At 47.0% G+C, this 144,179-nt stretch overlaps 2 protein-coding genes across 3 annotated transcripts; one reads left to right on the forward strand and one right to left on the reverse strand.

Annotated features, from left to right (window-relative positions):
• The first annotated feature begins 2,155 nt into the window (after positions 1 to 2,155).
• LOC147107444 (glutamate-rich protein 6-like) lies at positions 2,156 to 37,124 on the forward strand. Its single transcript, XM_086007391.1, has 7 exons — positions 2,156 to 2,170; positions 3,282 to 3,347; positions 5,192 to 5,374; positions 7,640 to 7,722; positions 17,072 to 17,227; positions 23,921 to 24,149; positions 34,550 to 37,124. Exons 1-7 carry the CDS (start codon positions 2,156 to 2,158, stop codon positions 34,664 to 34,666), a joined length of 849 nt encoding a protein of 282 aa, XP_085863517.1. The 3' UTR covers positions 34,667 to 37,124.
• Positions 37,125 to 37,208: 84 nt separating this feature from the next.
• On the reverse strand, positions 37,209 to 115,723 carry cog3 (component of oligomeric golgi complex 3). Of its 2 annotated transcripts, none has more exons than XM_086006491.1 (23): positions 115,507 to 115,723; positions 94,584 to 94,730; positions 92,531 to 92,592; positions 90,551 to 90,716; positions 88,934 to 89,008; positions 84,738 to 84,830; positions 82,006 to 82,131; positions 78,980 to 79,060; positions 77,723 to 77,766; positions 76,204 to 76,330; positions 71,252 to 71,343; positions 68,698 to 68,837; positions 68,311 to 68,471; positions 66,372 to 66,480; positions 64,477 to 64,601; positions 62,686 to 62,775; positions 61,068 to 61,188; positions 51,366 to 51,454; positions 50,885 to 51,019; positions 49,604 to 49,679; positions 48,572 to 48,699; positions 41,577 to 41,675; positions 37,209 to 40,143 (listed from the first exon to the last, which is right to left on the reverse strand). In XM_086006491.1, the coding sequence occupies exons 1-23, from the start codon at positions 115,663 to 115,665 to the stop codon at positions 40,114 to 40,116; spliced, it is 2,475 nt and encodes an 824-aa protein (XP_085862617.1). In that variant the 5' UTR covers positions 115,666 to 115,723; the 3' UTR covers positions 37,209 to 40,113. The 2 variants fall into 2 exon arrangements, with proteins under 2 accessions (XP_085862617.1, XP_085862618.1); XM_086006492.1 differs by lacking the exon at positions 115,507 to 115,723 and adding an exon at positions 109,853 to 109,953.
• Between the last annotated feature and the right edge of the window lie 28,456 nt (positions 115,724 to 144,179).

The following is a 144,179-nucleotide window of genomic DNA, read 5'->3' on the forward strand; positions in this document are numbered from 1 at the left end:
TTACTCAATTGAAGTATGATATGTTTACAATATATGTAGCTGCATTTTTACTACGGACTGAAGATACTTATTTAAAGACGTAGAAACAGTAGCTAAAGAACTCCGGAAATAGGTACAATGAACACTTTTCAGAAGTTTGGGAAAGAAGATTGATATAGTAGACAGCGTTCTTGATTTATCATTGATTGCTTTTTAAAAATCTGGATTTGGGTGACGCTAGCAAAGCTCCATTTGTTGCCCATCCTTAGTTGCCCAGAGCAGGTGGTTTTGGGCCTTCTGCCTGAACCGTGGCAGCCCGTGTAGCAGCGGTGCTCCCACAATGGTGTTAGGTAGCCAATTACAGGATCTGGACTCTGCAAGTCAGGATGGCGAGTGACTTGGAGGGGAACTCAGAGGTGATGGTGTTAGAAACATAGAAGATAGGAGCAGGAGTAGGCCATTCGGCCCCTCGTGCCTGTTCTGCCATTTAATGAGATCATGGCTGATCATCCAAATTCAGTACCCTGTCCCTGCTTTCTCCCCATATCCCTTGATCCCTTTAGCCTTAAGAAATATATCTAACTCCTTCTTGAATATATTTAATGAATTGGCCTCATCTGCCTTCTGTGGTAGAGAATTCCACAGGTTCACCACTCTCTGGGTGAAGAAATTCCTCCTCATCCCAGTCCTAAATGGCTTACCCCTTATCCTTAGACTGTGACCCCTGGTTCTGGACTCCCCTGCCATCGGGAACATCCTTCCTGCATCTAGTCTGTCTAGTCCTGTTAGAATTTTATAAGTTTCAATGAGATCCCCTCTCATTCTTCTAAACTCTAGTGGCCCAATCGACCCAATCTCTCTTCATACGTCATTCCTGCCATCCCAGGTATCAGTCTGCTCTTGTCCTTCTCGGAGAGAGAGCGCATGGGAAATGGAGGTGCTGTTGAAGTGAGTTGCTGCAGTGCACCCTGTAAACAGTGCACACTATAGCTACAGTGCACTGTTGGAGGAGGGGGTTGATATTAAGTTCAGTGATTAAACAAACTAATCGGCTCTGCATGGTGTTGAGCTTCTTGAGTGTTGTTGCAGCTACACCCTCCCAGGCAGTGAAGCTGAACACTGGAATTGCCAATGAACAACCCCACTCCTGACCTTATGACGGAAGGAAGGTCATTGATGAAGCAGCTGAAGTTGGTTGGGCTGAGAACTCTTCCCTGAGAAACTCTTGCAGCGATGTCCTGGGGCTGCAATGGTCATCTCCCTTTGTGTCAGATCTCAGTCCAGCCACTGGAGGCTTTCCCCTTTTCCCCCACTGATATCAATTTCTCTAGCAACCCTTGGTGCCATAATCAGTCAAATGCTGTCTTAATGTTAAGGGCAGCTACTCTCACTTCAGCTCTTGTATTGATGTCTGAATCAAGGCTGTGATGAGGTCTGCAGCTGAGTGGTTCTGACAGAACCTGAACTGAGCATCAGTGAGCAGGTGTCATTCATGGCACTACTGATGACTCCTTCTGTCACTTTACTGATGGTTGGCAGGAGGCTGATTGGCTGGTAATTGGATGAGTTAGATTTATGCTTTTCTTTGGATGAGACATACCTGGGCAATATTCCACATTTTTGGGTAGATAGCAGTGTCATAGGTATTGGAAGAGCTCAGCCAGGAGAGCGACTAGCTCTGGTGCACCATAGCCAGGATGATGTTGGGGCCCACAGTCTTTGCTGTGCCCAGTGAACTCAGCCACTTTTCAATATCACTTAGAGTGAACTGAATTGTCTGGACACCGGTATCTATGATGGTGGGGACCTCAGGAGGAGGTCAAACAGGATCATCCACGCGACATTTAAATTATATAATGATATAATGATTGAAAAGCTATTCTGGCAGACACAGTGACAAAATTTCCATTAATCTCCTTCCTCACTCTCTCCTTCGCTGCTCTGTTGCCAGTTAGAGAATTAGAGAAATTTTGTGCTGCTCTGTAGTAATCAAACTACCCAGAGCTAGGTGGCAGATTAGGTCTAGTGCTGAGTGAATCCAGTTGCAGTATATTGAAAGCTCATTGAGGTTCCAGGTTCTCTATTCCTCAATGATCCATCACGCATGACTGCCCTGAACTTCAGAAACTTGCTTTCGTAATTGGGGAGTCAGGAACTGGTTAATATAATTGTGGTAATGGTACCTGAGCAGGTTAGTGCTGCACCATAAACCAGTGGAACTGAGGTATTAACCTGTTATCCTAATATGATGGTTCCCAGTTTCACACACGTACCACAAGCTAGTTATGGAGCAGAATTTCAATGCAAGTATGTGGCACAGGCGACCTAAACTAAGAATGGATGCCAAAACAAACACATAGCTCAATCCCCCCGATGTCCAACCACTCCCTGAGAGAAAGGGGAAAATACCGTAAATATTAAAGCCCTGGTATTCCCCGGATTGTGAAGATGAATGAGCTCTAGCTTCCCAGACTGACGAGCTGGACCAGTGCCTTACAGTAGAATGCAAAATCATTGACCCCTAGGGTTAAAGAACAGTTATGGTATCCTACAAATTATGACATGTCCCAACAGGTGTAGAGAACATTGACAGTGAGCTAAAGGAGCACAACATGGAGGTTGATGGGCTGATAGTTACAACCATTAAAACTCTGAGCAAATTGTGCGATGAGTTTAATGATGGAATTTGTTGGCTGGGCATTGACACTCCCGTCAATCTGAGGCAAAACCAGATAATTTTGGAAACACCCAGCAGGTCAGACCGCAATGTGGAGAGAAAAGAGGGGTTAATATTTCAAGTGTGAAATGTCAGAACTAGAAGATGTTGCAGTTAAACAGCTTCAAACGGAAGAGGGAGAAAAAACACACAAACGCGTATACACACACACACGTGTGCGCATACATGCATACCCACACGCATGTGTACACACAAATGCCTATATATGCACACACACACACAAATGTGCACACACACACAAATGTGCACGCATATACCTACACACATGGCTGAAGTGAATTTAACATGAGGCAATAGGAGGCATAATGAGAAAAATTAAAGACATTTACGAGCTGAGCTGGTTTGGGGTGTGGGTTGTTAAGACAGGTAGAAATGGAAGACCAAAAAACTGGCAAAGCGGAGTAGGGTCCAGCAGGCCAGAAACCTGGGAGAAGAAAGATAGGTCAATACCAAGGGAGCAGACTGCCCAACTTCAGTGTTGTGAAGGGCACCAACCTGCCTTCTAACATCTGCAGTTGTTTGCTTTTTGTTTACTTGCTAGTCTTTCCTCTTTTCCTATTGGCAGAGGGATTTAACAATGCTGTCCTTGTCCATGCTGCTCTTGGTCGTGGATTCTGAGTTGCTAGCACAAGTAATCAGGACATTCTCAATGGCTATGGCATACAGATCGGAAGACCCAAAAACACCAACAACTTGCATTCATATAGCGTCTTTAATGTAGTAAAGCGTCTGGTGCTTCACAGGCGCATTATAAAACAAAATTTGACACTGAGCTACATAAGGAGATATTAGGACAGGTGACCAAAAGCTTGGTTAAAGAGGTAGGTCTTAAGGGGCATCTTAAAGGAGGAGAGAGAGGTGGAGAGATTTAGGGAGGGATTTAGGATGAGAATTTTAAAATTGAGGTGTTGCTGGACCGGGAGCCAATGTAAGTCGGCGAGCACAGGGGTGATGGGTGAGTGGGACTTGGTGTAAGTTAGGATACGGGAAGCAGAGATTTGGATGAGCTCAAGTTTAAGTTTACGGAGGGTGGGAAGCTGGCCAGGAGACCATTGCATTAATCAAGTCTGGAGATAACAAAGTTATAGACCAGGGAGAAGTCGGAGCAGACCGCAGCTCACAGACGCTCCTTTAGGACATCCCACTGAAAATAAGAGAAAGTTTGTTTGTTCCTCTGCTCCTAAGAAAGTTAACATCCTTATAATTAAAGGTAATCAACCCCTTGTGCAAAAAAAATCCCTGAAACAAGACAAGACTAAACATGTGACATAAACTGCAGCACAACCATACTCACTGGCCAGTGACGAACCTGGTGTATCCAGTGAAATCCAGACTGTCTGAGTCTGTTCTGCAGTAATTTCTCTTTGATGTTCTGCCTCGCTGTTCTGGTGTGTAAGAGAAGGTGCATCGTCACTGGTGAACCCTGTTGCACCAGATAATTCAGCTATCCTGTTTCAAATGATTATCACATTATTAAAATACAACAGCAATATCTGCGACCCCAAAGTGGGTCCTATTGGTCGATGCTCTGTAGATCATTTCCACGTTACAAATTGAGCTACATATTAAACAATCTTGATCAATAAAAGAGGTGAGAGATGGTATAGAATGAAAGGAAAGGGCTTACACAAGTGCAAAGAATAGCGGAGATCCTGTGGACTGGGGGAGATATAAAGATCAGCAACGGGATACAAAGAAAGTAGTAAGAGCTGCGGAAAGGGAATACGAGACAAAACTTGAGGGATATCAAGGACAACACTAAAAGGTTTTACGAGTATATCAGAGAAAGAGGGTGGTTAAGGATAATGTGGGCCCCTTAAAGACAGATGCAGGTGAGATTTTAATTGAAAATAAGGAAATGGCAGACTTGGTAAATTATTCCTTTACATCAGTCTTGACAGTAGAGGATGAGGATTAAGTACCAGAGATATAAGGAAAACTAAAAATAAATCAAGGGGGAGAAACTTACTAGATTTAATGCAAGTTAAAAAATGATAATGGAAAGAAGATTGAAGAGTTTTGGATGCACTCATGGAGGATGCAAGGTGACAGGCCAGTTAGGAGAGCGTTGGAATAGTCAAGTCGAGAGGAATCAAAAGAAAAATCTGAGAACGTTTGTGCATAGGGGACTCCTTCTGCTACTGGCAGCAGCCTTATCTGACAGATTTGCTTAATTATGAAGTTACAAAGTAAATGAGGCCACGTCCAGGGTCCTCCCTTCACACACACTTCGGCCAGAGTTCCATCAGCATAAAAGATAACCAAAAGATGACCTCTTGGGATCCTTCTTCCTCTTCACTGTCTTCATGTCAGTAGTGGAAGAATGGATTCAACCATTGTTATCTTGCAGTGGAGTTAGAACTTCGCTGGAAAGTGGCATCATCTAATTGTGCCAAAGTCAAGTTTAAACAAATGGTCGTGGCTGAGGAGATGACTATTATTGGGTTTTTAATCCATCTTACCTCCCAGAATTAGCTGCTATTCCTTTCATTCATCACTGTGGTTATTTCAGCTCACACGAAGACCATCTCATACAAGCTGTCATCAGAGTATTGTAGGAAACAAGGTTGGACATTAAGACCTCCCTCAGCAGTGTCTGCTGAATCTGAAGATCTCGCGCTTTACGTTCCCAGTGTACAGTCCTACAAGGAACCGAAGGTGAGGCGGGCTCCATTCAGACTTCAAACCACTGGTGCTCCCAGGTCCTCGCTCCTGGGGGGAGGGTGTTGGTGGCTGGGGGGAGGGTGGCAGTGGCGAGGGTGTTGGTGGCTGGGGGGAGGGTGTTGGTGGCTGGGGGGAGGGTGTCGGTGGCTGGGGGGGGAGGGGTGTCGGTGGCGGGGGGGAGGGGTGTCGGTGGCTGGGGGGAGGGTGGCTGTGGGGAGAGTGGCGGTGGCGAGGGTGTCAGTGGCTGGGGGGAGGGTGTCGGTGGCTGGGGGTGTCGGTGGCTGGGGGTGTCGTGTCGATGGCTGGGGGGAGGGGTGTCGGTGGCTGGGGGGAGGGTGTTGGTGGCTGGACTGGGGGGAGGGTGGCGGTGGCTGGACTGGGGGTAGGGTGTCGGTGGCTGGACTGGGGGGAGGGTGTCGGTGGCTGGGGGAAGGGTGGCTGGGGGGAGTGTGGCGGTGGCTAGGGGTGTTGGCGGTAGTGGTCAGGGGGATCAGGATTGTGATCTCGGGAGCGCGGGGGAGGTGGGGCTCGGGGTTAGCAATGGCCAGCAGCGGTCCGTGTTTTAATTTGGGGTCTGGAGGAACCCTCCTGCTTCTCCTGGCTCCATATTCAGGTAAGTATTTTTTAACAAACTTACCTCTTTGATGGCGGCTTGTTAGGCTTCATGTAAACCTAGTTTTCCTGAATGCAGCCAGCGTTGGCTGCCTCAGGGCAAATCAGCATTGCCGAGGGGGCTCAAACAGGCTAGGCCCCTTATTTGCATATGCAAATGACCAACGCCTGTTTGAGGCATGAGCCCCTGTCGCCTATATGTTTTCCTCTGCCAATATGGTGGATGGCGCATTTCCGACTCGTAATAAGCGTGTGCTTCCTGCCCGCCATATTGAAGGGTTAGGCGCCTGTTTAGCACTCAAAAAATGGGTGTGTGTGCCTTGCAATTTCCAGGCCATAATTGAGGCTGATTCTCCAGTGCAGTACTGAAGGAGTGCTGCTTTGTTGGAAGTCACGTCTTTCAAATGAGACATTCAGATAGACTCCAAAATCCCATAGCAGTATCTAAAGAGCAGGGTGTTGACGTTAAAGATTTAATTGCACTGTGAGTACTTCATGTACCCTGCCCAACGTTCATCCCTCAACAAACACCAGCAGACTGGTTTTTATCCCATTTTGCCTACACAACAGTGACTACAATTCAAAGGTAATTAATTGGATGCGACATGCTTGCTTTGGGATTCCTGAAGATGTGATAAGGCGCACTATAATTGTCCTCTCTTTATCCAGATGTCCCTGTGTGGCTTTTAAGCATCTTCCAGTGCACTGCCAAGAGCTAAACACAGCCTTGAAATGTGTGTTAGTGTACATTTGTTGTAGTGCTGGTTTGATAAACAAGAGTTAGAGACTGTCTGTTTCATAGCTAGTTATTATTCACACTATCCTTCCACACACGGAGCTCGCTGCTGCCCACTGGGAATGCTGGGATTTAGTGGCACATTAAATGGGCAAGGAGTGAGGGGTTTATTTTATATAGTGCTTTCCTTTGCACACAAGATTGCTGTTGTATCTGGGATTCCTGCGACAGACTTTGAAGGGTTATGTTAGTGCAGTGCACCTCGGACTGGGAGAACTCTAATCGAAGGCTCTGTACTGAATGAATAAATCCGACTTTATTGTACACTCGCAGAACCAAGGCTCAATTTTTAACACCCAGGGAGGGAGGAGGGGGGGGGGCACGAAATTAGGATAACAAGATGCAGACAGTCAGCAACGGCCTCTGTCTGGTAAGGGCCCTGCCCCTTGAGCACAGATGCAAGGAAGGTTGTGGAGAGAGAATAGCAAAATGACAAACCACTGCTCCTGTGGGGTGGGGAGGTGAGGAAGATCGGCCAGGCTTCCTGCTCCTAATCACCATCTAGTGGCAGCTGCTGGAAAGTGCACATGTATGAGTGCCAAGTGGGTGATGCCTCTTACAGTTGAATAGCCTGTCAACACCTTAGTAACCCAGGGTCACACATGAAGAATGGCTACTTGGGCAAGGTACTGGAGGTTTGCGGACAGCAAAAACTCAGTGCATTCAGTGACGATGATTGGGAAAAGCAGGCATTGGATACATTTCACTTACTTTGTAGAGTGGGAGCCTGAATTTGGGTTCTGTTTTTTTCTTGTCAGATTTTTACTTGTTTACTTCTTCACTCACCTTTGTGTAATGTAAATCCAAGGCAACAAACAAATAATAAGATGCCTTCTGTTTTTTTCCCACAGAAAAGCCTCGAAATTGTGGAGAAATATTACCCAAATGGCCAAAAGTTTCTCACCAGGTTCCCAGATGGAACCGGTAATGTTTTGTATCCGATAATCATCTCGACTGTTAATGCGTTATGTCAGAATATTGTTGTGTAATGTCACCTTGCGCTCTGCAGTTAGTTATAACCCGTGATTTGTGGCAGAAGGTTGTGGGTTCAAGTCCCACTCCAGAGATTCAAGCACAAAATCTAGGCTGACACTCTAATGTAGTACCAAGGGAGTGCTGCACCATTGGATGTGCTGTCTTTCGGATGAGACAAGGGTCCTCAATTTAAATAAAGGAAACTACGATGGTCTGAGGAGCGAGTTGGGTAGGATTGATTGGGGAATGGCACTCAAAGGGTTGACGGTGGATAGGCAATGGCAAACATTCAAAGACCGAATGGATGAGCTACAGAATTTGTTCATCCCAGTTTGGCATAAAATAAAACAAAAAAGGTGACTCAACCGTGGCTAACAAGGGAAATTAGGGATAGCATAAGATCCAAGGAGAGGACATATAAATTGGCTAGCAAAAGCAATAATCCTGAGGATTGGGAGCAGTTTAGGATTCAACAAAGGAGGACAAAGGGATTAATTAAGAAAGGGAAAATAGAATATGAGAGTAAGCTAGCAAGGAACATAAAAACTGACTGTAAAAGCTTTTATAGATATGTGAAGAGAAAAAGATTGGTGAAGTCAAGTGTAGGTCCCTTACAGTCAGAATCAGGGGAATTTATAATGGGAAACAAGGCATTTGGCAGACCAACTAAATACATACTTTGGTTCTGTCTTCACAAAGGAGGACACAAATAACCTCCCAGAGATGCCGGGGAACATAGGGTCTGATGAAAGAGAGGAACCGAAAGAAATCAGTATTTGTAGGGAAATGGTGTTAGGAAAATTGATGGGACTGAAGGCCGATAAATCCCCAGGGCCTGATGGTCTACATCCCAGGGTACTTAAGGAAGTGGCCCTAGAGATAGTAGATGCATTGCTGGTCATCTTCCAGAACTCGATAGACTCTGGAACGGTACCCATGGATTGGAGGGTAGCTAATGTTACCCCACTATTCAAAAAAGGTGGTAGAGAAAAAGCGGGGAATTATAGACCGGTAAGCCTGACATCGGTAGTGGGGAAAATGCTAGAGTCTATTATAAAAGATGTAATAGCAGAGCACTTGGAAAGCAGTGACAGGATCGGACAAAGTCAACATGGATTTACAAAAGGTTTACAAAATGCTTGACTAATCTATTGGAATTTTTGGAGGATGTAACTGGTAAAATAGATAAGGGAGAACCAGTGGATGTGGTGTATTTGGACTTTCAGAAGGCTTTCGATAAGGTCCCACATAAAAGATTAGCGTGCAAAATTAAGGTACATGGGATTGGGGGCAAGGTATTGACTTGGATAGAGAACTGGTTGGCGGACAGAAAGCAAAGAGTTGGAATAAACGGGTCGTTTTCCGAGTGGCAGGCAGTGACTAGTGGGGTACCGCAAGGATCGGTCCTAGGACCCCAGCTGTTCACAATATATATTAATGATCTGGACGAGGGAATTGGATGTAATATCTCCAAATTTGCAGACGACACAAAGCTGGGTGGGAGGGTAAGCTGTGAGGAGGATGTCGTGAAACTCCAGTATGATTTGGACAGGTTGGGTGATTGGGCAGAAACATGGCAAATGCACTATAATGTGGATAAATGTGAGGTTATCCACTTTGGTGGCAACAACAGGAAGGCAGATTATTGTTTGAATGGCAATAGATTGGGAGAAGGGGAAGTGCAAAGAGACCTGGGTGTTAATTGTGCACCAGTCGCTGAAAGTAAGCATGCAGGTGCAGCAGGCGGTTAAGGAGGCAAATGGTATGTTGGCCTTCGTAGCAAGAGGGTTCGAGTACAGGAACAAGGATGTCTTGTTACAGTTGTACAGGGCCTTGGTGAGACCGCACCTTGAGTATTGTGTGCAGTTTTGGTCACCTTACCTGAGGAAGGACGTTCTTGCCATGGAGGGAGTGCAGCGAAGATTCACCAGGCTGATACCTGGGATGGCAGGAATGACGTATGAGGAGAGATTGTGTCGATTGGGCTTATACTCACTGGAGTTCAGAAGATTGAGAGGGGATCTCATCGAAACCTATAAAATTCTGTCAGGTCTGGACAGACTAGATGCAGGAAGGATGTTTCTGATGGCCGGGGAGTCCAGAACCAGGGGTCATAGTCTAAGGATAAGGGGTAAGCCATTTAGGACTGAAATGAGGAGGAATTTCTTCACCCAGAGAGTGGTGAACCTGTGGAATTCTCTGCCACAGAGGGCGGTGGAGGCCAGTTCATTAAATATATTCAAGAAAGAGTTGGATATATTTCTTAAGGCTAAAGGGATCAAGGGATATGGGGAGAAGGCAGGGACAGGGTACTGAATTTGGATGATCAGCCATGATCTCATTGAATGGCGGAGCAGGCTCGAAGGGCCGAATGGCCTACTCCTGCTCCTATCTTCTATGTTTCGATGAGACATTAAACTGAGGTTCCTGTCTGCCCTCTCCGGTGGATGTAAAAGCAGGGCAAGAGCAGGGAAGTTCTCCCTGGTGTCCTGGCCAATATTTATCCCTCAACCAACACCACTAAAACAGATTATCTGATCATTATCACAGTGCTGTTTGTGAGACCTTTGCTGTGTGCACATTTGCTGCCGCGTTTCCTACATTATGTCTTGAGGTCGTGAAAGGTGCTATATAAATGAAAGTCTTTATTTCACTGTGAGTACCTTCTCCCTGTACTGATGAATCATAGAGGCTGGAGAAGGTTTACATTAGAAATCACAGAATGTTACAGCACAGTATCAGGTTATTCAGCCCATCAAGTCTGTGCCAGCGTTGACACCCCTCCGCACCCCCCAAAACACAAAATCACCAAGTCTAATCCCACTCTCCTCGCTCACCATTGCCTTTAATATTCCTCTTAATTTTCAGGAATGGTAGCATAGTGGTTATTTTACTGGGCTAGTAATCCAGATCCTGGACTAATGATCCAGAGTCGTGAGTTCAAATCCCACCACGGCAGCTGGGGAATTTAAATTCAGTTAATTAAATAAATCTAGAATAAAAATGGTGACCATGAAACTATCGGATTGTCGTAAAAACCCATCTGGTTCACTAATGTCCTTTAAGGGGGCTGATTAGGGACCAAAAAGGAGACTTACGCATGGAGACAGAGGGCATGGCTGAGGTACTAAATGATTACTTTGCATCTGTCTTTACCAAGGAAGAAGATGCTGCCAAAGTCATAGTGAAAGAAGAGGTAGTTGAGATACTGGATGGGATAAAAATTGATAAAAAGGGTACTAGAAAGGCTGGCTGTACTTAAAGTAGACAAGTCACCAGGACCAGATGGGATGCATCCTAGGAAGTAAAGGTGGAAATTGCAGAGGTACTGGCCATAATCTTCCAATCCTCCTTAGGTACGGAGGTGGTGCTAGAGGACTGGAGAATTGCAAATGTTACACCCTTCTTCAAAAAAGGACGTAAGGATAAACACAGCAACTACAGGCCAGTCAGTTTAACCTCCGTAGTGGGGATGCTTTTTAGAAACAATAATCAGGGACAAAATTAACAGTCACTTGTACAAGTGTGGATTAATTAAAGAAAGCCAGCACGGATTTGTTAAAGGCAAATCATGTTTAACTAACATGATTTGAGTTTTTTGATGAGGTAACAGAGAGGTTTGATGAGGGCAGTGCAGTTGACGTGGTGTACATGGACTTCCAAAAGGCGTTTCATAAAGTGCCACATAATAGGCTTGCCAGCAAAGTTGAAGCCCATGGAATAAAAGGGACAGTGGCAGCATAGATACCAAATTAGCTAAGTGACAGGAAACAGAGAGTAGTAGTGAACAATTGTTTTTTGGAATGAAGGAAGGTATACAGTGGTGTTCCCCAGGGGTTTGGTACTAGGACCACTGCTTTTCTTGATATATATTAATGACTTGGACTTTGGTGTACAGGGCACAATTTCAAAATTTGCAGATGACACAAAACTTGGAAGTATAGTGAACAGTGAGGAGGATAGTGATAGGCTTCAAGAAAACATAGATAGACAGGCTGGTGGAATGGGCGGACACGTGGCAAATAAAATTTAATGCAGAAATGTGCAAAGTGATACATTTTGGTAGGAAGAAGAAGAAGAGGCAATATAAACTAAATGGTACAGTTCTAAAGAGGGTGCATGAACAGAGAGACCTGGGGGTATACGTACACAAATCGTTGAAGGTGCCAGGACAGGTTGAGAAAGCAGTTAAAAAAGCATACAGGATGCTGGGCTTCATAAATAGAGGCATAGGTTACAAACGCAAGGAAGTTATGACGAACCTTTATAAAACACTAGTTCGGCCTCAACTGGAGTGTTGTGTCCAATTCTGGGCACCGCACTTTAGGAAGGATGTGAAGGCCTTAGAAAGGGTGCAGAAAAGATTTACAAGAATGGTTCCAGGAATGTGGGACTTCAGTTACGTGGATAGACTGGAGAAGTTGGGGTTGTTCTCCTTAGAGCAGAGAAGGTTGAGAGGAGATTTGATAGAGGTGTTAAAAATCATGAGGGGTCTAGAGAGAGTAGAGAGAAACTGTTCTCATTGGTGGAAGGGTCGAGAACCAGAGGACACAGATTTAAGGTGATTGAAGAAATACTTTTTTACGCAGTGAGTGGTTATGATCTGGAATGCACTGCCTGAAAGAGTGGTGGAAGCAGATTCAATCATGGCTTTCAAAAGGGAATTGGATAAGTACCTGAAGGAAAAAAAATTGCAGGGCTATGGGGAAAGGGCGGGGAGTGGGACTAGCTGAAGTGCTCTTGCAGAGAGCTGGCACGGGCTTGATGGGCCGAATGGCCTCCTGTGCTGTAACCAATCTATGATTCTATTCAAGCAACTATCCAGTTCCCATGTTAAAATAATTCACAGGCTCTGCTTCAACAAAGGTTTGTGGCAGAATTCCACATTGTAACCACCCTCTGGACATTCGGCCAGACTCCCGCCAGTGGGAGTTTGGCAAAACATACAAGGAGAATTTGGGACCATTTTTTTTTTTCCAAACTTCCCCATCAGTTCTTTTTATCTTACATTTGTGCCCTTTCATTACTGACTCTCACTATTTAACTCTTCATAGCCCTTCATAATCTTGGAAGACCTCTATCAGGTCACCTCTTAACCTTCTCAGATCTAGTGAAAAAGCCCTAATTTCTCAAATAAAAACAGAAAATGCTGGAAATGCTCAGCAGATCAGGCAGCATCTGTGAAGAGAAACAGATTTAATGTTTAAGGTAGTTGACCTTTCGTCAGAACTGGAAAAAATTAAGAGATGTAACAGGTTTTAAGCAAGTACAGAGGCAGGGAAATTCGGTGGGGGGCGGGGGGAGGAAAGAACAAAACAGAAGGTCTGTGATAGGGTGGAAGGCAGGAGAGATTAAATGACAAATGGGATGATGGTGCAAGGCGAAAGGAGATAGTAATGGGACAAGTAAGGAAACAAATGATGGGACTAGAGGAGGTGTAAATGGGAATATCAGAATCATCAGCAACAGCTACCATCTGGAAAAAATGGGGGCAGAGGTTATGATCTGAAATTGTTGAACTCAGTGTTGAGTCCGGATGGCTGTAAAGTGCATGATAGAAAGATGAGGTGCTGTTCCTCAAGCTTACATTGAGCTACATTGGAACAGTATAGGAGGCCAAGGACCGAGAGGTCAGAGTGGAAGTAAGGCGGAGAATTAAACTGACGGGCGACCGGAAGCTCAGGGTCACGCTTGCAGACTGAACGGAGGTGTTCTGCAAAGCGGTCACCCAATCTGCGTTTGGTCTCCCCAATGTAGAGGAGACCGCATCGTGAGCAGCGAATACAGTATACTAAATTGCAAGTACAACAAGTAAATCACTGTTTCACCTGGAAGGAGTGTTTGGGGCCCTGGATGGTGGGAAGGAAGGAGGTAAAATGGAAGGTGCCATGGGTAGGGGAGCGGATGTTGGGGTTGATCGAGGAGTGGACCAAGGTGTTGCGCAGGGAACAGTCCCTTCGGAATGCTGAAAGCGGAGGGGAGAGGAAGAAGTGTTTGGTGGTGATAATTTCTCAAATCTGTCTTCATAACTGTAACCCTCATCCCATGTAACATCTTAGTGATGTACCTTTCCCACTGCTTCTATATCCTTCCTATAATAGGGTGCCCAAAACTGTGCACAATATTCCAACTGTAGTGTAACCAAGGCCTGGTACAAATTGAACATTGTTTCCTTGCTTTTGTACTCTATACTTAAAGACAAGGAAGTTCTGCTAAACCTTTATAAATCACTGGCCTATGCCTCAGCTGGAGTATTGTGTCCAATTCTGGGCACCACACTTTAAGAAGGATGTCAAAGCCTTGGAGAGGGTGCAGAGGAGATTAAGAAGGCAAATGGTATGTTGGCCTTCGTAGCAAGAGGGTTCGAGTACAGGAACAAGGATGCCTTGCTACAGTTGTACAGGACCTTGGTGAGACCGCACCTTAAGTATTGTGTGCAGTTTTGGTCGCCTTACCTGAGGAAGGACGTTCTTGCCATGGAAGGAGTGCAACGAAGATTCACCAGGCTGCTACCTGGGATGGCAGGAATGGCGTATGAGGAGAGATTGTGTCGATTGGGCTTATACTCACTGGAGTTTAGAAGATTGAGAGGGGATCTCATCGAAACCTATAAAATTCTGTCAGGCCTGGACAGACTAGATGCAGGAAGGATGTTTCTGATGGCCGGAGAGTCCAGAACCAGGGGTCATCGTCTAAGGATAAGGGGTAAGCCATTTAGGACTGAAATGAGGAGGAATTTCTTCACTCAGAGAGTGGTGAACCTGTGGAATTCTCTGCCACAGAGGGCGGTGGAGGCCAGTTCATTAAATATATTCAAGAAAGAGTTGGATATATTTCTTAAGGCTAAAGGGATCAAGGGATATGGGGAGAAGGCAGGGACAGGGTACTGAATTTGGATGATCAGCCATGATCTCATTGAATGGCGGAGCAGGCTCGAAGGGCCGAATGGCCTACTCCTGCTCCTATCTTCTATGTTTCTATGTTTCTACTAGAATGGTAGAATGCAGGACTTCAGTTATGTGGAGAGACTGGAAAAGCTGGGATTGTTCTCCTTAGAGCAGAGAATATTAATGGGAAATTTAGTAGAGGCATTCAAAATTAGGAAGGGTTTTGATAGAGTAAATAAGGATAAACTGTTTCCACAGGTAGAAGGGTCAGTAACTAGAGGACACAGAGGTAAGGTAATTAGCAAAAGAGGTGAGATGGGGAGAAATCTTTTGACACAGCAACACACATTATGGAATGCACTGCCTGAAAGGGCAGTGGAAGCAGATTCAATAATAACTTTCAAAAGGGAACTGGATAAATACCTGAAGGGAAGAAAATTGCAGGATTATGGGGAAAGAGCAGGGTACTGGGACTAATTGGATAGCTCTTTCAAAAGCTGGCACGATGGGTTGAATGGCCTCCCGTTCTGTAAAATTCTATGATAATACAAAACAAAGGATTCCATTCACTGTTATTCACTTTTTACATTGGAGATGAGAATTCCATAACAAATGTGATGAGTGGAAGATTTTCTCTGTTTGCTATTTTTGTGAAGTCAACGTCTACAATTTCAAACAACCAACAGAGCAAATCTTCTCCTGTGCAGGCAAACCCAATGAGAATTTCACAATGTTCTACAGAATATTGTAAACTTGAGCTCATCCAAAACTCTGCTGCCCATATCCTAACTCTCACCAAGTCCCGTTCACCCATCACCCCTGTGCTCACTGCCCCGAGTCCTAACTCTCACCAAGTCCCGTTCACCCATCACCCCTGTGCTCACTGCCCATATCCTAACTCTCACCAAGTCCCGTTCACCCATCACCCCTGTGCTCACTGCCCGGATCCTAACTCTCACCAAGTCCCGTTCACCCATCATCCCTGTACTCGCTGACCTACATTGGCTCCCGGTCCAGCAACGCCTCAAATTAAAAATTCTTATCTTTGTGTTCAAATCCCTCCATGGCCTCACCCTTCCCTATCTCTGTAACCTTCTCCAGCCTTACAACCCTCCGAAATCTCTGCACTCCTCCAATTCTGGCCTCTTACGCATCCCCGATTTCAATTACTCCACCATTGGTGGCCGTGCCTTCAGCTCTCTGGGCTCTAAGCTATTCCCTCTTTAAGCCTCCTCACTTCTCTCTCCTCCTTTAAGATGCTCTTTATTTTGTATTCTCAGTCCTTTTAGGCCTCTTTCTGACAAACACACTCCCCCTTCCCCCTAAAGAAGGCAGGTATTTGATCAATCCCCATAGTTCTGCCAGTGTTGAATCAGTTACTGGGAAGTGCTTGGGAGCACCCCAAGCTGGCTCATGCCTCGCTTACTTTGGGGAGTGTTTGGCCTCTGTAGTGTATTAATGTGAGGACAGCTGTTCATGCTGTTAATGTTCGTATTGTCAAGTGGATGTCAATACTCTAACAATTTGTACAGTTCCTGAAGGCTTGCATTTCCATAAAGCATGTGATTGACTGGAGGTTACCAGTGTGTGCAGAGCAGATCTGGACAGTTGTATCAACCAAACTGTACAGAGTGGAATTTAACACGGGTAGATATTACTTATCTATCTTGTTCTCCTTTTGCAAAAGCCATGAGAGAGCTTGTTTGTTTTGTGTAAGTTTTCCAAGATCTATGTAGAAAGAATGTTTCTCGATTGTTTATGGTGCCCAATTCATGACCACCTCTGCTCAGTGGCTCCCCTATTGACCCTGCTGCTGAGATAAGGAGCTTGCTGTATGAGAAGAACATACAACACACTTGCATCTTAGCACAGTGGTGGTTCACATTGCTACAAGGCTACACAGTACTGGTGCTGAGTGAAGTAGGCGATTGGTCTCAGACCTCACACGTATCGAATGAGATTTGCTGTCATGTATGATTGGCAGGGTTGCCAACTCTGATAAGAGGTCTTCCTGATGGTTTCCTCACCTGACCTCCAGCCGCCAACAGCCCCGCCCAATCAGCCATTGCTTGTCGCAACGCCCAGGAGATTAATTCCTGGAGACTCCGGGGCAATCCTGGAGGGTTGGCAACCTAATGATGGGATGAATTTTACTAAAGGGCCTTTTGGCAGCGGTTTTTAATTATTTTATTTTAAGGATCCACAAGTACCATCCACAACACTGACTCGAAGTTTCAGGAAAAGCAGCCACAGGAAAGTCTTTCTCACCCCTGAAGGGCCAGCGAGCATCTTCCTTCTAGGCCGAGGAGATTGATGATTAATTGGGGATTTGTGGCAGAGTCATATTTCCGGGTGTGTTTATCGGGATAATTTCTAACGTTTTCCGTCTACGTACCATGATTTTCCTTAACTTCCACCCAGCTATCCCTCGGGTAACATTGCCATGGTGATCTCGGCTTTTCACCAAACTCAGTTGGTGTACATCATTCTCCAAGACATAGACTGGAACGCAAAAATTCTGGGAGTATTCCGATCAAATGGTCACGGAGCTTGTTACTTTCCGAATGGACTGATTTGGTGAGTGAAGCAACTGCTGGCATAAGGTGCTAGGATCACAGTGTGTGGCAAAACGGGTGAGTGGAATTTAATAATGTTTCAGCTGCATTACACATCGACTCACTGGTTTGACAGTGTTGTTTTTTCTGTGGTTCCACCTCGACAGTGTGAAAAGTCTAGTAGAGTGATTTGTGCGTAGATTAGTGCCGGCTTGGCTCGGCACTCTCGCCTCCAAATCAGAACGTTGTAATTTCCAAGACCTATGACCATATAAAATTGACGGGCAGGAAAGAACCAGCTCGTCCATCAAGCCTGCCCCACACCTCATGATGACCAGAGTGATGCACTATCAATTGCTACAAAAGACTGGAGATTGAGAAAGTAATAAACAGGCTTTTATTACCAAAGAACAGAGCATGCCTCTTGTGGTTGCCTGGTATCCAAAAGGGCCGGAGGCTTCTGAGCAGCGACCTTTATACCCAGCCATGAGGGTGGAGCCAGGGGCGGAGTCAGCTGAGGCATGCACAGACAAGTACAACAATATGCAAGAGTGAACAACAGTACTAACAGTGAACAACAATACTAACAACAGTGGTTTACCACATTCACCCCTTGTTTAGAATTGAGTCCGGCGGGGTGAAGTGCACTAAAAATTCGTGTACTGAAGTCTATCAGGAGGCCTTGTAAGCCGTCCTGAGCGTCGCAGCAGCGGCGGTGATGGTGCAGCATCCAACGGTGAACCCGGTGTCTCGTTCAGAGGAGGTGTAGCAGGTGGCGGACCCTGGGGCTGCTGCATGCCGTCTACAGGGGTCAGAGCATGGGTAATGGGAGGTAGCGATGGTGGTCTCTCAGAGGCACCCGAAGGTGCGAGGTCTCGTGCGGGGACTGTGTCCTGGGGGTAGGCAGGAGTAGCGGTGGGTGGCGAAGAGGGTGTTTCAGGAGCACCTGCAGGTGCGAGGTCTCGAATGGAGACTGTGTCCTCCCGCCCGTCCGGGTACACCACGTAAGCATACTGCGGGTTGGCGTGGAGGAGGCTCACCCTCTCGACCAGGGGGTCCGCCTTATGGGTCCTCACGTGCTTCCGCAGTAGGACGGGACCTGGAGAAGTCAGCCATGTTGGTAGCGAAATCCCCGACGTGGACTTCCTGGGGAAGGAGAACATTCTCTCGTGAGGAGTGGCATTGGTGGGTGTACAGAGCAGCGACCGAATGGAATGGAGCGCCGCAGGGAGGACCTCCTGCCAGCGGGAGGTCGGAAGGCCCTTAGATTTTAAGTTTAAAAGGACTGCCTTCCAGACTGTCGCATTCTCCCTTTCCACCTGGCCGTTACCCCGGGGGTTGTAGCTGGTGGTCCTGCTTGTAGCAATGCCTCTCGCGAGCAGGTACTGCCGAAGTTCGTCGCTCATAAAAGATGAGCCCCTGTCGCTATGGATATAGCTAGGGAAACCGAACAAGGCGAAGAGGTCATTCAGACATTTAATGACCGTGGTACTAGTCATGTCCGAGCAAGGGATGGCAAACGGGAAACGGGAGTACTCATCAATTATATTGAGGAAGTACACATTGCGGTCAGAGGAGGGGAGGGGCCCTTTAAAATCGATGCTCAGCCGCTCGAAGGGGCGCGTGGCTTTGATCAGGCTCGCTCTGTCTGGCCTATAAAAATGCGGCTTGCACTCGGCACAGATCTGGCAGTTCCTGGTCATGGTCCTGACCTCCTCGATGGAGTAGGGCAGGTTACGGGATTTGATAAAATGGAAGAACCTGGTGACCCCCGGGTGGCAGAGGTCATTGTGGAGGGTCTGTAGCCTATCAACCTGCGCGTTGGCGCACGTACCACGTGATAGGGCATCTGGGGGCTCATTGAGTTTCCCGGGCCGGTACAAGATATCGTAATTGTAGGTGGAGAGTTCGATTCTCCACCTTAAGATCTTGTCATTCTTGATTTTGCCCCGCTGCTTATTATGAAACATAAAAGCCACTGAACGCTGGTCAGTGAGCAGGGTAAATCGTTTTCCGGCCAGGTAATGCCGCCAATGTCGCACGGCTTCCACAATGGCCTGGGCCTCCTTTTCGACAGAGGAGTGTCGAATCTCGGGGCCCTGGAGGGTCCTTGAGAAAAAGGCCACGGGTCTCCCCGCCTGGTTAAGGGTTGCAGCTAGGGCAAAGTCGGATGCGTCGCTCTCCACTTGAAAAGGAAGGGACTCATCCACAGCGTGCATTGTGGCCTTCGCAATGTCTCCTTTTATGAGAGTGAAGGCTGCACAGGCCTCTGCTGTCAGGGGGAAGGAGGCGGACTTGATGAGGGGTCGGGCTTTATCCGCATAGTTGGGCACCCACTGAGCATAGTAAGAGAAAAACCCCAGGCATCTCTTCAGTGCTTTCTGGCAGTGGGGGAGGGGGAGCTCCATAAGGGGGCGCATTCTATCGGGGTCTGGGCCGATGACTCCGTTCTCCACTACGCAGCCAAGAATAGCAAGGCGCGTAGTACGAAACATACATTTGTCTTTGTTGTATGTGAGATTCAGCCGCTGGGCCGTCCGGAGGAATTTCTCTAGATTAACGTCGTGGTCCTGCTGGTCGTGGCCGCAGATGGTGACGTTGTCTAGATATGGGAAAGTGGCCTGGAGCGCGTTCTGGTCAACCATCCGGTCCATCTCCCGTTGGAAGACAGAAACTCCGTTGGTGACGCCGAAGGGAACTCTGAGAAAGTGATAGAGCCGACCGTCAGCTTCAAAAGCTGTGTACTGGCGGTCCTCAGCCCTGATGGGGAGCTGGTGGTATGCCGACTTCAGATCAATCGTCGAGAACACCCGGTATTGTGCTATCTGATTGACCATGTCAGATATGCGGGGGAGTGGGTATGCATCTAGTTGGGTGTAGCGATTGATCGTCTGGCTGTAGTCAATAACTAGGCGCTGTTTTTCGCCAGTCTTCACTACCACCACTTGTGCTCGCCATGGGCTGGTGCTACTTTCAATAATCCCTTCCTTCAGGAGTCTCGCTACCTCAGATTTAATGAAGCTCCTATCCCCAACACTGTAACGCCTGCTTTTGGTAGCGATGGGCTTACAGTCGCGGGTGAGGTTAGCGAACAAGGAGGGGGGGGGGACTTTAAGGGTGGAGAGGCTGCAAATGGTGCACGGCGGGCGATTTAAAAGCTGCTGGCTGCAGACTGTGAGTGGGGGGAGGGGTCCGTCATACGCTAATGTGACACTCTTAAGGTGGCACTGAAAATCCAACCCCAGTAGAACGGCAGCGCAGAGATGGGGCAGGACCAGAAGTTTAAAATTTTTGTATTCTGTGCCCCTTACTGAAAGGGTCACTACACAGTAGCCACCGACGTCCGCTGACTGGGCTTTGGAAGCCAAAGAGATCCGATGGCGCGTCGGCAGGACCGGGAGAGAGTAACTGCGCACCGTGTCGGGGTGGATAAAGCTCTCCGTGCTCCCGCTGTCAAAAAGGCAGGTAGTGGCGCGGCCGTTTACCGTAATATCCATCATGGACCTGGACAGTTGATGAGGGAGAGATTGGTCCAGCGTCACGGAGGCCAGCGTATGGTCGAGCGAGTCGATGTGGTCGTCAGATGAGGCGGTGGTTGAGTCCGGGTCCCCCGTGGTTGAAGTCGGAGGCGTCCAAGATGGCGGACAAAATGGCGGCGCCCACGGTCCCAATCCCCACGCGGCTGGGGGAGCCCAAGATGGCGGACAAGATGGCTGCGCCCACGGTTCGCACGCAGCGCTGCTGGCGTTAGCGGTCTTCCCTTTGCAGGCGCTAACGTAGTGACCTTTCTTCCCGCAGCCGGAGCAGGTAGCATTCTTCGCGGGGCAGCGTGCTCTAGGGTGTTTAGCTTGGCCACAAAAATAGCATTTTTGTGCCTTGGACATCGCTGCAGCAGTCGGAGGTGGCGGTCCCATGGCCCAAGATTGCGGCGTCCACGGCGCGGGGCGATGAGGGGAAAAAGCGTCCATATTTCTGTGGGCCGCGTCGAGCGAGAGCGCGAGGGACACTGCCTTTGTCAGGTCTATTTCACCCTTCTCCAGCAGCCTCTGCCGGGAGTAGTCGGACCTTAGACCCGCAACGAAAGCGTCTCGTATCAGTCCCTCCGCATGTGCCGCGGCCGATACTTCCTTGCAGTCGCAGCCGCGTCCGAGTACCCGCAGTGCCCGTAGGAAGGCTTCCACCGATTCCCCGGGCTGCTGTCTGCGAGATCTTAAAAGGTGCCTGGCATAGACCGTGTTAACCGGGCGTGCATACTGCCCTTTCAGTAGGTCGATAGCCGCCGCGTAGGTCGTCGCATCTTGGATTAAAGTATAGACTTGGTGGCTCACCTTCGAGGCCAGGATTTTCAGTTTATTTTCATCAAGAGTCACGGTCGAGGCTTCCAGATACGCCTCAAAGCAACGCAGCCATTGTGCGAATTTAGTCGATGAACCCGCTTCTTGGGGGTCTAGGTCCAGGCATGTTGGTCTGAGGGCTCGCAGCAGCGCCTGCTGCTCAGCGTTTTGCGCCATCGGTTGATCAGCATCCGCAGCCAACATTTAACTTTGGTAATAAAATTGATGCACTATCAATTGCTACAAAAGACTGGAGATTGAGAAAGTAATAAACAGGCTTTTATTACCAAAGAACAGAGCATGCCTCTTGTGGTTGCCTGGTATCCAAAAGGGCCGGAGGCTTCTGAGCAGCGACCTTTATACCCAGCCATGAGGGTGGAGCCAGGGGCGGAGTCAGCTGAGGCATGCACAGACAAGTACAACAATATGCAAGAGTGAACAACAGTACTAACAGTGAACAACAATACTAACAACAGTGGTTTACCACACAGAGCATTGTGACTAAGCACTAGCCCTGCCCCCTCATAGCCATGTAATCTGGGAGGCAAAAACAGAGAAAAACTCGGGGCCAATAAGGGGAAAAAATACTCTGGAAAATTCTTCCCCCCTCAGCCGATGGAAACCAATCCAGGAGATCGCATGGATCAAGTGCTATCTATAAAGACCTCTCCAAATCACATGGTACAATATTTCAAAGGGGAATTGAGGATTACACTCATCCCTAAAAAGTTTTATCACTTCATTTCCATGAAAGAAGCTTGACCCCCACCCCCCATTGAATAATACAGGTCTCCATGACAGCTAGAACATGTCAACATGCCATAGCAACCTGCCATGCCCCACAGCATTGGAACTACTGTGCCCCCATGGGAGTGAGTAGACATGCTAAAACTGTTGATTGTCAGCCATTCCAGAGCATAATGGAGGTCACATCATGAAAACCCATTTATAATATATTAAAAGACTTGCTTATAATGGCCACGTTTGATAAGTGTCGCATTTAGATCCAGTAATACTTTTCCCATCACACGGTCATGTTTTGTTACAACAATAGTGGTGATATCAACAAAACATGACCGGGAAGTGTGACTTTCATTTATAAATATCCTCAAAATAGGATACATGAGTGCTGTAAATTTCCAGCCATACTTTTTTTTAAATCATTCACTGGATGTGGGTGTCACTGGGAAAGCCAGCATTTATTACCCATCCCTAATTACACTTGAGAAGGTGGTGAGCCTGAAATAAATGGCTAGGCCATTTCAGAGGGCAGATTAAGAGTCAACCACATTGCTGTGGGTCTGGAGTCACATATAGGCCAGACTGGGTAAGGACAGAAAGTTTCCTTCCCTAAAGGACATTAGTGAACCATGTTTTTACAACAATCCAGTAGTTTCATAGTCACTATTACTGATACCAACTTTTTATTCTAGATTTATTTAATTAACTGAATCTAAATTCTCTCATTGCCATGGTGGGATTTGAACTCATGTGACCGGATCATTCGTTCAGGCCTCTAGATTACTAGTCCAGTAACATAACCACTATGCTACTGTTCCCATATGCCAGACTTGAGCACAAAATCTAGGCTCACACTCCAGTGCAGTACCGAGGGAATGCTGCACTGTCAGAGGTGCACTCTTTCGGACGCGAAGTTAAACTGAGGTCCCATCTGCCTTCACGTGGACGTAAAAAATTCCATGGCACTAGTTTGAAGGAGGGCAGGGGAGTTCTTCCTGGTGTCCTGGCCAACATTACTTGAAACAGATTATCTGGTCATTATCACATTGCTGTTTGTGGGACCTTGCGGTGTGCAAATTGGCTGCCGTGTTTCCTATGTTCCAACAGTGACAAAACTGCAAAAGTACTTAATTGGCTTTAAAGTGCTGTAGGACGTCTTGAGGTCATGAAAGGCATTATATAATGTAAGTCTTTCATTGCTGTGTACGGGACCTTGTGCATCAATTGGCTACTGAATTGGACAACATGACTACCCTTCAAAAGCAATTGAAAAGTAAAGGGCTTTCAGACATCCTGAACACATATATAAATGCAATTTAATTTCATTACAATAAATCACTGGAAAATCAGGAGCACTGCCATTCAGGTACACTTACCGCTGTGCCCGATTCTCCGATCCACACTTCCATTGAGTGAGGCTCCGCACCAGGAGACCGGCCCACTTTAAGAAGTTCAACCCATGCTGTGCCAGCTATGGGACTACCTGGGTGCCCGTAAGTGGATACTGTCCCACAGCCCGGCAATAATGGGAACACAAAATCGATGGAAAATAATGCACTAAAAGAGAAACGGTAAAACTTCTTATTCGGGTCGATTACAGTGACACTGGATCTGAGACATGTTGTGATCTCTTTCCACAGGATCAATGTGACCCCTTTATGTGGATCTTACTTCACTGAGCAGGGACTCACCAAGAAACGGTGGCAGTGGCGGGATTACTCTCATCATGTCCACGCACCGCCGTATTGTTCAATTAGCCTGAAATTAAACTCTTACATCAGCATCCGAGTCATCTCACAAGACCAGATTTATACCACATTCGAAACAAAGAAAAGGAATGTAAGATTTAACATGGGAGCAAAACTTGTAGTAAGTGTCTGACAGTATTTAAAGAGTAAAGTGTTCCTTATGTCTGCTATTCCCAGGTAAATCACTGCATGTCTGCTATTCCCAGGTAAATCACTGCATGTCTGCTATTCCCAGGTAAATCACTGCATGTCTGCTATTCCCTGGTAAATCACTGCATGTCTGCTATTCCCAGGTAAATCACTGCATGACTGCTATTCCCTGGTAAATCACTGCATGTCTGCTATTCCCTGGTAAATCACTGCATGACTGCTATTCGCTGAGGCTGGTAATGCAATCCTGTCACAGAGACAGTGGGACAAAGAGGCAGTTCCCTTAACAGACACTGACACAGCCATCTCTGTCCTTGAAGTGGTTTAAAGATCTGATCCAGGAAACTGCATAGTTTTACGACAGCCTCTCATGTACATACGAACATACGTACATACGAATTAGGAGCTGGAAAAGGCCACTTGGCCCTTCAAGCCTGCTCCGCCATTCAGTAAGATCATGGCTGATCCGATTACTCCACATTCCCGCCTACCCCCGATAACTTTTCACCCCCTTGCTTACCAAGAATCTATCTACCTCTGCCTTAAAAATATTCAAAGACTCTGCTTCCAACGCCCTCTGAGGAAGAGAGTTCCAAAGAATCACGACCCTCTGAGAAAAAATGTCTCCTCGTCTCTGTCTTAAATGGGCGACCTCTTATTTTTAAACAGTGACCCCTAGTTCTAGATTCTCCAAGAGGAAACATCCTCTCCACATCCACCCTGTCCAGACCCCTCAAGATCTTACATGTTTCAATCAAGTCACCTCTTACTCTTCTAAACTCCAGCGGATACAAGCCTAGCCTGTCCAACCTTTCCTCATAAGACAACCCGCCCATTCCAGGTATTAGTCTAGTAAACCTTCTCTGAACTGCTTCCAGCGCATTTACATCCTTCCTTAAATAAGGAGACCAATACTGTACACAGTACTCCAGATGTGGTCTCACTGATGCCCTGTATAACTGAAGCATAACCTCCCTACTTTTGTATTCAATTCCCCTCGCAATAAACAATAAAATTTTATTAGCTTTCCTAATTACTTGCTGTACCTGCATAGTAACCTTTTGCAATGCATGCACGAGGACACCCAGATCCCTCTGCATCTCAGAGCTCTGCAATCTCTCACCATTTAGATAATATGCTTTTTTATTCTTCCTGCCAAAATGGACAACTTCACATTTTCCCACATTATACTCCATTCGCCAGATCTTTGCCCACTCACTTAACCCATCTATATCCCTTTGTAGCCTCCTTATGTCCTCTTCACAATTTACTTTCCTACCTATCTTTGTTTCATCAGCAAATTTAGCAACCATACCTTCGGTCCCTTCATCCAAGTCATTTATATCCCTGTGGCACACCACTCGTTCTATCTTGCCAACCAGAAAATGACCCATTTATGCCAACTCTCTGTTTCCTGTTAGCTAGCCAATCTTCTCTCCATGCCAATATGTTACCCCCTACACCATGAGCTTTTATTTTCCGCAATAACCTTTGATGTGGCACCTTATCAAATGCCTTCTGGAAATCTAAGTACAGTACATCCACCGGTTCCCCTTTATCCACAGCACATGTTACTTCCTCAAAGAACTCCAATAAATTGGTTAAACATGATTTCCCTTGCACAAAACCATGTTGACTCTGCCTGATTACTTTGAACTTTTCTAAGTGCCCTGCTATAATGTCTTTAATAATAGCTTCTACCATCTTCCCTATAACAGATGTTAAGCTAACTGGCCTGTAGTTTCCTGCTTTCTGTCTCCCTCCCTTTTTGAATAAAGGAGTTACATTCGCTGTTTTCCAATCTAATGGAACCTTCCCTGAATCTAGGGAATTTTGGAAAATTAAAACCAACGCATCAACTATCTCATTAGCCACTTCTTTTAAGATCCTAGGATGAAGTCCATCAGGACCTGGGGACTTGTCAGCCCGCAGCTCCAACAATTTGCTCAGTACCACTTCCCTGGTGATTATAATTTTTTGAGTTCCTCCCTCCCTTTCATTTCCTGATTTACAGCTATTTCTGGGATGTTACTTGTATCCTCTATAGTGAAGACCGATGCAAAATACCTGTTCAATTCAACTGCCATCTCCTTATTTTCCATTATTAATTCCCCAGACTCACTTTTTATAGGACCAACGCTCACTTTGTTAACTCTTTTCTTTTTTAAATATCTATAGAAACTCTTACAATCTGTTTTTGCATTTCGAGCTAGTTTTCTCGTACTCTAATTTTTTCTCCTTATTAATCTTTTCGTCATTCTTTGCTGTTTTTTATATTCTGTCCAATCTTCTGACCTGCCACCCATCTTTCTGCAATTATATGCTTTTTCTTTAAGTTTAATACTATCTTTAACTTTTTTAGTTAACCACAGATGGTGGGTCCTCCCCTTGGAATTTTTCTTTCTTGTTGGAATGTATATATTCTGCGTATTTTGAAATATCCCCTTAAATGTCTGCACTGCAACTCTATTGACCTATCCCTTAACCTAATTTGCCGGTTCACTTTAGCTAGCTCTGCTTTCATGCCCTCATAATTGCACTTATTTAAGTTTAAAATACTAGTCTTGGACCCACTCTTCTCTCAAACTGAATGTAAAATTCAATCATATGATCGCTGCTACCTAGGGACGCCTTCACTAAGAGGTCATTAATTAATCCTATCTCGTTGCACAATACCAGGTCTAGTATAGCCTGCTCTCTGGTTGGCTCCAGAACGTGCTGTTGTAAGAAACTATCCCAAAAACATTCCATGAACTCCTCATCTATGCTACCTTTGCCCATCTGATTTTTCCAGTCTATATGCAGATTAAAATCCCCCATGATTATTGCCGTACCCCTCTGACAAGCTCCCATTATTTCTTCCTTTATACTCCATCCTACCATGTGGTAACTGTTAGGCGGCCTGTACACCACTCCCACAAGTGACTTCTTGCCTTTATTATTTCTTATTTCTACCCAAACCGCTTCTACATCCTGGTTTCCTGAACTTAGGTCATCCCTCTCTATTGTGCTAATACCATCATTAATTAACAGAGCCACCCCTCCACCTTCCTAAATGTCATGTACCCTTCAATATTCAGGTCCCAATCTATGTCATCCTGCAGCCATGTTTCTGTAATGGCTATCAGATCATATTTATTTATTTCTATTCAATTCATCTGTTTTGTTTCGAATGCTACGTGCATTCAGTTGCAGAGCCTTTAGTTTTGTCCTTTTATTAATTTTTGTAACCTCTAGCCTTATCTGTTGATTTACTCTTAGATTTGTACTCTCTATCCCTTCCTGTCACGGTCTGTTTATCATGTCCCATATTAATACCTTTCTCTATTGCCTTGTCTCTAATCTTTGAATTACCACATCTTCCCAAATTTGATCTCATGCCCCCAATATTTAGTTTAAAGCCCTCTCTACCGCCCTAGTTATACGACTCGCCAGAACACTGGTCCCAGCACGGTTCAGGTGAAGACCATCCCAACAATACAGATCCCACTTTCCCCAGTACTGGTGCCAGTGCCCCAGGAATTGAAACCCATTTTTCCCACACCAGTCTTTGAGCCACGCATTCATCTCTCTAATTTTATTTACCCTATGCCAATTTGCTCGTGGCTCAGGTAATAATGCAGACATTATTACCCTTGCGGTTCTGCTTTTTAATTTAGCCCCCAGCTGCTCATACTCTCTCAGCAGAGCCTCCTTCCTAGTTCTACCTATGTCATTGGTACCTACATGGACCACAACCACTGGCTCCTCCCCCTCTCACTGCAAGTTCCTCTCCAGCCCAGAGCAGATGTCCCGAACCCTAGCACCGGGCAGGCAACACAGCCGTCTGGACTCTCACGCTTGGCCGCAGAGAACTGTATCTATCCCCCTGACTATGCTGTCCCCAATTACCACTACATTCCTATTAACTCCCCCCGCTTGAATGGCTTCCTGTGCCTCGGTGCCATGGTCAGTTTGCTCATCCACCCTGCAGCCACCACTTTCATTCATACAGGCCGCAAGAACCTCAAACCTGTTGGACAATTGCAAAGGCTGAGGCTCCTCCACCGCCTGGGTCCCAGTCTCACTTGGTCACATCCTCCTGTCCCTGACCACTGACCAAATCAGAAGACCCTATCCTAAGGGGTGTGACTGCCTCCTGGAATAAAGTGTCCAGGTAACATTCCCCCTCCCTGATGCATCGCAGTGTCCGCAACTCGGCCTCCAGCTCATCAACTCTGAGCCGAAGCTCCTCGAGCCACAGACGTGTTAGTCCTGGATCACACTGGCGTCCAGGAGCTCCCACACACTGCAGTCACAACACATCACCTGCTCTGCCATCTTTATTGAGTCTTAATTAATTTATTTTAATAAACCCTACTACACCAAATAGGATTTATTACTGCTAGTAAACTAGTACTAATGAAACCTTACAATTAGTAATACATTTCCTGGGCTTTAAAAGATAAGGGATGTGAGCAAAATACTCACCAACCAATCACTTACTCTTTTCCCTGTGATGTCACCTTTTATTTTTCTCCAAATGCAGTTAGAGAGTTTGTTTGCCAGCCACCCGTAGCTCAGTGTCCACATACATCTCCTTGGAGATGTTCAGGTGCGATTACCTTGGTCTGTATACCCAAGTGCTGATATAGATGCAGCTACATTGGGTGTCTAAAGTGTAAACACACAGGCCTTGTATACCTCATCAGATCCTCCTCTTCCTGCTCCACAACTGGCAGAGAGTAGAATGCCTAGTGGGACATCATGGGGCTACTGAAGCTCCAACCTATTAGAGAGTATATTTGCCAGCCACCCGTAGATGGGAGATGGGGTGCAGCTTTAATAAAGAATGAAGTGCTTCAGTGGTGAAACCAGAAAAAAAAATGCATATAAAATTTCAATATTAATTTATAGCAAATTAACTATAACTACAAGCAGACTCCCCTTTAAGAGGACCCGACATTGCTAATGGGTCCTACTAAGCAACGCCCGTTCTGCAAGGGCGTTGAGTGATTGGACCACTGTTCAAGTGTTCTCAACAGATTATGGCGCCATCCCTTTTTAGGGCTTCAGTAAGGGTGGAGGTGCCAGGCCCTCACTGCCATGTGCCATCCCGAGCTGTATAATGACTAACTGTGCCTAAATGGGGGCAGAACAGGCTGAGCACCTGATAATCTGAGTCGTTCCAACTGATGCACAGTTGTGACTGCTCCCAGATAGTCCAGAACCTGCAATACAGTTTCTGATTTTTACCTCAGCTCCACTACAGCCCAATTTACTGAAGCAATGTTAAAGAAAAAAATTGCACATTACTGGCATTGAAAGGTACAAAGCTTCACAAATATTTATACTATTTACCGATCACTTTACAAAACTTGCTGATGAAAGTCCCCTTTATTTATTTATCCTTGCTTCCTCCTTCCCTTCCGTTATTTACATGACTACAAATGATACTCGTTTCTCCCTCTTACTTCCCGTGGTGGATTAGGAGTTCTTGCTGAGGCCGTTGTTGGTGTAGTGCAGTACCAGAAAGACCTCTCCCACCTTTTACCCAAGCCCAAGAAACGGGGAAGCCAATGTGGGGGAAATCTCTCCAATGTGAGCTCTTGTTGAGCAAGACTTCAAACATTTAGCAATTTTGAGGCTTTCACTTGTCAGTTTCCACACCGACATCACAACTGAGATATTGGACTCGTGTTGAGTGCAAACATTGCCGATGACTCAGCTGTTTAATATAGGCTTTAAGTTTGAAAACGCTGTTTTATATTCAGTGGTATAACATAGTCCTGCCACAGAGAACTATAACGAGGAGCGATGTCTCAATAAATTGGCTGAGGGTACAGAAAGACGCAGAAAATTTCTGCTGATTTGCCACAGCACGGTGGCACAGTGGTTAGCACTGTTGCCTCACAGCGCCAGGGACCCGGGTTCGAATCCAGCCTCGGGCGACTGTCTGTGTGGAGTTTGCACATTCTCCCCGTGTTTGCGTGGGTTTCCTCCGGGTGCTCCGGTTTCCTCCCACAGTCCAAAGATGTGCGGGTTAGGTTGATTGGCTATGATAAAAATTGACCGTTAGTGTTAGGGGGATTAAATACGTGGGGTTACGGGGATAGGGTGGGATATGTGTTGGTGTAGGGGTTACGGGGATCGGGTGGGATATGTGTCGGTGCAGGCTCGATGGGCCGAAATGGCCTCTATCTGCACTGTGGGGTTTCTGTGAGTTTTTTTTTTTCTGTGAGACAAGTCAGTTTCCCACAACACAGCGCCTGGGTCAACAAGCGATGCTTAAAGGAATACTTGGGATCAAACACCAACATCTTGCATTTCTATAGCGCCTTGAACATAGTGAAGCATCCCAAGGTGCTTCACAGGAGTGTTATCAGACAAAATGTGACACCGAGCCCCATAAAGAGATATTAGGGCAGATGACCAAAAGCTTGGTCAAAGAGATAGGTTTTAAGGAGCGTCTTAAAGAAGGAGAACGAGGTAGAGAGGCAGCGGTTTAGGGAGGGAATTCCAGAGTTAAGGCCTAAGAAGCTGAAGGCAATGGCGGAGTGATTAAAATCGGGGGTGGGCAAGAGGCCAGAATTGGAGGAGCGCAGCAGTCTCGGAGGGTTGTAGGGCTGGAGGAGATTACAGAGATAGGGAGGGGCGAGACTCGGTTTCACAGCCACATCTCTTTCCTCGGTAACTGTCTCCGGTTCAGTTATTCCACGTGGATTCCATTTCATCCTTCGACTCATCTGACGCTTCAACAAAAAACTTTTTTTCTTCCTTTCTGATGTCAAGGATCGCAAGCTTCATCAACTGTTGGACACCAACGCCCCTCCGGAACCTTCTTCCTCATTACTTTCCTCTGATCCCATCCCTTCTTCCAATCTCACCCCCTGCCGTGTTTTCACTATCCCCTCTGACCTTTCCCTCTCTGACCTCGAACGATCAGTCCTCAGCAAAGGCCTGAGCTTCATCCCGTTATGCCCCCATCTGAATTAATTTCGAGCTCGGCACGATGCTGAGCTCTTCTTCCGTCGCCTTCGTCTCCGTGCCCACTTCTCTGGCCAGGAGTTTTCCCCCCCGCACGGCTGACCCTTTCTCCCGTTTTCTAAATTCTCGTTCTACTTGGACCCCTCCCTCTGGCCTCTTACCCTCTCTAGATCTTTTCATTGCTAACTGCCGACGTGACATCGGCCGTCTCCATTTCTCTGCTCCCCTCTCTCACTCCAACCTACCCCTCCCTCTGAACTTGCAGCACTCCGTTCTCTCCGATCCAACCCTAACATTATCATTAAACCTGCTGCTAAGGGTGGTGCTGTTGTTGTTTGGCGAACCAACCTCTACCGTGCGGAAGCTGAACGCCAACTCTCCGACACCTCCTCCTACCTCCGCCTGGACCACGACCCCACTAGCAAACATCAAGCCATTATTTCCAAGACTGTCACTGACCTCATCTCCTCTGGAGATCTTCCCTCCATGGCTGCCAACCTCATAGTCCCCCAACCCCGTACAACCCGCTTCTAACTCCTTCCCAAGATCCACAAACAGGATTGCCCTGGTAAACCCATCGTTTCAGCCTGTTCTTGCCCCACGGAACTTATCTCTTCCTATCTCGACTCTTTTTTCTCCCATTGTCCAGTCTCTTCCCACCTACATTCATGACTCCGGGTGCTCCGGTTTCCTCCCACAGTCCAAAGATGTGCAGGTTAGGTTGATTGGCTACGATAAATTGACCCTTAGTGTTACGGGGATAGAGTGGGATATGTGTTGGTGTAGGGGTTACGGGGATCGGGTGGGATATGTGTCGGTGCAGGCTCGATGGGCCGAAATGGCCTCTATCTGCACTGTGGGGTTTCTGTGATTTCTGTGACTCTTCCGACGCCCTCTGTCACTTTAACAGTTTCCTGGCCCCAACAGTCTCCTTTTCACTATGGACATCCAATCCCTCTACGCCTCCATCCCCCACCAGGATGGCCTGAGGGCACTCCGTTTCTTCCTTGAACAGAGGCTCAACCAGTCCCCATCCACCACCACCCTCCTCCGCCTGGCTGAACTTGTTCTCACATTGAACAACTTCTCCTCTGACTCCACTCACTTCCTCCAAATTAAAGGTGTTGCTATGGGAACCCGCATGGGTCCTAGCTATGCCTGCCTGTTCATGGGATATGTGGAACACTCTTTGTTCCAGTCCTACTCCGGTCCCCTCCCTCACCTCTTTTTCCGGTACATCGATGACTGTATCGGTGCCGTTTCCTGCTCTCGCCCTGAACTAGAAAATTTCATTCACTTTACTTCCAATTTCCACCCTTCCCTCACCATCACATGGTCCATCTCTGACTCTTCCCTTCCTTTCCTTGACTTCTCCATCTCCATTTCTGGCGATCGGCTTTCAACAAACATCCACTACAAGCCCACCGACTCCCACGGCTACCTGGACTACACTTCCTCCCACCCTGCTGCCTGTAAGGACTCTATTCCGTTCTCCCAGTTTCTCAGTCTCCGCTGCGCCTGTTCTGACGATGCCACCTTCCATACCAGTGCTTCTGACATGTCTTCCTTTTTTCCTCAACTGAGGATTCCCCTCTACTGTGGTTGACACGGCCCTTGACCGTGTCCGTTCCATTTCCCGCACTTCTGCTCTCACCCCTTCCCCTCTCTCCCAGAACCACGATAGGGTTCCCCTTGTCCTCACCTTTCACCCCACCAGCCTCCACATTCAATGGATTGTAGGAATAGGCGTATTCCTAACCAAATCACCGAGATTGACTCAGGAGAAACAATCCAACAGGTCTTTAATGAAGGATTTGACGAAGTACAGAAAACAACAAGGATCGATGCAGGAGAGCCTTGGAACAGGTCTTAGCCGAACGGGGACGCCATGAGGACTGAGTAGGCAGTCCTGTGGATTGCGTCGTGATGTTTTCCCGCGCTTGGGGCGGTCACGTAATGTGCGACGTGACATCGCGTTTGCCCGCGCTTAGGGCAGTCACGTGATGTGCGACGTGACTTCATCGCGTCAGGTCGCGTTCTTAAAGGGGCAACGCCCCGTACATGCAAACTCTATACAAACATAGTTAAAGGGAATTATGTACAATAAGTAAGAGACACTCGGTGGTACCGCTACAGGATCATCCTCCGCCATTTCCGCCACCTCCAATGTGATCCCACCACCAAACACATCTTCCCCTCACCTCTCCTTTCAGCATTCTGAAGGGACCACTGACTCCGCGACACCCTGGTCCACTCCTCAATCCCCCCCAACAGCTCTTCTCCTTCACCTGGCACCTTCCCGTGCAAGCGCAGGAGATGCAACATATGCCCTTTTACCTTCTCCCTTCCCACTGTCCAGGGCCCCAAACACCCCTTCCAGGTGAAACAGCGATTTACTTGTACTTCTTGCAATTTAATATACTGTATTCGCTGCTCCCGGTGCGGTCTCCTCTATATTAGGGAGACTAAACGCAGATTGGGCGACCGCTTTGCGGAACACCTCCGTTCAGTCCGTAAGGGTGACCCTGAGCTTCCGGTCGCCTGTCACTTTAATTCTCCACTTCACTCCCACTCTGATCTCTCTGTCCTCGGCCTATTACATTGTTCCAATGAAGCTCAACGTAAGCTCGAGGAACAGCACCTCATCTTTCGATTAGGCACTTTACAGTCTTCTGGACTCAACATCGAGTTCAACAATTTCAGATAATAATCCCTGCCCCCATTTTTCATGCTGTATGATTTTGCCATTCCTATTTGCAACATTTTCACAGTATGTTCTTTCAATTCCTTCCTCTCCTACTAACCCCCCCCCCCCCCCACCCCCTCCTGTCTCTGCACCTGCTTAATATGTTACATTTCCAGTTCTGATGAAGGGTCCCAGACCTGAAACGTTAACTGTTTCTCTCTCCACGGATGCTGCCTGGCCTGCTGAGTATTTCCAGCATTTTGCTATTGGAGACAGGTGAAAGTAGGTGGTCTTGGTGATGGAGTCTTACTGACCTTATAGTTAAATAAGTCAACCCCTATTTATTGCATAATAGATGAGGGATTAAGTTCAAATTTTATAAGAATGGGAGATCACCTTCAGTGGCATTGTGAATTGCGCGTGGCACCCATAGCCCAAAGCAATGAGGTCACTGCTTCTTAAAAGTATGACAATACGACCTTCAGTCTGTGGGTTGAATCCAACAATCCCACGCAAGAGCCTTGCTCAGCTGGAGCGAGGGTCACCATTAGGATCACAACACTGGAGTGCCAAAATCTTTGAGCTGTACTCCCATCGATTGATGCTCCCCCTGGTGGCTTGACTTTCCTTGCCTCTGGTGCATCCAAGGGTGCTTTTATTTAGCAGTGCCAAGGTTAAAATCTTTACTACATTTTTTCTCTCCCGTTCTCTCTTCACAGCTGAGAGACCTCGAACACTTCCATACAGCAGAGTCAATCATCACAATGGAAGAGAAATACCTCAATAAAGTGAACCAGAAAATCCACAGAATTCTTCAACAAATCCGACATCTTTGAATAGTCCACTTTCAGAATGTTGACATTTCCACCAGCTCCATCTCACCACATTCACACGTTGCATCAGCAGAGACTGGTGGGAGCCAAAACTCCAGTGCAACTTCCCCACAGTTACAAACTAAAGGAACTATTCACAAGCGAACCACTTTCTTATCCCGAGAAGACATACACAACTGTGAATTTGTCAATGTATTCTCACTATGTAGATTCTCGTCGATCTCCTAGTCTCAGTACGTACTTTGTAGCACAGAATCACAACTAATGAACTCATGGATAGATTTATGCTCGCGTCCACCTCTACTTGAATGTGACCTATGAGATTTATGCCATTGTGCGTGTATACCTGACTATAACCATGAGATTCATGTGTCTGTTCACTGCTACCTGATTGTGACGAATTGGGTTTCTGAACATAAAAGAGAATTGGCAGACTACAATCAGAATTGAATGAGATAGAATTTTACATTTGGTATGGTCAGCAAGTTTGCAGATGATACTAAAATTTGAGAGGGGGTTATGACTGTAGGAGTACAATCTTCTGCAAAAAAAAGGTTTAGATGCGCTAGGGGAATGGGGCAAATAACGGCAAATGGCATTTGACCTAGAGAAATGCAGTGTCATGCATGTGGGTAGGACCAACACAGAATATACTTAGAATTTACAGGGCAGAATACTGAAAGTGATTGAGAAAAGGATCCAGGCATTATTATTCACAGATCACTGAATCACGAGCAATGCAGAGAAGCCATAGCCAAAGCAAACAGGGTATTTGGGTTTGTATTCAAAGGACATCATTCTATCGTTATACAGGTTGTTGGTTAGACTGCATCTGGAGTACTGTACCCAGTTTTGGTCCCCTCACATGGTGGGTGATATAATGAAAAAGGATCAGAGGAGAGCTACAAGAATGATTCCTAGCTTAAAAAACCTCAGTTGCTCAGATAGGCTCAAGGGCCTGCATCAATTTGCTTTAGCACAGCATACTCAGATGCAACCTGATAAGAGGTCTATAAAATAAGGATAGGGCTGGATTTTGTAATTACTGATAGATCATTCCAGTTTGACAGATTGGGGAGGACCAGGGGACATATGAATAAACTACACAAGAGTAGGAATAGACTGGATGTGAGGCATTCTTCCCCCCCACCCCAGAGTGTGCGTGCTGACTCTCTGCACGCCTTCAAAAGGGAGCTAGACCGGTTGTTGGCTGGGGCAGAGATTGCATCATATAAAAGGTAAGTGGTTTAACATAAGGTACACATGGTCAATGCCATCTGGACTTGTTTTGAATGCCTGAGGGGGCGGAGAGGAATTTCCCAGAGTATTTTGTCCAGTCACGATGCTCCAGGAATCATGTGTGTGGGGCAGGCTTGATGGCCCAACTGGTCTTTTCCTGCTCATTTTCGTATTCTCGTAACCTGGAAAAAAAGGCTGTATAGAAAAATACCGTGTCCACTTCCTGACAGTTCTCTGTCTTGAAGTAACCCAAGTGGAGATTTAATGTAAGTTTTGTAGTCAGTCACAGCCTCTAAATGACTAATAGAAATGACAGCACAGAGGAGCCCATCGTGCTGGTTATAATCTCTTGAACTGGAGCCGCTCTAATCCCATATCGCTTCATATTCTTCCTTTTGAAACACTTGTCCAATTGCCTTTTAAATGATGCTCTAGCCTCTGACTCAGCCAATTGCTCTAATAACCCTGTGTGTGAAAACATTTCTTTTAACTACCTCGTCTTTGTTCTTTTGGTAATGATCCTCTCTTTGCCCCTCTTTACTAATTCACCAGCCAGCAGAAACAACCTTTCACTATTTACCTGTACAATTTTGAAAACCTCTTAGTAGCACCGCCCACCCCCCCCACCTTCTCGATTCCAGTGAAAAAGGGCCCAATTTTTGAGCCTTTCTTCGTGATTCTATGGCTCATTCCTGGTATCATTCTGGTGAATCTTCAGTTACCCTTTCCATGGCTCTAAAGAATAGATTCACCAATCCCACGCCACCAGTAGAAAGCCACGTTCAAAGGGAGCATGGGTTGGGTGAAGCAGCGCTGGAGTTGTGGCCCTGTATCTGCCCACGCTCCCTCCGTGGGGGTGTGGGATTGGTGCAGTTACCCTCAGTATCCTTTTACTGGTACTCAAAGGAACAAATGTTGCCCAGGTATCAAAGGCTGGTGAACAAGAGTGAAATCCATTTCTGACACTGGTGGAGGATTCCCTCTCTGCTCTAGGTACGACCAAATCATCAAGGCATTTAAGAGGCACCGGTTACAATTACAACTATACCCAGCACACAGAGGAAATCTTTCCCCAGTGGACCCACTAGATCCCGAGTATGTCCGCCAACCACACAATAGCATGTGTATAAAGGAGCACCACAGTACTTTCAGAAATTGCTGTTATATATTCACTTCTTTATCGTGCAATAAATTCACTTGTTAATTCAAGTCTGAAATGAGATCTGTAGCCTGCCTTTTCAGTATCGGTTAAAACCATTTTGCCATGCATCTTAGCCTTGAAGAGGACGAGTTCAAAAGCAGCACACACTTTCTTGAAAACATTTTATTAAAACTATCAGATTGCATCGAGAAACTGTGGGGACAAGCATGTTTATATTATTAATCTCATTATGTACATACAATTTACATATGTAAACCCTTTAAAACACTTCAGAATCAATAAATCGGGTGCTCTTGTTAGCTGTCTCTAATCGTCTCTGGAATAGACTACTGAAAGCATCAACTAGGAGTCAAAATTAAAAAATCTTCTAAAGTATAAAATGCCGATATACCTTTTATAGTAACTGTACTGCCACACCCCTGTCCCAATTATATACACTGTAGTAAAATGTCATTTCATTCCATACAAGGAAACCAACTATGTACATCGTGCATTTCCCCCTAATTATTGTGTTGAGTTATTTCACAACATATACATTCATGTTACAGCACGTGCTTCAATGCAAGCTGTTTTAACACAAATCCGTTGGTTGGAACAGGTGTCAACAGAACCTGAAAACTTCCTGGACACCACCACTAAAATAAAGCACGTATAGACTTTAACCCCACAGAATATCCTATCCTGCACCCAAATGGACGATTTCTGGAATAAATCACTGCTGCATCCAAAGCAGCTAAGGACGTTTTAAACCTCTCACTAAGGGAGTAACTTATGTCGCCATCGGGCTCTGGCCCTCCAGTACTATACCATTCCTGACTGCCCTCACCCCAGAGAGGAAAGGGAAGCTCGGCATCCTACGCACTGACTGACCTACCTTAGATCAGCTAACTCAGCACAGGGCAGGGACCAACCCTTGGGCTTTCCTGGTCTCTGCATGTCACACAGAATTACCCACTGCGGAAATGGGGAGTTGCATGGTGAAGGACTTTATCGCAAAGCCAATTGAAAGCAAACGCTTCAATTCCAAAGTACTTGAATTTCACGGAAGCTGACTCCCAACTGTGACCCACCCCCCACACACACGATTTTATCATTTCCAATCAAGTATCTTAGATAACAATCATTTGTCCATACAGGTGATACGATAGTGAAAGACTGACGAATGGTTCTTCGTACATTTATACTGATTACTGGCCCAATTAACACTGGAGCTCGAGATTTTAAAAACACAAAGAAAAATGGGGCGAATGAAACTTCTGCTGTTGTCAGTGACCAAACAGCAAAATAATTTGATACTTTTATTTCAGGATCAGTAATATGGGATTAATCTTTGTCGTGTGTGAGATTAGTTCATTAAACCAAGCTTTATCGTAGTGCAATAAAATCCTCAGGTAATCCCCAACTTCATTTACAGCAGTGATAAGGGACATGCAAATGATTCGTCAATGAAAGGGACCTTATTCCAATTTACCTGTGTCCCCTTAACACAGTCTGTTTTAAATCGGTTAATGTTAAATCGCCTATCAAAGGATCTTCAAAGTACAAATTTATGAAGTTTGTTCGAGACTTGAGAAACAAAGTTGCTTCAGTCGTATATTTACACAGCAATTGCCTTGAAGTAAGGTTCATATACAATTACAATTCATCTCTTAAGGAAAACTCCCACAGTGAGTCATCTATGAGCCAATCTGTACTGCAGCTACAACTTGAAAATGTAACTGTGACTTGCACTGGTTCTACCTCAGCAATCGATGGACAGGCAGTACACAGATACCTAAGCAGACTGCAGTTCCCTTATTGAACAAAGGTGGTTTCAGCCTGGGCCTGCATCAAACTGGTGCAAAACAGCAAGAGCAGAATGTACAAGGATAGAAAAACCCCAGTCCAGCACTGGCTTGGTAATTCATTCCTGACCAACGTATGGGCTGAGCTGAGGCAGCTATGAACTATAAACCCTATGAAATCACACCACCCCGACCTCACCTCAATACAATCTCTGCAGTACTATGGTGAAAATGGTTGACAGGGAACTTGCAGTGTGCTGGGACACTGGTCTTTCACTTCTGGTACCGGGGCTTAACGCCAGCCCAGGCTGATAAGATAAGAGTCTCCTCTGTATTCTGACTCTAAGGGCCTTACATGATACGAGTTTGTGCAGTCTCAATCCAGTTGTTAATTCGGCACTAACCGGCAATGACACTCAAAAGGCTGAGCGATGAAAAGGGTTACAGTAGAGGACCGCTTCTGTGATTGAGGTTAGGGCTGAGGCATGGTGTTGTGGCAGAGTAGAGGGAGCTTTACTCTGCACCTAACTGTGCTATACCTTGATACTGATGCTAGGTACCTGAAATAGGAAAGTTCCACTTCCATTCCCTCACACTAACATCCCTCACCTTGACCAGCACAAACATGGGGGTTTAAAAAAGCAGTGGAGACTGTGGATTACACAATACTAAACACAAAGGATAAAGGGGGAGTCACTCTGAACTGTGCTCCAGTACAAGACACTTCAACATTCATTTACATAACTTTTACCAGCCATCACCATTTCTGTACCAATTTCAATCACATTTCCTCAGTTTAATGTACAATCCCATACCGAGTATAGAAAATATACAAATACATATGCACCAGTAAAATAAACAAAAAAGAACCCTCAGGCTTTGCAAAATGAGCAACTACTTCAGGTAACCCCAGCCGCTTCAGTGATGAAGCAGAGTCTTTGGTAGGCAGGTCAGACATTAAAGAACTGACAATAGGTCAGGTCACATTTTACCTGAAATTGTGAACAGGCGGCTCTCAGTTTAAGACCACACTGTAGCTTTAAGGAGGTGAACAGGTAAATGGTCTCATGTCAAGTTCTTCACCAAACAGCTGTAACTTTTAGACAGCACAGTTCTGCAGTGGCTACATATTACAGAGTCAGTATTCCCTGAAACTCTCTTCAGCCAAGTAACATCCAACTCGCTCAGTGCTTCCTCGTCTCGTTGATGCCCAGCTTTAAGTGTCAGACATGGACCCATTTTCTCTCCACTGTGTGACTGTGATTCTAATTGGAAACAGACAACATCAGGTTTACCTGAAAGAAAGAGGGGGATAAAGTTAGGGCCATTTTGAAGGGACATGGGTGAAAGGTGTCTGCAAGTTTCTGATCCATTCCCGGTTCAAACTGCACTGAATGTTTTAGGAGAACTTCATCTCCTACCCCAAATAACCCCATCAGATTTGGCCTTCTCCACTCCAGGCCTCGCCTGTAACTCACTGACTGGGAAAAGAGTCATCGATGTCCTGGAGAGTTCCCATTCCCTTTTAAAGTGGCAGTAACTAGTTTTTAAATCAGGATATAGATTTCTTACACACGGGAATACTCGTGTCTCCTTCCTCTTGAAGCATGTTGTCAGGCTGGTGTTAGAGTCAGTGCTTGACTGGGGTTAAAATGCAGCTTCGAAAGAGGGCACAACACCCCAAATCCACTCAGTTCTGTCAAGGGTTGAGTGCAGCTCAATACAACCCTCCTTCATGTTAATTAAATATAAAAACATACCATGTGGAGCATAAACACCAGCATAGACCTAATACAAAAGTAAAATACTGTGGATGCTGGAAATCTGAAATAACCGGCATAGACCTGTTGGGCCGAATGGCCTGTTTCTATGCTGTACAACATTCTTATTTCAAAATGGATCTTGGAAACAAATGTAAAATGTAAACTCCTAATGCAAGGTGGCAAACTTTATCCCAAGCCAACTCGTTGCAGGAGATGGTGAGGCGGGGAGAGTTTAATATAAGGCTGTTTGGTTTCTTTAGGAGGTAGCTCCTGTATCTGATCTGTATTAAAATACTTCCCCATAAGGATCCACCATCTTAGGTTTCCAGATTCATCCCGTCCCATAGGAAACATCAGCATTACAAGGGGTACTGTGCAGTTTGTGGGGGTTAAATTAGAAATGATGACTAGGCACAAGCCCAACCACTTTAACAGCAGTTTACTAACTTCTTGAAGCTACATCTGGATAAATAATAACAAGAATGTGAATATGTTTCATCACTACTGGCATAGGACTTTAAAGCTAATTACTAGTAGCCACAGAATACACTGTATGTTACATGGTATTAACGCTGCCATCTTTACAAAACAGACTAACCATGAGCAATGCCACAGGAGATTCGCTAGCATTTAAAACATTTCACACGAACGCGCCACGGAAATCAAGGTTTTAAACTGGCTCCTTAACAAGTTAAAATACATTTTCAGAGCATCAGTCCAGGGAGTTCTGAACTGATTCCACAATAATAGGTTCAGTCCTCCAACTGAATAAGTTATACTAATGACAACTAAATTATGTATTCAGTCTTTCCACCCATGAGTAATAGTAAATAAAAACACACACTGAAGTCTTGTTTAGAAAGGGGCTGACACGAGTCATGGTTCCAGGGACAGCCATTGAGCTCATCCTGGGAAATACCACACAAATCTGTTTATCCATTATGTTACACCCGGCTGGCTCTTACCTGGTCCATGGAGGGGCAAGCTATAATCTGCAGATCCTCGCCACTGAAATCTTCCTGCAATACTCCATGCAGCTTCTGGAATGTCTGTTGGATGTTACTCTAAAGAGAGAAAAAAATACTTTCTAAGAATAGAGACTGTGAAGACTGTTCTCAGGAAATTATTAGGTATCAGGCAGAGGTGTGCTAGTATCACCGTTAACTGGGACTCGACATACCAAAAAACAGCAGTAGCACAAATGTCTGGACACCACATTAATCCAAGGCTCCTGTGAGCTGTTTGACAGCTTGCACCTCATTGTAAATTGTGCATTGTGTAGCAGCGCCAAGCACACCAGAGATGACACAATGGAATTAGTATCGCACCCAAACATGACCTTCCCACATCTTACAAAGGAGGGGACCTCAGTCAACAACATGGATAAAATGTAATAAAAGCTTCAAAGAAACACTTCAGGATAACTACTTGCCATTATCTTATTGTAGGAATTGACGAATTCCTAACCAATACTGAGGTCGACTCAGGAGATCAATCAAACAGGTCTTTAATGTTAAGACTAAACGAGTTCAAACAGTTTGTCGAGATCGATACAGGAGAACCACGAAAACAGGTCTTAACAAGATGGGGATTCCACGAGGACAGCCCGGACAGTCACGTGGTTTGCAACGTAACGTCATCGCGTTTGCCCACGCTCTTAAAAGGGGCCACGCCCCGTACATACAAACACTATATACAAAACACAGTAATGTCTAACACAATGGTACAGGCTTAGGCTGGTGTTAGAACATCGTTAAAGGGAATTATATACAGTTGCCCAGAGTCATTCAGTGGCTCCGCCACATGCGCGCCCGCCCCTCCCCAGAATTCGCTTTAACGGACAAAGTCAAACGGTGAGGGGGTCTGATGAGCCTGTCGGAACGACTCCTGTACTCCTGAGGCGGAGGCTGTTGGGCGGCTGGCGGGCGGTTGCACTTGGTCTGCTGTAACGGCGATGGGTGGCCGACCTCGTCTCGGCGGTTGTGCTGTCTCGACGGGGCGGTCGAGGTCCAGATGTGCTGGCTTTAAGCGATCGACCAAAATGTGGTCCAGTTTACCACCGACATCCACCGTGAAGGTTTTGTCCCCTACCTCCAACACGCGGAAGGGACCAGTATATGGGGCCTTCAGTGGATCCCTATGAGCATCATGGCGAATAAAGACGTACTCAGCCTTGTGAAGCTCCGGGGGAACGTGCGAACTCTGCAGCCCGTGGTGCGAAGTGGGCATCAGTGCGAAGCATCTGGCCGCCTCCTGGTGACTAGTAAGCTGGTCAGACGCGGACCATGGCTTCGTCGAAGCTGGCAGGAAATCCCCCGGGACTTGCAGCGGCTGACCGTACACGAGCTCCGCTGATGAAGAGCGAAGGTCTTCTTTGGGGGCTGTGCGAAGGCCCAACAGGACACACGGTAGCTTGTCTGCCCATCCAGCGTCCTGGAGGCTGGCCCTCAGGGCGGCTTTCAGTGATCGGTGGAAACGTTCACAGAGGCCATTCGCCTGTGGGTGATGGGCTGTGGTGCGATGTAATTTGACACCGAGTCCTTGGGCCACTGCATTCCAGAGTTCGGAGGAAAACTGCGGTCCTCTGTCGGAAGAAATATCTGCGGGCACTCCGAACCGGGCGACCCAGGTGGAAATGAATGCCCTGGCCACGTCCGCCGAAGTAGTGGATGACAGGGGAACCACCTCCGGCCATCTGGTGGTGCGGTCAACCATGGTCAGGATGTGTGAAAAACCATGGAAGGGTGGGAGTGGTCCTACCAGATCCACATTGACATGGTCAAACCGTCGCTCCGGAACTGTGAAGGTGGCCAACGGAGCTTTGACGTGGCGCTGTACTTTGGCCTTTTGGCAGACCACGCAGGTGTTGGCCCAGTCGCGGACATCCTTGTGCATGCCATGCCATACGAATTTCGCTGACATCAGCTTCTGAGAGGCCTTCATTCCTGGGTGTGACAACCCATGTATGGCGTCGAACACGTTACGGCGCCAGACGATCGGGCGAGGGTCCTGTACGGAGACGTCACACAACAGCGTGGTACCTGCCGAATGGAACTTGACGTCGGCCAGTGACGGTCGTTCTGCAGGCTTGGACTTCTGGGTCTGAGGCTTGGTCCGCTGCCATAAGGGCGTAATCGATGCCCAAATGAACCGTACTGACAGTCGCGCGGGAGAGGCAGTCTGCCACCAGGTTGTCCTTACCGGCCACGTGCTGTATATCCGTGGTGAATTCGGATATGTTGGTCAGTTGACGTTGCTGTCGGGATGACCACGGTTCGGCGGTCTTGGCCATGGCAAAAGTTAGTGGCTTATGGTCTACAAAGGCGGTGAAAGGACGTCCTTCCAAGAGGAAGCGAAAATGGCGGATGGCCAGAAAAAGGGCGAGCAACTCCCGGTCGAACGTGCTATACGCTCTCTCGTTCCGCCGTAGTTGACGGCTGAAGAATGCCAACGGCTGCCATGTCCCCGTTCACCCACTGCTCTTGCACGGCGCCGATGGCGTAGTCTGACGCGCCGGTGGTGAGGGCGATGGTGGCTCCTGGCAGCGGGTGCGCCAGCATGGTTGCGTTGGCTAAGGCGCTTTTGGTGTTGTCGAACGCCCGGGCCATGTCGTCCGTCCAGTCTACCGGGTTCTTGCCAGTCTTGCCCTCGAGGGCCTCATACAGGGGCTACATGAGTAGTGCTGCCTTAGGTTCGAAACGGTGGTAAAAGTTTACCATGCCTAGGAATTCCTGCAGGGCCTTAATGCTTTGCGAGCGTGGGAAGGATATCACCGCCTCTACCTTCGCTTGTAAAGGAACCGCTCCCTCTGCGGTGATGCGATGTCCCAGGAAATCAATTTGGCGCAGGCCAAACTGACACTTGGCCGGGTTGATAATCAGGCCGTGTTGGCTGAGGCGTCGAAAAAGGGTGCGTAGGTGAGAGATATGTTCTTCTTTAGTGGGACTGGCAATTAGGATATCGTCCAGGTAGACGAAGAGGAACTTGAGGTCCCGTAGCACGGAGTCCATCAGGCGTTGGAAAGCCTGGGCGGCGTTCTTTAACCCAAACGGCATTCGCAGAAACTCAAAGAGGCCGAATGGGGTGATGACTGCAGTCTTCTGGACGTCGTGTGGATGCACTGGGACCTGGTGGTAGCCCCGTACGAGGTCGACTTTCGAGATGACGGTGCTCCCTGCCAAATGGGCAGAGAAATCCTGGATGTGGGGGATCGGGTACCGATCAGGAGTGGTGGCGTCGTTTAGGTGTCGATAGTCGCCGCATGGTCACCATCCGCCACCAGGCTTCGGGACGATATGGAGGGGTGAAGACCAGGGACTATTCGAACGGCGAATAATCCCTAACCGTTCCATGGTCGCGAACTCCGCCTTTGCGACCGCCAGGTTCCAGGCCCGCGCGTAGACCGGGGGGGGGGGGGGGGCCGTTGGTGGCGATGTGGTGTTCCACACCATGTTTTGTGGCTGTGGAGGAGAACGTGGGTCTTGAGGTCAGGAAATTCGGCGAGTAGACGAGCGAACTCGTCAGGAGTCGGGAAAGCACAGGCGACGGTGTGCGACGTAGTGTTACTGCGGTAACAAGGGATAGAATTGAAAGTTGCCACGTTGATCAACCACCGGTTCTTCACGCCGACCAGGAGGCTGTTGGCGCACAGGAAATCTGTGCGGAGAATGGGTTGAGAAACATTGGCCGTCACAAACTCCCAGTGAAAACGTTGCCCCCCGAAGCACACCTCCACTCACCATCTGCCGAAGGTCCGAATTGCTCCGCCATTGGTCGCTTCAAGGGCGAGGCCGTGATTCCCTGCCTGCACATCGAGGGCGGACGCGGGCAAAATGCTGCACTGTGCTCCGGTGTCGCACAGAAAATGACAACCGGAGAGCGTATCGGTGATGAAAAGCAACTTGCCCGCGTTGCCGATCGCCATGGCAGCCGCGGGGCGCCCGTTACTCAGTAGTCGCAGTTGTTTTTTTGGGGGGAAAACTGCAGGGAGGGCGGCGCCTTCGCGCCGAACTGCGCGTGGTAGAAACACAGCCCAGCAGGCTGACGAGCTGGGGCGGCGTCTGTGGGGGATGGGCGCCTCGTGGCGGTGCAGTACTGCTGCTTTACCGCGAAAATTTTGTCCACTTCTGCCGCGAGTGCCGCGCAGTCTTCCACCTCGGATCTGGCCAGGGCAGCTTGCACCTGCTCAGGCAGCTGGCTGAGGAATAGTTCACGAAATAGGAAGCATTCCGGTTCTGAGCCCAGGAGTGAGAGCATTTGGCTCATCAACTCCGAAGGCTTGGAGTCCCCGAGCCCGGGCACAGCGAGCAATCGAAGGGCGTGCTCCGATTTAGTGAGCCCAAAAACTTGCAGCAACCGCGCCTTGAGGGTTTCATACTTGCGCTCCATTGGAGGGTTCTCGAGGAGGCCGACGATCCGCGAGGCGGTAGAGCTGTCGAGTGCGGAGACCACAGAGATATTTGGTCTGATCCGCAACGATGTCCCTCAGGGCGAACTGTGCCTCGACCTGAATGAACCACGAGGTCGCTTGCTGCTCCCAGAACTGCGGTAGCTTCAGCGAAACAGCGTTGGCCTCCATGCTGTGTTCTTTTTGCGAAAAACGTTCACAAAAAACGGGGTCACCAATGTAGGAATTGACGAATTCCTAACCAATACTGAGGTCGACTCAGGAGATCAATCAAACAGGTCTTTAATGTAAGACTAAATGAGTTCAAACAGTTTGTTGAGATCGATGCAGGAGAACCATGAAAACAGGTCTTAACAAGATGGAGATTCCACGTGGTTTGCGACGTGACGTCATCGCGTTTGCCCGCGCTCTTAAAGGGGCCACGCCCCGTACATACAAACACTATATACAAAACACAGTAATGTCTAACACAATGGTACAGGCTTAGGCTGGTGTTAGAACATCGTTAAAGGGAATTATATACAGTTGCCCAGAGTCACTCAGTGGCTCCGCCACATTATCTTTGAATATTTGGCTAAACAGCCAGCGGGCAATTTAAAGGTAGACACCTTGCTACAAGATGGTGCATTTCCAAGGCTGTGCATTAAACATGGTTAGTGTTTGTCCAACTTCAGCTCCTGGGGTTGTGGGAATCTGTAACAAATTTGATTCTGCCAGTGTTGCCAGAGAATTATTTAACAATATCAGCCTAGAACCAGATTGGTTACAATGGTGATGAGTGAACAAGGTGGGTCTGTACCGACAAACTCCATCTTTTTCTGGCATTTTCAGTAGATGGTTCCCTTGTAACACCTTAAAGTCTAGGTATCGCTCCATTTCATTCACATAGCGATGGGGCTTAGCTAAAGGAGAAACCGAGCAGCCTTGTGGGCACACATGAAAGGCTAGTAACCTTGATTGACAGCTCGCTGGGTTGAACCAGTCACCAACAATACAACAACAATTTGCATTTATATAGCGTCTTTAACATAGTAAAATATCCCAAGTCATTTCAGAGGTGCATTATCAGACAAAATTTGACACCGAGCCCCATAAGGAGATATTAGGGCAGGTGACTAAAAGTTTAGTCAAAGAGATAGGTTTTAAGAAGCATCTTAAAGGAGGAGAGCAGGGCAGAAGTTAGGAAGGAAATTCCAGAGCTTAGGACCTAGACAGTTGAAGGCACGGTTGCTAATGGTGGAGCAAAGAAATTGCGGGTGCGAAAGAGGCTTGAATTGGAGATCATCTTGGGACGGTTGTAGGGCTGGAGGAAGTTAGAGAGGGGGGTGAAGCCATGGAGGGATTTGAAAACAAGAATGAAAATTTTTAAATCGAAGTGTTGCTGGACAGGGAGCCAATGTAGGTCAGCGAGCATAGAGGTGAACGGGACTTGGTGAGAGTTAGGATACGGCCAGCAAATTTAGGAGAGAAGTCCCTTTCTCAGACACAGTGCGAGCTGTGTTCTTGCAGGCTGCAGCAGAAAGGTCACCTGCATTTTAAGTGGTGCGAAAATAGCTAGCTTTGAAAAACTATGCTAGAGAAGCGAGTCTAGTTATTATATGGTTAGTACATTGCAGCTTTATTTTCTTACTGCCGGAGAGCATTTGAAATTGATAATACATGTACATGAATGAACAGTGTACAATGTAAAGAATAAACTGTTTTTTTTTAAAAAACACACCAATTTCAATTTTCCTTCCTCTCCTTGTTGAGGGCATGGCTCGAAGGACACTGATCATCCTTCATCGTCTCACCTGAGGGGCTATTCACGTGTAAGCTCTGACTGTGAGGGTCAGCAGGCTTTTGATTGTTTGGGGGGGGGAGTGTGGGGAAGAACAAGAGCCAAGCTAGATCCCAGCTTCCTCCGACATCCACTCACTCATCAGGAGCCGTAACCCTGACGACATTCCCCTTTCAGAGTCTGGGTGAAACAGAGTTTCACACGATCGCAGTGCTATTCCCAGTCTTTAAACAGGTTCACATCTTACGTCGGGTGAGGGATGAGCTGGAGGAGACAGCGAGTCTGACACCGTTTCAGGCCCACAACAGTTGTGCTACAAATATAATCAGCTCAGGCTTTTTACAATTTAAATGATTTTAAAGAGATCACAAGTTATTCACTGGAAGGTCATTAAGCTAACTATCCAAACTGTTTTCATCATATGGTAGTCATATGGTGACCAGTATTTAGCACACTTTGGTTCAGTTTGTTAGCAGTCTTGTCTCTCCCCAACCCACAGACACCGAGGACAACTGCCAACTGGGTGAGCCCCTCCTCCCTGTAACCCCAAAGGAGATCAGCTGACTGAACAGAGGGTGGACTGCTATCTATTTTGTTTGCACCTAAAGCACCTGACAGAACATGAGTGGAGCGCTCATTTCAGATCTAATTGGTTATAAATGCAGACACGGTACAATTCAATTGCCAAAGATAAATCTGCCTTAATACAGGGGCACCGAAGGCTCGGGCTCAAGTGTACATCATAGAGCTTTACAAGATAGATCACTACTTACCCGCACAGGTTTAAACAGGATGAACTCTGTATCCTTGTTGGACAAATATAAGGACAGGCTTCTCAAGGTCAAGGGCAGTTTGCCTTTGATTGTTCTGTACGTGGAGGCCACAACATCATTGATTTTTGCTGAAAATTCATAGAAAAATGTCAGTGTTTTAATATCGGCACTGTGAATACAAGTGTTTATAGTGAGGCAGCCATCCTACAAACCTTCTTCAGATTGGCTTTTACACATTTACCTTTTACAGAAATGCAGTATGTCCAACCACATTGCACCAAACCCTAATTTGGCCCCCATTTATGCAGTATCAGTCAGCCTTGGCTCTCCTTCTGGGTTCAAGCCCCAGCTCCAGGACTTGTGCACATAACCTAGGCTGACACTGCAGTGCAATACTGAGGGAACGTTGTATTTGCAGCAGTGCAGTCTCACAGATCAGGGCCCGTTTACCTGTTCAAGAGGAATTCCCCTGGTGTCCTGCACAACACTTCCCTCAACTAGAAACAGATTAACTGGTCATTTCGCACATTTGCTGATCGAGACACATTGCTGAGTGAAAACTGACTGTTGCATTAACCTACATAACAACAGTGACTGTACGTCTAGAGTAATTCTTTGTGAAGCACTTTGGGATGTTCTAACGACTTGATAAGGCACTTTATAAATGCAAATTCTTTCTTTCTGCCACAGTCAATGGTGTGACTGGGTTGAACTAACAGGTTACAATCACCAGTATATACGGGTGTGGGCGGGGAAGACAAACAGTGAATGTTTTTCTTTCCTCAGAGTGGGAGTAGAAGCCCAGCTCTTCATAATTGTGCAGCTTGCAGTCATACAAAGTTCTTTTGATAAGGGAAATTACCTCCCAGAACACCATTTCATATGGGAAACAATAAAGTTTGTCTTATTAAAAAATTGCAATAGATATTGCTTAAAACACCATTAAAAAATTCACCTCAAACAGAAATAAAAACACAACTTGAAGTAGAACTGAAGTAAAATGTAGTAGAAATAGAATAGAATCAAACATACCTGGCTGTGCCCAGGGCTGCTGTGCTAGACTATATTTCGGCCCTCCTTGATGACCCATTGTTTTTAATGCTGACACCTACACAGAGGAATTCAGTGTCATTATTGAAGATCACAGTAGGATGGTACAAATATAGACAGATCTGTATAAATTACTATCCCCATCTTGTTTAAAAATACACCACAGAATCTGACTGGTGCTGAATTTAACACTGCATACAAGATAAACTGCATGAATTGGGTACGATAGTGTCGTGGTTATGTTACTGGACTAGTAATCCAGAGGCCTGGACTAACAATTTAGAGAACGCGAGTTCAAATCTCACGTGGCAGTTTGGGAATTTGAATTCAATTATTAAGAAAAATTCTGGAAAGCTGGTATTAATAAAAGTGACCGTGAAGCTATCCCAAATGATTTTTAGGAAGGAAACCTGCAAGTCCTACAAACCGGTCAGGCCTATAATCTGACCCCAGTCCCACACCGTGGTTGACTCTTAATTGCCTGAGCCACTCAGTTTATAGAATGATAGAAATTTACGGCACAGGAGGCCATTCGGCCCATCATGCCTATGCCAGCTGAAAAAGAGCTATCCAGCCTAATCCCACTTTTCAGCTGTATTGAAAGGCTATTTTAAGACAATTAAGGATAGACAGTAAATGCCGGCCTTGCTCACATCCCAGGAATGAATAATGACGTTTACACAACATGCCCCAAACGCTGTGTAAACTAGCGATATTATTTTGTGCCAGGGGTATCAATGCCCCTACGTTCCATTGGCTGCACCCAACAACTGGAAACAATGCGAAGGAACTCCAATCAATCTAGTCCTGACGAAGGGTCATCAACCTGAAATGTTAACTCTGTTTCTCTCTCCACAGATGCTGCCTAATCTGCTGAGTATTTCCAGCATTTTCTGTTCTTAATCTAGTTACTAACCCCACTCAGGTAGGCAACAAGTGGGTCAAATCTATTATTCACTCCAACTGTGTCCAAAACCAAGAACTCTGCGCAAGTATAATATGGCACACGAGAATTAAATGACAGTGCAGCTACTCTCATAATGCCAGCAATTAACCGCAATCCAATATAGGAAAAGATGCTCATGCGGGCTTGGTACAATACAAGCAATGATCCTTTTCAGTGGCCGAAGCCTAGACACAGTATATATCCGAGTACTCCAACTGTTCAGCCCAATCCTAGACCTTCTATTTAATACTATAGGTGAAAGAATGAAGATCCCAGTCAGCAACACAGGTCACAGTACAAAGCTGTAGCTTCCTTACTTTGGTCATGAACTCTTCCAGATGTCCCACAAAGAGTTTGGTTTGGTGCTGAATGAACTTTTCACAAGCCGACTTCAAATTACGGTCTACTTCCTTCTTTGAGTCTATATAATGTTCCTTGATCTCAGGAGAACCCTAGAAGGAGACAAGAAGAGTTATCCATTCCCCACAGCAGTGGACGACTAATGTGGCTATTACTCATTCAAATACTTAACCATTTCAAGTCAACAATTTCTACAACAAACCAGTTATACTGTGCGCACTATCACGATGACCCAATTTAAATTTGCCTGGTTTATTCATTACTATTAATGTCCATTACATTGTATAAGGATACCCGAAAGGAGCTCTGCAACACACTTTCCTCAGCGGGAAAGGCCTCGCTGGCTCACGGGCTGAAGTGCATTCCACAACTCCACACTCGGTGCTCCCCACTTTCGCCAACAGCTCCCAAGAACACAGAACATACTTTGAGCCATACCTCAAACAGGAATTCGAGGATAGAATTGTTGCTGCTGAGCCTGAATAGCCTGGGGACAGATCTAGGGTTCAGCATTTTAAATGCTGCTTCTGTAATAGAAAATATTCAAATGTCAAACAAGGACATCATGTCAATCACGAGTGCCAAACAGAACAGCTTAAATACACTTAACTTGGCCTAAGAGAGATATATAAATGGCCAGAAGTGAATAAAGGTCCACTTCTGGCTTGAGCTTATTCACACAGATCTATTTATAATATGTTGGTTCCACACTCCCAACTGGGACCCCTGCCAGTAAAGAGCATATCGTGAGCAGAGACCATTATTTCCCATCCGTTAATTTCAATGGGTGGTAAAATCACGAGCCACGTGCTAGCCATTTCCCAAAAGAAGCTTCCCGTGAGGAGCATCCAATTGGGGCCAGTCATGCATTGAAAGAGTTAAAGAGCGTTATCAGAACCGCGCCAGAGATAGGATGTCAACAATCAGACAGCAGTGACAGGCTGAAACAAAATACAGCCTGGTCTGTGTACCCACCGAGCCCCGTGAGTTCCGGGCAGGCCCAGAGTCAGCTGGGGAATGAAAAGGAAAAGCACCTCAAATCTGTGATGACAACAGAAAACACAACTACAGAGAAAAGAAAAAAAGACTTGCATTTCTGTAGCGCCTTTCACTGGACGTCCCAAAGCACTTTACAGCCAATGAAGTACTTTTGAAGTCACTGTTGTAATGTAGGAAACACGGCAGCCAATTTGTGTACAGCAAGCTCCCACAAACAGTAATGTGATAATGACCAGATTATCTGTATTTGTGAAGTTGGTGGAGGGATTAATATTGACCAGGACACCAGGGATAACTCCCCTGCTCTTCTTCAAAATAGTGCCATGGGATCTTTTACGTCCATCTAAGGGGGCAGGCGGGACCTCGGTTTAACGTCACATCCGAAAGACACACCTCCAACAGTGCAGCACTCCCTCAGTACTGCACTGGAGTGTAAGCCTAGATTTTGTACTCGAGTCTCTAGAGTGGGACTTGAATCCACAACCTTCTGACTCAGAGGCAAGAGTGCTACCAACTGAGCCATGGCCGACACCTAGCAGGCCCATCAACATCTGTAAAAAGAGAGACAGCTCAACATCTGGGGTGCAAGCCCATTCATCAGAACTGAATACTGAAAGATAATACAGCCTGTGTTGGGTGAGAGGGGGGGAAAAGAGGATCGAACAGGTACCTGCTTTTATATTAAACATTACACAGGTCATTTAACCCATTAACTTTCTCTCTGATTGGAGGATGTGTTATTTTTCCCCATCCCTTTTCTCCCTCACCCTATAAAAGGGCTGGCTTATCTTTCAGCTTTTCAGCTCCGACAAAGGCTAAAGTGTCTTACACCCAAGCATTAACAGGCCCCTTCTCTTTACAGTTGCTGAGGAGCCTGCTGTGTATTCCCAGCATTTTCTGCTGCTGTTGCAGTCAGTTGGAGCCTAATTTCAAACCGCAGTTACTGGGCAGCGGTTAAGGCACTGCGGAAGATGGCTTGGAATTTGCAGGATTATGAAGTGCAAGAGAATTTGGCAAACATTACAGAGTAAGTTGGACACTTTTGGGCAAAACAAACATTGGTCTTCACCTAAATGTCAATGAACAGCGTGATCAGCAAAAGTACCACAGTGGACATACATAGAATTACACAGCATTTACAGCACAGAAACAAGCCATTCGGCCCAACTGGTTTAGGCTCCACATGAGCCTCCTCCCACCCCTCTTCATCGAATCCTATCAGCATATCCTTCTATTCCTTTCTCCCTCGTGCTTATCCAGCTTCCCCTTAAATACATCTATGCTATTTGCCTCAACTATTCCATGTGGTAGCAAGTTCGACATTCTCACCACTCTCTGGGTAAAGAAGTTTCTCCTGAATTCCTTACTGGATTTTTTTGTGACTATCTTATATTTATGGGCCCTAGTTTTGGACTCCCCCATAAGTGGAAACATCACTATGTCTACTCATCAAACCCCATCATAATTTGAACAACCTCTATCAGGTCACCCCTCAGCCTTCTCTTATGGAGAAACATTCCCCAGTCTGTTCAATCTTTCCTGATGGGTGATACCAGAACGGAGAGGTTTTACCTATGTAAATCTTTTTGTACCTTCTCCAGTGCCTCGATATCCTTTTTATAATATGGAGACCAGAACTGTGCACAGTACTCCAAGGAAGGAAAGTCATGTGACATTAATTCAGTGAAACAAAGTTGACGGGGAAGCGGGGTTGGGGGTGGGGGGAATAAGTCAGCAATACTGTGAATCAAACAGTATTGCTGCAGTTTGCACAAGACTGATTATATTATCTGGAGTCACTATTTCGGAAAGATTTTTTTAATTGTTCTCAATGGTAAAAGGGAAATTTTTCTTTTTTCCCCCCCATTTGAAAAATGTAGAACTGGGGGATAAAAGTATTCATGTTTGAATAAAGGGCGGGGGATAATGGGCTTGCTGTGCATTCAAATTACATCAAGTATAAGCCAAAACATGTCTTAAATGATTCATATGGACATTTTACTAAACTACACCAAGAAACATTTAACAGCACAATTTTATCTGTTTTTAATATAATTCCTTAGGTGTATTTACACTGCCCATTAGAATGTAAATCCAACCTGGATCTCGAGTCAGAGGTCCATCTTAAACCAGGGTGAGTCTTGCTCTACTTCATTCCGGAATCAGTTTAGGCCTCAACACCCAATTAACAACTACAGAAGTTTAGATTTAGAATCAGCGCAAAGCTGAAACTGCTTTGCCCCAATGCTAATCTTATGGTGGAAATGTGGTCTAAAAAAATGATCTCAACACAAAAACAAGGAAATGCATCATGAATGCAAAATATTTTGAAACACCTGTAATGTTCCAATGACAAGCCAACTATTTAGCCTAGTCCTTGCCCATCATACAGACATCCCCCCTACCTAGAATTCAACAGCTACAAATTTGCAAGATAATCTGCACTCTTCTTCAGAAGAGGCTTGTACAGTAGTGTAAAAAACTACAATACCACAAGGTTGATTATCTACTAAATTTGAAAAATATACTCTAAACCTAAATGCACTCCCCTTTATCTGTACTTAAATTCCACACTAGTGTCACCACGTCTCCTAATCAAGTCAAGTTGATAGACAATCGGCCCAGATTGTATCCAGACATCAAATGTACTCTGATAATTTAACAAGAGATAGACTTCTGCAAGGCTGGACTGGTCTTACTAGCTCATTCGCAAATAAAAACAGAAAATGCTGGAAATACTCAGCAGTTCAGGCAGCATCTGTGGAGAGAGAAACAGAGTTATGTTTCAGGTCGAAACGGTTCAGGTTCTTTCCTCCCCTCCCCCCTTTCCCTGCCCCTACACTTGCTTAAAAACCTTGTTCGATCTCCAGCTTTTTCCAGTTCTGACGAAGGGTCATCGACCTGAAACGTTAACTCTTTCTCTCGCCACAGATGTTGCCTGACCTGAGTATTTCCAGCATTTTCTGTTTTTATTTCAGATTTCCAGCATCCGCAGCATTTTGCTTTTGTATTAGCTCATTCTCAACTCTTGCTCTCTCTTTCTCCCTCCCAGACTTCTGGCAGCTCAATGAAGCAAAGAAAAGCAAGTCTGAACAATTAAGACGGAAATTGAAACTTGCCCCTTTTGTGTCCCTGGAGTGGTAACACGCTCGCCTGAGTCAGAAGGTTGTGGGTTCAAGTCCCACTCCAGAGACTTGAGCACAAAATATCAGCTGACACTTCTGTGCAGTACTGAGGGAGTGCTGCATTTCAGTGGTGCTGTCTTTCTAATGGGACATTAAACTGAGGCCCCATCTGACCACTCAGTTCGACATAAAAGATCCTATGGCACTATTCAGAGAGAAGCAGGGGAGTTCTCCCCAGTGTCCTGACCAACATTTATCCCTCAACCGACACCCAAGACAGATTATCTGGGCTTATATCTCATTGCTGTTTGTGGGACCTTACTGTGTGCAAATTGGTTGCCGTGTTTTCCTATATTACAAAAGTGACTGCTCTTCAAAAGTATGTCACTAGCTGTGAAGCACTTTGGGTTATCCTGAGATCTTGAAAGGTGTTACAGAAATGCAACGGTTGGAGCTAATGAGCTACACCAAGACCCAACTTTGTAAACCTCTTGTACTAATTTCTACCAGGTTGGCAACCTCACGGTCTCTAAATTGTCAGACTGCTTGTCCGACATCCAGTTCTGGATGAGCTGAAATTTTCTCCAATTAAATATTGGGAAAAGCGAAGCCATTGTTTTCGGTCCCCGCCACAAACTCCGTTCCCGAGCCACTGACTCCATCCCTCTCCCCAACATGTCCGAGGCTGAACCACACGGTTTACAACCTTGGTGTCATATGTGACCCTGAAATGAGCTTCCAACCACATATCCGCAGCATATGTAAGACCGCCTATTTCCACCTCCGCAACATCGTCCGTCTCCGTCCTTGCCTCAGCTCATCTGTTGCCGAGACCCTCATCCATGCCTGTTACATCTAGACTTGACTATCCCAACGCACCCCTGGCTGGCCTCCCACCTTCTGCCCTACGTAAACTTGAGGTCATCCAAAACTCAGCTGCCCGTTCACCCATCACCCCATGGCTCGCTGACCTACATCGACTCCCAGTTAAGCAACGCCTCGATTTCAAAATTCTCATCCTTGTTTTCAAATCCCTCCATGGCCTCGCCCCTCCCCATCTCTGTAATCTCCTTCAGCCCGACAATCATCCCCCCCCCCCCCCACAATATCTGCGCTCCTCTAATTCTGCCCTCTTGAGCATCCCCGATTATAATCGCTCCACCATTGGTGGCTGTGCCTTGAGGCCTAGGCCCTAAGTTCTCAGCCTCTCTACCTCTCTTTCCTCCTTTAAGATGCTCCTTGAAACCTACCTCTTTGGTCACCTGTCCTAATTTCTCCTTATGTGGCTCGGTAGCAAATTTTGGTATTTTTGTCTTATAATATGCCCGTGAAGCACCGCGGGACATTTCACTAGGTTAAAGGCGCTATATAAATACAAGTTGTTGTTGGATATCAATGAGCTCCCTTTTTTTAATTGAAAAGGCATTAAACTAGCTCTAGTAACCTGTAATTAGCAGCAGTAACATTACTTCACAGTTGCACATCTTCAAGACAAGGAATTTAAACATTAAACTCCATGACCCCACAAATTGTAATACTTCTGTCAGGAGTATGGAAAGTTAACAAGCAGCACAAAGTAATTCCTTAATTTTTACTTACTGCGCTCATTATTTAATACCAATTGCCAATGCCATGTCAACATCTAAACACAGGTAGCTGGTTATTTGTATGTTCACTCTGCATCCTTATGGGCTTGAGAACAGTTACTGTCCCAAGGATTAAATTCACCCAAACAAGCTCAAATGGAAGTTTTTTTAAACTGAAGTCAAGGTGAAGTGTAGGAGTGTAAAGACAAGATCCCTGAAGTCTGAGGTCCCTGAAGGAACGATTCCAATGGGAGATTGTTTGAAGGGGAGAACATAAGAACATAAGAAATAGGAGCAGGAGTAGGCCATACGGCCCCTCGGGCCTGCTCCACCATTCAATAGGATCATGGCTGATCCGAATCTAGGCTCACGTCCACTTCCCTGCCCTCTCCCCGTAACCCCTAATTCCCTTATCTGCTACGAAACTGTCTATCTCCGTTTTAAATTTATTTAATGTTGCAGCTTCCACAGCTCTCTGGGGTAGCAAATTCCATAGATTTACTACCCTCTGAGTGAAGAAGTTCCTCCTCATCTCAGTTTTGAAAGGGCAGCCCCTTATTCTAAGATTATGTCCCCTAGTTCTAGTCTCACCCATCAGTGGAAACATCCTCACCGCATCCACCTGATCAAGTAACACAGCATACTTGTGTTTTAGGTGGAGCAAAAGGGGCAAAGTTTGGAAGAGCATGGATCATAGTGGTATTGATAAAAAAGGGAAACAAGAAAGTGAGAGAGAGCGAGCTTGAGCGGGGGAAAGAGCGCGCCAGATATGTACAGACGATGACTGAAGCAGAGAGATGAGAATATGATTATATAGGCAACCTTTTCATTTCTTGCATCCTGTCCAGAAGTGCAAAAGGTGTTAGAATCATTCAAACCGACGTCAAGAGTATGCAAGTGTCAGACGGATTTGAGCTTTCTACAGAGGTGAGAGTTGCTGAGGAAAACTGGTGCTTTGGTAAATAGGAAGAAATGAAGGTTCTGAGAGACAGTTCCAGCATTGAGACCAAGAACATGAATACACGAAATAGGGTTAAGGGCTCAGCTGTTGAAAGGTAGCCATTGGTTACCCTGGCAAGACAAGAAGAAACTGTCTAGAATTAAAACAAACAAGACTTTCACTGCCCCATCAAAAGAAATGGAGAGATCAAGGTGCAGTGATTCAGCCATTATGAGGAGGATGGAAGGCGTGCGCAACGAAGCTGTGCAGCCCTGAAGGAAGCTGATCAATGAGAGGTGGAATCATCAGGAGGAGAGGACACGGTTTCAGCTGGGAGTATATGGTTACAGGCGTAGGAGTGAGTGGTTTCAGATCCCGGCACGGGTTTTTGAGATGCCCACAGTCATGACTGATGATTCGCTAAACTGGTCAAGTGCAGAGTTCCAGAAGTGTGTGACAAAGACATTACCAGTGGGCGCACAGACACACTGTAAACCCCCGGCAACTATGGAGCAGAACTTCGTAGACGATGGCCAATTTGAGAGTCAACAGCAGCTTCTGTAGCTCTAGTGAGTACAAGGTTTGTTGGTGGGGAAGAAGCTTCAAGAGTTGAGCTCAGAGTCCTGTGGAGAGACAGTAGTAGATTGAGAGAGAGGAAACTGACTCCTAAGATCCAATCTATTTGATCAGTCTCCTTTGGAGAGAGCTCTGACAATCTAATCAGATTTAATCCACATTATATCAATGAAATATTCTGGCCCCTTCCAAAAGTTTGCCATTTTGTACCTCGAGACTGAGCAGCAGTGAGCAGGGACATTCAACAGTAAAACATTCACATTGAAGTTGTTTCGAACCTTGTTTAGACCACGCTTGGAGTACTGTGTGCAATTCTGGTCACCATATTATAAAAAGGAGGCGCACTGGGGAGGGTGCAGAGAAGATTTACAAGGATGATACCAGAAATGCGAGGGTATACATATCAGGAAAGGATGAACAGGCTGGGTCTCTTTTCTTTCGAAAAAGAGAAGGCCGAGGGTGAGCTAATAGAGGTCTTTAAAATTATGAAAGGATTTGATAGAGTGGATACAGAGAGAGTTTCCACTTGTGGGGAAGAGCAAAACTAGAGGCCATCAATATAAGATAGTCACCAAAAAATCAAATAGGGAATTCAGAAAAAACTTCTTTACCCAGAGAGTGGTGAGAATGTTGAACTCGCTCACAGGGAGTGGTTGAAGCGAAAAGTATGGATGCATTTAAGGGACAGTTGGATAAGCATATGAGGGAGAAGGGAATAGAGGGTTATGTTGATGGGGTTAGATGAGGAAAGGCAGGAGGAGGCTCAAGTGGAGAATTAACACCGGCATGAACTGGTTGGGCTGAATGGCCTGTTTCTGCACTGTATATTCTATGGAAGCCTATGTAAAAGTTCTTAACTAAAAAGTTTCTTTAAAAAAGTTATTTTTCTAGGCTTCTAGCTTTATGTTTTTTTTTTAAATTGTGGGGTTATGGAGCTTCAATTACTTACCGCCACCGGCTCATTGCCTCACATGTGCCAGCTGGCACACAGTTTTGCCCGTGTGGTAACAGCACATACAATGTGAGGGCAAAACCATGAGTCAGCCAGCCAACAATACCACAAGGATGTATTACCCTTCACCTGTATCTCAACTAGAAACCACACAATGTAAAACAAGGAGCTTATTAATGTTCAAGTGCAATGTAGAAAGTAGTTAGTTGTTCTGGAAGCTGGGAAATAGGACACGCAGCATTCTGTGTTATTCACTACAAAGGCTAACACACTGGTAGTATAGAGCAGACAGAAAACACATACACACAACAGGGTTAATATCCTTGTAAGGTCACAGTTGAAAGTACAGGTAGACTATCCTTTATCCGAAAACCTCGGGACCAGCCGTGTTTCGGTTTTCGGAAAATTTCGGATTTCGGAAGGTGGGTTGGCGGGGGGGGGGGGGTCCGCGGGGGGGTCAGGGTCGGCGTCGGTCCGCGGGGGGGGGGGGGGGGGGGGGGGGGGTCCGCGGGGGTCGGGGTCGGCGGGGGGGTCGGCGTCGGCGGGGGTCCGCAGTCGTGACTTGTCCGTCGCTGCTAGCCTGGAATGCAATGAAGTTCCGCATTTCCACCAACAGGTCGTCGTGCTCGGTCGGAACAGGGGCCGGCACCGCCGCGGGCTCAGAGCTCTCGTTGCTTTCGAGCCTTTGGAAGAGAGTCAGGTGGTTCCGCGGGGGGTCGTGCGCACGACTTACGCTGACCCTCTGCTCAGCGTAAGTCGTGCGCCACTCTGGTCATGTCGTGCGCACGACTTACGCTGAACGAAAAAACCTTCGGTTTTTAGAGGGTTTCGGTTTTCGGAAGTTCGGATAAAGGGTAGTCTACCTGTACAAACAGTTTCACTAGACGTGCGATTGCAGGTTAGAAGATTATATGACTGCTTTCAAAAGCAGCTCTGTCTATTCATAAATATGCCAACCTGGTAAAACCACTGCACTTATAGTCCAGTTTCACCATCAGGAGGGAGGAAGCCGTCACTCAAATACCTGCCGATAGGATTTCCCACTCCTACCGGTACCTAACTGACTTTAGGACCACTTTACCAGTGTTGTTACTCCTCCTGTTTTGTTAAGACCGAAGTTATTGTGCTATTAAGGACTCCAAAATCCACGCTGTAGAGGTGAGAGAGGAAAGGGTTAAACCAGGAAGGGTGTTTTGTGCACTGGTACTCTGCAATGGTCTATGCCAGTCTTGTACATTCCTACGGTAATTTCGCGTCGACAGGAAAAAACAACTTCTCCCTTTGCTTTCAGTTGACACTTTGCAAGGTTTCGTTGATGATAAACGGACTGCACCACTACAGGTCAAGGACACCCTGTCAGAAGGAATGGGAGAGCCAAGCGAGTAGGGTATAAGAGTGAAGAAATACAAGCATTGCACAGTGGCGCAAATATTTAGCTTTGAAACAAATGGCTTTGTCACCCCCTAGTGGCACATCTGCACCACAGCAAGATAGGAGAAGCATTTCAAGTGATGAGCGTTCTTTTTCTAAATAACTCTGGTAGCAGGCAGTCAGCTATAAGTAACCCATGCGCTCTGATCAATAATGAATATATGTCAGAGTTGCATTCCTATTAAAAGGAGTTCAGAGCAATCACTGCAATGTACAACAGCAGCACGTACAGCTCACAGGCTAAACTTCTTCCTCTCATCTCTAATCTTACTTTGAAGTTGAAGACAAATCCCTGGCACCCATCCACATAACTGAAGAGTTAGAAGGAAGTCAGTCAACTCAATTAGGGCTTCTCTCTGAATGCATGAAAGTCACATGGAGTAATAGAGTTGCAGAAGTAGTTAGTAAAAGGTATGACACGAGCATGCAGGCCATTGCAAATGAACATAGAATAAACCTGGAGTTGTGTTGAACAGTAGAAGATGGGTAGGATTGGGCCACCCAGCTCTACCAGCCAGCACCAAGCAGTACCTCTAGTCTTTTTAAGGTCCAGGGAAATCTCCTTAATGGCAAAGTCAGTGTGGAAAGGAGCAATCTGTTCCCGAAGGATCAAGAGGTGCTTGATAAGGAAGAGCTGTCCATCCGTCTGAGTCTGAAACAGAAATGCAGAGAAGGGATCAATGCTGTTCACGCAACACGCTCTCGAAAAACTGGCCGACCAATTTGTCGCCAACTCTTGCAACACGAGCAGATCTTACAACTGGGAGAAAATTCCAATGGCTTTTATTGAAATATTTTTCATGTTTACCATAGGTTTCCTGTCACTAGTGACTCTAAAACTGGGAAGAATAAGACATGTAGTAAAAGAAACACACAAACATCAGGCAGGCATTTAAAAAAAAAACACAGCCCAAGTTGAATGGTGACGTTAGAGAGCAGATCTGTTTTTATTCTGTATTTTGGAGAGATGATGGTCAGGAAGGAGAGACACTCAAAGGAACGTCCCCAGACACGGCACGAGGGACATGCAGACTGACTTAGCACGGACCTATCTCGGTGCATCCGCTAATGAACTGCAGACTTAAGTACAAAATGCCCTCCACCAGTATGGGGCTGGGCTGCTTCTGTGAATAGGCGATTTTATTTTTAATTAACTTATTTCACAATCGCATTGTAGATAAAGTTTGATGAGTTGGTTTAAATCGAGGCTGACGCTCCCAGTGCAGTACTGAGAGAGTGCTGCACTGTCAGTAAGTGCCACCTTTCAGATGAGACATTAAACCGAGGCCCTGTCTGCCCCCTCAATTCAATGCAAACGATCCCACAGCATTATTTCGAAGAACAGCAGGGGGTACTCCCGTGTCTTGGCCAACATTTATCCCTCAACCAACATCACTAAAAACAGATTATCTGATTATCACATGGCTGTTTGTGGGATCTTGCTGTGCGCAAACTGACTACCGTGTTTCCTACATTACAACAATGATTACACTTCAAAAGTTCTTCATTGGCTGTAAAGCGCTTTGGGATGTCCTGAGGTTGTGAAAGGTGCTATATAAATGCAAGTCTTTTTCTTAAGGCTGTTTTTCTGGAGTTGACCTTAATACGCAAATTATTTAGTATTAAGCAAAATGACAACCCAGATCATTGCTAAAACAAAGAAAGAACCAAGTACAACTCCACCTTCCCTCCCGATGGCCCAGCGTGCTTTGCTCAGTGGGAGGCTGAGCCATACAGACCAGAGAGGGGTCAGGTCTGATTCCCAGTCTGTACCGAGTTAGCTGCTCTCAGCTTGGATGGTGGTAGGGACGCAATTCATTGGCTTCAGGATCCCTGGGTAGGGAGGGAAGAGTCTGCCCACTCCTGTCATTATGCAGCATGTGCATGTGGACGGTGAGCAGGAGCAGGGCTGGGCCTGGCTCTGGTAGTCCCTTGTGGTCAAATAGCCTCATGACACACAATTGTCAAGGGTCACACATGAATAATGGCATCATGGGCGATCGGCCAGCTGACGGCTGTAAAACCAGCTCAAGCAAGGAGTCGGCCTTCAAGAGAGATGGAGCGAGCAAGAGATTGGGTGGGTGGGGTAGGGGAGGGGTGAGAAAAACAGAACCTAATACAAACATTCAACCATTGAGGTTTGACTGACCTTGTTTTTAGTGATCGAATCGGCAGCACGAAGTAACGACTGGATACAAGCAGACAAGGCTTCCTGCGACAGGCCCTGAAACACTGTCCGCTGGGGAAAGCACACCACAGTTACACCACAGACAGTTCACCTTCAGTACTAACGCACACATTGTCAGCATTATTAAGGAAAGCAGCCCTTTGCTTGTCAGAAACTAAACCAAGTTGGACTCTTTATATTAAAAAAATGTTTCAGAAAAAGGCCCGACAACCACCTCATTTTCAAATATTCATTCAAACAGAACACCATGAGATTTTTTTTTGGGGGGGGGGGGGGGGTGGTGGTGGGGTGGGTGGGGGAAACGAATCAATTTTAGAAGTAAAATATCGAAGGTACAATGTTATTTTGAAATTTGACCCTGCAATGACCCTTTGGCCTCAGCTACTCCCACCATTTCAAGGTGCACCGTTCCCACAGCTGGGTGCAAAGATGCAATGTTTCAGCACTAAGGCACAGCTGCCCAAATACTTCCCACCTCAGCGCTACCATGACAAGCAGCTGAGCGTCTCTCGGTGATGCTTACAACCCCACAGCCCAAAGGGAGCACAAGATGTTACATGGAGGCACAGAATACGCCCTACTTATTTTTGCCATGTTGGGATGCAGACTGCACACATCAAATATAATCAGGGGTTGGAGAACAAATCTCCCAATTTGTAGTTTCCCCAGTCTGTAACAGGCGGTGCTTTTCAGCACACAAGAGTTGCACAAAGTTACTGGGGCAGTCACACCCGGTGCAAAAATGCAACTGCAAGACAGAAGCTTTTCAATTATAGGAAGGTTCCCAGAGCAACACCCCAGGATTGGGAAAGATGCTGCTTGGGGCCGTCGACCGTACACTGAGCAAGATTACTGAGAGATGCGCCTCGGACTATTGACAGCAGCTGACTGGAAGAACAAGTCATAAAGGTGGAAACTGTGTAATCCGGGATTACCTGATTTCCTTCGCTCCACCATTGGCTTCAGCTGCCTAGGCCCCAAGCTCTAGAATTCCCTCCCTAAACCCCTCCCTCCTCCTTTAAGTTGCTCTTTAAAACCTACCTCCCCTGTCCTAATATCTTTTTATATGATTCGGTGTCAAATTTTGTTTGATAACGCTCCTGTGAAGCACCTTGGGACGTTATACCACATTAAATGTGCTATATAGATGCAAGTTGCTGCTGTAAGAATGCTGGAGGGGCTGGAACAAGTGCTAGAGGCAGCATGCTGTTTTTAAATGAAAGTTCCAGGCTCGGTTTAAAAAAAAAACTGGGCATTTTTCCCGGGGCTATTTCTGGTACCCTGGCAAGTATGGTGAACTTGCAGCCCCAAAAATCGGACACTTGGTGGGAAACTTTCAGGAGGCATAGAAGACAAGTCCAAGTTATATATTACATAGAATGGACAGTACAGAAACAGGCCATTCGGCCCAACTGGTATATGCCGGTGTTTATGATCCACACGAGCCTCCTCCCACCCTACTTCATCTCACCCTATCAGCACAACCTCCTGTGGTACCTATGCCAGGCGGCTCAGCAGAGAACAAGAGTTCACAATTGAGAGAACGAAGGTCCACATTGCACAGAGAACTAATTCAATATTACACCTTCAAACCATCTGGATAAAAAAATCAAAACACCCAACCCTCCACCTCCCAAAATACAGAGCTGGTTAAAATTAGCAAATATATGGTGTGGAGATGGGGGGCTGGGGAAAGAGAAGAATTTGTTCAGGCAAAAATAAAACAAACAGCGCTTTTATTCTGAAACTTACATCTATGCATCTGTAAAGTTTTGAGAGACAAACCAGTGTTCTGCGCACTGTCGGGTACCACATGCCGTGCAAATCTGCTGGGGAAATTGTTGACTGTGGCCGAGGATTCAGAACTTCTGAGTTACCTATACATAGATAAATTACTTTAATAAACTGAACCAAACGCCATATACATCACTACACAAAACTTAACACCAAGGAGGCAATTGTGATCCTACCCACCCAGCAGAAACTGGTGGATAGTCAGTTAACATGCCCCGAGTTACTTACCCTCCATGGAGCCGCCAAGGTCCTGCCATCTCCTGAGCAGGTGGGCAAGGACACCCGCCCAAAGCCGACAAAATCAGGGCCAGACTGCAATTTTAACTCAGGCCTGAGCGGGGGAGTTGCTGCAACTTTCCAGCCAAGCTAACCCGGGACAGAAGAGGATCGGCCCCATAAGAGGCGAAAAATAGTAAGTGTTTTACTTTCCATTGTGGGGCCAGGAGGAGCAGAAGTACTCTCCTGGGCCCCACAGTGAACGCTTAGACCTCCCTGGCCCGGGTTCCTCTCCCATCCTAAACACTAAACCCCACAAGACACTCCAGAAACCCAATCCCGCCATCTACCCTGCATCGTTAAGTGGCTTCCGAGCCATGCGATTTGCCACTGCTTCTTGCTGATTTCCCTCCTGTTTTAGGCAGGAGGTGGACCTACGGCATGCTAATGAGGGCTGGGAGATGAAATAGCTCAGGCCAGATTTCTGCAGCAATGGGGAAGTTTCAAGCTCACCTCACCATTTACCCACCCAAAACCTGCCCGCAGTTAAAATCGGGGCCAATAACACATCAATAAACAGATCTAAGCACCAGAACACGTTACTAAGCAGAAAAGAAAGGAAGAACTTGCAGTTATATAGCACCTTTCATGGCCTCAGGACGTCCCAAAGTGCTTTAAAGCCAATGAAGTACTTTTGAAGTGCAGTCACTGTTGTAATGTAGGGAACACGGCAGCCAATTTGCATGCAGCAAGATCCCATAAACAGCAATTAGATAAATGATCAGATAATCTGTTTTAGCGATGTTGGTTCAGGAATAAACATTGGCCAGGACACTGGGGAGAATTCTCCTCCTTCTTCAAAAAGTGCCATGGGCTCTTTTACGCCCACCTGAGGGGAACGGAGGCATTGGTTTAACATCTCATCTGAAAGATGGCATCTCCGACAGTGCAGCACTCCCTCAGTACTGCACTGGAAAGTCACTAAACACAAACAAATCATGAGCAGATCAAAGAGTCAACAAGGATTGGTGAAGGGTAGGTCATGTCTGACTAATTAGTCACTAGCAAGGTGGACAGGGGAGGGTCTATATTGACTTCCAGAAGGCATTTGATAAGGTTCTGCACAAGAATGAAATGAAAAATGAAAGTACATGGAATTGGAGATAACCTTGTGGCATGGGTTGATAATTGGTTGGGAGATAGGAGACAGAGAGTGGAGGTACAGGGAATGTTCTCTGATTGGTGGGATGCGACCTATTGTGTAGATGGGAGCAGGAAGCTACAAAAGGGACAGAGATAGAATTAATAAGTGGGCAATATTATGCCAGATGGAGTTCAATGTGGGGAAGTGTGAGGTCATCTGCTTTGGATCCGAGAAAGACAAATCAGAATATATTCTTAAAGTCCAGCATGAAGGTTGCGGACACATCCTGGTTTACTGCTTCATTCGCCTTACAATTCTACTTTTGATTTTGATTAATTTCATTCCTCAGTATTATGTACTGCATTTCAAAACTACATGGGCCCCGAGTAAGTTTTGCTTCTGTCTTTAGGACTAAAGCAGCAAAAGCATTAGTAGCGCCACTTTAATGATCGGTTGTGAAGCCCTGCTCTGTTGTAAAAGTACAGCGCAGTACCTGATTTGATGACATTTTTAGAATCGGGATCTTTTAGCTGAATCTCTGCAAAAGACGAATCAGCTGCAGACAACTTCTTTTGCTCATCCTTCAAACTCTGTGCAATTTGCTGCAGAACAGATAAGAATTGCAAACAAAATTAACATACGCCATTTTCAATCAAAAGGAGTGACAGTCATATCCATCCCTTGTGAAAAGTGCATCAACAACGATTTAGTTACCGTCCTTAGATTCATCTTCTTGGGGTTAAACTATCATTGTAATCTCCTTCAGCCCTACAACCCCAATCCCCCACCCCCGAGATCTCTGCACTCCTCTAATTCTGGCCTCATGCACATCCTCATGCTACTTTAATTGCTCCACCATTGGTGGCCGTGCCTTCAGCTGCCTAGGCCCCAAGCTCTGGAATTCCATCCCTGAACACCTCTGCCTCTCTCTCCTCCTTTAAGATGCTCCTTAAAACCTCACCTGTCCTAATAACTCATGTGGCTCAGTGTCAAATTGTGTTTGATAATGCTCCGGTGAACTGCCTTGTGATGCTTAACTACATTAAAGATGCTACATAAATGCAAGTTGTTGTTATGAAAAGTGCATCGACAATGACAATTTAGTTACACTCCTTCAATTCACCTTCTTAAATTATGAGGACAGGTTTCATAGACTAGGTTTGTATTCCCTCAAGTATAGACGGTTAAGGAGTGATCTAATTGAGGTGTTTAAGATGATTAAAGGAGTTGATAGGGTAGACAGAGAGAGAAATTATTTCCTCTGGTGAAGAATCCAAAACAAAGGGGGCATAACCTTAAAGTTAGAGCCAGGCCATTCAGGGGTGATGTCAGGAAGCACTTCTTCACACAAAGGGTAGTGGAAATCTGGAACACTCTTCCCAGAAAGCTGTTGACGCTGGGGGTCAATTGAAACCTTCAAAACTGAGCTCGATAGATTTTTGTTGGGCAAGGGTATTAAGGGTTACGGAACCGAGGCGGGTAGATGGCGTTAAGATACAGATCAGCCATGATCGAATTGAATAACAGCACAGGCTCAAGGGGCTGAATGGCCTACTCCTGTTCCAATGTTCTTGCAAGATAGTACAATCTTTTTCAATACTGTATTTGCCTTTAATCCATTTAATCTAATGCCATATTAAATCTATAATCATCAGTTAAACTGGGCGTGACAAAAGGGCTTCTTTAAGTTATGGGGACTTAAGAAAACACCTTTATAAGCCAGCTTATTCCAAAAACAAGAGAAAAGTAATTACATTTCTTATAAAAGAGCATCTTCTTAGCTCAGCTATTGGCACTCTTGTCTCAGAGTCAGAGGGTGCGGGATCAAGCCCCAATATAGACTTGAGCACATAAGTCAGTGCTGTAGAGAGGGAGTGCTGCATTGTCGTAGGTGCTGTCTTTCTTCAGACACTAAACCAAGGACCCAGCTGCCTGCTCCGGTGAATGTAAAAGATCCTATGGCAGTATTTGAACGAGCAGGGAATGTGTGTGTCCTGGCCAAAACCCTCCTTCAACCAACACTGCCAAAAACAGATTATTCCATCATTCATTCTTTCATTTGTTGAGAGTTTGCTGTCCACAAATTGCCTGCATAACAGTAACTGCACTTCAAAAGAAATTCATCGGTTGTTATTGGGACATCTTGAAGACACGATAGGCACAAAAAAATGGAAGTTCTTTTTTATACTTCCCACACAAGGCACAGTACCAAACAGAGGCAACATGCCCCAAAGAGGAGAAGAGTTAGGGTAACATCCGAAACGCCCTTCAAGACCCCAACTACTTGTTTATAAAGAGGTCGAGAAAACAGACAGGTTAGAAAGGATATTCTCATGGCTTCTGCGAGAATCCAGTGCATGTGGACCACAAAGGGTACAAAGCAAGGGTAAATGCAAACCACACAGTTTTGTAATAGTATAAGATTCATCTACCTCCATCATTTCCAGCTTGTCAGGGTATGCCAGGTCACCGGGTGCAGGTTTATAGCCGACAATATCAGTCTGAATATAGACGTGTGTCCGATATACTAGACGCTCTTGTACATCTTCCAGCATCTGCTTTGCCACTGCAGAAAAGGCACCCAGCTGCTCCACTAAGGAGAGACAGGAAACAAGGGTGAGTGTATTTCAGAATGGACCATTGGATTTAGAAAATAGTTCAGCCATTTTAAGCCAAATCCTAGATTTAGAGCGATATCACCAATTAGTTGTGTTCGCACACATATTAATTACATTTTGCTTTATGACTGCCAGACATGGGTCTGGTCTCAGGAACATAGGGTTTCTGGAGATCTCCAGCTAGCACTGTACTCTACCTACCGTTGTTCTGGACGTGGTCCTCCAGCATCTCATTTTTCAGAATTCCACATAGCTCCGACAAAGTCTCCAGGTGGTTGACGTGGATGATGAGCGGTCGAAACACGTCATACCATGAGAGGCATAGCTTCTCCAACAGCTCGCTACAAAAGAGGAAAGGGCCGGGACCCGTGTTACAAAATCATTCTCCAGATTTCTTTTAAAAATTAAAGTGCACAAATTCAAACCGCCCTTAATGGCCGAGAGCTTCACCAGTGAGCAGCTGAGCCGCACAGACTGAACTTAGCCAGCGAACACCGAGCCGGCGAGCGCGGGCCGGGCCGAGCCGACCCGGCGAGCGCGGGCCGGGCCGAGCGCGGGCCGAGCCGGCGAGGAGCTGAACCGCAGGAACCAGGAAGAGCCCGGGTACCCTGCTGCAGTGCCCTGAATCGGGGTAAATCTCAGCACTCCTTGGCTTAAGAGGGAGGGAAAACAGACAAAACAAATTAAGGTGATTGGCAAATGAGCTAGAGGAGAGATGAGGATTTCTTTTAACTCAGCGAGTTGTTGTGATCTGGAATGCACTGCCTGAAAGGGTGGTGGAGAACAGATTCAATTAAGTTTTCAAAAGGGAATTGGATAAATAGTTGATGGGGAGGAAATTGCAGGGCTATGGGGAGTGGACTAATTGGATAGCTCTACCAAAGAGGCACAGGCACGATGGGCCAAAATGTCCTCCTTCGGTGCTGTAAGATTCTATGAAATCAGCCAGTGCCACCACTCACTGTCACTATTCAACAACCCTTGCTGGAAGTGCATGTGTGGAGATGCTGGATGAAGTCACAAATGAACCTGATCTGTAATACCTCTACCGCGGTTACAATGGCTTGTGGGATTTTAGAGACCATTAACCTGATCACTGTGTAACAAGTTGGCACTAAGTGAAAACATGCTTGAAGAGTTCAGCTCAATTAAGAATACTTCAACGGTGTCTAATTCAGACTACAGCATTATCTATGACTGCACAAGACCCAACTGGACCCTGTATGTGATCACAAATACAGTCCCTGTTACTGTTAATGTGATTTTTTAAATAAAAACAGGCTTGAATGCAGAACTGCTCAAGTCTCCACTTAGCAAGTAATTGTAATTACTTCTCACTTGTAATTGTTAGCAGCTGCATCTGATCAATACCAATGCTAGGAATCACTAAATAAAATCACACTTTAACGAGGTGCAAACAGCTGACTGAAGCTACTTGACATTGCCCGAAATCAGCAGAGCTTTTTAAAACCAGTAGATACAATACAGGGGAATAGCGAGGTGTAAAGAACTTAACTGAACTGCCCAAAATACGAAGGGTCATCGACCTGAAACGTTGACTCTGTTTCTCTCTCCACAGATGCTGCCTGGCCTGAGTTTTTCCACCGTTTTCTGTTGTTATTGCCCAAAATACATTACAAACGGCACCTTTGTCATTTACTCCGATGGTAATCGCTATTTGCCTGCTATAGGCAGCTGCCCGTGATAAGTGTAAACGGTGTAAGTGGCAGGGACTGTACTATAAACTATGAAGGAATTACAAAGCTGACAGTACATTCCAGGGAGTGCAATACTTCATATTGCTACTCACCCCAATACAACACTTCATAAACCAGTATTACTTCAGATTCCAACTCATTTTGAATCACCCTTACTGAATAGTGCATAATTTATGCAAAATGTATGTGCGTGGATTTGTGCTTCACACTGTATATGCCTGTTTTGTAGTAACTTAAAGCAAGTCACGACTGAATCTGCTTTCATTGATTAGCCCTGCCTGAGGATCAGCTGTCAGAAATTAAATCACCTTCTACTGAGCTTTATTTTGCATCTTTTTGAGTCACGGGCTTTCTGTTTTCTCTCCCATGTTCCCTGGATCATATTAGAAATACTTCTGGAAAGAGTTTAGCTTCACCTTTTTGAATTGTTGGTGCAGATCTAATCATGGCAAGTCCATCACTGCATAACACTTACAGTTTACAAATGAGATTAAGCTGCCTTCCAATGCCCATTTACCTCCTAGGGTTTCCCTCATTCGCACACTAACTTTTAGCAGCACGTACAATGGTGCCAGTAATGTAATTGCGGCAGCTTCACAGGGTGCCTCAGAGGGCAAAGGGCAGCTGGTTGGCAACATTAATTGACTGCCAACCCTGGCACTCACACTGAGTATGTCACTTTGCTTGAGGGCACAACCCGTCCACACCCAGAATGACAGCTCTGAAGATTTAGGATTTTTTGAAGTAATGCCAGCTAGTTTTGTGCGTACAATATTTGCGCAGACGCAGTGTTTCCGCTTACTGACCCTGGCCCTCTCCGTATATACAGGGCAGATCTTGCAACACGAGAATTGACAATAGGACAGAACGTTCGTATGAAAGCAGTTTGTTAATGTAAAAGGAACGTAAGGGACCACTGTAACACTGACATTGTCAATTAATTCAGTAAAGTTATTCAGCATGAATAGAAGAACTTGAAAACTCAGATTTTAATGGCCAAGTAACCAAAGAGACCTTAAACCCCAATGATAACTTACTCTAGTTTGAGAGTTGGTTTTGTAAAAAATTCATTGTATAGCCGATGCTCATCCTGACACACGTGAACCAGAAAAGCACAACCACTGCGAACCTAGAAGAAAATGCAAAGTTGTTGCCCATTTAAAGTAATAGCACTGCACAGCATATTACAAAACTGAAATTTAATTTAAAACCAAATTAAACACAGTAAATAAATAGAGCTCCAGGGAATCTTTCTTTTTGGTTGCGCCTCTGTGAAGCGCTTTGGGATGTTTTTCTATGTTTAAGGTGTTATATAAAGTATAAGTTGCTGCAGTACCAAGTAACTGCAGCATTAAAAATACAGAACTGTTAGAGAGACTTTTGAATTTAACCAGTTTTTCTTTAGGGTGCAAAAGTAACTAAGTGCAATCAGATTGGACCAACAAATCCTAATGTTTTCATTAGTGGCTCCAAAGCCAGAAGAAACACTAATCAGGAGACTTCTGAGCCAGTTAGTGGAATCAATTTGCTTTAAAATACTGCCAGACATATTGGCCCAGAAATTCAGGTCTCCACGGGTGAGTACGCACGGGGTACTCACCCGTAGGCCCAATGGAAGTACCGGTTTCCTGCACGCACTGCGCATGCACGAGAAACCGGCACTTCCGTTCCCCTGAAAGCAGGGGTTCAGAGGTCGAACGGGTGCGCGGGAGAGGCTGCGCGTGCGCATCGAACTTCAGGTTTTTTTTCAGGTTTTCCTGGGAATGTAAGCCTGCAGAATTTAGAAATGTAAAAAGCAGGCGTAAGGCGTGAAGTGGTGAATTAATTAAAATTAAAACTTTTTTTCCCCACAGGTTTATTATTTTTAAATACTTTAAAACAAGGTAAGTTTATTTTTAGCCCTGTTAGAAAATAAAATTACTTTTTCAAAAATTTAAATTATTTAAAATAGTTATTTCATTTAATTTATAGTTTATTTAAAAAATGTGGTTTAAAAAAAAAAATTTATTTGAAGATTTAGTGATGTTTTGAAAGAAGGGCCTGTAGTATTTCTAAGTTGGACAGCACTCCTGTCAGACTTATGAATGGAGCATTCCCTGCTCCGACTGGCTCCCCATGGCCCACGTGATCCCAGGGGACGCTTCGAACTAACTGCGCCCCTGGGATACGCAAGCACTGCGCGCCAGCAGCTGAACCAGGCCCCGGATCGGAATTCCACGGGGGCCCACAGCTCAACGGCCGGCGCGGTAGGTAAGTGCAGATCGGGGGCTTGCACCCGCGGGAAGCCCCCGACCCGAATTTCTGGGCCATTATATGCACACTTCAGAAACATTTACAATTACAACGCAGCAGTGCTCTTTCACTTAAAAAACTCAACGGCAAAGGTTTGTAGACTGAATACAGGATTTCTTTCCTACGAACTAGCAATTAAAACAGAATCCAGCAAAACATAAAAACCAGCTGCCAAATAGTGGGCCTTAGAACTCAACATACAAGGTTCCACAAAAGAGATTAACAAAAATAAAAATACACAGAATTGAAGGTAAGCTTGTGACACAGGTTGGTAATTGGTTGGGAGGTAGGAGACAGAGTAGGGATAGAGAAGGTACGTGGCGGGATGTGACAAGTGGCATTCCCCAGGGATCTGTACTGGGGCATCAGCTTTTCACCATATACGTATACAATGTTCCCCTTAATTTTTTCTGGGTGTGCGGCCCATTCACAGTTTTGCACATTTAACATTGGAAAAGCCGGTCTCTGGATGCACGGGATGGCAGACAGCTGCGCGGCCGCGCAGCTTAGAGGGAATGTTGGTTGTATATCCAAGTTTATGGATGACATGAAGTTGGGAGGCACAGTAAGTTGTGTAGAGGGGAACAGGAAGTTGCAAGTGAGTGGGCCAAACTGTATCAGATGGAGTTCAATGTGGGGAAGTGCAAGAGCATCCACTTTTGATCCTAGAAATACAAATTGGAATATTTTCTAAATGGCGAGAGACTTGGTATTGTGGAGGAACAAAGGGATTTGGGTGTCTAGGTACACAAATCAGTAAAAGTAATCAAAGAGACTACTGGAATGTTGGTCTTCATCTCAAAATACAAAAATGAGGAAATTATGCTAAAGTTGTACACAGCCTTGGTCAAACCCCATCTGGAGTACCTTGTTCAGTTCTGGGCACAGCACCTCAGGGAAGATATATTGGCCTTGGCGGGGGTACAATGCATATTCACCAGAATGCTACCAGGTCTTAAAGGGTTAAACTATGAGGACAAGTTGCATAAACTTGGCTTGTACTCCCTTGCGTTTAGTAGGTTGAGGAGTGATCTAATCGAGGTCTTTAAAATGATCAAACGATTCAATAAGGTAGATACATAGAAAGGATTTCCTCTGGTGGAGGAGTCCAGAACAAGTGGGCACAATCATAAAATTAGAGCTAGGCCATTTAGGAGGGAAATGAGGAAGCATTTTTCTCAGTGTAGTGGAAATCTGGAACACTATTCCCAAAAGGCTGTGGATGCTGGGGGTTAATTGTAATTTTCAAGACCGAGTATGACAGATTTTTATTAGGTAAGGGTATCAAGGGATACGGATCAATGGCAGGTAAATGGAGTCGAGGTACAGATCAGCCATGATCTGACTGAATGGTGGAACAGCAGCGAGGGTTAAATGGTCTACTCCTATATTACTATGTAACACCTCTCGATTTGGCAAGTTGTGGAAATGATAACATTTATATAGTGTCTTTAACGTAGAAAAACATCGCAGGGTGCTTCGCAGAAGTGTAATCAGACAAAAATTGACACTGAGCCAAACGAGATGTGATGACTAACAGCTTTGTCAAAGACATAGGTTTTAAGTGGGGTCTTAAAGGATGAGAGAGAGGTAGCGAGGTTTAGGGAGAGATTTGCAGCACTGAGGGCCTGGGCAACTGAAGGCACGAACGCCAATGGTGAGACGAAAGGAGTGGGGGAATACACAAGAGACCAGAGTTGGAGGAACACAGAGTTCTTGGAGGATTATATGGCTGGAGAAGGTTACAGAGATGGGGAAGGCGAGGCCATGAAGGGAGTTAAATATAATAGTTTTCAATTTGAGATGTTGGAGCTCGGAGCCCAATGTGGGTGATGGTTAGAGGATAGGATACAAACTACACAGAGTTTTGAATGAACTGAAGTTTATGGAGGATGAGAGGCCAGTCAAAGGAGCTTTGGAATAGTCGAGCCTGGAGGTGACAAATGCATGGATGAGGGTTTCAGCAGCAGATGAGCGGAAGCAGGGCCGGAGACAGACAAGGTCACGGAGGCGGAAGTAGGCCGCCTTTATGATGTAGAGGATATGAGGTCGTCAGCTCAGCTTAGGATCAAATAGGATTCCGAGGTGGTGAACAGTCTGGTTCAATCTAAGACAGTGGCCATGGAGGAAGGAATCATGGCCAGGCTATGGAGTTTGTGGAGGGGGCTGAAGACAATGGCTTCGGTCATCCCATTGTTTAACTGGAGGAAATTGTGGCTCGTCCAAGACTGGATGTGGGACAAGCAGTCTAACATAGAGGCGGCGGTGTCGTCAAACTGGGTGTCTTCAGTGTACATGTGGAACTGGCGCTACGTCTTTGGGTGATGTTGCCAAGGGGTAGCATATAGATTAGCAAGAAGACAGGGCCATAGATAGATCCTTGAGGGACTTTAGAGTTAATAGTGCATGGGAGGGAAGGGAAGTCAAGCCATTGCTAGAAAATGCTCTGGTTACGATTTGATAGGCAAGAGTGGAACCAAGTGAAAGCAGTCCCTCTCAGCTGAACAACGGAGGAGAGGCATTGGTGGAGCATGGAATGGTCCACCATGTCAAAGGCTGCAGAGGTCAAAAGGATGAGAAAGGATAGTGCACCATGGTCACAGAGGATATAATTTATGACTTTGCTAGACTTCAGAATAGCTGATGTAACTTCAAATGTCATCATCTGAGCTTTGAATTTATGTTAAATGTACATAAAAAATAACCTTGAATTATCACAAAGTACAGAAACCTTTTGAACTCCATCAAGTACTACTACTGTACATTAATTTCAGCAACATGTAATTACATTAGTGCACATTAGTATTCTTTAGTACGGCACATTAATATTCCCTCAATTGCAGCATTAAGTAATTGTATTAGCATTGCACACCAATATTCTTTGAATTGCAACATTACATAATTATTAGTACTTAATTCCTTTTGCTGCTACATTTGTTTCATTTAACAAAGTAGGTAGCACAAGTAGGACACAGGTTTGTAACCACAATTCCCAATGTTGTGGAGAGGTGCTGAGCAGACAAGGCAAATTAGTTTTTCACAGGAGAGGAGTGAAACACTTGAGGGGAAAAGTCACCCAAGGCTGGTCTTGTGCACCTCCCAGGGGTCAGTTACAGAGCAACATCAAGACTTCTGACAATTGGTCACCCACTCAACCTCCTAGTTGTCGAATGCTGCAAAGATTGGGGGGGGGGGAAGGGAGCAGCAGTCACGTTACATTCTCAGGACGTCGCATTTCCAGTGATGGCACTTCACTACATTGCGCCACAGAGCGGCAGCACACGGGTTTGAACACCAGTCCCCACACAGTGAGTTCCCATTCTCAGAGAGAAGCACCGACACCAAGTACCCGTCACAGGAAGGGAAAGCATGCAGTTACATCATCCACCTGCCTGATCAACTCAAGACAACAAAGGATGGGAATGGGTGAAAGGCTCACCGTATCTGGAACTGCATGCATTATGAAGAGGATCGAGGGCAGCTAATAAATACTTTAAAAAAAATTCTTAGGCATTCTGCTAACCAACTCAACATTATAGAAAACAGAAGTGCCTAATGCCAGAAATAGAGTTTGTAAATTACATGACAATGCTACTAATTACAATTTAATCAACACTGGCAAGCATGTATATATATTTTCAGCATTTGCATGACAACAGTATTGTCTTTCTAGATTGTTAATACTAAAGACTCATACCAGAGCACAGTGATCCCTGTTATTTTGGCTGGTCAGGTCAGCAATAGTGGAGGCGATGCTTGGACCCAGCAGAAGCCCCCTCTGATCCAAGTAGCACTGATGGATCTCGCTCAGTAGCTGCTGATACCTAATGAAAGAGTAGGCCCATTTTAAATTTACTGAAATTAAGGCCACAAGCCATCATAACCTCCACAACAAAAAACAGTGCTATAAACTCCATTAGTTCTTCTTGCAGAAGCACACCATCATTTAGATTATTTTTCAACATTATTGAACAGTTCTTTTGAGGATAATAATGCATGTCAAGAGTGTGCCCTTTATATAATTTGCACCACTACTAAGAAAGCACATCCTAGTGGAGTAGGCAGCTCCACATGAAGAGCTAGCCACGGGCCAATGGGCCTTTTTCGGAGCAGTAACTTCTATGATTTTACACCTGATTAGAAGTTTCTATCAACTTCAAAACATTTAAACTGTGAAAACTGACTCAGTACAGACGATTCAAGCACTAGGGAAGGTGGAGGTGTGGGTGGGGGTGGGGGGGCGGGGTGGGGGGGGGGGAAGAGAAAAGAGAGAGCCAGACACAAAGAGGGAGAGAGAGAGAGAGAGAGAGAGCGAGAGAGAGAGAGGTACACAGATGGAGAGAGGGGCACACAGTGAGGGGGAGAGGAGATATTGAGAGAAGAGAGCATGCACAAGAGAGCAAGGAAGACAAAGAGTGGATTTACATAGCCCTTATTACACCTCAGGACGCTTGATAGCGCTTCACAGTCAGTGAATTACTTTTGAAGTGTAGACATTGTTATTTCTATTCATCTTAAAAACTGCAAGAAGGCTTTACAAGAACTTGCTGTAAAGAAAACGTTGCGGGGCAAAATGGCAAAAGCTCACCACAGTGACCAGGTATCAACGGCTGGTTTTTCCACCCAATTTCCAATCACAGTACAGACAGAATTATTTGGTGACTAGGTGATACAAGATACATCTGATATATATTTAGAGTATCAATGTTGAAACAGACAGTGGATCAGTAACTAAAATTCCTTTTGAAGAACAAAAGCATTTCTTGGCCATTTTATAATTCATTTCACTTTATACAACTGTATAAACTTTCTACATTATAATGAATAACCCAAGCCACTGTTCACTGTGGGTAATTTTGGAATCTTTCTGAAGTAGTTTTGCTTTACTATTCTGCCTACATAACAACGACTATACTTCAAAAGTGACTCGCTAGACGTGAAACTCTTTGGGACTTATCAAAGAATGTGATAAGGTGCCAAAAAATACAACTTCTTTCTTTGATAAAGAAAAACTGCTACTCATGGCTCAAGAATCTATCAAGACAGTGCATAATTTTTCTAAACAAACATTTCACTGATGGCTGACACCTGAAGTAGTCCCTTTACGTTAAGACTAGGTCATTTTACATGATGGTGCTCTTGTTGCACTTCAGTACTATGAATTACATGCTCCAGCTCACCATTCATCGAACACCGTGCATGTAGAACATACTTACTCAGAGCTTTTTTCAATTCTTTGCTCTATCTGTTCAATTAGAGACTGTGGAAGAAGAAAAAACACATGACACTTTTAAATAGCAGCACGTTTGAGCATTTGTGATTATAAATATTAACAGTTACCTAAAAATATCACTCAAAACCTGCAACAGTTTTGGATCATTTCTAGGATTCTCTATATATCCATTTTATTATTAATGCTGAAAAACACAGGATGCCCTGACTGTGCGCAGTGAGTTCCAAGGTGCCTCGCCTGACTGGTCACAGGATGCCCTGACTGTGCGCAGTGAGTTCCAAGGTGCCTCGCCTGACTGGTCACAGGATGCCCTGACTGTGCGCAGTGAGTTCCAAGGTGCCTCGCCTGACTGGTCACAGGGTGCTTGGCTGTGCGCAGTGAGTTCCAAGGTGCCTCGCCTGACTGGTCACAGGGTGCCCTGACTGTGCACAGTGAGTTCCAAGGTGCCTCGCCTGACTGGTCACAGGGTGCCCTGACTGTGCACAGTGAGTTCCAAGGTGCCTCGCCTGACTGGTCACAGGGTTCCCTGACTGTGCGCAGTGAGTTCCAAGGTGCCTCGCCTGACTGGTCACAGGGTGCCCTGACTGTGCGCAGTGAGTTCCAAGGTGCCTCGCCTGACTGGTCACAGGGTGCCCTGACTGTGCACAGTGAGTTCCAAGGTGCCTCGCCTGACTGGTCACAGGGTGCTTGGCTGTGCACAGTGAGTTCCAAGGTGCCTCGCCTGACTGGTCACAGGGTGCTTGGCTGTGCATTGTGTGTTGGTAGCTTGGGGAGTCCCGGCTGCCCAGCCCATTGTGTGTCACACTGCTGTACATTAGGAGTGTTGTACCATGTCACACACAAGATATCAGTTGATATTCCATGGTGTTGTGCACAAAGAAACTCCACCTCTCTTCCTGTAACTGCTTCTCCCCACTCTAATTCTTGTGTCTCACTCTGTTTTTTTATTTTTCATTATTTTCTTTTTCTCTATCTTTCTGCACAGCTCTCTCACGGAAAGGCCCGGAAACAAGCTCTAAGAGGTACCTTTTCTTACCTGTCTAGATTTGAATGACTTGCCGGTTGGTGATTGGTACCTTTCTCTACCTGTCTATTTTTGATGAATTCGTTGTTAACAGATAGTGGCTTTTCTAGCAAACTAGGTGAAAGCACAGTGAACACTATGCAAGTACTATGTACAACTTTCCCCATACACGATGAGCGTATATAAATGTCTGTTTCCACAGTATACAATGCTTACCCGCACTTTAGGAGCTGCAGCTCTGAACTTCACATAAAACAATGTAAAGGCATTATCGGCGTTAGATATAACCGAGGGGTCCTATCGGAAAAAGTCAATGAAAAAATTAATTAACAGTTTAAAAAAACCTTTAACTTAACATATACACTCTGATCTACTTATGAAAACTCTGGATAAAAAATTATTTGAACGTTCATGCTTTCATCAAGATTTCTACAGACTGCTCAATAAAATTTCAATCTCAACTTTTATCAGTATTTTGATATTATACATATGTAGTTCAGATGTTTTACATCTGGTTTGCACACAATGTAAGGGTCTTGCTGTATACATGCAGCTAAACCAGGTACACGCTGCTGTGGCATTGGACATGGGCAGTCGAGGCCAAGTGCAGACCTCAGGTGAAGTGGGGTTAGAGCTTGGAGAACAATTGGACCAGGGCATGTAGACCCAATTCAGTTCCCATTTTGAAGTCATACATTCTGTCCTTTTTATATTTCCATTATAAATTCCTAAGTTCCTGTTTATAATCAAAAGTGCCTATGTAAACTTTTCACGCAGTAATTACAAATTCAATTCCCCACCAGAGGTGGCGCTACTACTGCTCCTGGCCGGGGGGGGGGGCGGGTGGGCAGTATAGATGGGTTTCTCCTTTTTTTGTCCTCTACCACTTTCCACCGTGTTCTGGCTGACATTTATCCCTCAACCAACATCACTAAAAACTGATTATCTGGTCATTTATTTCATTTCTGTTTGTGCGACCTTGCGGTGAGCGAACTGGTTGCCACGATTCCCTGAATTACAACAGCAGCACCACTTCAGAAGTACTCCATTGGGTCTAAAGTGCTTTGGAACGTCTTGAGATTGTGAAAGGCACTATATAGAAGTTTGTTTTGAGGAGTCACTCAAGGTACTGTTGTAACAAATGACATCCTTTGTGACTGTGACAAAGGTAAGCTATCCCTCCTCGTCCTTCTTGACTTGTCTGCAGCCTTTGACACGGTTGACCACTCCATCCTTCTATAGCACCTCTCCACCGTCGTCCAGCTGGGTGGGACTGCACTCGCCTGGTTCCATTCTTATCTATCGAATCGTAGCCAGAGAATCACATGAAATGGCTTCTCTTCCCGCTCCTGCATCGTTACCTCTGGTGTCTCCCAAAGATCTATCCTTGGCCCCCTCCTATTTCTCATCCACATGTTGCCCCTTGGTGACATCATCCAAAAACACAGCGTTAGTTTCCACATGTACGCTGATGACACCCAGCTCCACCTCACCACCACTTCTCTCAACCCCTCCACGGTCTCTAAATTGTCTGACTGCTTGTCAGACATCCAGTTCTGGATGAGCAGAAATGTTCTCCAATTAAATATTGGGAAAACAGAAATAGACAGTTTCCTAGAAGTAAAGAGGATTAAGGGTTACGGGGAGCGGGCAGGAATTTGGACATGAGTCTAGGTTCGGATCAGACATGGCCCTGTGGGTAGCGGAGCGGGCCCAGGGGCTGTGTAGCCTGATCCTGCTCCTATTTCGTGTGTCTAATTCTGTTAGATTCAGGAGATGGTTCTGTGATAGTAGATTGGCGGTTAGGATCAGGTCAGCCATCTTATTGAATGGTGGAGCAGGCTCGAGGGGCCGATTGGCCTGCTCCTGCTCCTATTTCTTATGTTCTTATGTTCTTAACAATTGGACCAGGGCATGTAGACCCAATTCAGTTCCCATTTTGAAGTCATACATTCTGTCCTTTTTATATTTCCATTGTTTTCGGTCCCCGCCACAAACTCCATTCTCTAGCCACTGACTCTATCCCTCTCCCTAACATCTGTCTGAGGCTGAACCACACTGTTCGCAATCTTGGTGTCATATTTGACCCCGAAATGAGCTTCCGACTACATGGCATAACTAAGAACGCCTATTTCCACCTCCGTAACATCACCCATCTCCGTCCTTGCCTCAGCTCATCTGCTGCTGAAACCCTCATCCATGCCTTTGTTACCTCTAGACTTGACTATTCCAATGCACTCCTGGCTGGCCTCCCACATTCTACCCTACGTAAACTTGAGGTGATCCAAAACCCGGCTGCCCGTGTCCCAACTCGCACCAAGTCCCGTTCACCCATCACCCCAGCGCGCGCATTGGCTCCTGGTTAAGCAACGCCTCGATTTCAAAATTCTCATTCTTGTTTTCAAATCCCTCCATGGACTCGCCCCTCCCCATCTTTGTAATCTCCTTCAGCCCCACAACCCCCCGCCCCCCCAAGATATCTGCGCTCCTCTAATTCTGGCCTCCTGAACATCCCTGATTATAATCGCTCCACCACTGGGCCTTCTTTGCCTAGGTCCTAAGCTCTGGAATTCCCTGCCTAAACCTCTCTGCCTCGCTACCTCTCTTTCCTGCTTTAAGACGCTCCTTAAAACCTCCTACTTTGACCAGGCTTTTGGTCAACCGCCCTAATTTCTCCTTATGTGGCTCGGTGTCAAATTTTGTGTCTTTTAATACTCCTGTGAAGCGCCTTGGGACGTTTTACTACTTTCAAAGCGCTATATAAATACAAGTAGTTGTTGTTGTTAGGTGGTGCCCCATTGTTTACAATGTGTCACATGTCACGTTTACAATGCCCGAACAGTTTCAGTACCTTTGGAATTCTGGGATCTGTTTTTAATTTATCACAGATTTACAGAATAAGCCACACTTCCCAAATTTGGAGCAGAGGTTGGGATGGGGGCCTGGGTTAATTATTTTGACATTCAGACAGAGTGGCATGTGGGCTGATACAGTGATAGGGAGTGTTCCAGTGGTTGATGTGGCTTCCCTCTCCTCCAGCACCCCCCAATCTCAAGTCAGAGGGGGGACAGATGGCCAAGTCCCACAGATACTGTATCTCCACTAGGTACATACATGATAAAGTTCTCCTTGTAAACAAGAATGCTTATTAACACAAGCTGGTCAATTAAAAACTGAGCTAAACCAAACATCACTACAACATTTGTCTTAATGTGATGCTTCAAAATACAAATTAATCTTACCCTTTTTGTTAACTGAGTAGAGAGGTTCTGAAGTGTATTCACAGTGTATGTCTTCATAAGGTGCATAGCTTTGGATAGGCATTGCTTAAACTTTGCTAAATAAACAGGATAATCTCTAAAGCCAGGCTGTAAATAAAACAAGTATTCATTAAATGTCATCAGATGTATATGGCATAAACAGTAATTTTAGCAAAAATGCACGTAGCCTTATTGTTACCGTACGCAAACCAACAGAGATCCTGCAATATCACTCGGACCAACAGACTCTGCAATATCACCCGGGCCAATACAGACCTGCAATATCACCCAGACCAACACAGACCCTGCAATATCACCCGGACCAATACAGTCCCTGCAATATCACCCAGACCAACACAGACCCTACAATATCACCCAGACCAACACAGACCCTACAATATCACCCAGACCAACACAGACCCTACAATATCACCCAGACCAACACAGACCCTGCAATATCACCCAGACCAACACAGACCCTGCAATATCACCCAGACCAATACACACTGCAATATCACCCAGACCAATACACACTGCAATATCACCCAGACCAATACAGTCGCTGCAATATCACCCAGACCAATACAGTCCCTGCAATATCACCCAGACCAATACAGTCCCTGCAATATCACCCAGACCAATACAGACTCTGCAAAATCACCCAGACCAACACAGACCCTACAATATCACCCAGACCAACACAGGCCCTACAATATCACCCAGACCAACACAGACCCTGCAATATCACCCAGACCAACACAGACCCTGCAATATCACCCAGACCAACACAGGCCCTACAATATCACCCAGACCAACACAGACCCTACAATATCACCCAGACCAACACAGACCCTACAATATCACCCAGACCAACACAGACCCTACAATATCACCCAGACCAACACAGACCCTGCAATATCACCCAGACCAACACAGACCCTGCAATATCACCCAGACCAATACACACTGCAATATCACCCAGACCAATACACACTGCAATATCACCCAGACCAATACAGTCGCTGCAATATCACCCAGACCAATACAGTCCCTGCAATATCACCCAGACCAATACAGTCCCTGCAATATCACCCAGACCAATACAGACTCTGCAAAATCACCCAGACCAACACAGACCCTACAATATCACCCAGACCAACACAGGCCCTACAATATCACCCAGACCAACACAGACCCTGCAATATCACCCAGACCAACACAGACCCTGCAATATCACCCAGACCAACACAGACCCTGCAATATCACCCGGGCCAACACAGACCCTGCAATATCACCCGGGCCAACACAGACCCTGCAATATCACCCGGACCAACACAGACCCTGCAATATCACCCAGACCAACACAGACCCTGCAATATCACCCGGACCAACACAGACCCTGCAATATCACCCAGACCAACACAGACCCTACAATATCACCCAGACCAACACAGACCCTGCAATATCACCCAGACCAACACAGACCCTGCAATATCACCCAGACCAATACACACTGCAATATCACCCAGACCAATACACACTGCAATATCACCCAGACCAATACAGTCGCTGCAATATCACCCAGACCAACACAGTCCCTGCAATATCACCCAGACCAATACAGTCCCTGCAATATCACCCAGACCAATACAGACTCTGCAAAATCACCCAGACCAACACAGACCCTACAATATCACCCAGACCAACACAGACCCTACAATATCACCCAGACCAACACAGGCCCTACAATATCACCCAGACCAACACAGACCCTGCAATATCACCCAGACCAACACAGACCCTGCAATATCACCCAGACCAACACAGACCCTGCAATATCACCCGGGCCAACACAGACCCTGCAATATCACCCGGGCCAACACAGACCCTGCAATATCACCCGGACCAACACAGACCCTGCAATATCACCCGGACCAACACAGACCCTGCAATATCACCCGGACCAATACACACTGCAATATCACCCAGACCAATACACACTGCAATATCACCCAGACCAACACAGACCCTGCAATATCACCCAGACCAACACAGACCCTGCAATATCACCCAGACCAACACAGACCCTGCAATATCACCCAGACCAACACAGACCCTGCAATATCACCCAGACCAACACAGACCCTGCAATATCACCCAGACCAACACAGACCCTGCAATATCACCTGGACCAACACAGACCCTGCAATATCACCCGGGCCAACACAGACCCTGCAATATCACCAGGACCAACACAGACCCTGCAATATCACCCAGGCCAACACGACAATATCCCCATCCAAAGTGTGGAGCTCTTGGTACAAAGGCGCATTGGGCCAAATGGTCTCCCTTGGGTATTAAGGGAATCAAGGGATATGGGGATAGTGCAGGAAGATGGAGTTGAGGTAGAAGATCAGCCATGATCTTATTGAATGGCGGGGCAGGCTCGAGGGGCCAAATGGCCTACTCCTGTTCCTAGTTCTTATGTTCTTAGTTGAAATTATGATGATTTAACAGGGTTAGCTGGCAATGTAGGAATATTATAAAAATGTAGACCACAGGGTCTCACAGCGTGCCATATACATTACAGCCAAGTACATGATCTACATCAATTGCCATATTAATCAATCAAAAACTGGGACTGCAGATTGCGACTAAATTCGGCCCTGTTATAGTAGTGCAGACAAAACTGTACCTCCAACAAAATGACTTACATGTGATGACACATAGGTTATACAGTCATCCAATTTGGCCAGCGTCGGTATAAATCCTTCACTGTTCACAGATAACGTGGGTGAATTCAATTTCTAGGATGAGAGCAAAATACAGTCAGGATGTAGCTTCGACTCCAGTTGCAAGTACATTAAGGTTTGAATGGAAGAATGCAACAATGCCAATTTCTAACTAGAACACTTTCCTATTGAAAGGAATGGTCTATTCCTATTTATGTAGCTTGCTTATGAAGCATAACAAATGTATACTGAGCTATACATTAGTACTTTGACAAATCCCCAATTTTGAACGTTTTCTTCACATAGATCCCCTGTGATGTTGTTCATACTGATTGTTACACTAAAATGTGATGGGAAATAAGTGAGATTTACATCAATTGTAAGTCTTTCCTGAAAGGCTGTGGATGCTGGGTCAATTGACATTTTCAAAACTGTTAGGTAACAGTATCAAGGGATATAGAGCCAAGGCGTGAAAATGGAGTTGAGATGCAAATTAGCCATGATCTAATAGAATGGTGCAAGAGGCTCGAGCAGCTGACTGGCCCACTCCTGTTCCGAGGTGCATGCTATCTGTAACACTCGTAATATTACAAGCAGATCTTCAGTTACATTACTGCCAATGAATTGGAGAACATGCTGTTCTGCCATCCACATGACCACAGAAATGGTCGCATTACCCTCCCCCCTCCAAACTCTCCAGCCCCACCCCTGCCAACCTCCCCCCCCCCCACCCAACTTCTCCCCCCAATCCCCGACAACCTCCACCCCCCCGCCAACCTCCACCCCCCCCACCCCACCTCTCCCACAACCCACCCCCGCCAACCTCTCCCCCCCGCCAACCTCGCCCCCCCGCCAACCTCTCCCCCCCCGCTCCCCCCGCCAACCTCTCCCCCCCGCCCCTCCCGCCAACCTCTCCCCCCCGCCCCTCCCGCCAACCTCTCCCCCCCGCCCCTCCCGCCAACCTCTCCCCCCCGCCCCTCCCGCCAACCTCTCCCCCCCCGCCCCTCCCGCCAACCTCTCCCCCCCGCCCCTCCCGCCCCTCCCGCCAACCTCTCCCCCCGCCCCTCCCGCCAACCTCTCCCCCCCGCCCCTCCCGCCAACCTCTCCCCCCCGCCCCTCCCGCCAACCTCTCCCCCCCGCCCCTCCCGCCAACCTCTCCCCCCCGCCCCTCCCGCCAACCTCTCCCCCCCGCCCCTCCCGCCAACCTCTCCCCCCCCGCCCCTCCCGCCAACCTCTCCCCCCCGCCCCTCCCGCCAACCTCTCCCCCCCGCCCCTCCCGCCAACCTCTCCCCCCCGCCCCTCCCGCCAACCTCTCCCCCCGCCAACCTCTCCCCCCCGCCCCTCCCGCCAATCTCTCCCCCCCGCCCCTCCCGCCAATCTCTCCCCCCCGCCCCTCCCGCCAACCTCTCCCCCCGCCCCTCCCGCCAACCTCTCCCCCCCGCCCCTCCCGCCAACCTCTCCCCCCCGCCCCTCCCGCCAACCTCTCCCCCCCGCCCCTCCCGCCAACCTCTCCCCCCCGCCCCTCCCGCCAACCTCTCCCCCCCGCCCCTCCCGCCAACCTCTCCCCCCCGCCCCTCCCGCCAACCTCTCCCCCCCGCCCCTCCCGCCAACCTCTCCCCCCCCCAACCTCTCCCCCCCCCGCCAACCTCTCCCCCCCCCGCCCCTCCCGCCAACCTCTCCCCCCCCCCAACCTCTCCCCCCCGCCCCTCCCGCCAACCTCTCCCCCCCGCCCCTCCCGCCAACCTCTCCCCCCCGCCCCTCCCGCCAACCTCTCCCCCCCGCCCCACCCGCCAACCTCTCCCCCCCCGCCCCTCCCGCCAACCTCTCCCCCCCGCCAACCTCTCCCCCCCGCCCCTCCCGCCAACCTCTCCCCCCCCGCCTCTCCCGCCAACCTCTCCCCCCCCGCCCCTCCCGCCAACCTCTCCCCCCCGCCAACCTCTCCCCCCGCCCCACCCGCCAACCTCTCCCCCCCCGCCCCTCCCGCCAACCACTCCCCCCGCCCCCCCGCCAACCTCTCCCCCCCGCCACTCCCCGCCAACCTCTCCCCCCCGCCCCTCCCGCCAACCTCTCCCCCCCGCCCCTCCCGCCAACCTCTCCCCCCGCCCCTCCCGCCAACCTCTCCCCCCCGCCCCTCCCGCCAACCTCTCCCCCCCGCCCCTCCCGCCAACCTCTCCCCCCCGCCCCTCCCGCCAACCTCTCCCCCCCGCCCCTCCCGCCAACCTCTCCCCCCCGCCCCTCCCGCCAACCTCTCCCCCCCGCCCCTCCCGCCAACCTCTCCCCCCCGCCCCTCCCGCCAACCTCTCCCCCCCGCCCCTCCCGCCAACCTCTCCCCCCGCCCCTCCCGCCAACCTCTCCCCCCGCCCCTCCCGCCAACCTCTCCCCCCCGCCCCTCCCGCCAACCTCTCCCCCCCGCCCCTCCCGCCAACCTCTCCCCCCCCCCGCCAACCTCTCCCCCCCGCCCCTCCCGCCAACCTCTCCCCCCCCGCCCCTCCCGCCAACCTCTCCCCCCCCGCCCCTCCCGCCAACCTCTCCCCCCCGCCCCTCCCGCCAACCTCTCCCCCCCGCCCCTCCCGCCAACCTCTCCCCCCCGCCCCTCCCGCCAACCTCTCCCCCCCGCCCCTCCCGCCAACCTCTCCCCCCCGCCCCTCCCGCCAACCTCTCCCCCCCGCCCCTCCCGCCAACCTCTCCCCCCCGCCAACCTCTCCCCCCAAACCCCTCCCGCCAACCTCTCCCCCCCGCCCCTCCCGCCAACCTCTCCCCCCCCGCCAACCTCTCCCCCCCCGCCCCTCCCGCCAACCTCTCCCCCCCGCCAACCTCTCCCCCCCGCCCCTCCCGCCAACCTCTCCCCCCCGCCCCTCCCGCCAACCTCTCCCCCGCCAACCTCTCCCCCGCGCCCCTCCCGCCAACCTCTCCCCCCCGCCCCCCTCTCCGCCCCTCCCGCCAACCTCTCCCCCACCCGCCCCGCCACCCGCCCCTCCGGCCAACCTCTCCGCCACCCGCCCCTCCGGCCAACCTCTCCCCCCCCCCCCCCCCCCGGCCAACCTCTCCCCCCCCCCCCGCCCAAACTCTCCCCCCCCACCCATGCCGACCTCTTCCCCCCCACCCCCGCCGACCTCTTCCCCCCCCCACCCCCGCCGACCTCTCCCCCCCCACCCCCGCCGACCTCTCCCCCCCCACCCCCGCCGACCTCTCCCCCCCCCCACCCCCGCCGACCTCTCTCCCCCCCCACCCCCGCCGACCTCTCCCCCCCCCCACCCCCGCCGACCTCTCTCCCCCCCACCCCCGCCGACCTCTCTCCCCCCCACCCCCGCCGACCTCTCCCCCCCACCGACCTCTCCCCCCCCACCCCCGCCGACCTCACCCCCCACACCCCCGCCGACCTCACCCCCCCCACCCCCGCCGACCTCTCCCCCCCCCCGCCGACCTCACCCCCCCACCCGCCGACCTCTCCCCCCCCACCCGCCCCACCGCCAACCTCTCCTCCCCCGCCAACCTCTTCCCCCACCCACGACAGCCCCTCCCGACAGCCCCTCCCCCTCCCGACAACCTCTCCCCCTCCCGACAACCTCTCCCCCTCCCGCCCCTCCCGACAACCTCTCCCCCTCCCCCTCCCGACAACCTCTCCCCCTCTCTCCCACCTCCCCCCCAACCTCTCCCCACCCCCCCACGCCAACCTCTTCCCCCCCCCCACGCCAACCTCTTCCCCCCCCACGCCAACCCCTCTCCACCCCCCCCCCCACGCCAACCTCTCCTTCCCCCCCCCACCAACCCACAAAGAATTAGATTGTTTGAATTAAATTCCACCACTAGCCATGGTGGGATTTTATCTCATGTCCTCTGGATGGCTGGTCCAGTATCACTAGGTTATTGTACCTTTGTACAGTAAAATCAATGTTTAAGGGTTCAGTACTGCATGAAGATTAGGCATTCAGAGCAGAGCTTCGAGGAGAAAAAAGGGGTGACATTCGGGCACTCATTAGGGAAAGTGTCACAGTCGGACATGAAAGTACTAGATCACTGTGCGTCAACCAAATAGTTTTGCCAGCTGGAGACCAGCAGACAATAAAATTTTGTGCATCAGGTGGTGTTTTCACAAGTTCAGCTCCAAGAAGGATATGAATGTATAGACCTGTCTGCACAATGAAACTTAAAACAGACCATGCATCAGTGATACTTACTGTGTTTATGTTTTCTAACTCATTGAAGTACGAAAGCTTCTGCTGAATACTCTCCGCAAGGTCAACCAGCTCTGACTGTTGAGGAAAAAATAATATATTACAGCAGAACTCAAACCAGCCATGCTACGACAGTTTATTATTTCCAGTAACACAACTGCTTTTACATTTAGGCAGAGTGCATTGTACCAGAAGCCCAGTCGCCACCTACAAAGCCTTCAATGCTGTACACCAAGCTTCATGGGCCACATCAGGTGCATACAGTGGAGCTTCAGGGCCACATACAAAGTTTAAATGCACATTCCCATTAACATGCATATATCTCAAGTTGCTAATATGACAGATCCTTGATGCTGAGTAAAGATTCATCCACCCATGAGGTAACAGCATTAAAGAGGAGTCTCTGCAAACCTCCAGCCCCACAAAGTGAAACAGGATAAAACAAATCCCCCACCATCAACATCCTGGGGTCACCATTGACCAGAAATTTAACTGGACCAGCCACATAAATACTGTGGCAACAAGAGCAGGTCAGAGGCTGGGTATTCTGTGGTGAGTGACTCACCTCCTGACTCCCCAAAGCCTTTCCACCATTTACAAGGCACAAGTAAGGAGTGTGATGGAATACTCTCCACTTGCCTGGATGAGTGCAGCTCCAACAACACAAGTAGTTTGACACCATCCAGGAGAAAGCAGCCCGCTTGATTATCACCCCATCCACCACCTTAAACATTCACTCCCTCCACCACCGGCGTACCGTGGCTGCAGTGTACACCATCTACAAGATGCACTGCAGCAACTTGCCAAGGCTTCTTCGGCAGCACCTCCCAAACCCGCGACCTCTTCCACCTAGAAGGACAAGGGCAGCAGGCTCATGGGAACACCACCATCACCTCCATGTTCCCCTCCAAGTCACACCATCCTGACTTAGAAGTATATCGTCGATCCTTCATCACACGGTCAAAATCCTGGAACTCCCTAACAGCACTGTGGGAGTACCTTCACTACACGGACTGCAGTGGTTCAAGGCGGCGGCTCACCACCACCTTCTCAAGGGCAATAAATGCTGGCCTTGCCAGCGACACCCACATCCCATAAACAATTTAAAAAAAAAAAATAAATGCAAAGAGAACCACGTTGCCAAGGCTCGGGTCCACTGTAGGATTTATCTGTGTTTTAGTTAGCGTACAACCAAAATCTTATCTTGGGAAAACTAGAACGACTCCCTTTCATAAAGGTTCTGCATTGACAATATCCTCACAGTGAGGGGACATGAGGCATTTTTTCCTTTGTTCATTAATGTTAGTAGGAAGAAGTTGTCAGCAATAGAAGGCATTTTCCCCTCTTTATATACATTGACATTTTGGCTGATGTTAGCAAAGAGAGGGGCCTATATCTTTGGGTTAGTAGGAATTAAACTGCTATTGCCCATAGATATCTCCAAGTCATAGTTAAGCAGTGAACAACTTTTGCTGGAACATCTGTACAATAAAGTTTCAGAGCTCAACTTCCTTAAATGCTGTGTACTGTGCCCTTTACTCCGCACGCCCTTTATTCCACACACCCTGTACTCCACACGCCAAACACTTTCATTACTATGCCACAACAAAGCTTTCCTACCTGTTCCTGCAGGAGTTGCTCACAGGCCTCATGTAGTGTGCCTGTCTTGGTGGATACAAACAGGTACTGCTTCTGCAAAGACTCCAAGTGTAGCAAGGCTGTGTTTACATCATTCAGTATCGCATCGCACTGCTCCTGAAAGCCATACAGATAATCCCTCATTTCTCTAAGACAAAGAGCAAAAAGAACAAGTTACAGTCTAACACACACAATCTGCAGTGTGATTAATGTACAAGAGTCCGCAATAACCAACAGACAATACAGGAATGTGAAATACAGAATCTATTCCACCAGTGAAGGGTCACAGATTAATAGCCCTGCTCACAGGTAACAGACCTTCTAGTTCCTTATTGAGCGCACAGCTTTCATGTCTCTGCCATATTTGGACAAGTTTTGTGCCCAAGGTGAAGGACATCAGTGCTGGAGGAAAGAAACATTCCCCCGTAAAGCACTTTGTCAGGAAGTGTCTGTGTTAAGATTACAAACATTCCCTCTACTCTCCCAACAATATGACTTACCATAAGCTCACAGTGTATCCCCTAATCAATCAGTCTGATATTTCCATTTCCTGTACCAACTCACCTTTTGCCGAGGCTATCAATTTGCACCAAATTACAAATAGTTTTGTGCTGTGCACTCGAGAGAACCAGGAACTACTGACCTACTGCCCAATTAGTTTTCCTTAGAAGTCTTACCAGAGAGAGGAAAGACTTTCATCCCAATCCAAGACCTCAGGGTACAAGAACACTGCCCAATCCAATACCCGGAGCAGTTGGTTTATATTGGTCTGTGCTGTAACGGAGTTTATTCAACCCAGGCACTCTGTTAAAGGAGCACTCACTTCTAAACCACTGATACAGTATGCAATTAAAACATGCCACTGTTTCAATTTAGTACTGCAGCCAAAAAGCCTTTTCTGCTTTCTAACTTCTGTTATACAGTATAGTCTATTCCTCTTAACTCAAAGTCACTTAATTCAAGTTAGCTGATCAACATTATTTTTGCACTAAATTCCTACTTTGCTGTGATCTTTACATTGTTTAATTCAAATTATTGGATAACTCAATTGTTTAAACCCCCCAAAAACTTTGAATTATCAAATAGACTTGTAATAAAAAAGCAACAACATAGTCTACATCAGAACAGAGTGTGGAGTCCCAGTACTCTGCACCAATCACAGACTGGCCATAATGAAGCAGCACCAAGCAGACGCCAGTGTTCCCCATGGGGGCAGGGTGCAAGAGAGAGAACCATTTCAAGCCACCGTGTCACCTCTACTGGCAGCAGACTCCTCGTTCCACCCTCTTGTTTTCTTGGCAAAAGGCGGCAAGGGAAGACCCAGAAGGAAATATATTACAAAGGGAATTTCTTCTTCAGGAAAAGACAGCAAGAGGAATAACTGCATTACCCTGCGATCAACGCTTATACAAAGCCGTCGCCTAATTTCACTGTAGGTACATAGAATCATAGAAATTTATGGTACAGAAGGAAGCCATTCGACCCATCGTGTCTGTGCAGACCGAAAGAGCTATCTAGCCTAATCCTATTTGCCAGCACTTGGTCCTTAGCCTTGTAGGTTACGGCACTTCACGTGCCTATCCAAGTACTCCCTAAATGTGATGAGTGTTTCTGCCTCTACCACCCTTTTAGGCAGTGAGTTCCAGACCCCCACCTCCCTCCGAGTGAAAAACGTTCTCAACTCCCCTCTAATCCTTCTACCAATTACTTTAAATCTGTGGCCTCTCTGCTAGGGGTCTTTCCTATCCACTCTATCTAGGCCCCTCATAATTTTATACTCCTCACTCAAGTCTCCCCTCAGCCTCCTCTGTTCCAGAGGAAACAACCCTAGCCTATCCAATCTTTCCTCATAGCTAAAATTCTCCAGTCCTGGCAACAGTCTCGTAAATCTCCTCTGTACCTTCTCAATGTTGCTCACTTATTTTTTTCAGACCCCAATGGTTAGCAAGAGGAAATATGTACCTGTATTTTGTTCCTTCATCTTGATCCATTTGTGTCTGTATCTTGGAGAACCAGGAAAAGAACTGCAGGGATGAGGAAAAGCAAGGTGACTTGTGATGCCTTCCACAAAGCCTCTGGTGGGAAGTGCGAAAAGGAACTAAGTAGACAGCTCTATTAGAGAGCAAGCACAGGTGCAATGGGCCCAATGGCCTCCCCCCTGTGCTGTAAAATTCTATGAGTCTATAAAATGGGGTTGACAGAAAGGAAGGGGTGACTTGGACTGATCTTTAAATTTGAATTCATTGCCCACCAGCTCATGTACTACAAAAGGTTTGCTGTTTCTTATCTATCCAGTCATGGCCAGAGATTCTCTTCCCGCTCCCGCACCATTACCTCTGGAGTCCCCCAAGGATCTATCCTTGGGCCCCCCTCCTATTTCTTATTTACATGCTGCCCCTCAGCGACATCATCCAAAAACAAGTCAGGTTTCACATGTATGCTGACGACACCCAGCTCTACCTCACCACCACCTTTTGCGATCCCGCCACTGCCCTCTGATTGTCAGGCTGCTTGGACAAGCAGAAATTTCCTCCAATTAAATATTGGGAAGACCAAAACCATTGTCTTCGGCCCCCACCACAAACTCCATTCCCTAGCCACCGATTCCATCCCTCTCATCTGTCTGAGGCTGAACCAGGCTGTTCGCAACCTTGGAGTCCTATCTGACCCCGAGCTAAACTTCCGACCCCATATCCTCTCCATCAAGGCCACCTACCTCCACCTTCGTAATATCGCCTGTCTCTGCCACGCCCTCAGTTCATCTGCTGCTGAAACCCTCATCCATGCCTTGGTCACCTCCAGACTCAACTATTCAAAGGTCTCCTGGCTCGTCTCCCACCTTCCAACCTCCGCAAAATTGAGCGCATGTAAAACTCTGCTGCCCATATCGTAACTCGCACAAAGTCCCGCTCATCCATCACCCCTATGCTTGCTGACCTACATTGGCTCCCGGTCCAGCAATGCCTCGAATTTAAACTGCTCATCCTTGTATTCAACTCCCTCCATGACCTCGCCCCTCCCTACCTCTAACTTCCTTCAGCCCTACAACCCTCAGAACTCTGCATTTCTCCACTTCTGGCCTTTTGTGCGTCTCGACTTCCTTTGCCCCACCACTGGCGGCCGTGCCTTCAGCTATCGCGGCTCTAAGCTCTGGATTTCTCTCACTAAACCTTTGTCTCTCTACCTCTCTCTCTCCTCCTTAACACCTACATCTTTGACCAAGCTTTTGGTCACCTGTCCTAACATCTCCTTATGTGGCCTGGTGTCAATTTTTATCTGTTAATGCTCCTGTGAAGCACCTTGGGACATTTTACGATGTTAAAGGCACTATATACGTGCAAGTTGCTGTTGTACAATCAGATCATGTAAGCAATTGCTAGTCCACTCAAGTTCCCATGGACATGTTTTCACAGTGGCCCCTACATTACTGGTAGAGGAGGTCAGTACCGCCACCACAGCAGTCACTGGCCACCCGTCTCCACATGTAATAGGTTCTAACCAGACTAGAACATATATAAATTTACCTCAACACATGAACAAACATTTTCTGTTAAGTTTTGACAAACTGAGTTTAATGGCTACAAACCAGTAAACTTTTTAACCAGCGCTTCATAAAAACCTACTTACCGATTTAAATAAATTAGGTTAGGCCAACAAGCCCAGATTCTCCGATAGGGTTATTTTAATGCCTGCATTAACCCATTTATTTGAAACAGAAAATCTAGGCCACAGAATCCCAAAAATGTAACCGAAGATATTTATGCAGGGGCACATTTAAGAGGAACAATGGGTATCTATGAAACTGAGTACACAGCTATTTGACAGCGCTGAACACCTTTTGTTACGCTCAAAATTATCTTTTCGTTTAAAATTATATACTCCTACGTTTAATGCACATATTTTAGGCCTTTTTCTTACATTCTGACAGACTGAAAGAAAAGGCAATTATTCAAAGTTTAACTCTTTCATGTCCTAAATTATGCACCAATTTTGCTAGCAGTGGTCTGTTAAGTACCTGCTGAGCAGTTTCAATTTTCTCATTTTCCATGTCCAAGGCAGTAAAGCCTTTGAGAAGAATATCCTCAGTAGATTCAGGAACTGCAGCAGTAAGAGGAACAGTAATGGATCTCGATGTCAAGCTGCAAAGGTCTTCAATTGGCAACTATAAGTTGAAAGAAACACAACAGTGTTACTGGTGGTTTAATTATACACACAGCAAGATGACTACTAGGTGTACGGTAGACTAGATCTGAAACTGGACTAGCAACCCAGAGGTTGTGAATTCAAATCTCACCGTGGTAAGTTGCTCAACAGGGTTTGATGAAATCTGGATATTTGTGGGATAGCACCATGAATACTGCTAGACTATTGTAAAATCCCAACTAATGTCCTTTAGGGAAAAGCTCCAGTTCCACACTACGTGGCCCCAGGGCAACTAAGAGCGGACAATAAATGCTGCCTTTCCAGCATCTTCCACATCCCAAAAACAAAGGAGTGCTGCAATGATCACAGATATTTTGGAAATTGCTGATTCACTATTTGTAATTTATCAATAAATCTGGTAATAGTTACTTTGAGTTGACTTTAAACTAGAACTTGAAGCCTTGCTGCCAGCATTGCATCCATCAATTGAACAAGTGATTTGGTGTAGATCACTCGGAAAGCGGCATTTCCAACATATTACTGTCACCAACTATCGTGACGAGTTGAAAATTGTACCTTTGGTTTTATATCAATTAAAATAAAATAGGGTCCATCCCCTTATCCCGAACATGGTGTGAAGTCTTTGGAGGAGTTGGCCCACTCAATATGTGACCCGAGAGAGAACATTTGCCCTCTCCTCCCTGGTGTGTTGTCTGTAAATCGTTTGCTTGTGGGAGACGCGACTATTCCAATGGTCGCCTGGCCGGCCGCCCATCTTCCACTCTGTGTAAACTTCAGCTAATCCAAAACTTTGCTGCCCGTATCCTAACTCTCACCCAGTCTCATTCACACATCACCCCTGTGCTTGCGGACCTACACTGGCAATGCCTCGATTTTAAAATGATCAATCCTTGTGTTCAAATCCCTCCAGCCCTACAACCCTCGGATATCTCGGCGCTCCTCCAATTCTGGCCTCTTGTGCATCCCCGATTTCCATCGTCCCTCCATTGGCGGCTGTGCTTTTAGCTGCCATGGGCCAAAGCTCTGGAATTCCCTCCATAAGCCTCCCCAACTCACTCTCTCCTCCTTAAAATCTACCACTGTGACCAAGCTTTTGGTCACCTGTCCCAATATTTCTTTGTGTGCCTCCATTTTTACATTTTCCTGATGACGCTCCTGTGGAGCACCTTGGGATGTTTTACTACTTTAAAGATGCTATATAAATGCAAGATGTCATTTGGGGGGGGAGGGGGGGGGGGTAATGTGACACTAATTATCATATTGTACTCTGGATATTGTAGTTCCACTGGAGCAGAGGAAAGACTACCACCTCCATGATAGATCACACACACACCAAGAACTGGGGATTCCCAGCACTGAAGACCGGGGTAAAATTTCCAACCCTAGCCCGAAACAGAACACAAGCCCCAGAGCCCCAGAAACTGCAGCCCCCGTGCAAAGGAAGCTTCGCAACCATTTCTAACATTAAATGGTAAACTTTAATGGGTTCTTTTCCTGGAATTGTGCACTTTTTCTGGGTTTCATGCTATACTATGTTATCTGTAGCTGTATTTACTGAAGAGCAAACAGGGTTTTTTTTACAAATTGAGAAATTTGAATAGTTCATTTGTGAGATGCTGATAATTTGAGCAATTTGATTGGTTTGGGCTTTCTGTCCCCTTCGTTTGTGAATGGTAGTGGTAGATTTTCCCACCTATGCAATATTTGAGCAAATCAGCTTCGTTAACTGAACAGATACTGCTTATTTAAACCAATCAGAGCAATAGGCTTTTCAGGCTATGTATGTGATGCGTGCTACACTTGAGATTTTTAATTGGATTATGTAGATAAAAACAAAGATGGTCCACAAGCTCCAAAAGACAGAAATCTTTTAAATGTGGCTGTGAATTATAGGGGAACTTCCTGTTTAGCAACTAATAGTTTTGAAATAAAGATGAAGTCCATATAATCGATCACAGCAATTTGTGAAGGTTTCGTTTGTGATTTGGCCAGTTCCTGGTCTATCAATATTCTGAAGAATAGCGACTGAACTTTTACTCTAATGTTCTAGAACTCAATGCATCACCATATGTTAAAGCTAAAGGGCTGAAATCCAAAAAACTGCTTAATGCTGCCCTTATCACTGCGATCGACTGGTCATTATTGGCAACATTCCTGTACTGATGTACTGCCGCTTGCAAAAGAAAAAAAATGTACAAATGCTGACAATCAGATTATTAAAAACAGAAAATGTTGGAAATGCACATCCTGAAACTGAGTTCGGATAAAGGGACCTCACCCAAAATATTAACCTCTCTCTTTGGTAGCTGGTAGACTTCCTGTGTTTTAAGCATTTCCTGTTTTTAATTTATTACTATGGAGTGAGAGGAACATAAGAATTCAATCAACATAACAAAAACAGATTATCTGGTCATTATCACACTGCTGTTTGTGGGACCTTGCTGAGTGGAAATTAGCTGCCGTGTTTCCTACATTACAACAGTGACTCCACTTCAAAAAGTACTTCATTGGTTGTAAAGCGCTTTGGGATGTCCGGTGGTCGTGAAAGGCGCTACATAAATGCAAGTCTTTCTTTCATATTCAGCCACTTGAGCCTGTTCCACCATTCAATCAAATCTATGCCTCAACTCCATTTACCCACCCATTTTGTCCCATATCCCTTACCTAACAAAAACCTGTCGATCTCAGTCTTGGAAAATTTCAATTGACCCAGCAGGGAAGAGATTTGGGGGGCAGGGAGTTCCGCTACCCTTTGTGTGGAAAAGTGCTTCCTGATTTCACTTTTGAATGCCCTAGCTCTAATTTTAGGATTTTGCCCCCTTGCTCTGGATTCCCTCATCAGAGGAAATATCTTCTCTGTACAGCAGTATAAATATCCCACCAGTTCCTCAATGTAGAAAGCAGCATACCAACGATGAAATGATATGTCATTTGGTAAGGGTATGAGATAGTAGCACAGGATAGCTAATTAAATTTGGTTTTGTACCCAAGGGGAATTAGTCTTTTGATTTTTTAATCAATATGCTCTTGGGATATGACACTGGCAAGGCTGCATTTATTGCCAATCCCTAGAGGCCGGTGAAGGTATTGCCAATCCCGAGAGGCCGGTGAAGGTATTGCCAATCCCTAGATGCCGGTGAAGGTGGTGAGCCTTCGCCTTGAACTGCTTGTTGGTGACAGTGCTCCTACAATGGTAGATGATTGAAGTAGTTGACAGGGTAGATAGAGAGAAACTATTTCCTCTGGTGGAGGAGTCCAGAACAAGGGGGCATTACCCTAAAATTAGAGCTAGGCCATTCAGTATGTCAGGAACCACTTCTTCACACAATAGGTGGTGGAAATCTGAAACTCGCTCCCAAAAAGCTATTGAGGCTGGGGGTCAATTGAAAATTTCAAAACTGAGATTGATAGATTTTTGTTAGGCAAAAGTATTAAGGGATATGGAACCAAGGCGGGTAGATGGAGTTAAAATACAGATCATTCATGATTTGATTGAATGGTGGAACAGTCTCGAGGGGCCGAATGGCCGACTCCTGTTCCTATTTGGTAGGTAACTCCAGGATTTTGACCTAGCAACAGCGATATATGTCCAAGTCAGGATTGTGTGAGATTTGGAGGCGATGGTGATTCCATGACATTGGTGCTCTTGTCCTTCTCAGTGGGAGGGAGGTGCTGTTGAGCTATAGATAGAACCATAGTAGCAGGAGTAGGCCATTCGGCCCCTCGAGCCTGCTCCGCCATTCAATGCGATCATGGCTGATCATCCAAATTCAGTACCCTGTCCCTGCTTTCTCCCCATATCCCTTGATCCCTTTAGCCTTAAGAAATATATCTAACTCCTTCTTGAATATATTTAATGTATTGGCCTCCACTGCCTTCTGTGGTAGAGAATTCCACAGGTTCACCACTCTCTGGGTGAAGAAATTCCTCCTCATTTCTGTCCTAAATGGCCTACCCCTTATCCTTAGACTGTGACCCCTGGTTCTGGACTCCCCGACCATCGGGAACATCCTTCCTGTATCTAGTCTGTCCAGTCCTGTCAAAATGTTATAAGTTTCAATGAGATCCCCTCTCATTCTTCTAAACTCCAGCGAGTACAAGCCCAATCGACCCAATCTCTCCTCATACGTCATTCCTGCCATCCCAGGTATCAGCCTGGTGAATCTTTGCTGAACTCCTTCCATGGCAAGAACATCCTTCCTCAGGTAAGGCGACCAAAACTGCACACAATGCTGTGGTCTCACCAAGGCCCTGTACAACTGCAGCAAGACATCCTTGTTCCTGTACTCAAACCCTCTCGCTACGAAGGCCAACATACCATTTGCCTTCTTAACCACCTGCTGCACCTGCATGCTTACCTTCAGCGACTGGTGCACAAGGACACCCAGGTCTCATTGCACTTCCCCTTCTCCCAATCTATTGCCATTCAGATAATAATCTGCCTTCCTGTTTTTGACACCAAAGTGGATAACCTCACATTTATCCACGTTATATTGCATCTGCCATGCTTCTGCCCAATCACCCAACCTGTCCAAATCATACTGGAGTTTCTCGGCATCCTCCTCACAGCACACACGCCCACCCAGCTTTGTGTTGTCTACAAACTTGGAGATATTACATCTAGTTCCCTTGTCTAGATCATTAATAGAAATTGTGAATAGCTGGGGTCCAAGGACCGATCCCTGCGGTACCCCACTAGTCACTGCCGGCCACTCGGAAAAAGACTCGTTTATTCCAACTCTTTGCTTTCTGTCTGCCAACCAGTTCTCTATCCAAGTCAATACCTTGCCACCAATCCCATGTGCCTTAACTTTACACGCTAATCTCTTATGCGGGACCTTATCGAAAGCCTTCTGAAAGTCCAAATACACCACATCCACTGGTTCTCCCTTATCTATTTTACCAGTTACATCCTCAAAAAATTCCAGTAGATTAGTCAAGCACGATTTACCTTTTGTAAATCCATGTTGACTTTGTCCGATCCTGTCACTGTTTTCTAAGTGCTCTGCTATTACATCTTTTATAATGGACTCTAGCATTTTCCCCACTACCGGTCTGTAATTCCCTGTTTTCTCTCCACCACCTTTTTTGAATAGTGGGGTAACATTAGCTACCCTCCAATCCATGGGTACTGTTCCAGATTCCATTGAATGTTGGAAGATGATCAGCAATGCATCTACTATTTCTCGGGCCACTTCCTTAAGTACCCTAGGATGTAGATTATCAGGCCCTGGGGATTTATCAGCCTTCAATCCCATCAATTTCCCTAACACCATTTCCCTACAAATACTGATTTCTTTCAGTTCCTCCCTTTCATCAGACCCTATGTTCCCGACATCTCTGGGAGGTTATTTGTGCCCTCCTTTGTGAAGACAGAACCAAAATATGTATTTAATTGGTCTGCCATTTCTTTGTTCCCCATTATGAATTCCCCTGATTCTGACTGTAAGGGACCTACGCTTGACTTCACCAATCTTTTTCTCTTCACATATCTATAAAAGCTTTTACAATCAGTTTTTATGGTCCCTGAAAGCTTACTCTCATATTCTATTTTCCCCTTCTTAATTAATCCCTTTGTCCTCCTTTGTTGAATCCTAAACTGCTCTCAATCCTCTGGTTTACTGTTTTTTCTGGCCAATTTATATGTCCTCTCCTTGGATCTTATGCTATCCCTAATTTCCCTTGTTAGCCACGGTTGAGTCACCTTTGTGGTTTTATTTTTATGCCAAACTGGGATGAACAAATTCTGTAGTTCATCCATGCGGTCTTTGAATGTTTGCCATTGCCTATCCACCGTCAACCCTTTGAGTGACATTCCCCAATCAATCCCACCCAACTCACGCCTCAGACCATCGTAGTTTCCTTTATTTAAATTGAGGACCCTTGTCTCTGAGTCAACTACTTCATTCTCCATCTTAATGAAGAATTCGATCATATTATGATCGCTCCGACCCAAGGGGCCTCGTACAACAAGATTGCTAATTAATCCTTTCTCGTTACATAATACCCAGTCTAAGATGGCCTGGTCTCTGGTTGGTTCCTCGACATATTGATCCAGGAAACCATCCCGTAAACACTCAAGGAATTCCTCCTCCACGGTATTGTTACTAATTTGGTTAGTCCAATCTATATGTAGATTAAAGTCACCCATGATGACTGCTGTGCCCTTATTGGACGCTTCTCTAATTTCCCTTTTAATACAATCCCCAACCTCCGCATTACTGTTTGGAGGTCTATATACCACTCCCACTAACGTTTTCTGCCCCTTGGTATTTCTCAGTTCTACCCATACAGATTCCACATCATCAGAGCTAATAACCTTCCTTACAATTGTGTTAATCCCTTCTTTAACCAGCAATGCTACCCCACCTCCTTTTCCTTTCTGCCTATCTTTCCTGAATATTGAATACCCTTGGATGTTGAGTTCCCAGCCTTGGCCACCCTGGAGCCATGTTTCTGTAATCCCAATCAAATCATATTCGTTTACCTCTATTTGCGCAGCTAATTCATCCACCTTATTACGAATGTTCCTCGCATTAAGACACAAAGCCTTCAGGCTTGTTTTTTTAACGCTCTTAGACCTATTAGAATTATTTACTGTGGCCATGTTTGATTTAAACCGTTGATTTCTCTGACTGCCACTTTTGTTTTTCTCCTTCCTATCTTTTGCTTTTATCCTCGTTTCCCTTTCCTCTGTCCCCCTGCTCAGGTTCCCAACCCCCTGCCATTTTAGTTTAAACCCTCCCCCACAGCACTAGCAAACACTCCCCCCTAGGACACTCCCCCTTGCCCAGGTGCAAACTGTCCGGTTTGAACTGGTCCCACCTCCCCCAGAACCGGTTCCAATGTCCCAGGAATTTGAATCCCTCCCCCTCGCACCATTCCTCTAGCCACGTATTCAGCTGAAATATCCTTCTATTTCTACTCTGACTAGCACGTGGCACTGGTAGCAATCCTGAGATTACCACCTTTGAGGTCCTATTTTTTTAATTTACCTCCTAACTCCCTATATTCAGCTTTTAGGACCTCATCCCGTTTTTTACCTTTATCACTGGTACCTATATGCACGACGACAACTGGCTGTTCACCCTCCCCTTCCAAGACGTTCTGCAGCCGCTCTGACCTATCCTTGATGAGTTGTTGCAGCCACTGTGTGCCAGTGGTGGATACGGAGTCCAGTGGCAGGGGCATCGATCAAGCAAACAGCTCTATCTTGGGCGGGATTAATGTAAGCGGTAAGAATTAGATTTATAAAACTCATCTTTTTGAGCAGTGTGTCAAAGCTACAACCAGCAGCTTGTCAGATCATTTTGTAATTAACTCAACAGAATTTGGTAATAATGGCCCAGAAATTCAGGTCCCAACACGTGAGTATGCACGGGGTACTTACCCGTAGGCCCAACGAAAGTGCCGGTTTCGTGCATGCACTGTGCATGCGCGGGAAACCGGCACTTCCGTTCCCCAGAAAGAAAGGGTCCAGAGGTCGAACGCGTGCACCGGAGAGGCAGCGCATGCGCATCGAACTTAGGTTTTTTTGCAGGTTTCTCCGGGAGGGTAAGTTTCCAGCAGTTACACTTTTAAAAAGCAGGCGCAAGGCCTGCTTTTAACAAGGTAAGTGGTGAATTAAGTAAAATTAAAACATTTTTTCCACAGGTTTATTATTTTTAAATACTTTAAAGAAATTTAAGTTTATTTTTAGCCCCATTAGAAAATGTAATTAATTTTCTCAAAAATTTAAATTATTGTTTAAAATAGTTATTTCACGTAATTTATAGTTATTTTAAAAATGTGATTTTGAAAAAAATGTATTTGAAGTTTTAGTGATGTTTTGGGGCTTATAGTATTTATAGGTTTGACAGCTCTTCCTGTCAAACTTACGAATGAAGCATTCCCTGCTACCATTGGCTCGCCATGGCCCACATGATCCCGGGGACACATCGAACTAACTGCGCCCCTGGGATACGCAAGCACTGCGCGCCGGCAGTTGGAGGAGGCCCAGGATCGGAATCCCACATGGTCCCACAGCTCAACGGCCGGCGCGCTAGGTAGGTGCAGGTCGGGGGCTTGCACCCGCGGGAAGCCCCCGACCCGAATTTCTGGGCCATTGTATTTAACTATTAAACAGCAAACGGACTAATTCTGAATCAGAATTTACCAAAGTTGGGTTCGACAGCGATATATATTCTAAATTCTTTACCATGCCCTTGGTGGACTCAGATGAACCCAGTTAAAGAACATAAGAAATAGGAGGAGTAGGCCAATCGGCCCCTCGAGCCTGCTCCACCATTCAATAAGATCATGGCTGATCTGATCCTAACCTCAAATCTACTTTCACTCTCCATCCCACCCGAACCCATATGATCTCCCGGGAGAGGCGAAAAACCAGATAAAAAACCCAATGGCCAATTTGGGAGAAAAAATCTGGGAAATTCCTCTCCGACCCATCTAGGCGATCGAAACTCGTCCAGGAGATCACTCTGTCCCTGTATTTCCTGCAGTACTTACCTTCTGCAAGAGGTGATCTCCACCCCAGCCAGGAACAGGCCCAATTTACTCTTGAAGGACTCCTAGCTGGCAGCCTGTTCCCAAGGTCTCCACTAATCCCTGTGAATAGAACCATCTCCTGAAATCTAACAGAATTAGAACACAAGAAGTAGGAGCAGGACCAGGCTACACGGCCCCTGGGCCCGCTCCGCCACCCACAGGGCCATGACCGATCCGAACCTAGCCTCATGTCTGATTTCCTACCCGCTCCCCGTAACCCCCAATTCCCCTTACTTCTAGGAAACTGTCTATTTCTGTTTTAAATTTATTTAATGATGTAGCTTCCACAGCTCTCTGGGGCAGCAAATTCCACAGACCTACCACCCTCTGAGTGAAGAAGTTTCTCCTCATCTCAGTTTTGAAAGAGCAGCCCCTTATTCTAAGATTATGCCCCCTAGTTCTAGTTTCACCCATCATTGGGAACATCCTCACCGCATCCACCCGATCAAGCCCCTTCACAATCTTATATGTTTCAATAAGATCGCCTCTCATTCTTCTGAACTCCAATGAGTAGAGTCCCAATCTACTCAACCTCTCCTCATATGTCAACCCCCTCATCCCCGGGATTAACCGAGTAAACCTTCTTTGTACTGCCTCGAGAGCAAGTATGTCTTTTCTTAAGTATGGACACCAAAACTGTATGCAGTATTCCAGGTGTGGTCTCACCAATACCTTGTACAACTGCAGCAATACCTCCCTGTTTTTATATTCCATCCCCCTAGCAATAAAAGCCAACATTCCATTGGCCTTCTTGTCATTAAGGCAGTTCTGAAATATCCAGAGAATGGTACATTACAGGCTGCAGCTCTGAGCAGTTTGGCTCTTTTAACTGAAACAATATTTGTGAACAAGGATATCTGCTGCACCTGCATACTAACTTTTTGTGTTTTGTGCACCAGGACCCCCAGATCCCTTTGTACTGCAGTACTTTCCAGTTCCTTGCCATTAAGATAATAACTTGCTCTATGATTTTTCCTGCCAAAGTGCATAACCTCACACTTTCCAGTATTATATTCCATCTGCCAAATCTCTGCCCACTTACTTAGCCTGTCCATGTCCCTTTGCAGGTTTTTTATGTCCTCCTCACTCACTACTTTACCTCCCATCTTTGTATCATCTGCAAACTTTGATATGTTACACTCGGTCCCTTCCTCCAAATCGTTAATATAGATTGTGAAGAGTTGGGGTCCCTGCACTGACCCCTGCGGAACACCACTAGTTACTGATTGCCAGTCTGAGAATGAACCATTTATCCCAACTCTCTGCTTTCTGTTAGATAGCCAATCCTCCACCCATGCCAGAATATTACCCCCAATCCCGTGATTTTTTATCTTTTGTGTGGCACCTTGTCAAATGCCTTTTGGAAGTCTAAATACACTACGTCCACTGGTTCCCTTTTATCCACCCTGTATGTTACGTCCTCAAAGAACTCAAGCAAATTTGTCAAACATGACTTCCCCTTTGTAAAACCATGCTGACTTTGTCCTATTAAATTATGTTTATCCAAATGTCCTGTTACTGTCTCCTTAATAATACTCTAAAATTTTACCAACCACAGATGTTAGGCTAACTGGTCTATAGTTTCCAGCCTTCTGTCTACTACCCTTTTTAAATAAGGGTGTTACATTAGCAGTTTTCCAATCTGCCAGGACCTTTGCTGAGTCCAGGGAGTTTTGGAAAATTACCAGTGCATCCACAATCCCTACCGCCACTTCCCTCAAGACCCTAGGATGTAAGCCATCAGGTCCAGGTGATTTATCCGCCTTAAGTCCCATTATTTTACCGAGTACCACTTCCTTAGTGATTTTAATCGTATTTAGCTCCTCCCCCCCTCGAGCCCCCTGTTTGTCCAGTGTTGGGATATTCTTAGTGTCTTCTACTGTAAAGACTGATACAAAATATTTGTTCAGCGTTTTTGCCATCTCCATGTTTCCCACCATTAATTTCCCGGTCTCACCCTCTAAGGGACCAACATTTACTTTAGCCACCCTTTTTCTTTGTATATAACTATAGAAACTCTTGCTATCTGTTTCTATATTTTTTGCTAATTTACTTTCATAATCTATCTTCCCTTTCTTAATCAATCTTTGAGTTATTTTTTGCTGTCTTTTAAAGAGATTTGGCTACCTTATATGCCCTTGTTTTTAGTCGGATACTATCCTTTATTACTTTACTCAGCCACGGATGGCTGTCTTTTCTTTTACACCCTTTTTTCCAAATGGCCCTTCGTGCCTGTGCTGGCTCTGTGAAAGAGCTCTCCAATTAGTCCCATTGCCCAGCTCGTTCCCTATAGCCCTGCAATTGTTTCTTTTTCAAGTATATATCCAATTCCCTTTAGAAAGTTACTACTGAATCTGCTTCCACCACACTTTCAAGCAATGCATTCCAGTTCATAACTCGCTGAGTAAAATTTTTCACTTGGATTGGAGATCGCAACTATAAACAGAATGTGCAGTAGCACACGAGCTTAAACCAATCTGGAACAATGAATTTATTTTCTAAGCATGTAATACTATATTACGGCATGCCCCATTTAGCACTGCTTAAACTTAGATTACAATTGCCCTCACCCACCCCATCTCCATCCAGCTGGGAAGAGAAGGCAACCTGTGTTGTCACTGTCTTAATCACTCCCTTCCACAGCCGAGCAGCAAAAGCCAAGGAGCTCTCTTTCCGGACAAAGAGCCGTTGGACTGTACTAAAGGCTTCAGTGAATTCACCTGTGGCTCTAATCTGTCAGACAGGAAGTGGGGAAAATTTGAAACATATCCATTACGTTAAATACAGCAGGGGCTGAGGAACAAAACATTCAGACAAGTGCTTAAATTGAACCCACATCCCACTATTTCTCCTACAATGAAGGAATTTCTAAGCTTTTCAAAGCTAGTACCATACAAAACCCAACCCATCGAGTTGGCCAATAAAAGGTATGTTACCTAAAGACTTGGTGTCTGGAGGCACTTAGCCTGGCAGTCCCAGCATGAGGCCCCAGGTTCTATCAGTGTCTGTGCTGATGCACAGTGAAGACCCTGACTATTTGCATGCTGTTGAGGTGGGAAAGATAGAAAAGTTTCCTATTCCTGATCGACACTTAGAGAACTCTGCTTTAATATGCACGCGCAGACAGATCACTTAGCTGCGACACCTGCCCCTGTCCAGGCAGCTAGCCAACACCCAAGCCTGTAATACAGACAGGATCATAGAACAGCTGCAGAACGTGTAATTTATTGTCCATCAGCCCCAAAATAGCTTCTCATCCTTAACAGTTAGCAGAAACTTACTCTTTTGCATTGTTTTCAGCAGGTACAGATACTACGATAAAGAAATGTGCCTGAACTATGCTAAAACTTTATAGAATTATGTATACAATAAAATTTAAGTTGATCGGGAACTAGTTTAATGAGCATCAACAGTCAGTCCCCATTCACTTTTAACAAGCAGTCGGCTCAATTCAGCATTGCTGCATTCCTGACATTGTTCAAAGGCACATCAAACACAGGTTCCACAGCACACACCTTCTTTAGGTGCCCAACCTGATCCTAAGATGGACTACATACTGTTAGAAATAACAACAGAAAATGCTGGAAAAACTCAGCAGGCCAGGCAACATCCATGGAGAGAGAAATAGAGTCAACGTTTCGGGTCGAAACCCTTCTACAGAACTGAGAGAAAAGGCAGGAAATTAAACAAAAGGCAGTTTGGGGGCAGGGAAATGGGGGAGCGGATTTCCAGCATCCGCAGTATTTTGCAAACATAGTTAGAAATGTTTTTTCTTTAAAAAGGCAGTTCTAACCTTTAGTGGCAGAACTGTAATGAATCCTTTTAAAAACTGCACCATCTTCATCTACCATTGAGACTCATTCCATTGGCCATTATGTACATGACTCAGTGTTGGATTTGTATTTACCACCATAACAATGCACAGCACTAGTTTGGGGGAGGGGGAAGAGGTTGGCACTTAATTGAACTAAAACATGTTCTTCAATCCAATAACCCGGAGTGGAAGCATCCCAGAGATCGAGGTCCCACCTTGAGCATCTCATCAGTGCCAATGGGCAGCAAATATCTTCCACATGAAGGAAGTCTCACATGCAGGACTGTTACAAACTGCACTGAAAATGGTGAATGATAAAGTAGTGAGCCCAACAGATCAAACTTCTGCAGTATGAAAGTGAAGTGCAGAGCTGCTGAACTTAAAGCATCTCGAGAAAAATCGGGATTTTAATCAGTAACTCGTCACAACAATGAATGCAAATTGTATTGAAAGGAATGCAAGTGCATGAATCGAGCAATGGCTAGGGGATAGTAAGCAAAGAGATTATTGAGCTTCACATGGGCAGCACAGATTCAAGATCAACAACAACAGAATGAAGAGAGAAGTTAGAAGAATTGTTTCCACAGGAGGTTATTAGAACATGGAATACTTTTACCGCAGGGGGTTACTGAGGGAGAGACAACATATTTTAAAAAGGAATTGGATAAGTATTTGAAAAAGAATGCAAAAGGAGGGTAGGGAAATGGGATTAGAGTACGCAGCTCCATTTGAAGAACTAGCACCAGTACAGGTGCGATGTGCCTATTCTGTGCTGTAATTTATATTATTCGAATCCACACTGGCATGGGGATCATACAGAAGGCCTCTCTCTCATGAACCTCAACACTATGAGCAATTGATTTTCCATCCATAAGAGGACACAGAGTTTCAATGGGTACTAAATAAACATGCGTGGAGCAGAGTTTGAGGCTCTGCTCAAATCAAAACTGTAGCCGTAAGCTGACCTTTCTGCTCCCAAACAAATGTCTTCCACTTCCTGCTACCTGCCTTTAAAGGGGTGCAGTTTCTGGGTGGCGAGTGTCAACTGGGGTAAAAAGACCTTCCCCAAGAGTGCAGTTTCTGGGTGAGTACACACTGAGGTGTGTGACTTTCCTCTCAGGATACAGTTGTGTTGAGACGGTTTTGGCTGCACACCAACATACAAATAACAGAGGCCCCAATCGACCAAAGCCAAGTGATGCGAGGCTTCCACACACTGTTTGGGCTTGGCACTCTGTGCAGTATAATGTCAGCTTTAAATGGTGCTCAGGGTGCCCCTCGATCTTCTGACCACCAAAGCTCTCGAAACATTATTAAATTACCAACTGGGGTCTCAGTTTAACTGGGGCTCAAGGGTTCCCTGCTAGAGTCAAAACATCTGTGGCAGCATCGGAGGAAAGCTGTGGTGGATTTAAATATTAGTTGAGCACGGCAGGTCCAGCGCGGAAAGGAAACGCCAGAAAGCAAAGTTCTACCAAATCCGCAAATCCATCCAAGATAAATTGTCTGGTTTTTTTTAAATGCTGGATTTACACTTTCTAAGTGAGTCTGGACTTGAACACTCTATTCAGAGGAAAATAAACTCCAGGATGTATGAACAATGATGGAAAGGAAAAGACCCTCTGGTCCATCCAGCCTATCCCATACAATTGTGCTATCTTGTGTATCACAATATCTTCACTCTCCACCAATGTTCCCTCTTAGTTTTTTTGGTGCACGTTCACTTTAACTGACTGCGCAGCCCATTCAAATTTTTTGCGCATGTGCGGTATCTCCCATATAAAAGCCGGTGACCAGCCTGAGCAGGCCCTCCAGACCGCTGCGCAGCTCAGCAGGAACGTTGCTCTCCACTCCACCCAAAACTATGTGATCTCCTGGGAGAGGCAATAAAAATCCTGGCCAATTTGAGGGGGGGGGGGGGGCGCGGTGGAAATTCCTCTCCCCCCCCACCACGGCGATCAAAACTAGTCCATAGTAGGAGTGATCAGTAAACTTATCCTGTTTAGGACTTGTATTCATTTACAGTTGAGATATACCCTCGAATCTTGCCAAATTTTCATGTTTTAACACATGGAAATAAAACTGACAACGCCCAAGTCAAGTCTCACAGGTAGACAGACAGTGGGATTTGCTGAGAAGGAATCTCAGCATCCACCTTACTGGATGCTTCAACAGATTTACAGGGAGCATGCTCAATCAGTGTTGATCCCTCTACACTATCAGCAAGGACTTGCATTTATGTAGCGCCTTTAACATCACAAGGTGCTTTACAGGAGAATAATCAGACAAAAATTGACACCGAGCCAAAGGAGGAGATATTAGGACAGGTGACTAAAAGCTTGGTCAAAGAGGTAGGTTTTAAGAACGATCTTAAAGGAGGGAGAGGTGGAAACACAGAGGTGTTTAGGGAGCTTACGGATGTACAAGAGGCCAGAGTTAGAGGAACGCAGAGCTCATGGAGGGTTGTAGGAGGTTACAGAACAAACAGTCTGGTTCAGCCTGACACACTGGTCAGGGAAGGGGATATAAATCAGTGACAAGGGAATGGAGTTTATGGTAGGGGTGAAGACAATGGCTTCCGTCTTCCCAATATTTAATTGAAGGAAATTGTGGCTCATTTAAGACTGGATGTCCGACAAGCAGTTCGACAACAGAGGCAAGCGGAGGGGGTCTAGAGAGGTGGTGGTGAGGTAGAGCTGTGTAAGAATATAGGCTTATGAGTGGGTATTTAGAGGGATTAGGCATTGCAAGAGTTAAATTACCCTAAGCTTTTTACTAGAATGGCTGTTCTGCAAAATCCACGGCTTTCGGACTCTCAGGATGACGTACGATCACAAATGGCCTTGTTATTGCAAAAACTGATTGGCTAGAATAGAAGGGAACGAACAGAATGAGATTAAAAGCTGTCTACAGGGATATCTCTCATCTCTTGAGATGTCTGTAGGAATGTGCTGAGAACGTGTGATATTTGTTGAAATGTAATCAATTATAACCCCCTTTTACTATTATTCCATAGTAAGCTTTGCTGGATTGCAGTTTAATATTAAGATTGCTCGTCTTTAGTTTTATTTCTCTTCTGCTAGAATTAGGAAAAAGGAAATGTTGGAACTCATTGTCTTCAAGGTTCATGGGTTGCGCCACCAACGGTGAAAATAGAAAAAACTTGTGCTAAGGCTAAGCAGACAAGGGAGGCCCTTGGTCTGTGCCTGGACACAGACCTTGCTGTGTCTATGACTGGGTGGATTTTTCCACAGTTCCCGTTTTTGGGGTATATCTTAGGGTCATTCTCAGTGTAGAAGGGCCAAGGAGGATACCAGGCAGGTGTACAAGTGTATGTGAATAGATGGTATGAGGAATGGGCCACTCCTTTTACCCAAGGATCAACAGAGTAATGTCATTCTCAAATGTTCCTTGTAAACTGCTGCTTAAATACTGTAATGTCACTTATGCTTAAATAAAATCATCACTGTTACCAATATGGAGTCAGCTTTGAACTATTGGACAGTCTAAAGGGACTTCAAATTTATTACAGCTGGCTGTCATCATTACACATGTGGAACCAGATGGCATGTCATGGCACCAAGGAGCAGCATATAGATGAGAAATAGGAAGGAGCCAAGGATAGATCCTTGGGGGACTTGAACATAACAAGATAAGAACATAAGAAATAGGAGCAGGAGTCGGCCATACGGCCCCTCGAGCCTGCTCCGCCATTCAATAAGACCATGGCTGAACTTCTACATCAACTCCACTTTCCCGCCCGATCCCTCGATTCCCTTCGTGCCCAAGAATCTATTGAACTCAGTCTTGAATATACTCAATGACTGAGCATCCATGGGAAGCGAAGTCATTGCGAAAGATTCTCTGGTTACACCTGGATAGGTAAGAGTGGAACCAGGCAAGGGTCGTCCCACTCCTCCTGACGCTCCTACTGCAATTATATAGGGCCCTGGTGAGACCACACCTGGAGTAGTGTGTACAGTTTTGGTCTCCTTACCTAAGGATGGATGTACTTGCCATAGAGGGAGTGCAACAAAGGTTCACCAGACTGGTTCCTGGGATGGAGGGACTGGTTCCTGGGATGGAGGGATTGTCCTATGAGGAGAGACGGAGTAGACTAGGCCTATATTCTCTCGAGTTTAGAAGAATGAGATGTAATCTCATTTGAAACATACAAAATTCTCACAGGGTTTGACAGGGTAGATGCAGGGCGGATGTTTCCCCTGGCTGGGGAGTCTAGAACCAGGGGTCACAGTCTCAGAATAAGGGGTCGGCCATTTAGGACTGAGATCAAGAGAAATTTCTTCACAGAGGGTGGTGAATCTTTGGAATTCTCTACCCCAGCGGACTGTGGAGGTTCAGTTGTTGAGTATGTTCAAGACAGAGATCAATAGATTTTTGAATATTAAGGGAATCAAGGGATATGGGGATAGCGCAGGAAAGTGGAGATGAGGTAGAAGATCAGCCATGATCTTACTGAATGGCAGAGCAGACTCGAAGGGCCAAATGGCCTACTCCTGCTCCTGCTCCTGCTCCTATTTCTTATGTTCTTTAAAGTCTCTTTGGACATTTTACTACATTAAAAGCACTAGATAAATGCAAGTTGTTGTTGTTTGCCCCATTTGAATCAGGCTTTTTTTTTTATTAATCCTGTTGCCTTGTGGTGGATAAATCCCGAATCAGCAACTTGAGATATATGGGAATTAATGGGAATGGGGATTGAAACATTATATGTGGCATCTGAGGCTCCGTGATGCGTACCTGTGTGGCCCCTACCTTCAAGCACATGAACAATATAGAAAGAACGGTAGAACATTATCCTGCCACTAATAAATTGTATAGCACCTGCAACATGGAAAAACACCCCACAGCACTTCACCGAACAAAATGAGATCATTAGAAGGGGTGAACAAAGGCTTTTTCAGAGAAGTGGATTTGAAGTACAGTCTTCAAGGATGAGGGGGAGGTAGAGGGGCAAAGGGGTTTAGGTAGGGAATTGCAGAACTTGGGGCTGAGGTGACTGATGGCACAGCCACCAATGGTGGGGCGAAGGGAGGGTGGGACCCTACAAGAGGCTAGTGTAAGTTCCTACTGCTAGTGATAAAACATTTAAAATCTGAAAGTCCAATTGGTTTGAGATAGTGATTCAGACCTTAAATAAGCTTTTTTCCTTGCACTGGGTCAACAGGTTTTTGATAAAATATACGCCAGCTTCACGTTATTGCCACTTGTGCAAGTCACCCATTTAAACGAAATTTAAAATCCTACCCATAATTATCACTTTAACCTGTAGCTGACTGCAGCCAACTGATAAGACAACGCTGTACTATACAGATGGCAGTAAATTCCTCTGTATAGCCTCGCAGAATTGCAGGCAATTAATTAATCAGCCTGAAATATCAAAAGCAGCTGGTGTCAGTGGTTAACTGACAAATCGCTCAACTAACAAATCATCCAAGTTTTGCCATTTATCTTCATTTAACACCCACATATAATTCACTGACACTCCACCCCAAACTAGTGGCTGGTCAAGAGTTGCTTTTCAGAAGTATTTACAGCAAAACTTGAAACAGTAGACTGAACACGGAGTACACACTGACCTCGGGAGAAGAAACATCGAACAAAGCACGGTCAGGGTTTCTGCTCCCAATTCCTATCCAGGGACTGGGTGAGGAGTGAACCTACACATGCCTAGTTCACAGCAATCACCCCGGTGCAGTTGAACTGATCACTAGTACCTCAGCTCAAAACGTTCTCTCCCAGCACAACCCAAATTTGCGTGGATTAATCGTATTTGTACTGCTGGCTGTTTCTCCACAGTTCAAGTGGCGTTAGTGCAACAATTTAATTTGCCTTTCTGCTTTACTAAAAAGACTTGCATTTATGTAGTGCCTTTCACGACCTCAGGACGTCTCAAAGCACTTTACAGCCAATGAAGTACTTTTGAAATAGTCATTGTTGTAATGTAGGAGAAACAGCAGCCAATTTGCACACAGCAAGATCCCACAAACAACAATGTGATAATGACTAGATAATCCGTTTGAGTGATGTTGGTTGAGGGATAAATATTGGCCAGGACACTGTAGAGAATTCACCAGCTCTTCTTCAAAATAGTGCAATGGGATCTTTTATGTTCACCAGAGAGGGCAGACAGCACCTCGGTTTAACGTCTCATCCGAAAGATGGCACCTCCAATGGTGCAGCACCTCCTCAGTCCTGCACTGGAAGTATCAGCCTGGATTAGTGCTCAAGGCTCTGCAGTGGGACTTGAACCCATAACCTTCTCACTCAGATGCTAGAGTATTACCAAGAGTCACGGCTAACACCTCGCAATCCTGGTGACAGCTCTGCAAGTATAGAACCACATGAATAGGTAACTTCAGGAAGAGAGACACAATATATCAGAGGGGGGGGGTGGAGGTGAAATCAGATACTTCATGTCCAAATAATGAGAAACGAATCATGTCCAACTCAATATGAGCACGTTTTGCTGATCCTGTATCTGCAATCCCACTGGATTTGCGCAACAAAACTATAAGTTAGTTCTGCAGTAGATTCCTGCAGAAAACTGCTCCAATCCTCCATTATTCCGCCAGAGACATTTCATCCAGAGCAGTAATGGGGCTGCACTGTCCAAGGTGCCATCTTTCAAATGAGACATTAAACCCCGTCTGCCCTTTCAAAAGAGCCCACGGCATCCTCTCAAAGACGACTAGGGGAGTTCTCCTGATGTCCTGGCCAATATTTCTCTCTCAGCCAACATCACCAAAACAGATTACCTGATGATTTATCACACTGCTGTTTGTGGGACCTTGCTGTGAGACAAGTTACCTGTCACATTTCCTACTTTACAACACTGACTACAGTTCAGAAGTACAAGGGTGGCGCTGTTGTTGTTTGGCGAACTGACTTCTACCTTGCAGAGGCTGAACGCCAACTCTCAGACACCTCCTCCTACCTCCCCCTAATCATGACCCCACTACTGAACATTAAGCCATCGTTTCCAAGATTGCCACTGACCTCATCTCCTCTGGAGATCTTCCCTCTACGGCCTCCAACCTAATAGTCTCCCAACGCCATACAGCCGACTTTTACTTCCTTCCCAAGATCTACAAACAGGGCTGCCTGGTAGACCCATCGTTTCAGCCCATTCTTGCCCCACAGAACTGATTTCTTCCTATCTCAATGCTATTTTTTCTCCTTGTCCAGTCTCTTCCCACCTACATCCACGAGTCTTCCGACGCCCTCCGCCACTTTAGCAGTTTCCAGTTTCCTGGCCCTAATCGTCACCATGGACATCCAATCCCTCTACACCTCCATCCCCCACCAGGACGGTCTGAGGATGCCAGGATCAGCATTGGGGGCAGGATCAGCCTGGGGAGCATTGTCACCAGGATCACCATTGGGTTGATAGTTATGCATTAGTAGACAAAACATAAAAGCTTGCATCATCATTGTAAAAATCCCTCCCACCAGTTTGTATTTCCCCAATTTTCTCCCTTCCATCTCTATTGAAGGTGCTGACTCACTGTGTTTCAGGTACCCACTGGTACCTTACTCAAGTACCATGTTTACAACACCAGCCTAGATATCGAGTGGTGGCAGGCTATTCATCCACCGGAAGGAGATGAGATTCACAGTTGAATCCGACCTGTACTAACTCAAGAACCACATACATATTTCGAGCAGGACTCACTGGGTAACGATCAGGAGCCGTGACTTTGGCCAGTTTCCCCCTTTCCTAATCCACAGGTGCCACAGTGGCAGAGATCAGCTAACTCAGCACAGGGGGGGAATCGAGCCTGGGGTCTCCTACTCTTTCTGCATCAGCTGCTCACTGGGTTAACTGGCTTGGCCAAGGGAGCAGATTACCCGAATGCTACTTTTGGATAGTTTGCAGTTCCTTCCCTACCTAGTCTATTAAAAAAAATCTAAACTAGCACCATCTTGCACTCAATATACAGCTTGTTAAAAGTTCGCATTTTCTTTTGGAAGGTGTAAACAATACACGCCCAGTAAAGCAGATTAGCAGTGCATTTAGTACCAACTACAGGTTTGGCGGATGAGTGGGAGGTGGAGTGTGGTCAGAGGAACAGCAGGGTGAGGGATAGGGCGAAAGAAGGATAAAGGGCAATGGGGGTAAGGGGTAAGGGGCGAAGGGCCTGCACTCGGGCTCCGGGTTTACGCTTCCCCTTCCCTCACCTCCCATCCCCCATCCCAGCTCCGGCGACGTGGCAGCCGACTCCGGGAGCCGCTAGAGGCCCGGGCTCCGACTCCGCGTCAGCGACAAGAGGCGGCCCCGGCCCCCGCCGCCGGTCGGAGGGTGCCCGAGCCGCGAGCCGCGGGCCGTGGTGCCGGGAGCTCGGAGCCCGGAGCCTGACGGCGCCTCGCTCGCTCCCCGCGCCGCTGCACTCACCTCGGCCGGTAAGGGCATGTTGTCGGCGGCGGCCCGGAGCTCGGCCACGCTGTGCCGCTGGGTGTCTGTGAGCGGGGCGCTGGGCTCCGGGCCGCGCTCCCACAGCGACAGCTTCTCCCGGGTTCGCTGCTCACTCAGATCCGCAGCCACCTCCGCCATTCTGTTCCGGGGCTCCCCGCCCCCCGGCCTGACCCCGGAAACACTGCGGCGGCTCAGAGCCCCGCCCACACCAGCACTTAAAAAAAAAACACTGGGAGCAGAATCAGCATTTAGAACATTGGCACCAGGATCAACATTGGGAGCATTGGCACCAGGATTAACATTGGAAGCAGGATCAACATTGGGCGCATTGGCACCAGGATCAACATTGGGAGCATTGGCACCAGGATTAACATTGGAAGCAGGATCAACATTGGGAGCATTGGCACCAGGATTAACATTGGAAGCAGGATCAACATTGGGAGCATTGGCACCAGGATTAACATTGGAAGCAGGATCAACATTGGGCGCATTGGCACCAGGATCAGCATTGGGAGCATTGGCACTAGGATTAACATTGGAAGCAGGATCAGCATTGGGAGCAGAATCAGCCAAGGGAGCATCTGCACCAGGATCAGCATTGGGAGCATTGGCACTAGGATCAGCATTGGGAGCATTGGCACCAGGATCAACATTGGAAGCAGAATCAGCATTGGGAACATTGGCACCAGCATCAACATTGGAAGCAGGATCAGCACTGGGAAGATTGGCACCAGGATCAGCATTGGCACCAGGATCAGCATTGGGAGCAGAATCAGCATCAGCATGGTTCCAAGATCAGGAACATTGGCACTAGCATCAGCAAGGGAAGGATTTGCACCAGGATCAGCAATGGCACCAGGATCAGCATTAGCATGGTTCCAAGATCAGTAACATTGGCACTAGCAGCAGCAAGGGGAGGATTGGCACCAGGATCAGCATTGGGAGCAGAATCAGCCAAGGGAGCAACAGCACCAGGATCAGCATTGGGAGCATTGGCACCAGGATCAGCATTGGGAGCAGAATCAGCATTGAGACCATTGGCACCAGGATGAGCATTGGGAACAGGATGAGCATTGGGAACAGGATCAGCATTGGGAAAATTGGCACCAGGATCAACATTGGAAGCAGGATCAGCAAGGAGAGCATTCACACCAGGATCAGCATTGGGAGCAGGATCAGCAGCAAGAACAGGATCAGCATGGTGCCAGGAACAGGATCAGCATGGTGCCAGAATCAGGATCAGCAACGGGATAATTGGGACCAGACTCAGCATCGGGAGTATCTGCAGCAGGAGTAGAATTAGCATCGCAAACATGGCATCAAGATCAGCATGAGGCGCAATCGCACCAGAATCAGCATTGAGTGCATTGGCACCAGAATCAGCACTGGGATTGGCATCAGCATTGCATTGGCATCAGGATCATGATCATCTACACCAGGAACACCATCAGGCTCATCTGCATCAGAATCAAAATCAAAATGGTTTACAGCAGCACCACCAACACCAGGATCACCGTTGGCAACACCAGGAGCAGCATCACCCGCACCAACACCATGACCAGCATCAGCCGCACCAACACCAGGATCACACGCACCAACGCCAGGACCAGCATCACCTGCACCAACACCAGGACCAGCATCATCCGCACCAACACCAGGAGCAGCATCAGCCGCACCAACACCAGGAGCAGCATCACCTGCACCAACACCAGGAGTAGCATCACCTGCACCAACACCAGGACCAGCATCACCCGCACCAACACCAGGATCACACGCACCAACACCAGGAGCAGCATCACCTGCACCAACACCATGACCAGCATCACCCGCACCAACACCATGACCAGCATCACCTGCACCAACACCAGGACCACACGCACCAACGCCAGGACCAAGATCACCTGCAGCAACACCAGGATCACACGCACCAACACCAGGACGAGGATCACCTGCACCAACACCAGGACCAGGATCACCTGCACCAACACCAGGAGCAGCATCACCTGCACCAACACCAGGAGCAGCATCACCTGCACCAACACCAGGAGCAGCATCACCTGCATCAACACCAGGACAAGCATCACCAGCACCTACACCAGGACAAGCATCACCTGCACCAACACCAGGAGCAGCATCACCTGCATCAACACCAGGACAAGCATCACCAGCACCTACACCAGGATCACCTGCACCAACATCAGGAACAGCATCACCTGCACCAACACCAGGAGCAGCATCACCTGCACCAACACCAGGAACAGCATCACCCGCACCTACACCAGGATCACCTGCACCAACATCAGGAGCAGCATAGAAACATAGAACATAGAAAAATAGGAGCAGGAGTAGGCCATTCGGCCCTTCGAGCCTGCTCCGCCATTCAATATGATCATGGCTGATCCTCTATCTCAATACCATATTCCCACTCTCTATCCATACCCCTTGATTCCTTTTGTGTCCAAAAATCTATCCATCTCTTTCTTAAATACATTCAGTGACTTGGCCTCCACAGTTGTCTGTGGTAGAGAATTCCACAGGTTCACCACCCTCTGAGTGAAGACATTTCTCCTCATCTCAGTCCTAAATGTCCTACCCCGTATCCTGAGACTGTGACCCCTCGTTCTAGAGTCCCCAGCCATGGGAAACATCCTCCCTGCATCCAGTCTGTCTAGCCCTGTCAGAATTTTATACGTTTCAATGAGATCCCCTCTCATTCTTCTAAACTCTAGTGAATACAGCCCTAGTCGACCCAATTTCTCCTCATACGACAGTCCTGCCATCCCAGGAATCAGTCTGGTGAACCTTCGCTGCACTCCCTTTATAGCAAGTATATATATATCCTTTCTTAGGTAAGGAGAACAAAACTGCACACAGTACCCCTGGTGTGGTCTCACCAAGGCCCTGTAGAACTGTAGTAAGACATCCTTGCTCTTGTACTCAAATCCTCTTGAAATGAAGGCCAACATACCATTTGCCTTCCTAACTGCTTGCTGCACCTACATGTTTGCTTTCAGTGACTGATGTACAAGGACACCCAAGTCCCTTTGTACATCAACATTTCCCAATCTATCACCATTTAAATAATACTCTGCCTTTCTGTTTTTCCTACTGAAGTGGATAACTTCACATTTATCCACGTTATACTGCATCTGCCATGTATTTGCCCACTCACTCAACTTGTCTAAATCGCCTTGAAGACTCTTTGCATCCTCCTCACAACTCACAGTCCCACCTAGTGTCGTGTCATCAGCAAACTTGGAAATATTACATTTTGTTCCCTCATCCAAATCATTGATATATATTGTGAATAGCTGGGGCCCAAGCACTGATCCCTGCGGTACCCCACTAGTCACCGCCTGCCACCCCGAAAAAGACCAAACTCTCTGTTTCCTGTATGTTAACCAATTTTCAATCCATGCCAGTATATTACCCCCAATCCCATGTGCTTTAATTCACCAGTATCACCTTCACCAGTATCACCTGCACCAGTATCACCGTCACCAGTATCACCTTCACCAGTATCACCGTCACCAGTATCACAGTCACCAGTATCACCTTCACCAGTATCACCTGCACCAGTATCACCTTCACCAGTATCACCGTCACCAGTATCACCTGCACCAGTATCACCTTCACCAGTATCACCGTCACCAGTATCACCGTCACCAGTATCACCTGCACCAGTATCACCTTCACCAGTATCACTGTCACCAGTATCACCTGCACCAGTATCACCTTCACCAGTATCACCGTCACCAGTATCACCATCACCAGTATCAACCGCACCTTCCCCCCAGGGACTAATATCACCCAGAATATTACTGAAAACGTGTTACAAAATATACATTTTAATATGTCAACAGCGTGTATTCAACCACTAATCTGATAACTCTGGGGCTACTCTCACTTCCATTGTTTTAGAAAATGATGTATTAATAGAATCAATATATTTGGAAATAAAAATCAGAAAATGCTGAAAATACACAGGTCCATGAGCGTCATAGTCTTTTATTTGCCTTTCTAAGATGATATCCGTACATCATCTGCATCTATATGGAGCTTTGCAACAAACAAAAATAGTTTTGGACGTTCAACCCTGTCAAGATTCTGTATTTTTTGACCATTTTTCACAGGTATGATCTCGATATAAGTTATTTTAAAATGTGCTTTAAGTTAAGCTTTCTTTGAGAGGCTAGTTTCTCAGGATAGCCACATTACAGGTGCGGATCGAAGTCAGATAAAAAGTAGTTAGTATGCTATTCGGATGTTGTTTTCCCAGAGGTTAAACAATGAGCGATTCGTTAACTTGTCTGGGTAATAGGAAGACACTGCTCATCCATTGTATTAGAAATCAATCACTAGGATCTCTGTCTGAGAGAGGGGTGGTTGAAGAGTGGCATCATTACATAGAAGCTACAACACAGAAACAGGCCATTCAGCCCAACCAGTCCGTGTTGGTGTTTACCCTCCACATGAGCAAATAGTTCTCATCACATTTACCTGCCCCATTCCCATATCCCTTCATCCCCTTTTTCTTCATCCACCTATCCAATCTAACCTTGAATGTTGACATAGTTTCTACCTCAACCACTAACCACTAACTCTGTTTAATCTTGTATCTATGGTCCCTTTTTTCTAGATCCCTCAACTACAGGAAACAACCTGCTTCTATCTGCCCTGGCCCATCTGTTCATAATTTTAAACACTTCTATCATATCGCCCCATAATCTGTGTTATTCTAATGAAAAAAGCCCCAAGTTTTTAAGTGTTTGTATTTGTTACTCCTCATGCCAGGCAGCATGCTAGTGATTCTGCCTCTATAAAGCCTAAATATCATTCCTATAGTGTGAAGCCCAACACTGCAAACCAAACACTAACTGAGGTCTTATGGTTTTATATAGCGTCATCATTATCTCTTAGCTTTTATATTCTATACCTTGTGATAAAACCTACAATTCTATTAGCTTTTTAAATATCCTGTGAGCCTGTACCCACAAATCCCTCTGCTCTTCTACAGCACCGAGCCTACTTTTGTTCGTAATAACATCATTGCTGTTCTATTTTGTTACCAAAATGTATCGTCTCACGCTGACGTTGAATTCCATCTACCATTTTATAGCCCATTCTCCCATCTTATCATTATCCTTTTGCAGCTTCCTTTGGTCTTCTAAAGAATTAACTATAGCTCCTGTTTTGTTATCCTCTGCAAATTTCAACACCAGCTCTAAGCTTATGTTGTGTCAGTGAGGTGATCAGTCCCTTCCTTGTAACCAGGCACAGTCTGTCCCCTCTTGCCGCTCACTGCTCTCCTGTTCACACATGGCTCACTGCCAGTCATTGTGGTTTCAGAGCTCGTGCTCTGTATTCCACCTGCTCCGAGCTCCTTTCACTGCTGCGTCTCTCGTTACAGTCTTCATGCCCGGATAATAAGAGTGAGTGCAAATGCCCCTCATGCACTACTTTCAATACATTTGCCTTTTGTACAGATGTGTGGCACTATATGTGTACATGCCAATCTAGAAAACTAACAATAAGTGGAGAACAGCTTCAAAAAGTCTGAAAACTCAAACAAAAAATGTACAACTCAAAAGCAGCCTTGAATATAGGCCTCTGATCAGGGCCAATGCTTCATAGTATGTTTATGCATCACACTGATCATACCCATTACTCTGTATATTTCACCTTAGTGTGGAATAAAGCAGGTTAACAATTCGAACCAAGTTTCGCCTCACCTCATTTAAGTGGTTCGCCATTTGGGAAATTGGAAAAGCACATGCAAAATATGTAGCTATCCAGCTCAGGTTATAAGTGGGTGTTACTGTTCGCCCCTAACAGCATCTATGAAAACAAAAGGAAAGATCACATCTCGGGTGTGGACCCGTTCCATATTATTAGCATGTCAATACCCTAGAAAGAAAGATTTAGACGTCCACAGGACGTTCCGAAGCACTTTACAGCCAATGAAGTACTTTTGAAGTGTAGTCATTGTTGTAATGTGAGAAACACAGCAGTCAATTTGCACACAGTAAGCTCCCACAAACAGCAGTGATAATAACCAGACAATCTGTTTTAGTGATGTTGGTTGAGGGATAAATGTTGGCCAGGACAACAAGGAGAACTCCCCTACTCTTCTTCAAATAGTGCCATGGGATCTTTTACGTTCATCTGAGAGAGCAGACGGGGCCTCGGTTTAACATCTCATCTGAAAGATGGCACCTCCGACAGTGCAGTGCTCCTCAGTACTGCATTGAAATGTCTGTCTAGATTATGTGCTCAAGTCTCTGGAATGGGACTTGAACCCATGCCCTTATGACTCAGAGGCGAGAGTGCTACTGACTGAGCCAAGGCTGACACTATATATCTTGTATCCTGACACCCTGAAACTAACCAGTCTAAAAATAAATAAAGAGGAAAGAAAACTCCAAATGCTGGAAATACACAGCAAGTCCATCAGCACCTGTGAAAAGATACAGGGTCATGTTTTAGGCACAGACCCTTCATCAAATTGGAGACTGGATGATAAGTGAGGCCTTCATTGGAAATGAACAAAACAACAAAGAGAGAGTTAGACGATTGTAAGTGGGTTTTAGAAAAATTGTAAGGAGAAGAAAACTGGTGGATAATACAACAACAACAACGTGTATTTGTATAGCGCCTTTAACATAGTAAAATGTCCCAAGGCGCTGCACAGGAGTATTTTAAGACAACAAATTTGACACCGATCCACATAAGGATAAATTAGGCCAGGTAAGATGTAGGTTTTAAGGAGCGTCTTAAAGGAGGAAAGAGAGGTAGAGAGGTTTAGGGAGGGAATTCCAGAGCTTAGGGCCTAGGCAACAGAAGACACAACCACCAAAGGTTGAGCGATTATAATCAGGGATCCTCAAGAGGGCAGAATTAGAGGAGCGCAGATATCTCAGGGGGGGTTGTGGGGCTGAAGGAGATTACAGAGCTAGGAAGGGGCGAGGCCACGGAGAGATTTGAAAACTATGAGAATTTTAAAATCGAGACACTGCTTAACTGGGAGCCAATGTAGGTCAGCAAGCACAGGGGAGATGGGCGAATGGGACTTGGTGCGAGTTAGGACATGGGCAGCCGAGTTTTGGATCACCTCAAGTTTACGTACGGTGGAATGTGGGAGACCAGCCAGGAGTGCATAGGAATAGTCAAGTCTAGGACTAACAAAGGCATGGATGAGAGTTTCAGCAGTTGATGAGCTGAGGCAAGGGCGAAGATGGGCGATGTTATGGAGGTGGAAATAGGCGTTCTTAGTTATGCTGCGGATATGTGGTCTGAAGCTCATTTCAGGGTCAAATATGACACCAAGGTTACAAACAGTGTGGTTCAGCCTCAAACAGATATTAGGGAGAGGGATGGAGTCAGTGGCTAGGGAACGGAGTTTATGGCAGAGACCGTAAACAATGGCTTCGGTCTTCCCAATATTTAATTGGAGAAAATTTTTGCTCATCCAGAACTGTATGTCGGACAAGCAGTCTGACAATTTAGACAACGTGGAGGAGTCGAGAGACGAGGTAGTGAGGTAGAGCTAGGTGTCATCAGCGTACATGTGGAAACTGATGCTGTGTTTTCGAATGATGTCACCAAGGGGCAACATCATGAGAAATAGGAGGGGGCCAAGGATAGATCCTTGGGGGACACCAGAGATAATGATGCGGAAGCAGGAAGAGAAGCCATTGCAGGCGATTCTCTGGTTATGATTAGATAGATAAGAATGGAACCAGGCGAATGCAGTCCCACCCAGCTGGACGATGGTGGAGAGGTGTTGGAGAAGGATGGAGTGGTCAACTGTGTCAAAGGCTGCAGACAAGTCAAGAAAGACGAGGAGGGATAGTTTACCTTTGTCACAGTCACAAAGTATGTCATTTGTGACTTTGATGAGAGCCGTTTCGGTATTGTGGCAAGGGTGGAAACCTGATTGGAGGGATTCAAACATGGAATTCCGGGAAAGATGGGCACGGATTTGGGAGGCGACAACACGTTCAAGGACTTTGGAGAGGAAAGGGAGTTTGGAGATGGGGCGGTAGTTTGCAAGGATGGAGGGATTAAGGTTTGTTTTTTGAGAGGGGTGATGACGGCAGATTTGAGAGCAGTAAACCTGAGGATTGGGAGCAGTTTAGGATTCAACAAAGGAGGACAAAGGGATTAATTAAGAAAGGGAAAATAGAATATGAGAGTAAGCATGCAGGGAACATAAAAACTGACTGTAAAAGCTTTTCTAGATATGTGAAGAGAAAAAGATTGGTGAAGGCAAGCGTAGGTCCCTTGCAGTCAGAATCAGGGGAACTCATAATGGGGAACAAAGAAATGGCAGACCAATTAAATACATATTTTGGTTCTGTCTTCACAAAGGAGGACACAAATAACCTCCCAGAGATGTCGGGAAACATAGGGTCTGATGAAAGGGAGGAACCGAAAGAAATCAGTATTTGTAGGGAAATGGTGTTAGGGAAATTGATGGGATTGAAGGCCGATAAATCCCCAGGGCCTGATAATCTACATCCGAGGGTACTTAAGGAAGTGGCCCTAGAAATAGTAGATGCATTGCTGATCATCTTCCAACATTTGATGGAATCTGGAACAGTACCCATGGATTGGAGGGTAGCTAATGTTACCCCACTATTCAAAAAAGGTGGTAGAGAGAAAACGGGGAATTACAGACCGGTAAGCCTGACATCGGTGTAATTCTATAGTGGACACTAGGTGGAGCCGTAGAGCTGTGTAGAGCTGTATATAAGGCTACACTACCCAGCTGTATATATATTAAGACTACATTACCCATGAGGCACTAGGCTACCCTCAAGGCAGCAGTCAAGATGGAAGCCTCTACAGATACTGTACCTAGTCCACATGTGCTCAATAAAAGTGTCTAGCAAAAGCTAGTTGCGTTCATAATAAGAATGTCTATTTATTAATGAACATGAGATGGTACCAGGGTGGTGAAGATCTGCTGAAAATTGTGAAAAGCGACATGGAGAATTTGAAGCCACCAGAGCGTTTGAAACTCACAGGAAACATCGACTACAATTGGCAGACTCTTAAACAACAATTCGAACTCTACATTGCAGCCATCGGATTCGGTACGAAGCCAGACGCAAGGAAGATAGCGTTGCTGCTTACGGTTACAGGCCCACAGGCGATAGAGGTATTTAATACATTTGTATTTAATCCAGTGGAGAACAGAGAAAAATTAGAAGATGTGCTAAAAAAATTTGATGCACATTGCTCTCCCAAAAAGAATGAGACCTATGAAAGATACATCTTCTGTTCTCGGACACAGCAGCAAAATGAGACTTTTGATAGCTTTATAACTGATCTGAAACTGAAAGCACAGACATGTAATTTCTCTGAGCTCAAAGCATCCATGATTCGTGACCAGATTGTGTTTGGTATTCATGATAAAAAAGTCAGGGAACGTCTGTTGAGAGAAACCGAACTAAATTTGGAAAATGCGGTGAAAATATGCCAAGCCAGCGAGCTAGCTCGAAAGCACACAAAGACTTTCAGTGAAATCAATAATGATGCGATTGTAATGAGTGATAATGCTGCTGTCGGTGCTGTGTCCTATAAGGGGAAGAAACATGGGCAGAACAGAAATGAAAAGCAATCGGAGGATGAAATTTTTAATTGTAAATGCTGTGGTTACAAACACCAGTTAAGACAATGCCCAGCGTTTGGAAAAATGTGCACAAAGTGTAATGGAAAGAATCACTTTGCCAAACAATGCTTTTCAAAAGTACAAACTAAGAAAGGGCAACGAGTTAATGTAATTGAGGACACTGATTTAAGTGAGACATTTTTTGTAGGAATGGTGTCATGTGACAATATCAAAAAGGATACAGAAAATGTGCAGCCCTCAGAAATGGACAATGCTGAACATAAAGTTAATGCAGTAAAAGAGGACAAATGGATGGTCCCACTGCAGGTAAATGGAGCATTAGTTACCTTGAAACTAGACATTGGGGCAAAAGCAAACTTAATCAGTATGAGTGACATTAACAATATGAAAGAAAAGCCCAAAATACAGAAAAAGTCAGTACTACTGAAGGACTATAATGGACAGAAAATAGATAGCTTAGGTGTATGCAGACTTAAAGTGACAGTCAAAGACAAAGTGCATCATCTCATGTTTTCTGTTGTGGCTGAAAGGCTTGATTCACTACTGGGTGACAAAGCTTGTGAGGACTTAGAACTGGTCAAAAGTGTCTACCGTATAAACTGTGCCATAAGCAGACCAGATAACTCGGTGGATTCTGTAGTGAATAATTTCCAGGATGTTTTCAAAGGATTTGGAGTTCTACCATTCACTTACAAGATCCAGCTAAAGCAGGATGCTCAGCCAGTGGTACATGCTCCACGAAGAGTTCCAGCACCCCTGCGTGACCGGCTCAAGAATGAACTGGACAGAATGACCACACTAGGAGTCATCAGGAAAGTCGAAGAGCCAACAGACTGGGTTAACTCCATGGTATGTGTAAAGAAAAAGAACAATGATCTAAGAATATGCATGGATACAAAGGACTTAAATGCAAACAGAAAATGTGAACACTACCAGATTCCCAAGCGAGAAGAAATCACCAGTGAAATGTCAGGTGCCAGATACTTTACAAAGCTCGATGCCTCACAAGGATTTTGGCAACTAAAACTGGATGAAGAGAGCACCAAATACGGTACCTTCAACACACCATTTGGCAGGTATTGTTTCCTCAGAATGCCTTTCGGGATAATATCTGCATCTGAAATCTTTCATAGAGCGATGGAACACTTAATTGAAGGTCTGGAAGGAGTTCGGGTCTATGTTGATGACATCATCATCTGGGGCTCCACACTGAAAGAACACAATGAGAGACTGACTAAAGTGCTACAGAGCATACGCCGGAATGGACTGAAGCTCAACAAAGCCAAGTGTCAGTTTGGCGTCCAGGAAGTCACTTTCCTAGGAGATAATCTATCTGGTAAAGGAATAGAGCCAGATATGGAAAAAGTAAACGCCATACTCAAAATGCCCTGACCCACTGACAAAAAAGGAGTGCTACGCATCATGGGGATGATAAACTTCATTGGAAAGTTCATTCCTAACTTGTCAGCCAAGACAGCCTGTCTGCGAGACCTGCTACATAAAACAAATGAGTTCGCATGGACAGAAAGACATGAACAAGAGTGGATAAACCTCAAAACAGTGCTGACAACCACACCTGTACTCACCTTCTTTGACCCAACCAAAAGAATCAAAGTGTCAATGGATGCATCAAAAGATGGCCTAGGTGCGGTCTTGCTACAAGCAGAGGGTGAAGATTGGAAGCCTGTTGCCTATGCCTCCAGGTCTATGCACGGTGGCATAGTGGTTAGCACTTTTGCCTCACAGCGCCAGGGACCCGGGTTCGAATCCGGCCTCGGGTGACTGTCTGTGTGGAGTTTGCACATTCTCCCCGTGTTTGCGTGGGTTTCCTCCAGGTGCTCCGGTTTCCTCCCACAGTCCAAAGATGTGCGGGTTAGGTTGATTGGCTATGATAAATTGACCCTTAGTGTTAGGGGGATTAAATACGTGGGGTTACGGGGATAGGGTGGGATATGTGTTGGTGTCGGGGTTACGGGGATCGGGTGGGATATGTGTCGGTGCAGGCTCGATGGGCCGAAATGGCCTCTATCTGCACTGTGGGGTTTCTGTGATTCTGTGATTCTGTGAGTGTCGATACGCCCAGATTGAAAAGGAATGTCTAGGCTTGGTAGTTGGACTAGAAAAGTTTCATGGCTACATATATGGACTTCCCACCTTCACAGTTGAGACAGACCACAGCCCTCTGGTTGCCATCATAAAAAAAAACCTGAATGAGATGTCTCCAAGGATTCAACGACTCATGATGAAGCTGCAAAGATATGACTTTGAACTGATCTACACACCAGGCAAATACATAGTGTTAGCAGATGCACTATCCCGAGCACCCACAATGAGTCATGTGAGCTCTACTGAAGAAGACGTGGATGTTCATGTGAGTATGGTCACTGCTGCGCTGCCAGTGTCAGACACAAAATCAAAGCAAATAGCAGAAGAAACAGTAAAAGATACAGTATTACAAACAGTAATAGAGAACATTCATCATGGTTGGCCAAAAGGTTCCTGTCCAAAATATTTTCACATAAGGTCAGAATTGAGTGTCGCAAGTGGACTATTACTAAAACAGAACAGAATAGTCATTCCACAGGCTCTACGTCAAGACATGCTCAAAAGGATTCATGAGGGACACCTCGGAATTGAAAAATGCAAAAGGAGAGCAAGGGACACTGTTTATTGGTCTGGCATAAATAAGGACATTGAGAACATGATAGGCAAATGTGAGACATGTCAGAAACACCAAAACAAACAAGCAAAGGAACCAATGATAGTAGCTGACATACCAACAGCAGCATGGCAAAAGGTTGGTATGGACCTTTTTCATTTAAATGGTAAAGACTATCTAATAGTGATTGACTACTATTCTAACTATCCTGAGATGGCGCTGCTCTCAAGCACCACAGCAAGCAGTGTCATAATGCATGTGAAATCCATCTTCGCCAGACATGGAATTCCCAGGATTGCCGTTAGCGACAATGGTCCGTGCTTCAACTGTAAGGAGTGGCAACAGTTTGCAGCACATTATGACTTTCAGCACATCACATCCAGTCCTTTGTATGCTCAGTCAAATGGTAAGGCAGAGAAAGGTGTTCAAGTTCTCAAGCAGCTACTGAAGAAAGCGACAGAAAGCAAGCCTGATCCTTATCTCACCCTGCTGAGCTACCGAGCCTCACCTTTAGACTGTGGTTCTTCACCTGCTGAACTACTAATGGGTCGCAAGTTGCGCACCACGCTACCCTGCTGTGCAAAAGAACAGCAAAGTGAGGAACTGAGACAAGGACTTCAACTGTTAAAGCTGAAACAGAAATCATACTATGACAAGTCAGCCAAAACTCTAAAACCATTGACAAGGGATGATGTTGTCAGGATTGAGGATCCAGATGCATGGAACAGGAAAGCTACTGTTCTTGAGGAAGTAGGACCAAGGTCATACACTGTTAGAACTGAGGAAGGACAGATTCTCAGGAGGAACCACCGTTCCCTCCTAAAAACACAAGAGACTATTCAAGACCAGATTGATGACAATGCCACAACTGCATCTTGTCATTCACCGCCAGAACAATCTCATGAAGACACATCAGATTTACCCGTGTTGAGAAGGTCCACACATGAAGTAAAAGAGCCTGATAGACTTAATCTTTGAGTATAATGTAAAGCTTTGAAAATGTGTTGACTGTTTTGAAAATGTTTATGTTTATAGAGCACTAACAAAAGTGTTACTGATATTATCTTTGTTGTTTTTTTGAAAGTTGATTGATATTGATTTTGTTAAACCTCAAAGAAAGGGGGATGTAATGATCAATAACATGTCATTCTATAGTGGACACTAGGTGGAGCCGTAGAGCTGTGTAGAGCTGTATATAAGACTACACTACCCAGCTGTATATATATTAAGACTACATTACCCATGAGGCACTAGGCTACCCACAAGGCAGCAGTCAAGATGGAAGCCTCTACAGATACTGTACCTAGTCCACATGTGCTCAATAAAAATGTCTAGCAAAAGCTAGCTGCATTCATAATAAGAATGTCTATTTATTAATGAACATAAGAATCGGTAGTGGGGAAAATGCTAGAGTCCATTATAAAAGATGTAATAGCGGAGCACTTGGAAAACAGTGACAGGATCAGACAAAGTCAACATGGATTTACAAAAGGTAAATCGTGCTTGACTAATCTACTGGAATTTTTTGAGGATGTAACTGGTAAAATAGATAAGGGAGAACCAGTGGATGTGGTGTATTTGGGCTTTCAGAAGGCTTTCGATAAGGTCCCGCATAAGAGATTAGCGTGTAAAGTTAAGGCAAATGGGATTGGGGGCAAGATATTGACTTGGATAGAGAACTGGTTGGCAGACAGAAAGCAAAGAGTTGGAATAAACGGGTCTTTTTCCGAGTGGCAGGCAGTGACTAGTGGGGTACCGCAGGGATCGGTCCTTGGACCCCAGCTATTCACAATATATATTAATGATCTAGACAAGGGAACTAGATGTAATATCTCCAAATTTGCAGACGACACAAAGCTGGGTGGGCGTGTGTGCTGTGAGGAGGATGCCGAGAAACTACAGGATTATTTGGACAGATTGGGTGATTGGGCAGAAGCATGGCAGATGCAATATAACATGGATAAATGTGAGGTTATCCATTTTGGTGGCAAAAACAGGAAGGCAGATTATTATCTGAATGGCAATAGATTGGGAGAAGGGGAAGTGCAACGAGACCTGGGTGTCCTTGTGCACCAGTCGCTGAAGGTAAGCATGCAGGTGCAGCAGGCGGTTAAGAAGGCAAATGGTATGTTGGCCTTTGTAGCGAGAGGGTTTGAGTACAGGAACAAGGATGTCTTGCTGCAGTTGTACAGGGCCTTGGTGAGACCACACCTTGAGTAATGTGTGCAGTTTTGGTCGCCTTATCTGAGGAAGGATGTTCTTGCCATGGAAGGCGTTTAGCGAAGATTCACCAGGCTGATACCTGGGATGGCAGGAATGATGTATGAGGAGAGATTGGATCGATTGGGCTTGTACTCGCTGGAGTTTAGAAGAATGAGAGGGGATCTCATTGAAACTTATAAAATTCTGACAGGACTGGACAGACTAGATGCAGGAAGGATGTTCCCGATGGTCGGGGAGTCCAGAACCAGGGGTCACAGTCTAAGGATAAGGGGTAGGCCATTTAGGACAGAAATGAGGAGGAATTTCTTCACCCAGAGAGTGGTGAACCTGTGGAATTCTCTACCACAGAAGGCAGTAGAGGCCAATTCATTAAATACATTCAGGAAGGAGTTGGATATATTTCTTAAGGCTAAAGGGATCAAGGAATATGGGGAGAAAGCAGGGACCGGGTACTCAATTTGGATGATCAGCCATGATCGCACTGAATGGCGGAGCAGGCTCGAGGGGCCGAATGGCCTACTCCTGCTCCTATCTTCTATGTTTCTATGAGGGAGAGTGAAGGCAGGCGAGTGAGGTCCAGGAGCTATTTGAAGGGTAGAAAGTTTAAGGATGGAGGTTGTTGCTGTAGGAATGAGAGTCATTAGCGATGCAGAAAGATGATGGGTAAATTGAAGCAAGTTGGAGGTCACCGTAGATCAAAGCGGCGGAGAAAAATTAAAACCATAAACCAGTGACCAGCAAAGCTGAAAACCAGTAGAACGAGTCACTGGACAGCAAGTGGAGCTGCTACCTACAAGCCAGCAGAAATGAAAAACCAGTAGAACCAGTTCATCAGACACACAGCTGGAAGTTTAAAGGTTACCTTTTCAGAGATAGAGACTCTTCTTAGGCAGTCCCTCGGAACCGAGGATGACTTGCTTCCACATTAAAAATGAGTTCGCAGGTGACTGATTAGTCCAATGCGGGACCTACAGTCTCTGTCACAGGTGGGGCAGACGGTGGTTGAAGGGGCGGGTGGGTGGGGTGCTTGGGTTGATGTGTGCTCCTTGCGCTGCCTGCGCTTGGCTTCCGCTTGTACTCCCAGCGAAGAGACTCGAGGTGTTCGGCACCTTCCCGGATGCTTCTCCTCCACTTTGTGCGGTCTTGGGCCAGGGATTCCGAGGTGTCAGTGGGGATGTTACACTTTTTCAAGGAAGCTTTGAGGGTGTCCTGGAAGCATTTCCTCTGCCCACCTAGGGCTCTCTTGCCGTGCCGTAGCTCCGAGTAGAGCGCTAGTTTTGGGAGTCTCGTATCGGGCATGCGGACAATGTGACCCATCCATCGGAGCTGATCGAGCGTGGTCAAAGCTTCGACGCTGGGGATGTTGGCCTGAGCAAGAACACTGACGTTGGTATGCCTATCCTGCCAATGGATTTGCAGGATCTTGCGGAGGCAGCGTTGGTGGTACCTCTCCAGTGCTTTTAGGTGCCTGCTGTACATGGTCCATGTCTCTGAGGCATACAGCAGGGCGGGTATCACTGCTGCTCTGTAGACCATGAGCTTAGTGCCGGGTTTGAGGTCCTGGTCTTCAAACACATGCTTCCTCAGGCGACCAAAGGCTGCACTGGCACACTGAAGGCAGTGTTGGACTTCGTCATCAACGTCTGCCCTTGTTGACAGTTAGCTGCCGAGGTATGGAAAGTGGTCCACGTTGTCCAAGGCCTTGTCGTGGATTTTGATAATCGGGGGGCAGTACTGTATGGCGGGGGCAGGTTGGTAGAGGACCTTTGTCTTACGGATGTTTAGTGTAAGGCCCATGCTCTCGTACGCTTCGGTGAAGGTGTTGACGATGGTTTGGAGTTCAACCTCCGAGTGAGCACAGACGATAGAGACACAGCAGTTAAGTCTTACAGTGTAATCCAGTGCAGAAACATAGTGTAATCCAATGTAAATCAAAGCAGAAACGTAGTGTGATCCAATGTAGTTCAAAGCAGAAATGTAGTCTAGCTGTCCAGAGGAGTCCAGGAGATTGGAAATGAATTTGACAAAAGAATTCCACAACAATACGCGACAATCATCCCAGAAAGGCAATGAAAAAGAACTAATAGAACCAAAGAGTGAAATAGATTTTTAACTTTCATATTAACTGGACAAATCAGGTTGGGCAGGGCAGCCTTGAGGAAGAGTTCATTGAGTGTATTAGGGATGGGTTTCTTGAGCAGTATGTAACTGAACCGACCAGGGGGCAGGCAATCTTAGATCTGGATTGATAAAAGATGTCCTAGTAAAGGATCCCCTTGGAACGAGTGACCATAACATGGTTGAATTCCATATTCAATTAGAGGGGGAGAAGGTTGGATCTCAAACAAACGTACTGAGCTTGAATAAAGGAGACTATGAAGGTATGAGAGCGGAGTTGATTAGAGTGGACTGGGAAAATAGATTAAAGGGTAAGACGGTACATGATCAGTGGTGTACATTCAAGGAGTTATTTTACAACTTTCAAAAAATATATATTCCACTGAGGAAAAAAGGGTGTAAAAGAAAAGACAGCCATCCATGGCTAAGTAAAGTAATAAAGGATAGTATTGTAGGTGTTTTCACACTACTACGAAAATACTGCGGTTGAAACTGACAGTTAAACAAACGTGGTTTAATGTACTGAAACAGTTACAAACAAAAGAACGCAGGAGAAACTCCACACAGGTCTGTACACTAGCTGGATCCACGAGGACTGACAGAAACGCCCTACCCCCCTGACGTCATGACGTCATCATGTTTCCTGCCGTTGGGAACGTCACATGACCCACGTGATGATGTCATCGCGTCAGATCGCGATTTTATCGATCCCGCGCTGTTTGAACAGAGCAAACACTTAAAGGTAACAACTATGGTTAAAGACAATTATAAATGTTACTGCAAGAGTCTCTTGATGGCTTTGCCACATACGCCCCCCCAAAATTGTCTTTAACGAGGAACGTCATTCGCAGAGGAGGTCGGACAAGCCTGTTTGAACGACTCCTAAATTCCCGGAGAGGAAAACGCTGAGCGGGTGGCGAGCTGGCAGGTAGCACGGTGCGGGTAGGTGCGGCGGTAGCCGGCGGTCGGCCCCGGCGCGGGGGCTGAGCAGGTTCAACTGGCTGTTCGAGGTCCAGGTGCGCAGGCTTGAGGCGATCAACGGAGATGTGATCCGGCTTGCCCCCGAAGTCGATCACGAAACTCTTGTCCCCGGCCTGTAGAACCTGGAACAGACCCGCATATGGAGGTGCGAGCGGGGTGCGATGGGCGTCTTGGCGTACAAAGACGAATTTAGCCTTTGACAGCTCCACGAGGATGTTGGAGGAAGGCAAACCGCGCTGCGAGGTCGGAACTGGTCTGAAGCACTGAGCTGCATCCCGGTGAGCCTCTCGCTGACCAGCTGCAGACCACGGCCACGTAGGTGACGGCAGGAATTCGCCCGGAACCCGAAGTGGCTGGCCATAAACCATTTCCGCGGCAGAAGATTGTAAATCCTCCTTCAGCGCTGTGCGCAGTCCCAGCATAACCCACGGCAGTTTATCGACCCATGCCGCATCCAGAAGGCTGGCCCTGAGCGACGCCTTCAATGAACGGTGGAACCGCTCACACAACCCGTTCGCCTGCGGGTGGTAGGCCGTAGTGCGATGGAGTTTAGTGCCCAATGCGGAGGCCACCGCATTCCATAGTTCCGATGAGAATTGCGGCCCGCGGTCGGACGAAATATCCACCGGAACACTGAAACGGGCTACCCATGATGAAATGAAGGCTCGAGCGACATCTGCAGAGGTGGTAAACGTCAGGGGAACCGCCTCTGGCCACCTCGTGGTGCGATCCACCATCGTCAGTGATACGCTTATCAATTACTCCATAAAAGGCGATGAATTAGGAAAGTAATGAAAAGGCTTTTATTAACTAAAGAACAGAGCATGCCTCTCGTGGACGACTGGTTCCAAGAAGGAAGTGGGTTGCCGGGCAGCCACCTTTATACCAGGTCATGTAGGCGGAGCCAGCTGAGGCATGCATTGGTACACAGTGAGTAGCAAGAGGTAACAATGTGCAATAACGATAACAGTAGTGAACAACAATGAAAACAATAACAGTGGTTTACCACATTCACCCCTTGTTTAAAATTGAGTCCGGCGGGGTGAAGTGTACTAAAAGTTCGTGTAGGTAAGTCTATCAGGAGGCCTTGTATGCCGTCCTGATCGTCGTAGCAGTGGCGGCGGTGCTGCAGTATCCAACATCGAGTCTGGTGTCTGAGTGGTCGACGAAGGGTCCTGGGGCTCCGGCATGCCATCTACAGGGGTTGGGTTGGGAGAAGTGGTGGATAATAACAGTGGTGATTCAGGGGCGCCCGAGGGTGCGAGGTCTCGTATGGAGACCATGTCCTCCCGCCCGTCTGGGTATGCCACGTAGGCATACTGGGGGTTGGCGTGTAGGAGGTTCACCCTCTCGACCAGGGGGTCCATTTTATGGGTCCTCACGTGCCTCCGCAGTAGGACGGGCCCAGGAGAAGTCAGCCATGTCGGTAGCGAGGTTCCCGATGTGGACTTCCTGGGGAAAACGAACAGTTGCTCATGAGGGGTGGCATTAGTGGCAGTACAAAGCAGTGACCGGATGGAGTGGAGCGCCGCAGGGCGGGCCTCCTGCCAGCGAGAGGTCGGAAGGCCCTTAGATTTTAAGGCTAAGAGGACGGCCTTCCAAACCGTCGCGTTCTCTCTTTCCACCTGGCCGTTCCCCCGGGGGTTGTAGCTGGTGGTCCTGCTCATAGCAATACCTCTCGCGAGCAGGTACTGACGAAGTTCGTCGCTCGTGAAAGATGAGCCCCGGTCGCTATGTATATAGCTGGGGAACCCGAACAAGGCGAAGAGGTCATTCAGACATTTGATGACCGTGGTACTGGTCATGTCTGGGCAAGGGCTGGCAAACGGCAAACGGGAGTACCCATCAACAATGTTGAGGAAGTACACGTTGCGGTCAGAGGAAGGGAGGGGCCCCTTAAAGTCGATGCTCAAGCGCTCGAAGGGGCGAGTGGCCTTGATCAGGCTTGCTCTGTCTGGCCTATAAAAATGCGGTTTGCATTCGGCACAGATTTGGCAGTTCCTGGTCATAGTTCTGACCTCCTCGATGGAGTAGGGCAGGTTGCGGGACTTAATGAAGTGGCAGAATCTGGTGACCCCGGGGTGGCAGAGGTCATTGTGGAGGGTCCGCAGTCTATCAACTTGCGCGTTGGCGCATGTACCTCATGATAGAGCATCTGGGGGCTCATTGAGTTTCCCGGGCCGGTACAAGATATCGTAATTGTAGGTGGAAAGTTCAATTCTCCACCTCAAGATCTTGTCGTTCTTGATTTTGCCCCTCTGCTTATTATTGAACATAAAAGCAACTGAACGCTGGTCAGTGAGAAGGGTAAATCGTTTTCCGGCCAGGTAATGCCTCCAGTGTCGCACCGCTTCCACAATAGCCTGGGCCTCCTTTTCGACAGAGGAGTGTCGAATCTCGGGGACCTGGAGGGTCCTTGAGAAAAAGGCCACGGGTCTCCCCGCCTGGTTAAGGGTTGCAGCTAGGGCGAAGTCGGATGCATCGCTCTCCACTTGGAAAGGGATGGACTCATCCACTGCGTGCATTGTGGCCTTCGCAATATCACTCTTGATAAGAGTGAAGGCAGCACCCGCCTCTGATGTCAGGGGGAAGGAGGTGGACTTGATGAGGGGTCTGGCTTTGTCCGCATAGTTGGGCACCCACTGAGCATAGTAGGAGAAAAACCCCAGGCATCTCTTCAGTGCTTTTAGGCAGTGGGGGAGGGGGGGCTCCATAAGGGGGCGCATTCTGTCGGGGTCGGGCCCGATGACTCCGTTCTCCACTACGCAGCCGAGGATGGCAAGGCGCGTGTTGTGAAACATACATTTCTCTTTATTGTATGTTAGATTCAGCCGCTGGGCCGTACGGAGGAATTTCGCTAGATTAGCGTCATGGTCCTGCTGGTCGCGGCCACAGATGGTGACGTTATCCAGATAGGGAAAGGTGGCCTGCAGCGCGTTCTAGTCAACCATCCGGTCCATCTCCCTTTGGAAGACCGAAACCCCGTTGGTGACGCCGAAGGGGACCCTAAGGAAGTAGTAGAGGCGGCCGTTTGCCTCGAAGGCAGTATACTGGCGGTCCTCATGGCGGATAGGGAGTTGGTAGTATGCTGACTTAAGGTCAATGGTGGAGAATACCCTGTATTGCGCAATCTGATTGAACATATCAGATATGCGGGGAAGTGGGTATGCGTCCAGCTGGGTGTACCGGTTTATGGTTTGGCTGTAGTCGATGACCAGGCGGCGTTTATCGGCGGTCTTAACGACTACAACCTGGGCTCGCCATGGGCTGGTGCTCCCTTCGATAATGCCCTCCTTCAGGAGTCGCTCCACCTCAGCGCTAATAAAAGCTCTGTCCCCGGCGCTGTACCGCCTGCTCTTGGTAGCGATGTGTTTACAGTCGCGGGTGAGGTTAGCGAACAAGGGAGGGGGGGGACTTTGAGTGTGGAAAGGCTGCAAGTGGTGCGCGGCGGGCGATTTAAAAGCTGTTGGTTGCAGACTGTGAGTGGGGGAAGGGGTCCACCGTATGCCAATGTGACACTTTTGAGGTGGCACTGAAAATCCAACCCTAGCAGAACGGCAGCGCAAAGACGGGGCAGGACAAGAAGTTTAAAATTTTTATATTCAGTGCCCCTAACCGAAAGGGTCACCACACAGTAGCCGCCGACGTCCGTTGAATGGGACTTGGACACCATAGAAATCCGATGGCGCGTTGGCAGGACCATGAGGGAGTGGCTACGCACCGTGTCGGGGTGAATAAAACTCTCCGTGCTCCCGCTGTCAAACAGGCAAGTAGTGGCGCGGCCGTTTACCGTAATGTCCATCATGGACCTGGACAGATGATGAGGGAGGGCTTGATCCAGCGTAACGGAGGCCAGTGTATGGCTGAGTGAGCTGATATGGTCGTCCGACGAGACAGTGGTCGAGTCCGGAGACAAATTGGCGGTTGAGTGCGGCGGGCAAAATGGCGGCGGCCATGATTCCGATCCCCACGCGGCCGGAGGTGCACAAAATGGCGGAGAAGATGGCTGCCCCCACGGTTCACACGCGGCGCTGCTGGCGTTCGCGGGTTTCCCTCTGCAGGCGTTGGCGTAATGGCCTTTCTTCCCGCAGCCAGAGCAGGTAGCGGTCTTCGCCGGGCAGCGCGCTCTGGGGTGTTTTAACTGGCCACAGAAATAGCATTTTTGGGCCTGGTTACGGGACATCGTTGCAGTAGTTGGTACCGGGGGCGGCGGTCCCGGTTGCTTTCGGGACATCGCTGCAGTAGTTGGTACCGGGGGCGGCGGTCCCATGTCCCAAGGTCGCGATGACCATGGCGTGGCCCCGTTACGTGCGTATGCTTCGAGGTTTCGGTGGGCCGCATCTAGTGAGAGCGCGAGGGCTACGGCCATCTTCAGGTCGAGCTCCTTGCTTTCGAGCAGTCTCTGCCGGGAGTAGTCGGACTGGAAGCCCTTAACGAAGGCATCACAGGTAAGTCCCTCCGTGTGTGCCGCAGCCGTTACCGCCTTACAGTCGCAGTCCCTGCAGAGCGTCTGTAACACCCATAAAAATGCCTCTACCGATTCCCCCGGTTGCTGCCTGCGGGATCCCAGGAGGTGTCTGGCGTAAATCGTATTCACTGGGCGCGTGTATTGCCCTTTTAGCAGGTCGAGAGCCGCCGTGTACGTAGTAGCGTCCCGGATGAGTGTATATACTTGAGGGCTCACCTGGGCGGTCAGGACTTTTAATTTGTTCTCCTCCGATGTCACGGCGGAGGCTTCTAGGAAGGATTCAAAGCAGCTCAGCCAGTGTTCGAAATTGGTAGATGAACCCGCCGCTTGGGGGTCGAGGTCCAGGCATGCTGGTCTGAGGGCTCGCAGCAATGCCTGCTGTTGCTGCTCAGTTCCGGACATTTTACTTTTAGTTAATAAAATTGATACGCTTATCAATTACTCCATAAAAGGCGATGAATTAGGAAAGTAATGAAAAGGATTTTATTAACTAAAGAACAGAGCATGCCTCTCGTGGACGACTGGTTCCAAGAAGGAAGTGGGTTGCCGGGCAGCCACCTTTATACCAGGTCATGTAGGCGGAGCCAGCTGAGGCATGCATTGGTACACAGTGAGTAGCAAGAGGTAACAATGTGCAATAACGATAACAGTAGTGAACAACAATTAAAACAATAACAGTGGTTTACCACAGTCAGAAGGTGTGTAAAACCACGGGACGGTGGAAGTGGACCCACCAGGTCGACGTGAACATGGTCGAACCGCCGCTCTGGTACCTCGAAGGTGGCCAGAGGGGCCCTGACGTGCCGTTGCACCTTGGCCCGCTGACAAACCAGACAAGTGTTCGCCCAGTCGCGGACGTCTTTGCGTATCCCTCTCCATACGAATTTGGAGACCAGCAGCTTCTGCGACGCACGCACCCCGGGATGCGACAGCCCGTGAATGGCGTCGAAAACGTCTCAGCGCCAGGTCGACGGAACAATCGGACGTGGATCACCCAAGGAGACGTCGCAGAGGAGAGTGGTACCCGCCGAATGGAACGGTACATCTCTCGGCTGAAGGCTGGCGGGGTCAGAACGAAAAGCTTGCGTCTCCGGGTCGGCAGCCTGGTCAGCAGCCATTCTCGCATAATCAACGCCTAATTGAACGGCCTGGACGGCGGCGCGGGAGAGGCAAGTGCCGGATGTCGGTGGTAAACTCGGAAATGTATGTCAGCTGCCTCTGTTGCCGAGCCGACCACAGTTCGGCAATCTTGGCCATCGCGAATGTCAGCGGTTTGTGGTCGACAAACACAATGAAGCGGCGCCCTTCGAGGAGGAATCGGAAGTGGCGGATGGCCAAAAACAAAGCTAACAGCTCTCTGTCAAAGGTACTGTACCGGCGTTCGTGCTGCCGCAGCTGGCAGCTGAAAAATTCCAGTGGCTGCCACGCGCCGTCGACCCATTGCTCCTGGACGGCCCTGACGGCATAGTCCGACGCGTCCGTCGTGAGGGCGATAGTAGCTCCTGGCCGGGGATGTGCCAACATCGTCGCGTTTGCGAGCGCGGTCTTCGTATCTCCGAAGGCGCGAACCATGTCTTGCGACCAACCCACGGGCTCCTTTCCCGTCTTGCCCCTGAGGGCCTCGTAGAGCGGCCGCATGAGTTGTGCGGCCCTGGGGACAAACCGATGGTAAAAATTAACCATCCCCAGGAACTCCTGTAAGGCCTTCACGGATTGCGGCTTCGGGAAAGCCATGATCGCCTCCACCTTAGCTCGAGGCGGCATTGCTCCCTCGGAAGTTATGCGGTGGCTTTAAAAGTCGAGTTGCGACAGGCCGAAACGGCATTTGGCCGGGTTTACAATGAGGCCGTGCTGCTGAAGACGACGAAAAAGAACACAGAGATGCTTGAGGTGTTCCTCCTTTGTGGTGCTGGCAATCAGAATGTCATCGAAGTAGACGAACAAAAAATCGAGATCCCGCAGAACCGAATCCATAAGGCGCTGGAACGCCTGCGCCGCATTTTTAAGCCCAAAGGGCATGCGGAGGAACTCAAACAGTCCAAAAGGGGTGATGACGGCCATCTTTTGAACATCCTGGGAATGCACTGGCACCTGATGGTACCCACGGACGAGGTCGACCTTAGAGAAGATTGACTTCCCCGCCAAATGCGCGGAGAAGTCCTGGATGTGCGGGACGGGGTAGCGGTCGGGCGTTATTATATCATTGAGGCGACGATAGTCGCCACAGGGCCGCCATCCCCCGCCCGGCTTGGGGACGATGTGGAGCGGCGAAGACCAGGGACTACTGGACCGGCGAATAATCCCCATCCTCTCCATCACGGCGAACTCCGCCTTTGCCGCCGTGAGCTTGCTGGGCTCTAAACATCGCGCCCTGGCATAGACGGGAGAGCCGGTCGTCGAAATATGGTGCTCCACCCGATGCTTGGCGGTCGAAGCTGAAAAGGTGGGCTTGGTCAGTTCGGGGAAATCCCCGAGAAGGCGGGAGAAGTCGTCGGGAGGTGGCTGAGCGTAGGAGACCGAGTGCGGCGCGGCCGTGCTGCGCGCACATGAAATACCGTCGAGCGTGGCGGCGTGAACGGGGCGACGATTCTTCACATCCACCAACAGGCCGTTGGCACCGAAAAAGTCGGCACCCAAGAGAGCCTGCGAAATTTGAGCGGTGACGAAATCCCAGCTAAAACGTTGGCCACCGAAACAGATTTGTACCTGTCGGTTCCTGAAAGTGCGAATCGCACCCCCGTTGGCAGCTTGGAGGGGGGAACCCCGTCTGCTGGACTGAAGGTCGAGGACCGAGGCGGGAAGTATGCTGCACTGTGCCCCCGTGTCGCACAAAAAACGACGGCCCGAGATGGAGTCGGTTAAATACAGAAGATTCCCGGAATCGCCGATCGCCATCGTGGCCGTGGGGCACGCCCCAGTTCCAGTGTTCTTGACTCACGGCGGTCTGTTTGATGGTTTAGGCGCGAAACTGCAAGGCGGGCGGCAGCAGCGGGCTTTCAGGCCAAAACGAGCGTGGTAATAACAGTAACCGGTCGTCGGAGGTGTCGAGGCAGGGCCCTTCGGGGCTGGGCATTGCGCAGTGGTGCAGTATTGCTGTCGGACCGCGTATATTTTATCCGCCTCTTTGGCGAGCGCGATGCAATCCCCGGTGTCCGACCTGGCGAGGGCTGCTTGGACCTGTTCGGGAAATAGGAAACATTGGGGTTTGGACCCCAGGAGCGTTAGCATGTGGCTCATTAGTTCCGAGGGTTTGGAGTCGCCAAACCCGGGTAGTGTAAGTAGACGGCGAGCGCGCTCCGCCTTTGTTCTGTCCTCCTCACGACTATGATTCGACAGACAGCTAAACCCTCATCACCAAACAGGAGGCGTTATTACTTTTAATCCAGTTTAATGACACAGGGTGAAACTACAAAGAGAGCAAGAAATTACAACATCAAATAAGGCCGATTGGTATTACAATCACGATCTGAATACACAAAATAAACCTAGGATAGTAGAACGAAACGTTACCACTATAACTCAACGGTTCTATTACAATTTGAGGTAAATCTGATACAACAATCAAAGGTCTAACACATGAATGCCAGGAGAAAGACTAATAGCCAGCCACATGGAAACTCCACAAAGTGCAATATTTTAACTCATCTGGCCACAAATATCAAGAAATGGTGATATAGATCAAACATAAAGACATCTGATAAAAGGTTACTTACAGGCAATGCCAGTCAAAGGGGGAAACTGAGAAGGATGGCGTTAGATACTGTATACATCACCAGCCATGAATTCTGGGCTCCCTCGTGGTTGTGTTTTACTTTCACTTTCTCATCATGTCACATGACATAAATCAACAATAAGGAGGTAAGTAGCAAAACCACTAGGGGGAGACAAAACACAATACTAAAAGGCCTAGAAATTCAGTTGTTTGCGCCAGCCGCTAGCGCCTTAGGAGGAGGAGAAGTGGGGTGCTAAGCGGCTAGCGCCCGGGCGCAGCGCGATCTGCGCCTCTCGCGAACTTCAGTTAAGATTTAGCGGCGGCGCAAAACCTTTGCATGCGCTCAGCTGCGCACGCAGATCCTGACGTCATTTCATGATGCAACACCCCTTGTGCGCCCCGAACCGGAAATTCAGTGGCACCGGCCTATTGTGCGCCTGGCGCCCCTAGCGACTGGTAGAGGGGAACGGTTCCCAGTCACTGCGGGGCGCAGGGGGTGCTAATTAAAGGGGACTCCTCCTGCAGTATAAATGGCAGCTATTTTGCACCACTCCTTCTTTGTGAGAGACGGATATTTGGAGAGAGACAAAGGTAGACAGCTTTCTGGTTTGGCTCAACACTCGCACAGGTACTTGTGGCTTCAGGCCACAGCTTTGCACTTGTCTTTAACTTCAGTGTCACAGCATTGATTGGAAACATATAATGGGGGCTGCAATGGGTGGAAACGTTGGGCTTCTCCATTGCATTCAAAGGGCTCAGAGACACCGTGAGAGAGTGCAAGTCATGGCCAGACGGAGAAGGGGCAACAGGCGTCGGCAAAGGAGGCCTTACCCACCCAGGGTATACCGCCAGCAGTTCTCATATCTGAACATGTCTGAGGAGCAGTGTGTTTGGAGGCTACGATTCAGAAGGGCGGTGGTCACTGAGATCTGCCACCTGCTTCGCGGAGATCTGCAGCCACAGCTGAGGAGCAGGACGTCTCTGTCGGTGGCAGTGAAGGTGATGGTGGCTCTCAACTTCTATGCCACCGGCTCCTTCCAATCCGCTACTGGGGACATTTCCAACATCTCCCAGTTTGCGGTACATTGCTGCATCCGCCAGGTGACCAATGCCCTTTTCAGAAGGAGACGTCAGTTCATCTCCTTCCCCGTGACCGTTGCCAAGCAGCAAGAGCGTGCAATGGGCTTTGCAGCATTAGCGGGCTTCCCCATGGTGCAGGGCGCCATTGACTGCACGCATGTGGTTTTGCGGGCACCTCTCGAGAATGCTGAGGATTACCACAACCGGAAGGGCTACCATTCGCTCAACGTGCAGTTGGTGTGTGACCACAGGCAGCTCATCCTAGCTGTCAATGCCTGCTTTCCAGGCAGCAGCCACGATGCCTTCATCCTGCGCCAGACTTCTGTGGCAGACATGTTCGAGGCCCAGCCTCACCCACGAGGATGGCTTCTCGGGGACAAAGGCTATCCTTTGTGCACCTGGCTGATGACCCCGCTCCGTGCGCCCAGCACCCCTGCTGAAGAGGGATACAATGACAGGCATCAAGCAACCAGGAACATCATTGAGCAAACAATCGGCGTGCTGAAGCAACGGTTCCGCTGTCTGGATCGTTCTGGGGGAGCCTTACAGTACTCGCCTGAGCGAGTCTCCCATTTCATTGTCGTGTGCTGCATGCTGCACAACCTAGCTATCCGCAGGACTCAGCCACTGCCAGCAGACATTGGAGGACCACCAGAGGAGGAGGAGGAGGAGGAGGAGGTCCAGCACAGGAGGGAGGCAGAAAGTGCAAGGGCCGCCCGTCGGCGGCTTATTGCAAGTCGGTTCTAGGCCCCCTCTCAGGGAATGGCTTGTGCCAATGGCAGAAGATGAATGTAGCCACTCCACAAGCCCTCAGCCGAGCAGGGCAACCAGGACTTCCAAAAGAAAGCATGGACAGTGCGATTTAAGAATTTTTTTTACTGTGATACCTCTGTGCCCTTCCCACATGACAAACTAATGGAGAGAAATCCCCCCCAAAAACACAAATACACCAGTCTCGGCCTTTATAAGTAAAAGAAATATACCAGTCTCGACCTTTACAAGTAAAACAAATATACCAGTCTCGGCCTTTAAATATGAAACAAATACACCAGTCTCGGCCTTTATATATGAAACAAATACACCAGTCTCGGCCTTTAAATATGAAACAAATACACCAGTCTCGGCCTTTATAAGTAAAACAAAACATTTGGCCACACCTTCTACTTTTTCCCCTGCGAGGGTGATCCGTTTTGCTTCCGTGACTGGCCCCTACCCGCCCTGCAGCTCCTCCTCAATGGGACCCCAGTGGCTGCAGCAAGGCTGGGGGAAGGCTGCTGAGGGTCAGATGATGAGACGGCAGATGCCCTTGGGGGTCAGCCTGGACCAGCTCTGGGACTGGAGGGGCCGGCTGCTGACTGCTCCAACTCTGCTTGGGCGGCAGCAGTCTGTCCTATGGCTGGTGGCAGCTGCAGTGGAGGAGTGGCAGTGTTGGCTGCAGGAATGCTGCCAACCTGACAGAGCACAGGAACTCCCTGGTCGGCTGATACATTGGCACGCGCACGGGCCAGCACTGCAGCATGCACAGCAATCTGCTGAGGCACAGACTGCTGGGCTGCTGCGGCACAGCGAGTGCCCCGGCGATGCCTGGCCGATCCAGCGAGTGTGGCAGCAGTTAGTGCCCGTGTGGCCCTGGTCTGTGTCTGCATGACAGCAGCCAGTGAATGCACAGCACGACTGAGCACTTGGCTAGAAGCCGCCTGTGAAGCAGTGAAGTCCTGTTGACTCCTAGCCTGTGCTGCCGCAATGTCCTGCAGACTCCTGGCCTGTGCTGCAC

The sequence above is a fragment of the Somniosus microcephalus genome, chromosome 14, assembly GCF_052327205.1.
Source record: "Somniosus microcephalus isolate GS21.2 chromosome 14, FLI_Smic_1.0, whole genome shotgun sequence".
In the NCBI taxonomy this organism is placed as follows: domain Eukaryota; kingdom Metazoa; phylum Chordata; class Chondrichthyes; order Squaliformes; family Somniosidae; genus Somniosus; species Somniosus microcephalus.

What these genes read in the sequence shown, in the direction of transcription:
- LOC147107444 (XM_086007391.1), top strand. An exon ending in ATTCTGAGTTGCTAGCACAA is followed by an intron (nt 3,348 to 5,191) that starts GTAATCAGGACA and finishes TCCCAGAATTAG; the next exon opens with CTGCTATTCCTTTCATTCAT. An exon ending in AGTCCTACAAGGAACCGAAG is followed by an intron (nt 5,375 to 7,639) that starts GTGAGGCGGGCT and finishes TTTTTCCCACAG; the next exon opens with AAAAGCCTCGAAATTGTGGA.
- cog3 (XM_086006491.1), bottom strand. Translation starts at nt 115,665, where the DNA reads ATGGCGGAGGTGGCTGCGGATCTGAGTGAGCAGCGAACCCGGGAGAAG. An exon ending in CTGCAGCTCCTAAAGTGCGG is followed by an intron (nt 77,767 to 78,979) that starts GTAAGCATTGTA and finishes CTTCTTCCACAG; the next exon opens with TCTCTAATTGAACAGATAGA. An exon ending in AAACCAACTCTCAAACTAGA is followed by an intron (nt 68,838 to 71,251) that starts GTAAGTTATCAT and finishes CCTCTTTTGTAG; the next exon opens with CGAGCTGTTGGAGAAGCTAT.